This window comes from Poecilia mexicana, unplaced genomic scaffold, assembly GCF_051168715.1.
Source record: "Poecilia mexicana isolate PSO_F unplaced genomic scaffold, ASM5116871v1 scaffold_2, whole genome shotgun sequence".
Classification (NCBI taxonomy): Eukaryota; Metazoa; Chordata; class Actinopteri; order Cyprinodontiformes; family Poeciliidae; genus Poecilia; species Poecilia mexicana.
This window is the reverse complement of record NW_028263371.1, coordinates 7,325,513-7,469,691: the sequence shown is the minus strand read 5'-3', so window position 1 is coordinate 7,469,691 and position 144,179 is coordinate 7,325,513. Positions and strand designations below refer to the sequence as shown.

At 39.4% G+C, this 144,179-nt stretch overlaps 6 protein-coding genes across 9 annotated transcripts in view; 2 read left to right on the top strand and 4 right to left on the bottom strand.

Moving 5' to 3' along the window:
• Positions 1 to 3,622, top strand: part of shoc2 (SHOC2 leucine rich repeat scaffold protein) — an 18,832-nt gene extending 15,210 nt beyond the window's left edge. The window contains exon 9 of the mRNA XM_014984677.2: positions 1 to 3,622. This exon is cut by the window's left edge and continues 143 nt beyond it. Coding sequence (XP_014840163.1) covers positions 1 to 66 — 66 coding nt within the window. The 3' untranslated portion in view covers positions 67 to 3,622.
• A 5,561-nt stretch (positions 3,623 to 9,183) lies between these two features.
• On the top strand, positions 9,184 to 11,903 carry adra2a (adrenoceptor alpha 2A). Its single transcript, XM_088009831.1, has 2 exons — positions 9,184 to 9,925; positions 10,087 to 11,903. The coding sequence occupies exon 2, from the start codon at positions 10,215 to 10,217 to the stop codon at positions 11,535 to 11,537; it is 1,323 nt and encodes a 440-aa protein (XP_087865957.1). The 5' UTR covers positions 9,184 to 9,925; positions 10,087 to 10,214; the 3' UTR covers positions 11,538 to 11,903.
• Positions 11,904 to 83,887: 71,984 nt separating this feature from the next.
• On the bottom strand, positions 83,888 to 88,864 carry LOC106916406 (ependymin-like). Its single transcript, XM_088009830.1, has 6 exons — positions 88,135 to 88,864; positions 87,271 to 87,305; positions 87,016 to 87,150; positions 85,012 to 85,195; positions 84,366 to 84,474; positions 83,888 to 84,140 (listed from the first exon to the last, which is right to left on the bottom strand). The coding sequence occupies exons 1-6, from the start codon at positions 88,208 to 88,210 to the stop codon at positions 83,990 to 83,992; spliced, it is 690 nt and encodes a 229-aa protein (XP_087865956.1). The 5' UTR covers positions 88,211 to 88,864; the 3' UTR covers positions 83,888 to 83,989.
• Positions 88,865 to 89,637: 773 nt separating this feature from the next.
• pnpla6 (patatin-like phospholipase domain containing 6) lies at positions 89,638 to 127,715 on the bottom strand. Of its 4 annotated transcripts, none has more exons than XM_014984683.2 (37): positions 127,623 to 127,715; positions 122,414 to 122,502; positions 120,956 to 121,009; positions 120,665 to 120,752; positions 120,476 to 120,558; positions 120,013 to 120,107; positions 119,782 to 119,922; positions 119,524 to 119,683; positions 118,133 to 118,213; positions 117,678 to 117,806; positions 117,171 to 117,251; positions 115,180 to 115,315; positions 114,207 to 114,278; positions 113,372 to 113,472; positions 112,997 to 113,176; positions 111,595 to 111,672; positions 111,302 to 111,507; positions 110,979 to 111,110; positions 109,730 to 109,853; positions 109,524 to 109,637; positions 108,584 to 108,659; positions 108,362 to 108,511; positions 108,177 to 108,240; positions 106,769 to 106,937; positions 106,507 to 106,689; positions 106,294 to 106,412; positions 105,415 to 105,571; positions 105,152 to 105,268; positions 104,408 to 104,477; positions 98,950 to 99,066; positions 96,149 to 96,265; positions 93,938 to 94,086; positions 93,655 to 93,807; positions 93,109 to 93,225; positions 92,538 to 92,625; positions 92,113 to 92,252; positions 89,638 to 90,930 (listed from the first exon to the last, which is right to left on the bottom strand). In XM_014984683.2, the coding sequence occupies exons 2-37, from the start codon at positions 122,459 to 122,461 to the stop codon at positions 90,865 to 90,867; spliced, it is 4,155 nt and encodes a 1,384-aa protein (XP_014840169.2). In that variant the 5' UTR covers positions 122,462 to 122,502; positions 127,623 to 127,715; the 3' UTR covers positions 89,638 to 90,864. The 4 variants fall into 4 exon arrangements, with proteins under 4 accessions (XP_014840169.2, XP_087865954.1, XP_087865953.1 ...); XM_088009828.1 differs by having other exon boundaries at positions 120,956 to 121,004; XM_088009827.1 differs by lacking the exon at positions 96,149 to 96,265.
• Positions 127,716 to 129,593: 1,878 nt separating this feature from the next.
• On the bottom strand, positions 129,594 to 133,234 carry atp5pd (ATP synthase peripheral stalk subunit d). The gene is made up of 6 exons (XM_088009829.1): positions 133,133 to 133,234; positions 131,368 to 131,498; positions 130,484 to 130,580; positions 130,136 to 130,207; positions 129,886 to 129,948; positions 129,594 to 129,780 (listed from the first exon to the last, which is right to left on the bottom strand). The coding sequence occupies exons 2-6, from the start codon at positions 131,487 to 131,489 to the stop codon at positions 129,649 to 129,651; spliced, it is 486 nt and encodes a 161-aa protein (XP_087865955.1). The 5' UTR covers positions 131,490 to 131,498; positions 133,133 to 133,234; the 3' UTR covers positions 129,594 to 129,648.
• Positions 133,235 to 134,138: 904 nt separating this feature from the next.
• Positions 134,139 to 138,904, bottom strand: LOC106916408 (homeobox protein MSH-C-like). Its single transcript, XM_014984688.2, has 2 exons — positions 136,901 to 138,904; positions 134,139 to 136,266 (listed from the first exon to the last, which is right to left on the bottom strand). Exons 1-2 carry the CDS (start codon positions 137,349 to 137,351, stop codon positions 135,854 to 135,856), a joined length of 864 nt encoding a protein of 287 aa, XP_014840174.2. The 5' UTR covers positions 137,352 to 138,904; the 3' UTR covers positions 134,139 to 135,853.
• Positions 138,905 to 144,179: the final 5,275 nt, after the last annotated feature.

Here is a 144,179-nt window from a genome sequence, read left to right as displayed (position 1 = left end):
GCGGGAGGCCCTTCTTTCATCATTCAGTTCCTAAAGATGCAGGGACCATACCGTGCCATGGTCTGAGCCAAGAGCAGCTCCAAAACCCTTCGGCTTTTCTCTGCACCCTTTCCCCTGCCTGCCCTCCCATTATGTGTATCATACACTGTAAAGAAAAACAAACTCGCTACAATCAGTGTTGGGGGCGAGGGAGGGGAGCGAGGGGCGCACATTAACAACGGGGGAGGGACGCGCTCAAGCATCGCATTTTGTTCTCAGTCCTCTGGCAGAAATGGAAGCGAAACTTTTGGAGACTTATGTGTTCCTCCGGTGTCGGTCCCGGTCAGTTACGACCCCCACCTGTTCCCCTCAGCCACCAAAAACCCACTCAACTTTTCATTCCGAATCATGAAGCGAGAAAATGCCCCCCTCTCCTCAACATGTTTTGCCAAAACTGAAGGTATATAAAGTTTAATATATCGAGTGACTGTGAGCTCTGAGGCAAGTCCTTCAGCTTTTTAAACCGTAATCCCCATTGCCAATGTATTTACAGTAATTACAGCATCTAATATGTGAGCAAGGATACAATTGTATGCAAAAACACAAAAAGCAAGTCTTTGGAACTTCTCATTTACTGCTGCTGCTGCTGCTGTGATTTTAAACTCTGTCATCTTACACTTTTGCTTTTTTTTTTTTTTACATAATCTTTCCTGGTCATAACTTATGTTAACTGTTTCTTGACCCAAAAGAACAAAGGTCTAATGTTTTTTTTCTGTTTGTTTTAAAAACTGTGCCTATGTTTAGAGTGATCCGGTGGTTCATTTCTAAACACGATTCTCCATGACATACAAAGACATAAATTATTTCAATAGTGTTTTTTATTACTACTGTTTTTATTATTTTTTTCTTTATGGGTTATTGTTTTTTTTTTTTTAAGTGTACCTGTTGCATCATTCTGTCATGCAAACAATATCAGTTGTAAAATATGAAGATCGTTTTTAACAAATAGCAGCAGTAGGTGTTCAGGATTGAGCTAGTCTTTGTAAACATATGATAAATGCCAATTCTACATGTCTGCAGAGAGGGTGGGGCCATGGGGGGGCATCTTGGGACTTTTCGTTGCCTCCCCACCCCAATGAGGAGCATGGGAGGCGGCTCCTGCTAGGTATTGGGAGGGAGGATGGGGTTGAGGGGTCATGAAATATAAATAGGTGTTGGGGATAAATAATAGATGTTTTATACATTTATACAATTTCTGGTTGTTGCCTTGGGTGAAATTTTTAGTTTATGTTTACTTGTTTGATATCTCCAGTGTTGAACTTAATGGCCGTCATCCAGTTGATCATCGACCAACATATCAAGAGTTATTACAAACACATTTTCTGAGTTTCTGGAGCAACTTGGCGAGTGTCGGAGCTTCACAACGATTTGATAATAAAACATTGACAGGTAATTCCTCCGTGACACTTTATTTTTTTTCTCTCTCTAAAACTTTTCTCTTTTTTGTTTAACAGGGTGTCATAATCTTAAACACACAACTGAAAGTACTCCCTTGACTTGTATCCATTTCTGATTATTTAAAGATATATCATTTGTGCCACACTGTCCCAGCAATGCTGCTGCTTTCATGCACTTTTTTTTAATTTTTTTTTTTAAGATATTGGCATCCTTTGTATTGAAGCGGGCACACAAAAAGACCCTCTCTCTAACCTTGAGGGCATTCTCTTCTTTTTTTTCTTCTTCTTTTTTTAACGGTTTATCATGTAAATTTGTATCAATTGAATATAAATGTTGAGTTTGGCAGTTTCAGAATTTACAAGTAACTTTGGTGAAATTTAATCCTGTCGATTTTATTAAAGAAGCTTTCTTTTGTCTTGGGCTGTAAAAATATTTTTAAAAACTTCCATATCCTGCTTTCTTCATTGCTTGAAAAATGGCTTCTTGCAGTTAAAAGGAGCGTTGTTAATTTTTAAATAAATTTTGATTAAGTGTTTTTTTTTTCTAAACGAATAAATGTATATTTAGTTTTTTTGTTTTTTTTTTTTGTTTTTTTTTTCCGAGTGACTGTACATTAAAAAAAAAAATCCCTACAAAAAGTCATTATTTGGATACGTTTTTCCTCCCCGGTTCATCGAGTCGTAATTCGGTTTTTCGTGTTGGAAGGTTCGGGTCCACTTTCCTCGAGCTCATCGACAGGGGGTTGCGTCAAATCTGTGGAAAGGAAAAACAACGAGACGCTGCTTCTAATTTACCAGCAGAACCTGTTGCTGCTCTTCATTGACTCAAACATACACGGATCAGGCTGGCGGAGGAGACGGGACAAAACTTCCGATACCGAGGAACCGGCCGCTTTGAATTGTTTTTTTTTTTTTGTGTGTGTGTGTTTTTTTTTTCTACGTCGGGCCTCGGTGGGTTAAACAGATCAAATTGTTCGGACATGAAGCAACACAACAAAAAGGTGCATATTTGAGCTCAAACGCAGTTCTAGTACAAGACTGTCGGGAAAACAAAAAAAAAAAAGACAGAACAGTTGTAAAAAGGGCTTTCTGTGTTCATGCTCAGCAACACCAGAGGCATTGCATTCCTGGGTTTTATATAAAAGCTTTCGGGAGTTTCTTCTCTCTTTGTATGTATTTTACTTTTCGCGGTGTGTGGGGCGGGGGAGATGCCTTCAAGTACTCAACAGTGAGATGTGCATTAGGTATGCAGCGTGACTGCTGTGACCCGTTTTTACATTCTCTTTATCTTTTCAGCTTTCTTTTATTATTATTTTTCCGTGCCATGTCGCAACACGTCGGCGTACGAAGACCCGGGACGGCTGTAGGGGAGTCGGATTGATCGACTTTTTTTTTGTCCGACGGTAGAATGTAGTTCACCGGTCCGTCCAAAATGAGTTGAGTGTGTTTTTTCCTTTTCCTACAGAATCAGTCACTTTGCTCATTCTGCTTTGCTTTTGGTTCCTGCACCGTGCAACTTCGCGATTCCTCGCCTGGTTCCTTTGTACAGGCAACAAAGCATGTGGGAACACACCTGACATGGTCCGTCCGGGTTACAATCAGCCCTTGTTGCTTAGAGAACTTTAGTGGCTATTTGGTGTTACCTGCAAATGCTCCCTTTTTGTATATCGCAAAGGGTCTCGAAGCATTGTGTGCCAATGCTTTTCCTACTTAATCTACATTGACGAGCAGCCTTAATGGTCTTTTTTTTATGTGTTTGGCTAATTCTCGTGTCTATGGCCACTGACTGTACTTGATGACAAGCAACTGGTCGTTACAATGTAAATTTGATTCTAGTTTTCCTCTGTCTTATTTTTTTGTTTTGTTTTGTTTTTCTTTTACTCTGTACAGTAATCTGTAGACTCGGTATTACAAAATCTGTTATGTGAAGAGTTTTATAAGAAGACAAAGACTGCATTGGAAGATAATGCCAATATGCTCCGAGGTGGATGTGCATTAAGCTTATGTTTCACGCGTCTGTGGCATTAAAGGGGAATTCCACCAAAACTGACTTGCATCGTTGTTTTGTGAGAGGCTATTTTTGTCAACAGATTTTTATTTATTTTTTTGTTATGGGGCGTCACTATAATGCTTTTCACTATAAAGCCAATACAGTTGCAGTGATTAAAGTTACATCTAAAAAAAAATCTGAATGTAGTGTTATTTTAGAAAGTGGAAAAAAAATAAACAACAGACTGCAGATTGGACAGATGTCCAGACAACAGTCACTTACATCCACAAAAAGGCTTTGCAAAAGAAGCTGGTTGTTCAAAAGTGCTGTATCCAAACATATTTGAAGAAAGTTGAGTCGAAGGGAAAAGCGTGATAGGAAGAGGCACACCAGCAGTAGGAAGAACCACAACACTGAGACGATTGTCAAGCAAAATCGATTCAAATAGCTCCAAGAGATTACACTGAGTCTGGAGTCAGCGCATCAAGAACCACCATGCACTGACAATCCGACATTTGAACTACAAATGAATTCATTGAGCTAAGAAAACAAAACAAAAAAGAACTGCACTGTTGCTCAATGATTCAAAATTTTCTCTTTTTTTTTTTTGATGGAAATAAAGTTTGAGTTTCTATTGGAAATCAAGGTCCCAGAGTCTGGAGGGAGTGTTGTCAAGAGGACACAGCTCTAAAGCAGTTTGGGTTTCCATGCCGTGCCGTAGTGATGCAGCGATTCATGCAAAAAGAGCCCCAACGATGCATACCAAGAAATCAGCAATACATCCAAAGACGTGACATTTCTATGTAAAATATCTGTTAATATTGTAATGTTCTGAGATTATAAATTTCAGTTTTTCATTATTTGTAATGATAATTAAAATTACAATAAGTAAATGTTGGAAATATTTCAATCTTTGCGAAGATTGAAATGATAAAAACAGAACATGTTCACTGACAGAGACGAGTATCAGAAACATTCCAGGTGAACACCGCCCCCTGCTGGCCAATTAAAATTTCTCTGAAAGTTGTCAGGGCGCAGTTCTTCCGACATAAATAGCAGCTCGTTTCCTTTCCATTCGATATTTGAATCACCAAGAAGCGTTTTCGAAACTCGTAAAAGAAAGCGCTGCCAGACAGAGAGATCATTTAAATATTTTCTTCTGATTTGTGGGCCGCTTGTTCTTATCAAAAAAATGGGGGAAAACCCCCCAAACTGTTCGACCTTCACTTCCTTCTCATGTAACGTTTCTTTATTTCCCCCGGAACTGAGCTGGGTAGCGTGCTGCCGCACTTCAGCGGCTCTGGTTGGAGACGACAGGTGTCACTGTATCCTTGCGCTTTAGTGTGCGTCCCCACATGCATCAACCAGCGCCTCGACACACGAGTGTTTGTCCACAAACAGCCCGTCACACAGCGGCTTCTGAACACAGAGAACTGAGAAACATCCTGGGATACATCAGCCTGAATTCATCTCTCTCTCGCCTCTGTGTTTAATGTTGTGGGCGACCTGAGCGTTCAGCGCTCCAGCTAAAAGCCTCCCTATCACATTTGTGAAATACTTTCTGGTTTATGGCAGCAGGAGCGGTTCATCAGAGAGGCGGCTGAATTGCTAATAACCCCATTAAAGCTGTGTTTTCAGCCGGAGCGCCTTCATGTCAATTATCGCTGCTTGCACTGAGCGGGGTGAGCAGGGGTCGGCGCGTAACACCTCTCCGTTTCCGTGGGAACAGGTGTGTGTGTGTGACGTCACGTCGCGCCCAAAAAAAAATAGTTGCCGTGACCGTAAACTTGAAGCAGATATCTTAATAACAGTTAGTTATGACCGAAGATGACAGTATTAATTCATATATGTTGACTACATTTAGCATGAGTTAGATGCTAATTATTAGAGACTAAATTAAATATTAGATGATTTAGAAACTGGACTTCACTACAGCCTACTACTTTTGGTAAGCAATGTTGCAGATTTCAATGATTTTTTTTTTTATTTAATCAAAGTTTTTTTTAATTAAATTGAAATGAGATCAGCACATCTCAAATTATAATAAAACAATGATGAAAGAAGTGTCAATTTTTTTTACAATTTAATAAAAATGACATGTTGAATATTACTTCTACATTCAAACAGAATTTCTTTATTATCATCACAGCAATTACATCCTTCTATTGGTAACCAGTTTTTTTTTTTTTAAGATTTTTTTGCATGTTTCCACTGATATTTTTACGTTTCATAAAAGGGAAGTTTTTGAATCCTCTTTATTACCTTCCTCCACCGATACTCTATCGAATTCATATTTTGCCATTTTTTTAGTTTCTGTAAAAGTACAAAACAACAATAGTTCCTCGGTCAGCTTCCTTAGTATGGCTGACAGATAAAAAACTTACACAACAGAAACCTTCAACCTAAAAAAAGTAAATATACAGTAAACAAAAAAAAAAGGTCAGCCAGAGGTAGCAGTCAGCTAAAAATGTTGTTAGCATAAACAACCTCTTTAACTCTTACTATAATTAAAATGGTAATATGTTTGGTCTATATCTGCTGATGAGTAGAAAAAACACAAGTGATGGCAAGAACTGCATTCTATTAAAATGCCGTTTTGGCGTTTTGTTAATAAAATGGCCTTTTGCTGTCACCTGAGACAAACGTCAGGATCCTGTTTGTGAACTTCAGCTTCAACACTTTTAAACAAGACATCCTTCTCTAGAAGCTCACCCAGTTCGCAGTGCCGACCTCCACCTGTCGTTAGATCACCAGGTTCCTGACTGACTGGCAGCTTCTCTGAACCACCAGCACTGGCGTCCCCCAGGGGTGTGTTCTCTCCTCACTCCCTTTTTCTCTGTACACAAATGACTGCACCTCAGCGGACCCGTCTGTGCAGCTCCTGAAGTTTGCAGATGACACCGCTGTTATTGGTCTGATCTCGGACAGTGGACTAGCCAAGGAGTATACATGGACAAGCACATGGAGTATTTGACACTCCATGTGGTTGTACGGTCACATGCAACCACATACTTGCTTCTCTCACCATCACTGTGGATCACTTAACGTATTAAACAATGAAAGTTTGCCCTATTGTTTTTGTTATGTGGCATTTTGAAAAAGAAAAAAAACCGAAACACTGACCTCCCTGGTAAGTGTTGGTCTAGAACCAACACTTGGTCTGGTGTTGTGTACATACCACGTGGTGGTATGTACACAACACCAGATCTGGAGAGCAGTCTTATCAACTTAACATTGTGCTTTTTGTGATGTGTTGGATGACTGCTTCTTAACAGGGGCTATCCATAACAACAATAAAGTCTTTCTGTTCTTGCTTTATAACATTCCAAACACAACAGCAGACCTTGAACACAATAAATGTCTTCCAGACTCCCCAAATCAGTCTGAGGTCTCTCAGGGACCTTTATAGTTTTTTTGTTGTTGTTGTTTTTTAAGGGTAGAATTGATGGCCTCATGTTTTTCTGTTTTTAACACTTAACAATCAATGCCCAGACCAATACATTCGTATTTACATTAATTCAACGTTGTCTTCCTCTTTTGTAAAACCACAGCATAAATACATATTTTCAAGAGAGAAAAAGCCTTTTCTTTTTTTTTTCTATATTTATATTTTAAATGTCTTTGTAAAGAGCAAAGCGAGCCAAAGCAAAATTCCTTGTTTATGTGGACGGACAAATGGAGCTGATTCTGAGTTTATCGTTGGTATCTGGTGCATAAAGTGTTTAAGTGAGGCTCTCCACAGTCCACTCTAGAATAGATTGCATTTAATAGCTTCGGTTAAAAAAAAATACAATAAAACAAAACAATAAAGCACACACACATGATAAAACCCAAACAGAAAAAACTCTAAAGCCTTCAAAAATAGACCTCACACTGGAACATTTTGCTTTGTAATTTGATGACAGTTTTTCTGATTTTTGGGGGGGTAATTTGATTACATATTTTACATATAAAACACTGTGAAGACCTTTGTGCCCCCCTCCCCTCACCATATTTGCAAACATTTTGAGAGGCTGGGAGCATTTCCACACAACACATCTGGCTGACACATGCAGTGCTTACACCTTGTCCTCACACATATTCTTCGCCATGTCCTCCCACCAGGGGTTATTTCTTCTCTGGAGGAGAAATGGAACACGGTAAAACTTTCCTGCTAAGGATGGCTTCCAGTTTTGAGGACGCCCTGACATGAAACGGCAAGCAGAAGTAGATCAGCTCGTCTTTACCCCTGGGGGATTTATTAGAAAACACGATGGTCCATAAGAGACACTGGGTGGTAATCATCATGCGTGAACCGAATTTATACTCCGATTATATGACAGCTGTGACTCCATCACTTGTTACATGTTCATTCTGTACACAAAGCAAACACTGGCGAATTTGTTTTTCAGGTACATATGATCTTGTTGGACAGCAAAGAGCAGATTAAGACAGCTGTCTCAGAAAACAAATATTTGACTTCAAACATCGGGTTTCCCAGAGTTCATGGAATCTACACAATAGTGTTTTTAATTACTTCAAACATTGAGAATATCATGTCCTTGTAGAAACGTGACCTGTGGCTTTTTTTTTTTTCCTGTGGCACGTGGTGGTATGTACACATCAACCCCAGGTCTGGAGAGCAGTCTCATCAAGTTTATATTGTGCTTTTTTGTGACGTGTTGGATGACTGTTTCTTAACAGGAGCTATGCATAACAACAATAAAGTCTTTCTGTTCTTGCTTTATAACATTCCAAACACAACAGCAGACCTTGAACACAATAAATGTCTTCCAGACTCCCCAAATCAGTCCGAGGTCTCTCAGGGACCTTCATAGGTTGTTGTTGTTGTTGTTGAAGGTCAGAATTGATGGCTGAAGTTTTGGGCTAATATATAAAAGGCTTGTGTCGATGTTCATGTGGTGTGGATCTGGCTGCTGCTTAGTAACAGAGTGTAGTTGCAGCTGCGCTACAAAAAATGCCTGCTTTAAATAACAGGTCTCAGTCCCTTACTGGTGAATTTCACTATGCTGATATGTCCAGATGATTTATTTTGTTTTATTACTTTTAATTCCATTGTTGCTACCGTTCTATTGTAGACTATTCCTGAGCTTCTTGGCCAATGGATCCTACGTTCTTGCTGAAATCGTTATTGGTCATGTATATATACTCAGGTCGACATGATAATTGCCATACATTTTTATCTGGCACAAACTTTAGAAAGTACTAACAGGGGTGGTAGCCCAGTGCCCCAATTTTTGGGGGGTCCCATGGATTTTTTATTTATTTTTCACTTCTTTCTTTTTTTTTTTTTTTTTTTTACCAATGCATGGTACAGGTGCATAAATGTACTTATTTATTGAGGTGAGTTAATACAACTCACCTCAATATCAGGTGAGTGGTATTAATATTTTGTCATTTTTTTTATATAAACAATATTCAAGTATTTGAGAATTATGGAGGTGTGGTAGATTTCTTTGGGAACAACCTGGAGCTATCAGCTAGCTATTGTATTAAAATCTGCCACACATCAATTCATACCTACTGACCCAATAGACATAGTTTAGATATGGACATTATAAAATAGACATATATATATATATATATATATATATATATATATATATATATATATATATATATATATAAACATTCTATTGTGGCTAAGGCACCAAAACTGGCTCCAGCCCAGAGGTCCACATCCTTGTAAATTGCTCCCTGATTTTTATTATGTATTGGTTTAGTTCTTTTGTAGGTTGTCTTTTTGAGGCGTAGATCCAGGATATAAACTTGCTTAAAGATGTTTTTTGTTCTTAATAAAAAAAAAGCTTCTTATATTCAATTTATTCATTCAAGAAAACTTGATAAATAAAGCTAATATTTTCCCCAAAAGATTCATTTTCACATTTTTATTTATTTCTTTTCTGAGCGTCACGCGCATGTGAACCAGGTAATTTGTTTCCTTCTGCCTTTTGGTCTCCAGTCAGTCTCCACATGTCATATATTTAAATGTGTTTTTTTTTTCTTCATTTAACACTAACTCGAGGAAATGTGTTCCTCGTCCTCCCCACGCCCCCCAGCTCTCCTGTCTGTTAAAACGTCTCTCCAGCTGATGCTGCTATTGTCAGACAAACACGGCGGGGCAGCGTGCCAGTATTGACACTCCTACGGACGCACGCGCGGTGAGTGACCCGGCGAGCGGGACACTTTTTGCAGCGTGCGGGCTATAAGGAGAGGGAGTGGCGCTCTGGAGGACAGTGAGGAGAGAAACTCCACACGCAGACAGTAACACGGCAGCGCCCGGGATAACGTGATTAGCGCTCTATTAAGTCCGCTGCCGAGCGCAACTAGATGCAGCGCAGAGACCAGAGCGAGTGGAGAGACAGGAGGCGCAGGGGAAACGCTTCATCCGGCACATGGATCTTCTTTGCCTCATCTTGATTTGCCTGAAGAAGTTCCCCGGTCGCACTATTTTAGTGCCCTGGCAATGGAGAGCCGCTGTCATCGCTCCTTGTTTTAGGTAGGACTATTTATCATTATATGTACCTCGATTTTATCCACACAGTGGTGCCAGGCTATAAATCTGAGTTAATTGTGTTAGAAGCACTGATGAAGAGATGACACAATTCTAAAAATATGATAAATGATACACATTTTTTTCCCTTCTTGTTTTATTTTCAGATAAAGTGTCATCTTTTAAAGTATCCCTCACAATGAGGAGGAAAAATCCGGGAAAATCTCAGAGGAGTGATTCAGTCTCTTCTCCTCTCAGCTCTCCTAGGAACCACTAGTTCTGTCCTTCCTGGCGGATGATATTTGTAACCTCAGGTGAACTCTTAAAGAAAGTGGGCCAATCTGCTACCATGGCAGACATCAATAACACCACCCAGATCTTACCTAGCTTGGCCCCTTACAGCCTACGGATAGCCCTGCCACTGCTCGTGGGCTTCATGATCCTGCTCATAGTGTTCGGTAACGTCCTGGTGGTCATTGCTGTGTTTACAAGCCGGGCCTTGCGAGCCCCGCAGAACCTGTTCCTGGTTTCCCTGGCCTCGGCGGACATTCTGGTGGCCACCCTCGTGATGCCTTTCTCCCTGGCCAACGAACTCATGGGATATTGGTACTTTGGCGATGTATGGTGCGAGATTTACCTTGCGCTCGATGTTCTTTTCTGCACCGCGTCCATCACCCATCTGTGTGCAATCAGCTTAGACCGCTACTGGTCCATCACACAGGCCATCGAGTACAACCTAAAGAGGACGCCTCGCCGCATCAAGTGCATTATCTTTATTGTTTGGGTTATTGCTGCAGTTATCTCATTCCCGCCCCTTATCACAATGGCAAAAAACGACAACGACAACAACGGCGAGAGGACACACCCTGAGTGCAAGATCAATGACCAAAAATGGTACGTCATCTCCTCCTGCATCGGATCCTTCTTCCTACCATGCGTCATCATGGTACTGGTCTATGTACGGATCTACCAAATCGCCAAAAAAAGGACACGGGCGCCACCCGGAGACCGGAAGCCAAATGCCATTTTGAAGTCACCCAATACTCCTGCTGCGAATGGGAAGGAGAATGGTGCAGGCGACGACAAGGACCGCCTCTGTCACGAGAAACTGAACGGTGAACAGGCCATAGAGCTCCAGGGAGTTGGAGGACATAGGAAGGCAGAGGAGGCAAAAGGTGAGATCAACGGAGTGGACCTCGAGGACTCATCATCCTCTGACCACAAAGTGAACAATCCATGCTCCATTAGAAAGAAAACAAACAAGGGGAAACCCAGACTAAGTCAAATCAAACCAGGGGATTCCAACGTCCAAAAGCAAGAGTCGAACACCAAAGGCAGCCGCTGGAAAGGTCGTCAAAATCGCGAGAAACGTTTTACCTTCGTCTTGGCAGTGGTCATTGGTGTCTTTGTCATTTGTTGGTTTCCTTTTTTCTTTACTTACATGCTGAAAACTCTGTGCATATCCTGCAACGTGCCTACAACCTTGTTCAAGTTCTTCTTCTGGTTCGGCTATTGCAACAGTGCCCTGAACCCTTTGATATATACTGTTTTCAACAACGACTTCAGGAGGTCGTTCAAAAAGATACTGTGCAAGAGGGACACCAGGAGATACGTATGACTCCAGCTTTGCATCCTTGTATATTTTATATATATATATATATATATATATATATATATATATATATATATATATATATATATATTAGCATATATATATATATATTGTGCATCCATTGTAAAACAGTATGCCCATTGTGCATGAACCTGCAATTTGTGATCGCTCAGGAAGGTGTTTATCTGCAGACTCTTCCTTCCCTTTGAATGCATCCACCTGTCACAGCTTTAACACGACGATGGAGATCACAGAGAAAACCACAGTAAGATCATATTTTTATTGTATCTACTTTTTTTTTAAAGAGGCAAACATAGTGAAGTTATTGATATGTGTTGGATTTGTATGTCATAACTAAATGATTTGTCTGAGTATTTGTCTATATTTGTTTTCATGGAAACAGTATTGTACTATTTTGTATGATATGGTGATATTGATTGCAACAAAAATGATGCTGGTGAACTTGTGCTAAAGTGCAGCTTCTAAAGAATAAATAAAGCCCATTTTGTCAGAGATGGTTTAAAAAAAAAACCTAGTGGAAAGATTGGAGTGATGATTTCGTATCATTTTGGATCTTATCAGTGTACGTTCAAACAATTGAAAAAAAACTCTGGAGATTATGGGGAAGGAGAAAAAGGACAGAGTACAGAAAATGAAAAGCTAGAATTTGGTTTATGAAACAACCCTTGTTGTTTGCAAACAACAAGGGTTACATACACTTAGAATAAATTTCATATTATTTTGAGCTTTCAATGATTTATTTCAACAGATTTTTTTCCCCAGCTTAGACTGATTATACAACAAAAAACTGCAGTGATTTCAGCTGACTGCACAAGGTTTTGCACAAGGTTCTAGGTTTTGTCTACACCATTGATGTTTGATTAATTGTTTCTCATTCACCAGCCTTATGTTTCTTCTGACGGGATTCTGGCGGCATTTATCTCACTGCCTCTTTAGACAGAAATGTTAGAGCTCATTTAAACTGGTCAGTTTCCTCCCTTGTTTTTAAACTTAGTCTACAAGCAAAGAGGTTGTGGTAATTTCCAGAAGCCGCATTTTAGTCATATCTATTGTAGAACAGGATATGATGTGAACTTGGGCTCAGTGTTTTGTTGGATAATGCAACTATGCCTAAGTTACAATTCAGAAAACTTGAAGCCGGTCCTCATTATTCCTTATGCCACTGATGCAGCCACCACCGTGCTTAGCAGTTGGCGCAGTGTTGTTAGGCCTGGAGCCCTCACTTTGGTCCGAACATACTTCATGTTGTCAAAGTCAACTATATCAACCTTTGGCTCATCTAAATATAAAACAATCCATCAGCGAAACTAACATACAGTTTCTGAAAATGCCCCAACCATAACCCAGGTGAAAATGCATGGACTGTTCTTTAGAAAATGGGTTCGTTTCAGAAACCCAACCAGTTTACATGAACTCTATCAATTCTACTAAAATGAGGATGAAATGCTGAGGCAGACAACGCCAGAACACATCCTGGTGTGTGTTTCTTGCTTTTGAGCAATCTTTATATCAATTGGATGGGGGGTCTATTTGTCCCCTCAAATACAGTTTTGAGGAAAGTTTTATGTTCATTATCTAGCAACAATAAAAGTTCAGCAGGGACTGCACCTGCTGCCAAACATGGTGGTGGAAGGATCATGCTGTGGGGCTGTAACACTGGCAGAGGTTTTGGTAGTAAAAAATAAAATTATGCCTTTCTTCAACTAGACCTCAAATCAACATTTACATGGATGAAACTTGGACAATAATGGGTTTTCCAACAACAAAGCGATCCTAAACACAAATTAAAACTGATATTGGAATGTAAAAACCAGACTAACATCCGGTTTCTGCACCAGCCCAGACGTCTACCCTGCTGAAAATGTACAGACTGTGATCTGGAACAAGGCATCACGCACAAAACAAAGCTGTTTTAATTCATTCTTTCCATTTTGGCTAAAAAAAAAGGGTTTCCTGGCATTATTTTTGGAAGAATACATTTAAATAAATCTTAGAGTCGGTGCATGTAAACACTGGAAACACAATAGGTTTAGAGATTTACCCCTTATTTTATTAATTTATTCTTTAATGCTGACTTGAGCTGCGTTTTTCTGCCACACTCCTGGTAGGAGCTGATAAACCCTGATGTATTCTTCACTGTCCTGCAGGGAGCTGCTGTTCAAAAGGAGAACTGCAGACTTGCCGGTCTGTTTAATCTGACCTTTTTGATAGTCTAAGAAGGCGATCGGCACTTAATGAGTCTTAAAAGAACGTGTGCAAATGTTGCTATGCTTTCCGGATTAATCCTGTTTATGACTAGATGAAGGTCTCTTATCTCAGACTTCTCAGAAATACACAACTTTTTAAAAAATTCTTTTATAGTTAGAGAGATGGCATTTTAAGGAGTTTAGTGGTGCAACTCAAAGAAGTTGCGGTTCATTTGCCACTTTGTGTTCTTCATCATGACCCAGTCAAACGCAAACCTGCTCAACTGGGCGATCTCCAGCCCCTTCTTCTGTCAAAAAGTCCAACAACCACTCACTATTTATTTAATTCAAAGAACAGACATTGCATCTCCCCTGCAGAGGAGTCATATGCAAATGGAGTCCTTTTCGACGGTCGAGCGAGAAAACCTCACGAAACTAGACGGTCCCACTGAGAGATTACCGGCGCCTCGTTCTGACGAACCTGATGCACACTGAAATTGAAACGCACTCAGTGTTTCCCTGCACGTTTGTGTAATGAGAAAGCACAGGGCGGGGGTGTGTGTGAGGGTTGGTGTGTGAGAACGTGCAAGAGTACTCACTGCACATGTAAACAGAGGGGCTGAGCTCCCTCTGCGCGGACACGTTTGCAGTCGTGCTCATAGTGAAAGGTCGGTTTGATGGATGTGGGAATTTTGCAGGGAGACTTTAGGATGTTGTTTTTATGAACGCGCCGGGGGGTGAGAGGGGACAAAATCTAATACAAGGCTTGCTAATTGTGCAGTGACAATAAGGTTTCAAGATCTATCGTATAGAAACATGAACTTCAGCACATTTTAGTTTTGCTGTACTCTGTTCTGGAAGACTGAAGACTGATGGGAGAACAGTGTCTTGTTTGCATGAGAATTTGTGCCGCTAGGACCTTTTACCATTATGTTTCATCACAACCCCCATGCTTCCTAGTGTAAAGTAGAACATAGTGGTGAAGGAAAATGATACTTGATGTTGAACTTTTGTTATATATATAAAATAATCCCTGGAAATTGAGGAGTGCTTCTGTGTTCAGCCCCTTTGTAGCACCAACTGTCGAAGAAAATCCAGTTGCGTGTCTTTCAGGCCATGTATTGCACATAAAAAATGGATTTTGCTCATTTTTCTTTGAAAAATGGCTCAAGCTTAGTGAGACTGCATGGAGAAACTTAGTAACCCACATTTCTTAAAATCTCAATTGGATTTAGGTTTGTACTTTGGCTCGGCCCTATGAGCACCTATAGTTGCATGGATTTAGCTCTGGCTGTGTGTTTTCAGTGCAGTTCAGGGAGAGACCAACACAGCTAAGCAGATAAGCGTTGAAGCGGTTTTCAACGCTTAGCGGATGAAAAAGAGTTCATACAACTGGGCACAACAAAAGCTCAGCCGGTAGCTTCGTCTAGGAGAGACACAGAGTTAATATGGAGCTACAGCAGTCTCAATATTCACAAACTCACAGGATGATTCACAGGTGAACAGAACAAAATTCACACATGTATTTCTGATGCAGAAACAAATTTATCCTGATTTACAACCTGCTTGTGAGTCAAGCAGGTTGTGAATTTGGTTGCATTTCTGTGTGAATTTTGAGAATCCCCCTGATTTGGCTCAACCCACAAATGTTCTTGTATACAGGGAGGGAATAATCTGCAACTATTCAGATAGCTTTCTTGTTTCAGCCAATCATAAGAAGGCATCCCAGGTTATGATTTATGTACAAATCAAACAATCACATGAAGCCATTCAGTGAAGTTCAGACAATTTTATATCTCAACATGGCTTCTGGCGCTGACAGCGGAGGAGAAAGAAAAATATCTAAATTAACGTATTTTGCTACATTTCCCCATGTTATGAGAAGTTGTTTAATTTATTTGGTATTTGGTTTCATTATTCAACTATCAACACAGACTAGCAAGCTAAGCGAGTGAGATAAACCCTGTTAAACACTTTACATATTATTCACAAGAAATTCAACTATTTAGAAAGACACCAGTGACCAGCTTGATGCTATTAGCATCCAGAAGCCCTAGCATAGCACGCTAGGTTAGCTCACTCACTCTCTAGCTTAGCTCACCTGCTTATCTTGATAGTTTATGATAATAGTTTAATAATTAAACAACGTATCATAACATGGGAAAAGCAGCTAAATATACTAAGTTGGATCTTTTACTTGTTGTTGCCATAATCCATGTTGAGGCCTGAACCGTTTGTACTTCACATGGCAACAGCACTCTATGAATGGGTTAATTTGATTGGCTTAAATCATACCGGTGTGATTGAGGGTTTCTATGATTGGCTAAAAGAAGGAAGACATCCGATTATATGCAGATAATAGGCTGTGTAAAAAATAGACATTTGTGAGTTAAGCTAAGTCAGAGTGGTTTTAAAATTCACACGCAAATGCAGCCAAGTTCACAGACCAGAAGAAGGTTGTAAAAAAAGATTAATTTGTGTGTGCACCAGAAATAAGTGTGTGCAATAGCTTGAGGCAAAAGTTGGACGCTCAGAATTTCATGATTGGCGGTGAATGGGTTTTGCAAGCAGCCGTTGTGTGGATGAACTTTACCCAGTGTTACAGTCAAAAAGCTTCAAACTCTTAGAACTCCTTAGGCTAATACATAATCTGTTATTCACATGCATGAGAAGATTTATGTCAGGATTTTTAATATTTCATTTAAATGCTCTGATTTCTCATTGAGCCCACTCCCCCCTTTTACGGCTCTCTGCAACTCAACTCTAATTCATGATTAATCTAGTTTAACGCTATGCTAATGTTGTGGATAGAGCAAAGACCTCTTTTCATTTCATCATTGTGGAGTTGTTCTTGATGATGACTCCTCTTTAAAGAGCATATTTATAAGTTTGTCTTTAAACTGTAAATGTGCTCTACTACCTTTATGAATTCTTCATGTGCAGTGAAACTGGGCTTCCTTTTTGGACTTTCTAGAAATTCTTCATACTTGTCTCTCAAAGCATAGAATTTTTTCTATGCATTTTTTCTTCCTGGAGACTGTATTTGTGCCTCAGGAGGTCGTCTTCACTACGTCCTGATGATGAGGTGATAAAGTGAGACTTGGACTAAGAAAAGGGCTGGATTTTTTGGAAAATTTATTTTTTGAGTGTTAAGTCATATAATGTCAATCACTTATGAAAAACATACCTAGATACCACAATTCTTTTGTGAAACCCTTAAATCTTCCATGGTAGCCATTCAGGGCTGCCTAAACTTTTCATCGTCCAATGCAGCGTCCATTTACCCAAAGCTCTGCCTCTTCAGCCTAACTCATGCCTCACCCCGTCTTCCCCTCTCCTCTCCTTTAGACTAGCAGCAGCAGCGATTAGCAAACACCTGGTGGAACTGGGAGTCTAACTGACCTTATCCAAGATGTTTAAGAAAAGCTGTAAACAGCATTATGGAGAAGCATTGTTGTGACGACATGCTGGAGACGAAGTGTTGGAAAGGGTAAGAGCTTCTTCAAGAGACCAAGGCCAATTTCAGGGCGTCAGACACGGCTACGGCGCAAAGTCAATTTTCTTTTAAGTAATTTTTTATATATACAGCTTTTTCGTGGCAGCTTTTATAGCACAAGGTGCTATAAAGTGGCACTATGTGCCTGGGAAATACATAACACCATCCCTTTTATACTGCAATCTATGGATGCTCTGTGCCTCAGTTTTCTCAATATTGTTTCCAATGTGGTGAATTACACCTTTAAAGTTAAATGTGAAGAAAGTCTCCATGGATGGATGATTTATGTAACAAGTCCTATCACAATTTGTCAAACAATCTCCTCCATGTGCAACTATATTGTAAGAAATACCTAAACAAAACCCGCAAGCTTCCGTCTTGACAATTATTATTATTCCTCCTCCAATGGCACACTTTCAACTAAGTTTGTTGTGGCAACAAAAAAAAAGAACTTGAGCTTTAAATTAGAAATAGATATTAAAAACAAACCAAAAATGCTATGCCTGATGCTCCTCCCATTACTTTGTTTTATTTGATGCCACAGTTACTATAAGTACTGAATAAAGTCTCTTTAACTGCAGATTTGACCTGACCCATTCAGTTTTTTAAATTTACTTTTCTGGCTCCCATTTTTTCCCCCCCGTCTGACTCGTGCACATCAACATCCTGCAGTGATCACATTAGGCGGATGTGGTTGCTGACAGCCTATTGGAAGAAGCCAGCTGTTAAAAGCCTGCAGAATCCCCCTCCTTCTTTCTCTCTCTATCCCCATACACACACAAACACACACACACACACACACACACACACACACACACACACACACACACACACACACAAACATGTAGCCTCTGGGAATCAGGGCATGGATCATCAGGTTAGAGTGCACATCCGTCTCCAAGCCTCCATGCCTTGGACGGTGGCTAAGTGTAGCTACCACTCAACGAGACGAGGACAAAATGTCAGCAGGCTCAAAAAAATGATGCAGGACAAACAAACATTTCCAGTTGGAGGAGGCATGCGGGAATGACGCTGTCCTGACTTGGAGATGAGTGCCTGTAAGTGACTGTGGGAGGGTGGGCGTGTCTGTACTTTGTACATGTGCTGTGGTTGGCAGAGGTGAGCAGGTCATGATCACAATCAAGACACCCACTGATGCTCCCACGTAGTGCTCCCTTGTATACGCTTTGTTTTATTTATTTTTTCAGAATGACATCCGCCTGTTGGAGGTGGCAGCAATATGCGTGATTATGCCCACTGATGAGTCACAGTTGTTTGCTCCTACTTTTGTTTTATTACCGACTTCATGCTGCTTCACAGGAGGTCCGCAATTCTTGTCAGTGAAATTAAACTTCCGAGAACATTTTGCAGAGTCAGACTCTGGCTGTCGGCTCCTCCTCGCGCGTTTCGGCGTCGTCGTTTTGAACTGGGTCCCACTCTAACTAATGGAAGTCTTTGGAGCTGTTTTCCCTCGGGGTCTTCGCGGCACAACTCTGGGCAGTGGATATTTCCCAGGAAAATAATTCGCCTGGACAAATTTATTTTCCAGGAACTCATTATGATTGAGAGAAATCAGCTCTTGTCGTCTCGGAGACCACAAAGCATTACGAGCCGTGATTATTAGACCTTTGAGGTAATTTGCTCTGGTTGAACGAAAGAGAAGATGCATGATTTTAAACTGACCTGACCTGCATGAAGATGTTTGCAAGCTAAATAGGCAATTGATCTGTTTGTATGTAAGTATTAGCGATATCAGTACTAAAATCGGCATCAGAAAAATTAAGATAAACCCGTCCATTAATTAGAGAACATTTATTATCACTGGGGGGGGGAGGGGATCTGAAGTTTTCTTTTTATATATCAGCCATAAACGCTTTTCAAACTTTAAGATGGAGGGTTGTAATTAGGGTTGCATTCAATAATTCCAGCCCTAATTCAAGCTCTAATTGACATGTCCCTGGTTCTTCCCCCATTCTGTTTGGAGGAAAGAGTACAAGTTATTGTGTTCTCAAAACACAGAGTTTGGAGAAATGCAAGCACTGGATCAAGGCCTGCTGTCGACCTCATGGCAGTTAAATGAAAATGTGATCAACGGCAACTACCACATGTTCGTCTGCATGAAGGTAACTAGTAGAAAGCTTCGCAATTTTGTCATAATTACACTGTATGATAGTCACATCAAAAATCAATAAGTGAAGGTAGTTATGCTTGATTTTATGTGTTTAAATTCTGTCGACCCTTTGCAACTATGTCACTTATCATTCGAAGCGCCATGGGGTTGGAAGTGAAGGACGGGACCATTGAACTGAGCCACACAGGTTGTTTATTCGTGGCTTCTACATGATCGAGTCGAGCTAATTTGTCTTTGAGCGTAACACACCTGGTTGGTATAGACGGCGGTATTTACAGAAGCTTGAAACAGCTAGCTTAAAAACTGACCCCTACTTCTTCCCTCCTGACGTGTTGATCAAATGACCGACGTTGCCTGAATTCACACATGATTTATACCACTGTCATAAACAGTTTTCCCTTACACCGGAGAAGCATTAAAAATGTACGGAAATACGAAACGCTAACCAGTTATTTTCCGTCCCTGCTAGGCTACATGATGGTGGGGTATTGTTTCCATGGTTACTAATGGTTAGACCTGTACCTTCTCCATAATGTGATTTTATATCTTTTTAATCATACTTACTTATGAACATTAATCTTCTTACCTTGTAAAAAGTGTTCGCTGCATTACACCAAGGGCTGCCAGTCATTATGATTGACCGTATATTTCCTGAGTAGTTTGTTTTTCACCTACGTCTGCTTGTGCAGCTGACCGCGCAGCATCCTGGGACTATATTTACTGCGAAATCAACTAAATAAAAGCGATATTAGGCTACCAGATGTGTTTTTTTTTTGTTTTTTTTTTTTTTTGACAGGTTTTACAGGAGCGCACAGCTTATTTTGACGTCCATCATGGCGGAGCGGGCCGAGTTTTGAAGAGTGACGTCATGTGCAAAGGGTCAATAGCTAGTCAGCTCTATGGTAGCATGAAAACATGCAGTAACTGCTGTATTTTAAAGCCAGCACCTTTTTATGCTACTGTTTATTTATAAGCATTTTCCTGAAGGCAAACCAACAGATTTCCAGATCCTATTTCTGCTGATCATCAAAAACGTACAAACCAACCAGGCGAGCCATGAGCCACATACACCTAGTTTAAATAGTAATTTGAAAGATCACATTTTGAAACAATTTAAATTTAAATTAATGTGCCAAAGACATCTGAACAAGATATTAGAAGCAAAAAATGCGCATGAAACATAATAATTTACTGGTAATTACAAAGGTTTATGACAAACAAAACATCCCTTTGCAGTGAAAAGACCCAGATTGATAACATCCCAAACAATTACCCACAGCAAAGAGCGTCTGACACAGCTGGCGAGGCTTCTTCACAAGGCTTGTATTTTTGCACCCTTTATTTTTGAACATAGAATCTGTGATACAGAAAAGACATTTTTGACAGTACATCTTCCACGGTGTCTGTGTGGAGGTCATGAAGTCACAGAATGAAGTCCCAGTAATAAGTAACTATCCCTGCACTAGAAACCAGTGTGAATGATTTCTTTTAAGAACAATATTTTCACCATCACTTTCAAGAAAGCAAATCTGCTGTTGCATTGCTCACAAACGTTCACGACCCTAATAGAAAATGGGCATTTTATTTCCAATACCCCGGCATTGCCATGTTCACACACTTTTCCATCAAGAGAAGCTACAATGAAAGGAAATGCTGGATTAATAACAAAGTCCAGAGTCACGAACACGGCTCCCAGATTGATGTCGATACACATTTCTGGCAACCTTCTCACTAGAGGTGCCATAACCTGTTGCTTAGAGTACCTATTATTGTCAATAAGCTAATTACTTTGTTTCTCTGTGTGCCATTTGTCACTTACATTTTGTTCATAGGTGTTAATCTCTAACTGCATAGCTGCTTCTTTTGTCAGATCCTTGTGGTCATCCACAATGCCGAGGTTCTCAATATCTGGCTGCCTTTGAAACTCCACATCACCACATCCAATAGCATCACCATCTGTCGGTCTAAACACTGGCAGGAATGACAACTGCACAAGACAGGAATTTAATGTAAGTGTGACAATATCCCCCCAAAATGTTAGGAATAGTTTAGTAAGGACTGTCTGAAGAAATTAAGAATCTTGCAAGATGTAAATTTTATTTTCTTAAGTTAATTTTGATTAAATTAAGATTTATTTAATATCTGGAGGTTAAATGCGTCTACAATTTTAACTAAAATAGTCAGCTTACAGCATTCACACTGCATTTTCGCAGGCAAAGCAATTTTTCTAGTTTCCCTCTGCTCTATTGCGTATTGACTGAGTAGTGGAGACTTACAAACCAACCTACAAAACGATAGCCCCAAGTTTAAAAAAACTAAATTATCTTATGAACATCGTAGTACACATAACAAACTGCAAAAGCTGATTTCTGCGTAACTAATTTACCAAAACCCCAAAATATGCTTGCTCAATTAGATTAAAATAATAATCCATACTATGTTAATTTCAGTCAACATTTATTATATCGTGCGCAAAGGCTGTCTACAGCTGGAATATGTGTGTAATGCTACACTCATACATGAGTTAGCATCGTCTGCTATGAGCTACAGGCTAACTGAGGCTACTTTGTGGTTATTTACTAACAACAAAGTATGTAAATATAGTCAGTAGCAAAATGTATTCACCAGCTTTCTAACACTTGGTAAACAAGCTCACAATGGTAAAGATAAGTTTATGTGTAAACTCATACTTGATTAGGAAAAAATAAATGAGCCACAGACACGACCTGCTCCAGCCTGTATTGACTACGGAAGAAGGTCCGTCTTTCACTTTGGCTCACTAGCGCCAGTCTCCTCCTAGTGTTTACATTTGGTTACTACATCTACACAGGGCAACCCTGAGTTCTTGCTGCAGTGCAAGGCTATAGTGCTGCCAACTGCGCCACTGCGCAGCCCTGCAGATCTGACCAGAAAGAGTTAAACACATCTGACATATAACAGACATATTTCAATTCATCACAGATGTGCATACAGGGGTGTAACACAAGAAAGTTGAAAAATCTTTAACTTTTGTCCCTGTCATATTCCATGTGTTGGTGGTGGAAACATTCACCTTTTGCTGCCATTTGTCGCTCTCAGTGTGTCGAACCCATAAGTCACCCACATCTCAATCCAGTAAATCGCTTTTGGGGTGGGTGGATGTTAAGCTGACAAATCTGCTGTACAATTCCAAAACCTTGATGACTCTATGCCAGAAAGAATCAATGTAGTTTTGAAGAAAAATGGGAATCAAAAACCCAGTACTGATGGGCATTTGTATTTTTTAAAGTATTTTTTCCCTGCAAAGTATAGCTTCTTAAGTGAATCACTTAATTTAGCTCATTCTTTCAGTGAACATCATAAACAGAGAGAGAAAAATACAGAAAAAAATCCAAACGACTGCATTTAAATGAACTTCGCAAACGGTCTGATTTACAAAATGGAGCAACAGACACAAATAAAACGAATAATCAGTTCCTGAATACAATCTCGTAGATTAGACAAGACATTTCTATTGGATGACTGATAGAGCGTCACATCCATCCATCTCTGCAGTAACACCATCTGCCCAAACAGGGTTTGCCGTTGAATTTTCCAGATGAACACAGTACACAACACCTGTCACACATCGATCATAAACTGACAAGCTGATTGGACAGATTGATGAGCTGGCAGAGTGATTTAAAAAACATTAAGGGAAGAGTATTTAAGCAAGGTGGAGCACAGAAACCTCTCCGGGGCACGGCTGACCCCGCAGTACACTTTGTAATTATCATAGGCTGGAGAAACAAACACTTGAGTGCTCCCTCACCATTATTTCAGCTCTTTGTCATGAAAACTCTCTGTCTCGCTGAAAGTGAGTGACAGCAGAGAAGAATGTCTGCGCTCTGACATGGGAACAGTAAAGTGAGCGCGAGGCAGGAAGGACAGTGTTAGTGGGTTGATACAGAGCCTGTAATGACTGTCTTGTGAGTGCTGATGGACGGGCCGGTGGGTGTTTGAAGGAGATTATACCTAAGCACTGCGCTGCTTCATCGCTGCAGCTCTTAATGACTGAGACTTAATGAAAGCAGCTGGTTCATGAATTTGGCCAAGTGTTGGTAAATTTCAATGTGATTTCTTTTAATCTCCTCTGAAAGGGAGAGTGCTGCTGGATACTTCAAATTCAGGCTATGTTCATTTTCAAAGTCAGTCACTTAGAAACACATAATCTGGGATGAATAATCCTATATCCACTCACTGTTGTAGACGTAGCTCTATATTGGATGAACCCAGACTCAACAGTTTTGATTGGCAACCCCACGTCATTGGTCCGGAGTTTGTTGTTGTGTCTGTGTGGTAAATTTCTACTTAGGGTTAAGGTGTAGCATCTCACCTTTGGAGGGCAGAGCTGAGCAGGTGGCACCTGGTGCATCTGTACTCAGTCAGGACTCATCAGTCCTGCACCCAAAGCTTTGAAGCAGTTCAACACAAAGGTACGTCGTACACCTGAGAAGGTGTCATATATAATCTGCTGGCCAACCGTATGAATCGAGCGCCAACTCCCTGTTTCGAAACTCCTTCGTTCACTTTGGCCAAGCAGTCTCATGAGTCTCAGTATGGTCTGGCTCATCACTATCAAGATCACAAGCAATACAGTTATCCGTCATATCAAGGTTTAGTTTTTTGGTTCACAAATAATGTAGAATAAAGGCATGGCAGTATGTGAAACACCTTTCGTAGACACCAGGATGCATATTAAATATGAGTAAATACAGTATTTTCCTGCAGTGCATTATGTGAAAACAAAGTGTTTCTTCATGAACTAACTTGTGCCGATTCAAACATACTAAAATTCATGGTAGGTTTGACCTGAATGAACTGACTAAAGGTCAAACTCCTAAAGTATTTTGGAGCGAGTAGCATCGCGTTTGAGTTACTGCTCCTTTTACATACTTTTATAAAAACATATTTTCTTCAGGTAAACTGTACAGGACATCTCACAATAAAGTAAAATTTGTTTGATTTTATTTTTGTATCCCTCTAATACCTGGTATTTTAAAGAGGGTGTCTACACAGTCGAGAGCCCCATCACAAAAAGAAAAGCGACACGAAAGTAAGTATGCATGTTTTCCAGGGATTTTGCGATATAAAATTTTGGGGAATGCATGAAATTTAATCAAACTTTTATAAAAGACAAATCAGGGCCGCCTGCTCAGCTCTGCCCTCCAAAGGCGAGATACTACACCTTAACCCTGAGTAAAACATTATCACACAGACACAACAACAAACCCCGGAACAATGACGTGGGGTTGCTTGCCGTTTTAATGATTCAGGTGATCCATTTGGAGTCTGGGTTCACCCAATAAAGAGCTACGTCTAAAACTGTGGGTGGATGTAGGATTATTCATCCCGGATTACGTGTTTCTAGGCGACTAACTTTGAAAATGAACATAGCCTGAATCTGAAGTATCAAGCAACGTTTGGGCAGAGTAAAAGTCGTCACAGCAACAAGAAACTTTGATCAATTACATTTTGTATTCTCTGCGAGCCTCCAGTCGCTTGTGAAGCGTTCGCTCTCAGGTTGTTCATTTTAAGGGCAGCGTGGCCTTGTTCTGCCGAGCAGATATGATGCCAGAGTGTGAGAGCATGCTCGCCAGCATTCGTCGCATCTTTGTGGTGCCGATTCCCAAACTAATTAGGTTTGTTAAATTCGCCTCATGAATTTAAACGATCAAAACAATTTTCGCCATTCAACTTTCAATCTAGTGAGAAAAAATAAACATTCCACTAAAACAAATAGTGCTGCTGCTGCATTAACGTTATCATGTGACGTCGGCAAAGTACGCAAATGGCTCCATCATTGTTAGGCTCCAACTGTGCATGTAGATTTTCTGTAATTTTCAGTCTTCTGCTGCAAGAAATGACATTGAAAGGCAGAAAATCAGCAATTTGTGGAAACAATCAAACGTTTCATTCATGTACAGTTAATGTAACTCACACAGTATCACGCACTCGGACTTCAGCGTTCATCCCATATTTCCGTATGGGAGCTTACGATAAATAAAGCACATAACGGTTGTCATTTCAGACCCAGGGACGCATGAATAATTCAGCAGCGCGTCGTTTTGTGTGCGGTTTAAACCTTTTATGTGAAACTAAAAGCAGAAGTAGACGCTCGCAAATGCCAGACAAAAGGATCACATTATAGTTAATTATCTGTATCATGGAAAATTGGAAGAGGTGTGTCAGTGAGCCTGAATCCAAATGATGCAGATTATCTCATATCTGGGTGTTATCGAGACATGGATCCTATTTGTACCATGGGAGACGGATGGGAGGAAACGCTAGAAGAAATGTAATAAAGAGAGAGTCGAAAAGGGAGAAGAAATAGACAGACTGGAACAGGGAGTGTTAGACAAAAAGTACAAAGTAAAGTCCTGGGAAGATCTTCTGTTGTGACAACAAACAGCCAATTAAGATCAGAGTCAAATATATCCATAAGTAGATCTCTGTTGCAAGCTCTAAGCAAAGCGGCTGTGAGAAGTGAAAACATTTTATCTATATGCTAAATCCTGCTCTGTTTGCACAGGAACGTCCTCCAGTAGTGCAAGCTTTAGTGATACCTGAATATTCCCATCCTCTGTGCAAACTAAAGCAGTCTTTTTTCTTCTTCGTCAAGCTGATGTGATTCTGTCTCTTCCCAGCAATGAGAATAATTCTATTTCACTCAGACAAAAGGCACATCTTTCATATCAATGGCACTGGTAAATTAGTCTGAGGCCCAGGCATGGAAAATGGACTGGATAGCCCATATTTATGGGGGAATTGGTTTATGTGGCCGCCAAACACAAACAGACGAAAACCACTGGTATTCTCTCTGGAACATTCCCAGCAAATGAGAGGACGGCCGAACAAGAAGTGTGTACATTAAACACAGGCGAAGCTGAGTGAATAAGGGTCTGGAGACTGTAACTTGTGAATGTCTTCTGAAACTCTTGAATGGGCTTTGAAAGGCTGTGTCTCTTAGTGCACCCTTTCCTACCACACTTTTTTCTTCCACTAAGCTTTCCATTGAAATGTTTGCATATAGAACTCCATGTCCTTTTATCAGTCCCTTCTGTGAATTGGGCGCCTTGTGGCGCTCAGTGATTGTCAGCAGGTCAGCCCTCTTAACATGGACAAAACAAACAAAATCAACAAAAATACCTGACTGAACTCCATCAGTCTGTGTGCATTGAGTCCATATAATGTATGACTTGGACTTTTAAAATAAAAGTTTTGAATTGTTGATATTCTAAATTTAAGAGGCACCTGAATTAAAAGCAAAATTTCATATATTTTGTGTTCTGTGTAGTTAATGTTATTCTTTCACTCACATTAACAGACAATTATGCACAGGAAAAAAAATGTGCCTGTGGGTGTTTTGCGAGCACATCAATGGACTTTAATGCCTAACTACAATTGTTCCCAACACCGAAGAGAAAATCTGCTCATTATATTGCTTCACACTGAATAAATTTCAGGTTTTTAAAGCGCTGTTAAAAAACTCCTTAAAGCACGGCTGTTTAGCAGAAAACTAATAATTACACAAAACTTTATCATGCTAACAAATTGGTTCAGCTGCAGCCCAGTGAATGTCTCCAGAGGAAGTAACCTCTGCTTCCTAATCGTTGCTCAGGTCATCTTTATCTGAAAGGTTTTCAACCTTTCCAGTGAATTCGTGGCGTCTCTGCCTACAAAAAGGTCAGCCTTAAAATTGATCTTTTTGCAAGTCTGTTGGAGCCCACACCACAGCAAAGCTGCTACAGATTGTTTCCTTTCTTTGTGTGTTTTGCTATTCATCTGCTAATATGTTGTTTAAATGTAGCAAAAGGATTTGCATCATAAAGCATTTAAACCTAAGCAGAAAGTATTTTTCGAATCTGCTCTGAATGCTGCCCTTTGACCTCCCGTCCATCTGCTTCTTCCCCTCTCGTCCCATGTGGCTACGTTTTTGAGAAAACTCCAAAAGCACAGATTTTCTTTCAAACTTCTGTTTTAATTTTGCTTTTGTTTCTTTTTGTAGATCACTTTCTCTAATTTAGTGATCCTATCAGAGTAGAGCTGGCAGGGTGCTTTAAAAAAAAAGAAGAAAAAAACAGGCAGGGTGTGAAAAATGAGACGAGAGGCAAATAAAAGCGGTAACACATGGGCGGCGGAGCGCGCTCAGCCGTGAATACTGATGGGATGATCATTTGCCTTTCGGTTGTGCGTGAAAAAGCCAGCCGGGTTGGCCTGAAGTGGGGAAAGAAACAAGAAGAGAAGATGGGAGCCGAGCTTCGGGGACCATGACATCTGGCACGATCTCGCACTCTTTGCTCGGCACGTTTTTTTATTTTAGTCCTCGTTTATTTCTGGGGGAATTGCTCAGCCCAGAGGGGAGTCGTCCGCGGGAAATACAGACATCAATCTCCCATAACACGAGGGAAGAATTGAAATACATCAAAGTAGTGCTCTCAGCACCACAAATGACGGGTTGGACTACGGCCACACAGAGCTGCGAAAAATAATAAAAAAAGATCTGCTCTGCTTTTGCTTTTTTTTTTGTCACTCTTAAATGTTTCATATCATCTAATCAATTTTAAAGCCACACAAACCCGAATAAATACAAAATCCATCCATTATCTAATACGCTCATCCATGCAGAGTGGCGAGGGGGTTTCCTAGTAATACAAAATGTATTTTTCAAACGATGATTGCGCTTTCGTGAAGAAAGAAATAATAATGTGAAACATAATGGGCTCCTAAACCTAATAACTGGAGGAAAATTGGCATACTGTTCTTGACAGAATCAAATTTAAATTTAGCTGAGCTACATTAAGCAGTAATCGAGCGTCGTTAAGGCCACGGCGCATCATCCCAACCGGATTGAAGGTCCGGACTTTAAAGAGGCCACATCAGTATTTTCTTTTTTTTATTATTATATTGTTATTATTTTTATTTCAGATAGATTCAGAGATGGTTTTTCTGATGGGTTTGCTATTAGATTTCTGCTTCAGGGTTCCTTCCTGGAAAAGCAGAATTTATGGTTCTGTCAATTAAGTTGCAGACCTGCTCAAAAAGAGCAGGAGCTTCTTAAAGAGACAGAAGCCAATTTCAATTGTGGAGACAAAATACTTTTAAGTTATGTTTGATAAATCTAACTGAAGGTAACAGGGACTGGATTGTGCCATAAAGTGCCTTGAGTATATGTTATATTGCCCATTTAAACGTGATCTTGAAGTCACTTTGGTTGGCTGGTCACTTCTGGGAAGGTTCAAGGCTGTTTATGTTTTCTCCATTTGTATATAATGGCTGCTACTGAGGTTCAATTGATGACGGATGATAGATGAAACAGACCGTTCTTGGATTTCTTCAGATCAGAGCATACCGTTTGTCTAGAACTATTAGCTCTACTTCCTGTTATCAAACATGTTCTGATAAAGTGATTTATGATTTTGCAAGTCTGTGTGGAATATAGAAAACTCAAATAAAGTCTAATCTTTGTTTTTTAAATAATTAAAGTTATAAGTTTATCATAAAATGCATTCTTAGTGCTCACTCGTGTTTTCAGTGCTTTAGAAACACTAACTTGAGAAGCTGGTCAGCATCAGATGTTTCTATTCTGGCTCTCAGTCATTCTTACTCATTCTTGACATCCTGGCAGCTATGAAAATCTATTTCTTGCAACTTTTGCGCTTTGATAAAACCGTCACTGAACATCATCAGCTCAGTCGTTGCCGCTGCTGTCAGAATGAGTCTGAGCAGGTGGCGAGCTGCCGCTCTGCGGACCTCAACATTTTGTCAGCCGAGTGTTTGGTTGCAGCTTGTGGGGTTTTTGGTGTGTTTGTGCTTGCTGCATCCCGCCCTCCAGCATGGAGCGGGTCCAGAGTTCCACAGTAGTCAGTTCTCACAAGATTTTCTAACCTTCCTGAGGGGATTAAACGATAAACAGTCAAACTCATCCTGGAACTGTGCACCCCTTCTACTCCCTCCTCCGCTCATATGTACGGTCCTTATTTTTCCGCTTACGTATTTCACCCTCTGTTCTTCCTGCTTCCCACTCTTTATTTCCATAAAACCACTTCCCTTGGCTTTTAAATGTCTTAGCTCACCCTCCTCTTGTCCCGTTGTCACCGTTCGTCTTTTCCTCCTCCTCTTCACTGGTTTTTACGTTCTTCCTTATTCTCCCATCATTTTCTTTCTACTCTTGTTCTTGTACTGATTTGATAGGAACGTTCCAGTCCTGATCGAGGCCTTTTAAGTGGCTGAACTTTGAGCGTGATTCCTGTTGCTGTCTGGTCTGACAGCTACATCCGTGGAGCTAACCAGGAAAACCAAGCGTGAACATGCCAGCGTTAGCCGCTGCTATGCAGCTTTAGTATCAACAAGAGTTACTTTAAGGCCTTTGTTTTTTTCTTCTTGGGTGATTCTGAATTAAATTCACTGTCACAACGTAAACTACGTCTCATTCATGTGTCATTTTTAAAACTTTCCCTAAATTCTGACGATTAAAATACATTTCCTCAGTATTTTTGCAGAATTACCTTTAGCTTACTGCTGTACGTTTCTAATATCTATTAGTTTGATGGGAGTTGGGCCCATTCCTTCTTGCCCAACTGGTTCAGTTGGGTTTGTAGGCCCATTTTAAGGTCTTTCCATGAATCTTTTATGGGACTGAGATTAAGATTTTGTGGTGGAAACTCCAAAACATTGACATTGTTGTCCTAAGACCACGTTGTACCAGTTTTTTTGGTGTGCTTAGGGTTGTGTTATTTCTTTTCTGTAGATAACAACACTATCTGATCAGCTTCATCCAGTATCTCAACAAGGTCTTTGGTTTTGTCTTGGGGGCCAGGAAACACATTTTTACCAAAACATGTTGATCTCTGAGACACAAACCCCCTATTTAGACAACTGAATGCGATCAATGTGAAGCTGTATGCAAGCGTTAACCAGCCGCTGCTTTAAAATATAACTGACTCTGTTTAACTCTTTTTTTTGTTATGTTTTGATTTGTTTTCAAGAAGTATCCAGTCATGACATCGTCATCATCATCTGGTGTTGTGCAACAGTCGGTTTGGTTCGGCTATGAATTATAATCAGTGCCAAAGGTAATTGCAATCTAACGTATTAATTTTGTTAGTAATTATCCAAGTCAGGACACCATCTGATTATCATGAAATAATAGCCAATAGTTCTCAGCCTCATTTATTGTTTCATTGGTGTTTTTGGAAATATTCAATTCAAGAGGGAATCTGAAAATAAAAATAATCTGTTTGGAAGAAAACAGGTTCTGCTCATATAAATATGGGACAGAAGCATAGCTGATATTTTACATAGATCTGTTGATTGATTAGGCTTACTTAGTTTATATAAAATACCAATTTCAAGTTTTAAAAAACGTACATATTTTTAAACTCTTTTGTGATTTTTTTTAGAATAATTTTTGTAATTCTGTGCAACCTCAAAAAAAAACCAAACTTAGCCCGATTTAATGTCAGTGGAAAAAAAAAAAAAAACATTCTCATGATTTCAATTTTCTACATTTTTTTTGTTTCATCAGTTCATTAATTTACTGCAGTTTTCATCTGGGACTGAAAATGAGCATCAGCAAGTGAGTTGTAACTGGACATCCCTAGTTTGTTGATTGTTTCCCCCCATTCTTCTTGTTCTTCTTCGTCTCTCCTGTTGTCTTCCCTTTCCTGTCCTCCTCTTCCTCTTCTTCAATCTGGTGACCTCCACTCCCCTGCGGCCATTTGACTAAGTGGGAACTTGTATCAGAAATATGAAAACAACAAGCCAGACACAAGACAAGCGGGGGATGAAACTGCTGCCCAGAGATAAGAGACCAGCTAGAGTTGCTCCTCACCACACACACACACGCACGCACGCGCACACACACACACACACGGGCGCGCACACACACACACACACACACACACACACACACACACACACACACACACACACAGTCTGATGCATGTGTGGCAGCAAGCAGGTAATTGCAGCTCTGTTTTGGCGGACAGGAATTACACCAGAGGGGGATTCAATTTCAGGGACCTCCCTAAGGCTCTGCATGCGTCCTTCCATTACACTGTTATTTTGCAGGGGGGATGATGAACTTATCATCGTGATGTGACACTTGGGAGATGCAATACAAACTGGAACATTCACAAGCGGTATATATGATTACAGAAATTTTCACTCCACTAAATGCTTTGCAGGAGGAAACTCGGGCAGCGAAGGGTGGAAGGGATGAGAGCTGTTTGGGGTTTTTCTTCTTCTTCTTCTTGCTACATGTGGGAGAATAGAAAAGAATAGAAATACCTGTAAATGGATAAAAATCGAGAACCTTGCCAGCTGATCGGAGTGCAGCCTCTCCAGATGCAACATGTTGTGAAAGGCCTCAAGAGTGCGATTGCTCTTTGACGAGCGCATGTGACTTATGTTTACGCTGATTCAGAGGAGCATAGGTCTGTGAGTTTGGCTGCATCACGGCGGTTTTCTTGAATAATGTAAAAATAATTATTCGGTTTTAGCTACAGTATCAGGTTGAAGCAACCCAGACCCAAACTATGAGAGCTTAAAAACGTTTCGACATCCCGTCTCTTGTTGCTCAATCAACTTGAACTTTAATATCTGAATTAAAACAAAAACGATTTTCCAGTTGACGCTACTTGAATTAAACGGAGTCGCTCTCAGAACATAAAAATAATTGTAAATAGTAAAATTCAGAGAAAATTAGAATATTTGAAGAATGTTGAATCCAGTCAAAAGGGGGCTTCAACAAAGCTCATATTTCTGCATCCTGCTCTCACTCTGGGCTTTTTAATAGGGGCTTCATGTGCCAGCCTTCATTTTGGCTTCAATCGCCTTTTATCAATACTGCAGATCAATTTGTCCAAGCCGTGAGTTTGATTACATCATCTGGCTGTTCATGTATTTTGTTCAAAGCTAGCTGCGTTTTTGTTGACCAAATAGTTGTGCAAATTGGATTTAGAAAAATAAAATCGCTTCGTGAAAACTTGCCAATTTTGGAAAAACATGTTTTTTATATGAACAAACTTTTATGTACATTTGTCCTGAAGACAGTTTATGATTTAGATTACTGACAAAGGATACATCTGAGTATATTTATCATCCAAAGGTGTATTTTTTAAGCACATTCTTTGGATGAAACATTACACATCTTTAACTTTTCACACGTTGAAATGTTAAACCACAAATTTCAATGTGTGTATTTTGGTAGACCGACACAAAGTCATTCCTACACACCATTTTCTCCTTTGTCTGGCAATACTGATGGGACCAAACAATAGGAAATGCAAATTTGTGTAAATTTTTTCCAAGATAAATAAGGAAAATAAATAATAAATAATAAACATTTGTTGAGAAACATTACAGTACAAAATAAACTAAATTTCCAGAGGGAGTCTGATACAGCAGTTTCAATCTCATCACGCCTGTATTGATCTGATACTGATACTTTCGATGCTATCAATACTTTGGCTCCATCTGCCCTTCTCTAGCAGTCGTTAGATATGTCCCACCGATCACAGCAAGTTTCCGCTGAGGGGAATAAAGGCTTGCAAACAGCAGTCCAACAAACAAAAGAATAAGGACTAAAGCAACCTCTTTGTTTAGCCGAGGCAGACGTGACCAGAAATACCTGGGAAACAAATAAACCTGGGAGGATCAGGCGGTTTTATGGAGTGTGGCGTCTCCGGATACGGCCTGTGGTGACGTTTGATTGGAAAAAGATGACATGGAAGAACGGCGGTCCATCATGAAACAATGGGTGAGTATGTGACAAACGGAGATCCGACATTATTATCGGCAATATTTATTGAATGAATGTCGCTCTGCTCGCAGGTGTGTGTGCGTGTGTGTGCGCGTGCATTTATGTCTGCATTGACGTCCCGCAGTCTTTGCCCGTCGGAGTGACTGCATGTTGATTGTTTTCATGTCGTGTGGGTTTAGAATATCTGCTGTGTGACTGTACAGGTAAAATGGCATAAAAAACACAATTTAGTGCCAAAAATACAAAAACACGTATGAATTTACTCAACATTTGCAGTCGCTATGCTCCTCCTGGCTCATTTCCAGTACTTCTCGCCTTCTTTTAAATCCCTCAGTCTGCTTTTTTGCCCGACACAAACAACGTCAACCCTGCTATGACTCTGTTATTTAATTTGTTTTCTTGTCAATCCTATCTGCTTTACTTAAAGGCCAAAACATGCTTTGTAGAGATATTTTTGTTCCTGGAAGTTTTAAGTTTCTTGTCAAAAATGGATGTTTGACAAGTGCCGACACTAGAGAAAGAGAATAATGCGATAAAACTGTATTTATTCATGTAAAGCTTCCAGTTTGTTTGCAGAATGTGATTTACTTTCACATCTCTGTGTTTCCATGATGCTTCAGAATCTAAAGTTTAGATGAAAAATTTTGTTTCCATCTGCCAGTAAAATTTACATATGCATATATGTTCTTATGTTTACCAAAGCAACGGCAGCTTAAAACGAAGCTGAAAAGAAATACTGGCATTGAAATAAGCTGAAAATATTAACATTGACTTTGGAAATATTGGACTGAAGATTTTTATTATTCTGAACCAATCAAGGATCAGGTTTACAAAAACCTGACCCTTGATTGGTTTATTTGTAATAATTCAATAGGATCAATGGAAAACTCTACTGGCAGTATCTCTCTCAGGTCTGGAGTCTTTCAGGTTGGGAGGTCTCCTTACCATCACCCTAATCTGTCAGTCTCCACAAATTCATTTATTACTTCTATTCAGAAGAAACATATCAACCAATAAAAATATTACTTTAACCCTGAAACTGCAGGCTGAACTTTAGGCTCCTTGGTCGCCTTAGGAGTTTTATCGTTTTATGTTTTGGGGAAAGAACTGAACATATTTCCTCTGATCACTTCTCAGATGGTTCTGTCTAACAACCATCTGGCACATCAGGTAGATTATATTTTATGAATCTTTAAACTGTGGCAGCTTGGACATTTAAAATTAGCCAGGACAGTTTGAGCTGAACGTCGCCTCACAGTGACGTTTGGCTCAAACCTTGGAGGGAAGCATCTAAACGTACAGATCTGAGTTTATTTTCTCAGTACAGCACGAGAACAAATTTTCAAAAGCAAATGTAATTTGTTTTCATCTGTTATTTTTAATCGTTTTTGTGTCGGCTGCCTGTCAGGGTGGGAAACAAAGAGAGAGAGAGAGACGTGGCAGGGTTTTGATTACAGCTGGTTCTGCAGAAAAACATGTTTTGCCAGTGTGATGCAGTTTATTGGAAGTGTTTATTTTATTAATGGCAGTAATTTGCTGGTCATGGTTACAGTGTTTCAGGCTACGAGCGTGCAGCCGCTTAATACGACCCACAGCCCGGGTTCAGCGCCGCATTTAGACGTTATTACCAAACACTGTGTGCTCTGTGCTGCGAATCATCATCACATCAGCCTCTACCGCTCTGCTCTCTCGTTTGGTTGCTTTTGTTTTTTTTCCTCCCACAGATGAGTAAATATCTAATTTGCACAAATGTTTTCGTCACGCAATATTTTGACTTCCGCTTCTTTTGCTGCATGATGCATTGTTCTTCATTCATCCTGCCGAATGAGATTTTTCATTGTTAAGAGTTTTTTGCTTGCTGCTCCCTTCATCCGAGCCTCTCAAAGTGTACCAAGGTGATATTAATAACACAGCTTATGTAAAATAAAAAAAGAAAATAAAAGAAACAAACCGTATGAATCACTCGAAGGAGCGAAGGAGAACATTTCCTCCCACAGCTTTATGCAGATGGTTATTTGTTTTATCACTTTGAGGCATTTTTATTTTTATTATAGTTTTCACAAAGAAAATTAAACCGAGAGCAGAAAACAAAAACAAGCGCTCTGGTGTCTGAAACAATTAATTGGATTACTTGTGATGGATCAACTATTGAAATAATCCTTGACTAATTTAGTAATCGATTAATCATTAGCTGGAGTACAAATACACACACAAAAAAAGGTAAACTGCTGAAACATATTCAGAGCAGTAAGTAAGCTCAAATTGTACAAGAATATATACATTTTGTATTCAGGGTTTTAAAAAGTCGCCCTCGTCTGTAAACATGTTCGACCAGAAACTCTTCAAGAAGTGTAGCTTAGCTTCACCCATTTCAAATTATAAAAAAAGAGAATGAATTATCCGTTTCTTTGCATCTTCAATATTTCTAAAATTGCATAAAAAAAACTCTTAAACGACAAATCTGCAGAATGTACAAATTTTGTTTATCCAATTAATCGACTGTCAGAACAAACAAGTGATTAATCGATAACTGAAGTAATCGATAGTTGCAGCTCTACTCTGGTATTGGCCCAAAACCAGACAGCTGGCCGCGTCTCCTGTTCTTCAGTATTTGTTGTCGATGTGTTTTCAGTGCCGTTTTAATGTGCTGGTTGCACCACGCCACTTTTCAGCCTTTGTTTAAACAGTCGTGTTGACAGAGAACGCCTGGTTATGTAAAGCAGCATCCCAGTGGATGCTGGTAGAGCTTTAACTGGTCAGCTGCAAAGGCTGGTTTCACCACTCATTTATTATTACATCACTTAGTTAAAAGGAAAATGCTTTCAACCTTTAAACAGAAATTTCCTGCCGGGCCTCATCAGTGTTTTGCATACATGCTTAAAAAAGAACAACAAAAAAAGACCTAAATAGACGGTAAGTCAGACTATATTACAAATGACAAAACGTGTGCAGTGGAGGGTCGTCATCATGGTGGCGACATATCTGGGTGCTGTACAGGCCTGTCACAATAAATCAATGAATCAACTGATCACATGGTGAATTAAAACAAGCTCAATAATTTTCATTTGCTTGATTTATTGTTTTTCTCTTTTCTCTGCTTTTACCGAAAAGTGAATGATTAAAGTCTTCAGTCTGGTGTTTTAGTCCCAACTATCCATTTTTTGAAAGATAAATTTCTTTACATGATTTATTTTATTTGTTGTTTCTGTTTCCTTTATTTATTTTTGAGATTTAAAATGTTTTCCAGTTCCAGTGTTTAAATGTTCATTAGCATTTAATGTTTATTGATCTCTGAGAATGTGTTCTTGGATTATTATCCCATCACTACTAACATATTACCTGAAAATGGTCTCAAAACAATGTTATCGTTTATTGCAATAAGTTCTGGAACAATTTATTATCCAGTGTAATTTGTTATCGTTACAGGCCTAGTGCTGCGCGGAGGAGACTGGCTCCCAGTTTTGGAGAGGCACGCACACCTCCAAATTGTGCAGAGATGAAACAAAGTTGTTTGTTTTCACCTTTAGTATCATTCTCAAAATGTTTTGTCATATTTTCGAAGAGAAACCCTGGCATCGTGTTGAGCGATGTGTGCACAACCTGTAGATTCTCAGTGATGATGGAGATGATAATCTACGTTATCTCTTATCATATTGGGGTTCTGACTGACTTGGATCCCACACCGCTCTGTGAGTCAGCTACCCAGGTTTCCACATGTTTCTGCTGAAGTAGCCTCTCACTGCCTTTGTTCCACATCAACATGATTCAGTCTTTGGCATCTGTGACCTTGATCGAGAACTCACTGTTCACTTTCAAATAACGGAGCAAACATTTTTTTCCCCCCTGAGGTCATAAGATGCAATTACTTTGAAAGGTGGGGGGGAAAAAACAAACTCCATCAGTTTGACAGCAAACTTTGCCAACCTGTCATAACAGTAATAATGAGGCTAAAAATAACTTTCTCTGTCATCGTTATGACTCGTCTTCTGTGTCAGCTGCTCTGAATACGGAGCGAACACTGGGCATCAGTGGAAATTACCTGAGAACAGTTGTACTGTTTGCTGATGGTTGTGACATAGTTTAGTTTAGATGCTCCAGATTTGATTTTATGGCTCGGCTGTCAGTGTACATCCATTAGACTTTGGTCAGACGTGTCTTATCTGGCAGAGCTGGCCCTCAGGTGCAGGTGGGTAAATAAGGAAAGGGGACTGCGAGGAAAGTACAGAGAAAAAAAACAAACCTTTTACTGACTTCTAAAACCTCAACAAAGGGTGTTGTAAAGCATTTATTTTATGTATCTGTATGACTGACAAAGAAATAGCTGATCAGTGGGTGATTAAAAATTAAAGAAGCAAACACTCTGATCCATGTTAGCACATTTTTTTGATCGTCGCAATGTAAATAAGCCAAATTATCCTGGGTTAGTTAATATTTTCTAATGTTTAGATTTTTAATAAATTTACAAAAATGTCTAAAATCATGTTTTTACTATGTCTTAATGGATTGTTTGGTATAGGTTTTTCACAATCTTCATAAGAGACTCTTGTCAAGTTACTTTTAGAAGATACATTACAAATCTGCTAAGAGCTGTAAATACTTATATTTGTAGGAATGAAGATGGTTTTAGACATTTTTGTCCACATTCCCAAAAATTGCACACATGTATTCAGAAACAAGGAGGTTTAAAAACTGAATAAAGCATTCAGGCAGACAGCCAAAAAGGCGCAAGAATAAGTAAAAAGACAAAAACGTCTCGTTTCATTGGACCGTCCCTCCACTTTGGTACAAAGAGCAACGACTGGGTTTCAGATCCAGAATATGAGCTGCAGAAACGCACACTGCGGCCTGAAGCATTAACAAGTCAGCAGGTTGTGACTGATCCTCTTCAGAGGGAGCCTCCCTCTACTGCTCACCTTGTCGACATAATTAACTCTATATCCTCTCAGCGCCGACGTGATTTCCCCCACGCTTTCCGGCAAAAAGAAAAGAGAGGAAAGTTACACTGAAAAGAGAAATAAAATGCTTAAACTCCCTCTTTATGTCATTCCTGGGCACGTTATTGGGAACGCATCACGAACTCGTGGCTTCATTTCCACACTAATGTCATCCCTCAGACCAAATTTATTCTGTCAAGATGAGCAGATGAGAGGCTTTTTCACCACTCGTACATCAGAGCTGGGGAATGAGAGCGGTGAAGTGAGCAGGAACATTTCTGCTGCTACGCGCTTTTCCCTCACAGCTGGGTGTCAAGTTCCCCTGAAGTCACTAAAGAGACATTCAAAGACGGCTAACCTAATAACAGCAGAGCTGTGAGAACTGCCATTTGTCAACTGCGGAGTATTTCATTACCACTGGACGCTTGTCTGCGGTTGGCATAACTCATACGCTTGCGCCCCAAACCTGCCAGCCGACACTAATGAGAGAAATGTAGACGGATGCGCCGAGGGCCGGAGCGGGAAAAAGTCCTTTATTGGGATGTCAACCGTTTTCTGCAGACGACTGAAAGGAATGACATCTGGTGAATTTTATTGTATTCGACACTTTTGCCCTCGCATTCTCACTCAATCAGCTGATTAAAAGTTTTATTTTCCCCATCTTTATCTTTGGCTTTACTGGGAAAAATTGACGCATCGGCTGTTACTGGTGTCTATATTGTAATTTTTCAGAGTTACGATGCTCTGTGCGACTCTGCCTCCTGCTCCACAGACACCAGTGGACTGTACGATTCCTGAGAGGTCGCCTCCTCCTTTCGCCCATCGATTTTCTCCAACAGCTTGTGGTCTAATTGCCCTTATCAAAAGCACGACCTGCTAAATGATGACTGCCTTTAATCGCCCGCTCCCTTGCCAGCAGCTACTGACATTTACTACAATTAATTAATGCGCAGACAACAGGGAGTTGGGTTTCTGTTTTGCCTGGCTAAAAGGACCATTTTAGTTACATAACAAACCCCCAAGTCTCAAAGATGGGTTAGAAAATGATTCCTCCTCCACAGGCTGAATTATGATGCTTATTTCTTAGTTAAATGCTGGGTTTAAAAATACGAAAAACAAACAACAGACGTCCCCAAATGGGTGCCAGGTTAGCTCTTCATGCTTTAATCATCCTCATTTCTTACCCTATTGATTGATTCCTTCTGGAAAAGCCAGTGACATGTTTTTGTTGACATCTTCTGCTCAGAACAATAAGATTCCAATCAGGTCTGAAAGGATTTCACCTTGTATGTGAAAACCAAACCCACAGTCACAGATTACACTTTCGTTTCTGTGACAACGTCAAAGATAGTCATGATATTAAAAATTAGTTTCTAACTTTGACCCCAAGCCCAGTGCCTGATAGTAACCTCTGGTCCTTAAACTGGAATGCTAATCCCAGATTAGCTGCTAAATTCCCAGACTGTTTTATAAAATCTCTGCAGAGGGAGAAATCACACACGATAGTGCCTGGAAGATGTACACTTCCTTGTTGTATATCTACAACAAGGAAGATGTACTTGGCGGAGTCCAAGTATCTTTTGTTTCTGAGAATTACACTTAAAAAACAAATACAATCTAGCTGCAAATCACAAACGGTTGGATTTAGGAAGATCCTACCCAGCATCACAATGGGAGGGGGCAGAATCGACTTTTTTGAGCTTTATGTCATGTTATATTCCCTCCTCATAAACACAGCTGGAGTGTTGCCTTGATGAATTCATGCATGTTTGAGAAATTCTTGAATCTCCTGATCCCAAAATGCTTAGTCATACAAAGCTGAGGTCCCTCCCCTCATATGACCAAAATCTACTGAAGACAATAAACAAGGAAAGCTTTCATAAAGATCTTAAAATCAACACTACTGACAGTCTTACAGTTATTCTCTAGCGCTCTGAAAGACGTTAACACTGTTGAACCGAAACTACAAAATGAATGAGTGATGTTTGTAAAAACCTACACTTTTAAGTCAGTGGGAAGTGTCAGATTTTTTTTCCCGGTTTAAGTAGTGATTGATGCATCACCACAAGTATTCTTCAAAATGACAAGTTCAGCTTCCTGGCTGTATTTTTCCTGCCGCTATTTGTTCCACCAAACTCCTTTTATGGGTTTGCCACTGTTTACAAGTCTCACGGCTGGCGCTCATTACATGCTCTGCGTCCACCGCGCTCTCCGTCTGCTGAGAGTTTTACGGCCCTCTTTACGTGAGATCCAAACATACGTTCCCGGCGGGACCGGAACGTTCACCTCCCCGGGCCGACTGTATCAAATGCCAATTTACAATTCACATCTGCCTCTCCTCGGCTTGTGCAACTGGCACAAATGTCGTGACCGAGCTTCCTTTCTGGGACTTGCAACTCCAAATTGAACACAGATGTTATAGTCGGACTGCCAAATGCAACACAGATGCTGTCAGAGTTTGATTGCCTGCTAAAAGAAGCAATCACATGCCACAATGCGTCTTATATCCCTCCAAGCGACCGTCGCCCCGCAAGGGAGAGAGCAGGGCTGTTCAACAGGAGGAGGCAAACGCTTCAGTCGGAAATGATTGAAAATTTGTGATTCTGTTTAATAGTTAAAAGAAAAAATCAGATCAGGAATTTGATGTATCAAGTGCAGTGCCTTTCAGAGGAATTAAATTGGGGCTTTGATGCAAAATTGACTTTTTTTGAGCCTTACATTTTTGCTCCCTCATCAAAAACATACCTGGAGTGTTGTTTTGATTCTTTTGTGCATGTTCCCCCATGGCAACCATTCTGGGGTGCGTAAAAGCGCTGCCTTGGAGCTGCTGTCTCCTACAGAGCGCCCCTCCCTCACCACTTCCCCACTGAGCTCCTTCAGACTAGTGGCAGCAGCAATTAGCCAACACCTGGTGGAGCTGGAGCTCTTCAGAGAAACTACTTCTCAACGCTCCTAAGAACGGATGTAAATGGCATCATGGAGGAATAATGTGATGGCACGCTGAAGGGGGCGTGTCAGAAAGAGTAGGAACTTCTTAAAGAGACAGAGGCCCAATTTCAAGGCACTAAATTATGAAGTGAAATTTCTTTGTCATGTTTGATATGTATAGCATTTTTGTAAAAACTAAAGGTAACATAGTTACTAGATTATGCTATAAAATCATTCTATGTGGCTGGAAAACATGTCCCTTCTACATTTCAGTGACTGCTGAACATCTGCTAAAAACAAGTCTTATTTTTATTAGTCTTATGCCAAACAAATCTTCTGAGAAACAAAATTAAAATATAGAATTTTGGGTTTTCACAATCGTCAAAATCAGCAGAAAAAGACATGAAACACTTCACTGTGTGTGTAATGAATCTATATAATCTGCAAGTCTCAGTCTCTTGGTTATAATTTACATTTTCAGTGGTACTCTGTAATTTGCTGTGATGCACCTGTACGCCTCAAAACGAGGAAAATGTTCCCAGCGCGTCAAGTGAGGCCGTTGCCCGTAATTGTCCGTTTGATGTTTTGCAGCCAAATTGCGGTCTTTGATGTTGCAGCGGTCCACTTTAAAACATACTTGGTCTGAAAGCTCTCAGTACGCAGTAGGAGGGAAGAAACAAGCAAAATTATGATTAACCTTGAATCATTCAATTTCTCTCCATTGATGTTTTCTACTTGTTTTTGAAATTTCATCAAAAAACAGAAGGGGAAAAAAAAAGTGTGTTTTTGTCCAGAGGCAGAGAAGCCCAGGTAAATGAAGAAACCCTTCATGTGTGCTGGGTAAATACAAGCAATGCCAGTCGAAACATCTTGTGAAACCTTTAGGTTGACTGGATTTTTTGGGTTGAATCTTTGTCTAATCTCACAGCATCCAAGCGACGATTACACCTGTGAAAACAGGAGTTCCACAACTCCATGGTTTGCTTTAAATTTGTGAAAGAAAACAGCATGTTTATGAGTGAATTTATAGACACTGTTAATAAAACACGTTTCTCATCAAGATGAAGCTGTGGGAAGGCAACAGTTTTCGTTGTCTGTCATTTTGACTGGCACGGTCCAAAAAAAATCCCGTCATGAACTGATTTTTTACCCGTCCATTTATAGAATGGTAGTGATGACATATTCAGTTGCATTTAAAATTCATTTGGTTTAGTTAATATTCAGCCAGCTGAATCCACATCGTGCCGTCAAGCAGATGAATACATGTGGGTATTTAGTGCCGACTTAAAGGAACTGAGTGTTTCAGCTGTTTTGCAGTTTTCTGGAAGTTTGTTCCAGATTTGTGGTGCTTAGAAGCTGAATGCTGCTTCTCCTAGTTTGGTTCTTTGGATGCAGAGCAGAACCTGAACCAGAAGACCTGATGGGTCTGGAAGGTTGATACAACAACAGATCTTCAATGTATTGCGGTGCTAAGCCGTTCAGTGATTTATAAACTAATAACAGTATTTAAAGTTTATTCTCTGAGCTACTGGAAGCCAGTGGAAGGACTTTAGATCTGCGGTGATGTGCTCCATCTTCCTGGTTTTAGTCAGAATGTGAGCAGCAGCATTCTGGATCAGCTGCAGCTGGAGGATTGACTTTTTAGGCAGACCTGTGAAGACGCTGTTGCCGTAATCGATGCGACTAAAGATGACTTTCTCTGCACTTTGCTGGGACTTAGACCTTTAATCCTAGAAATGTTCTTCAGGTGATAGAAGTCTGACTTTGTAATTGTCTTTTTGTGATGCTGAAGGTTCAGGTCAGAGTTCATCACTACACTCAAATAGCAGGAATAGCAGGAATGATCAGCGGTGTCTATTTATAATAATAAATGAAACTATGTGTGACTATAGATCATTCCTCTTTAGGCCTGTCTGCAGTGATCAAAACCACAGACTGCGGCTCTAATAACATAAATAATGAAATTAAACGATTATAAATAACTGTACCCTGAACGCACAGTTTCACAACTTCTTCCTGGTCTGCATGGGCTTACATGAACCGGCGCATAATGAAATTTCTCAAGGTTTTTTTATGTTGTTCTAGAAGATGAATCTGCGCTCTACTGCCACACTTGGGACTGGAATTACAAGCACCACTTCAACCAAAGTTTTGAAATCAGGGAACATTTCTCTAGCTGCAGTGATCCAGAAGTTGGCACTACTCTCTGAACGAGGGGTTTCCTGATCCTTCAAGCACTCGCCTCAACTGGATGAAATCCCACAGGGCAATCTGCTTATCTTGTTCCAGCAAGGAGTTCGCCGCTGCCAAAACACACAAGCTGGTTGCATGTTGCTTTGACTCTTGGCACTTCACAAAGTCAAGCAGCTGGTCTGTTGGTTGAACTCAAACATCTGCAGAGAGACCCACAGTAATCAGTTCACAGGCACTTTGCTTCTAGAACCTGTCTGATCCGAAACCACACACAAAGCAGCTGAACTTAAAAAGTTTATTCATCTGTATAATATAAGTCAGGAAACTTGAGCAAAAGTTTCTTTCTTATTAATTAACCCTCAAAATTACCTCCTGTTCTTTAAAATAAACAGTTTAATTTGTATGCAATGTGATGACATATTTAGCATTACAGCTTTTATGCTTGTTGCAGATAATACAGACTGGCGGCGGCGCTCACAGCGATCCGCATGCAGGTCAGTAGCCTGCTAATGTAGAAAAACCTTTTTTTCCCTCCCATGATGCCTAATATTGATCTCATGGGAGAAGGGATAGCGCATTAGAGTGGAGGGATCAGAGAGGCTCGGAAAACAACGTGAGGTGTGTGTCTGGGGGGGGAGATGCTCATAACAGGTGAAGCAAAGGGAGTATGGATGCTTCTCACGTACAGATGGGTGACTGTTCTCGCTCCCTTCGCTCTGCAGGACTCCAAATGGGCTGATTGGTGCATTAGGAGCTTGTTGTGGTCAGAAAGGATCGTTGGCTCATGAGGTGAAGATCAAAGGAGAAGTACATCAACCACCCGGGGTCAGTGTGATCTGGGGCTTGGCCCCGTCTGCGGGATGGATACGTGGCAGGAATCTGAATTCTGCGACGGAGAAAACACGTTAGCAACTTTGGAAACAAAGTGCCTCTTTGTGGAGGAGGAGAAGGAGGAGCCGCCGTTTCCTCATTGGCTTAATTTGTTGTTAAAACCAGTTACATCCTCTGTAGTTTTAATCATAAAGACCCATTCGATAAATCACATCGAAAAGTTTATTTCAGTACTTTAATTCACTAAATAAAACCCATTATATAGATCAACTACACAGACTGGTGTTTTTAAGACTTCACTTTTGTTGCTTATGATGATTTTCCACTTATAAATTAAGATTAAAATATTACATCAGACTTATAAAAAACTATTTTTAATACAGAAATCTGTGCTGATTGAAAAGTATGTTTTATTCTTGCTTAAAGTTTAGTTTCAAAATGCACTTTTAATCTGACCAAAAAAAAGAAAAAAGCCTCATCAGCACAATTTCTAATTTATTGAACATGACTGTCTGCGACAGACTGGCGACCTGTCCAGGGTGTACCCCGCCTCTCGCCCGGAACGTGAGCTGGAGATAGGCACCAGCACCCCTCCGGACCCCACTGAGGGACAAGGGTGAAGGAAAATGGATGGATGGATGGATGGATGAACATGACTGTATGTTGAATTCAGACTAAAGTTTAGGACTAGGGTTTTGTTCCCAGATTTATTGTGTGAAGTCTTTCAATCCGTTTTCATTATTTGAATGAATGACCTCCAAAAGAAAAGCAAAACTAAACTTATTAATGATTTACTTTCCAAAGTGTAAATTACCTTTGTAAGGATGCAGGCAGCTTGAGAAGAGATGAAACACAATATTTTGTTCACAAGGAAAAGATTTTAGCAAAAATTCCACCTCAACATTTTCCATGAATACAATAAAGAAAAAAAATATGTGAAACTACAATTTAAAGAATTTGTAGTCCAGGTGTTATTAGTCCTCTTTGAATTTTCACAACAATAAAAGTTAAAAGCTAAAAAATAGTCACTGGTGTATAGCAAAATTTAATATTTTTACCTAGAGGTGATCAAATGCAGTACAGCTTTAAAGAAACCTGTGAAATTGCTTTTTAGTTTCCCAAAAAGTTACGCATCAGATGCTAACTTTAGCATCCAGCCTTTGTAAATGCAGGTTTAGAAGGAAATCTGCTGCGTCAGCAGGATGTTCAGTAGTTTAGGATTAGCGGATCTTTTCTCTACTGGGAGAGCTGAGGACTGCTTTGATATGCCGTCTCAAAAATGTGACACTGTAAATGTTTGCAGATCAACATTAACTACAGGATACATTTTTTCACACATTTGCTGAGCGTCTGCTTTGTTTTGTTTCATGCAGAATTGTGCACTTTGCTTTCAGTTTCTGTTCTTTTGTAATCGTTTCCTGTCCATCTGCAGCTCAGCTCTACCTGAATTGCAACGTGTAAAAAGAAACATTATTAGTCCAAACAAATGCTCCACATGTGAGAACTAATGTGAAATAATTGCACTGATATAATTAGAGGCTCAAATATTACAGCCTTTTTGTGAAGCTTTCTCTGTTGCTTTGGCCCTCTTGTCATGTGGAAGTGCAAAAAAAAGAAAAAATATATGGAAATAAGCTTTTAGATGAACTATTAAGTCTTACTATAAAGCCTAATATGTGAGCCATAATAGTGCAGTCTAAAATCATAAAATCAGTTTGTCAAAAAACTTAAAATTTAAACAGCATGTGAAAGAATGATGTCCTGTTGGTTGTCATTTCTGCTTCGTCCTCCTACTGCACTTGTTTATACGGATGGGAGGAGAAAATATTCATATTGAATGATTTTCACATTTTGTTCAGCTATAACCATTAAGTTAAATTCATTCATTTTGCTGCAATCACAGTCAAATCTCATGTTTCTATCTGCTTCACGCAAATTGATTCTAGTTTTTTTTTTTTCTTCTTTGTAAAATGGCCCAAACCCAGACTGGGTAAACGGCATCTGGTGGGCATTTATCGTACCGTTTATCATTTATCGCGATAAATTTCTCAGCATAAAACTTTGATTTATTGTTGTTGCGCTAAATTTAATTCAGTGATGCTTTAAAAAAAAAAAAAAGCTGTTCGTCAAGATCGTTTTTTTTTCTACTATTTTCTCCACTGTTTGTTCAATTAAGGTATCAGTAAATATCAATAAAATATGTTTAAATGCAGTTATTGTGTGCAGAATAGCGACAATACAGTTACCCTAATAAATAGTTTGTATCGGCACATTTATCGTTATCACAAAATATCGTGATAAATCTTTAGGTTCACTCCTACTTGCCAAAGATTTTCATTCAGATTCGGCTTCTAGTTTTTATTGAACCATTCAAACACATAAATATGCTCTGATGTAAACAATCCTGTTGCACCTCTGGTTGGAGGTTAAAGGTCAGGTCCTATTCTTCTGATTTGGTTTCTTTTTGTTAGGGATTTAACTCACTCAGTCTTCCAGAGGAAGTACTTTCCACTGCACCATTTCCTCCTTTTCCTTTCATCCTACTTCATATTTGTTACGTCCCTAAGCCTTTCATAGCTCATCTCGTCTTTGTCTCCTCCACCTAAAAGGCTTTCCGAGGAGTTGTGGAGACATTTAATAAAATATGACATCCCTCCTTCAGAGGCATCGTTTCAAAGCAGCTTTAATGAAATATGACACGCCCGACAGATAATCTGTCCGCATTTTTGTCTCTCTCACATGACCAATAACGGTGTTTGTGACAGGTTGCACATTGACTTTTAATTGGATTTATGGCACGTTGTACGGCGTGTTCCTTCGCTTCGACGCACAGCGAGAGACAAACGGGTTGTTATGAAGGAAACGCTGCCGCATCCTCTTCTGCAACTCCTCCTAGAGGCTTGTTTTTTTTGTGTCCCTACTTCTCCCCCAGATGCATTTTTACAAGATTAAATACTATTCAAGAGGTTGTGCCGAGACAAAATTACAGGTAAGGGGGGCAGCAGGATGGAGCGAGACGCAGGCACAAAATAAATCACACCGTAAGAGCCTGCGGCGTCAGGGTGATTCACTGGATGATGCTGAAGTGCTGATGCAAGCCGAACACGCTGGCGTCACGAGTTTAACATTTTAACACCCAACATGTTTCATCTGATCTTCATTAAATATGGTATCAAAAACTACCAACCCATAGACGCTCTGAGATGAGAAACGGTTCCTACCTCAACGTCATAATTAAAGCGCATAACTCCTTATCAAGTGAAGTATTCTTCCTTTCATTCCTTAATAATTAGCATGTGAGGGCATTATTTGTCTTTTAGATGGAAATTAAGGTTTTTTTTGTCAAGGCATTATGAAATTAGCAGGAGTCTCCTCCAATTGAATGTTGGCGGGATCAGCGATGGTCCTGAACTTGCACCAGAGCACCGTCGACAGCAATGATCAAACAAACACAATCTTCTGCAAATAAGAATTTACTGGAGCCACAAAAAAAAAAAAAAAAAAAAAAAAAACCCAAAAGAATATATCTAGAAATGTTTGCCTGCGACAAATCTGCTGCCAAAAATAATCGCGTTTAGATCGGACCATGTCTCAAAAGCTGTCTGAACCGTAAACTCGAGGGGGTGAAGAAAAAAAAATCATTTTGATAAGCGTTATATGTCAGGCAAATACAATTCAAAACGAGCATGATATAAAAGTATTCGATTTGGTTATGAGAACAAAAATCTTGCTTTATGCTGACTGAGAGCGAGACAATATCCTGGAAATAATGGAGTGAGCAAAAAGTAATAACACTGGATCAAATTTTATTACCTTACATCAAAGTTAAACTATAAAAAAAAATTAGTGGCAGTATTATATCCTGCCTCCCATTAAAACAACTCAGTTCCTTCTTTGAAATACAAAAAGGATTTGAAGGAAACTTGTTAAAGATGCAAGAGGTAAAAGAAAAATGAAGTGTAATATTTCATAGTATTGACCTTTTTCTAACCCAACTAAAAATAAAGTTAGTTTTACTCACAAGGCACAGAGGATTGAAAAGCATTTAGGATTTGTGGTTTTTGTTAAATAAATTACCACTAATTCTCATCAAGATTATTTTTTATCAAACAAAAGATCTAAGGCGTAACTTAATTCAAAAATACAGGACGGCCTTCAAACAAAACGGTAAATCCACCAACGAAGAAAAAGAAAAAAGAAACATTAATATCATTTGCAAGTTGAAAAGGTTTTGTTTATCGATGTAAACCCAAAGTGAATCACAGCTTCTGAGAATAAATAAAGTTGAAAATATAATAAAAAAAAGACATTCAAGTCGAAATCAGAAATAACAGCCACATTTCAAGCGATGTTGTAGAAATGTAGGTGAAAGATTATTAGTAAAGGACAAAATAAGTGCTTTGAGCAACACATACATTTAGACACTGTGATGATCACCCAGTAAACATTTTACTTCTTTTGATTAATGTCGTATAATGAGTCAGAGATCTTGCTCAGCCAAGGTTTTTCAATCCCTTCTGGCTCTGAAATATTTATTTTTCAGTACCGTTCCAAGACTGAACATGGGACTGAGAAAATCAGAAGAAAAGTCAACATTTTAGAGACGCATCAATACAGTACGAGCTCCTACAGGGCCAAGCTTTGTCAAAGACCCTTTCTATACCTCATAATTGTCTTTCACTGAAAAGAAACTGAAGGACCAAGTTCTCAAAGGCCTAATTATCTCAACTCCACATTCGGCCAGATAGGAGTAAAAACAGCCATTTTTTCACCGGGGTTGAATAATGGCTAAACACAAACATCATGGATTTTAATGCATCACTCAATGAGTCACAAGCAGAAACACTAACCTCTTCTGGGGTGTTAGTTGATGATTTCTGATTGCAACCGAAAGTAGTTTGATAAAAAAAAAAAAAAAAACTTATATATATATATATTACAGCAAACACTTTTAAGTCTGTTGTAGAGTTTGGTGGTGAAAATGATTCCCCAGGTGAAAGTCATCTAAGGTGCTTTAAAAGATCGTAAAGACATTTCACTCGCCATCCACAATATTTCTCCTTCAAATCAGATCGGAGAAAAGAAAAACTATAAGAGGTGGAAAATAAAAGGCGTATAACCTTCTACACCACAGTGGAGTCTGCAGCGTTTTAAGAGAAGTCAGCTGGACTTTATTTTTCTCAAACCTGTTTCACTCTCCGTCTAAAAAGCTTCGTTTCTGCTCTGAGCTAAACACGACGCTTTTTAATTCAAACTTTTCAGATTTTAATTTCAATGAAATACATTAAAGATTGATTTTTCCTGTTGTGTTAGCTTACAGTCTGTAGATGTGATTTTATCTGCACAAATTAAGTGGTAAAATAGAATAAAAACAGTTATGCACCTATATTTTCACACCAGTGGTATTACATTACATGAATCAGTGAATTTATTTTGACATCTGCGTTCAATCTAAAAGTCACATTATGATTAAAACTAATTAATAAAATGTGTTAAATCAAATTAAACTTGTAAGTGCTACAGCATGATACCAATCAAACTTATACTTGGCGTTAATTTATTGAGACAAAATATGGGAAAAGGATCCCATGTTTGGCAATTCAGATATTCTCTATAATTTAGTTTTCATTATTCAGTACTTTTAATTCAGGAGTCTCTAGCATCAGTCCTCATGAATTAAGATTGAATCTCTGAATTTTTTTTAAAAGTAAAATTAGAGACACCTATTCACATTTTCACTCCATGGCTTCATATTTTCAAAGGATAAAAATGATGAGAGCCCACAGAACTTCAAATATAAAGGGTTCTTTATTCTCAACAAGAACAATTTTCTCTGAGTTGTAAAAATAAAAAAAACAAAGTTCAAGATATGGAGGAAAAATAGTCTTTTGTGACGTGAATGGTTCTGATAATCCTAGTATAAAGCTCCTAATTGTCATGTGGAGTGGTTGGTGGTGGTGAGGAGAAACGCAGAGACCCAGGTTGTATCAGAAAATGATGAATTTAATGAAGAGTGTAGCTCAAAAACAGTCCAGTTCTCAGGCAGCACAGCAGAGCGGAAACACAGAGGCTCAGCACCGGTAGCAACTGAATTAAACAAAGACTGACGCGACGAGCTAATGCCGACACAGGACTTAACAGTTCAACTGTGACGGCAGACGAACTAACATAGACAAGGACCAGACAGGAGACAAAGACAACAGGTGGGTTTAAATAAGCAGGGAGGGTAATCAGGGAATGAGACACACCTGGGATCAATCAACAGGGAAGACGCAGAGACAACAGAGACTCACAGGACAGAAACTGAACACAGAAAACCCTTAAAAATAAATACACAGAAACACAGATTATGACACTAATATATTATAGCTTCATTATATTTAAGGCCAACTTACATTTTTAAATGAATTTAAAACATTTTAAGATTTTCTAAGGATGCACAGACACCCAGTTGCAACTGCAATGATCGACCTTTTCAACAATAAAGAAACATTGATAAATATCATGAATAGTTGGAAAATAATTTCATACCCACTATTAAGTTTAATAGGTAATCTCTGATGCTATGGATATGTAAGTAAAAGAGCAGGTTCAACTTTTCCATGTACTACAAGCAATAAAAGTAATTTTATCCCGTCGTCAAAGTGATGCCAGTATCACCGTGCCTTCTCGCTGGATCCTTTTAAAAGGCAGTTTTTGGTTGCCGATTCTGCAGATCAGTGAGAAATCTCAAATCTGACACACAGGAAGCCTTTGTGTGAGCTGATGCCAAACCCATCATTCAGGTTATTAACCTTCAGGAACGTGCTACATTGTCCGTCTCACAGGCTTCGTACTGAACATGTCGGCGCTGCAGATTACACAGATCATCTCTTCTATTTACCGTGTTGCCTCCTGTTTGAATATGACTCAGGCAACAATGGCCTCCTTCCTTCTTCCTCCCTCAGAGTGGGAAAATTAAATTTGCAGGAATAAAGAATGGTGTTAATACTCTGATGAATCAAAGTTAGCCTCAAAGTAAATGTGCAGAAAGGTAACCAGAGCCTTTGCCTGAGTCTCTGCCTGGCGAGGCATTTCTTAGGTTTTTTTTTTTTTTCTCTTCGGTGATGGCAGATGGTTTCCATGACAGCAATGCACCTTGGAGCTGTAAACGAGGAGCTTGCATATGAACTTTTAAATATCCAACGCCCAACAATCCCTCGCTTTGAGGCAGTGAACTTTTGTTGATTGCGTTTGTCACAGTGTAGAGGAGGAAGAGAATAGATTCATTTGAATTTGTTTGTGATGATTTGCTTCACTTTCATTAGAATCTGCGCCTGCATTTAGTAAATTACTTTTCATTGAATTTTCCATATTGTTTATGTATGTTTCAGGATGTTGCACACTGTGACCCTTAGCAATCCTTTTAGGTCACCCATTTCCATTTATCATCATACATTAAACTTTTTCATTTACAATTGGATAAAGATAAATAAGTTACATAGTAATAACAGGATGACTGACATCTACTGGTTATACTAAACACTTAAAACAACCTTACCGGTGGAGCTCTGGAGCCCAGCACAAAGAAACTAGAAAATAATTTCTGGAAACTGAAAAATTGCACCGATTATTCAAAAATATAAAATTTATGCAATTTTTTTCCTCAATTCCACCATTTTCAGAACACTATCAAAAAGAAAGCTTCATGCTTGAGAAATACTTGAATCTCCTGTGGCAGACATTCAAGGTTGCCTTAGAGCAGGGATGGGCAATCCTGGTCCTGGAGGGCCGGTGTCCTGCAGCTCTTCGATGTCTCCTTGGCCCAACACACCTGGATCCAACAGCTGAATCACCTCCTCAGTGCAGTCAGGTTCTCCAGAGTCCTGCTAACAGCCTCATTATTTGACTCAGGTGTGTTGAAGTTGAGATACATCTAAAAGATGCAGGAGACCGGCCCTCCAGGCCTGGAGTTGCCCACCCCTGCCTTAGAGCCTTGAATGACAAGGCACGAAGGCCTTGTCATTCAAGGCTCATACAACGGCCCACCACCAAATACCCCTCAGAGCATTCCTCCCACACACAGCTCCTCCAGACTAGCGGCAGCAGCAATTAGCAGACATCTGGGGGAACTGCGAGACTGTTGAGCTTATCATACAAACTACAACAATCCCATTGGCTGTAAACGGCATTATGGAGAAGCATGCTTGTGACGATGTGCTGAAGGGGGCGTGTTGGAAAGGGTAAGAAGTTCTTAAAGAGACAGTGGCTAATTTGATTTTAAATTTGATATATGCACCATTTTCATAACAGCTGAAGGTAATATAGTTACTTGACTGTTCTACAAATGGCACTGGGTGCCTGGAAAATACACAATACCTCCCTTTAAAGCAACTTTTCTCGACCCAGAACATTTTCTTCAGCAGATTTCGAGGTGTACTTTGCCTTTCTTGTCAGCCAATACAATCTCTTGGCGGGAAAATGTCGGCTTGGGGACTCAGAGAAATGAGATACAGGGAAAAAAAGAGATTTTTTTTTTCAGGAAAACCACGTACCAAAGGAATGAGGGGAGCAAGAAAATGAAAAAGAATTGGAGAGATAAAATGGGCTTCAGTGACACTTCTTCTCATTCTCACCGTGAGGGTGAGAAGAAGGACCTTCGCTTTGTCATCAAATACAATATTGATACCTACGGCAAAAATGTTCAACATTGAAAAGACAGCCTGCTGAAAGAATAGCTTCAACTTAAAATAGGAGGGGTCTGTTTTAAAGTCTTAAAAGAAGGAGAAGAGGTTGAACAAAATGGAAAAGACTCAGAGACTCAATATACGTGGGAATAAATATGAAGGTGTAGCTTGAAAGCTAATCGTCTCTACATGAAGTAATCATCATCCATGTCTGCTGGTTACATGAGTCTGTCTGTCTGCAGTAGCTGTCATTAAACCCTCCCAACAGGTGTCTGGGTGAGTGATTATAACCTGAGCAAACAGGACAAGATTAATGGTGCGAAAGGCCACAGAAGGGCTGCGAAGGTGTTTGTGCGACAGACAGTGTCAATGAAAAGGTTCTGATCGCAGCAGAAGTTACAGATTTTCACATGTGGTGACCTGTGGAGACAGAGTACAGGTTTCTGATTGTATTATTTCTTAGGAACAAATTAGGAAGCACCGGGAGGTCGGCGACACCACAAAGGGTCTGAAAAGTGCAGATACGACGGTTTATGCCATGCTTTTGTGATGTGTTTAATGACACCATGGCAAATCATTTCAAACTCTTTTTCACTTTTGTTGGGATATTGCAACACACTAAAGTGTAATCACATTAAATATTTGTACTGGTTTAAATGAGAGAAAACGCCACTGGGGATAAGCTTGTTGAAGTTGTAGTTTCATCCCCTTGCCAGAAGGTGGCGCATTGCTCCGTGAGACAGAAAGGCGAGGTCATCAGCCTCCCCTCCGTTATTTCTCTGTGTTTTAGAGGTTAACGATGGGTTAAAACCACGTGAAAGAGGTTGTTAAGTACATATAAGAAAAGCAGCTAACTGTGGGTGCATAAACTGCGTTTTTAACTGTGTGAAAAGACTGAAAACGGAGTCCGGGCGAAGCCGCGGGCGCCATTTTGATTTCGTTTGATACTTATTTCAAGCTACGTTTTATTATACAATCTCTGTTTTGTATCCTTACATTGTGTAGTGGTGTTAATATACCTTTGGGTGTGAACAACGTGTGTTTACTGGTTTTAAAGATGAAAATATTAAAACGTTAACAGCTAAAGCTAAACCTGCCAGTATGTTAGTCCCAAGTAGTCTGTGAGCTTCTGAAATGAGTAGTTTCAGCACTGTGTTAAAAACAGTCCAGCTGTGAGGATAAAAGTGATATGCTGGTTAAAAGTGGAACAAAAATGTACAAAAAGGGAATGTATTAATGACACTTTTTTTTTTCTTGCATATGAAGAAGAGCTATGCTGCAGCTTGAAAACACATTTGGACCTAAACTATCCAGTGGCTAGTAACAGGTTAAATAAATCCTTGTTCTACAATGTTTGGGGAGATTCTAGCCAGGCCTGCTTTTTTTGTGTTAAAGATTATTTCTACTGTCGACCTCATTTCTTAGTTGACAAAGGTGGAGAACAGAGCACATGGTCATCTGCTGACAAATATGTTTTCATGCTAGTTTCTCTTGACCTTGCTCAAGTATTTTTGATGGATGGATATTTTGCGTACCTCTCCAGACTGATTCCTTTTGTGAATGGCAAACAGCCTGTATTTGTATAGCACTCTATCAAGTCAAGAGGACTTCAAAGCACCTCACACCACATTCAATCATTCACCCTTTCACACACGCCAGCAGGCAGAGCAGAGGAACTGTCTTGTCCAGCAATGGACTCAACAATGGGGACAGACGGGGTGGGTGTTTGAACCTGCAACCCACCGGTTACAGGAGAAACTGTCTTTATGAGATAATATTGATATTTTTAAAATGGCTTTAGCCCACAGGTGTCAAACTCCAGTCCTCGAGGGCCGGTGTCCTGCAACTTTTAGATGTGCCTCTGCTGCACCACACCTGAATAGAATAATTAGGTCATTAGCAGGACTCTGGTGAACTTACCTACACAAGGAGGAGGTAATTAAGCCATTTCATTCCAGTGTTTTGTACCTGTGGTACATCTAAAAACTGCAGGACACCGGCCCTCGAGGACTGGAGTTTGACACCCCTGCTTTAGCCGAACAATGAAAATGTTAAATAAGAGTAGCTAAAACTCATGTTTTCTTAATACTAAACTACTATTAGATCAAATGAAAAGGTGCTTAGGCAAAATATTTGCTTAGGCAAAAGGTGAATATATGTCATATTCACCTTTTTAGAGCACCAAGACTTTTTTGACATGAGTATGTACACTTTTCGTGATCCTCTGTACGTTTGTACGCCTTTATCCATCTTCGTCAAACCGGGAACAGAGTGAGACAAAAGCAGTCGCAGCAAACTTCATTAAAACACTTCATCATTGTTCTCTTCCACAAACCTCCAGGTTTGACAGCGGAGGTTCAACTCCGCCTGATTTGTCCAAATCAATAAGTGAATTTAAAGATGTCTGTGTTCAGCCTGGAGCTCATTACACGGGTCGGTATTATTTACTAGCCTCAGGCTGCTCACTCCTCTGTCCCCTTCCTCCTCCTCCTCCTCCTACTTCTCCTCTTCATCCTGTTCCAGTAGAGATTTTCATACAAATTCACCACCGCAACGTATGACCTGCTCCCACTCGGTGTCACCAACAGACGGTAACCGGCTAACACCCCAAATTAAGCCTGCTGCTGTTAAAATGTCTACCAACGCATGCTGCATTATTTTGCATTTTCCGCTGCGTTTGCCACGTTTCGGCGAAAAGCCCTGGAATCTTAAGTGTTTGTTTTCAGGGCAGATGAAATGGAAATAAAATTGATTGGTTATAGAAACAAAGCTCTGCCTTGATATCAATGATATCACATGGGAATTCAGCACAAGAACATCAAGAACAACAGAATCAGGACTCACAGGAAGCGGGGATCAGTCACCGTGTTGTACAGCGGCTACTCAGACACTTTATGCATAAATTCAGCTGAACTAATTGCTAGAATGACACAAAGCGGCGCTCACTCTACTCTGTCTGGATAATTACGTTAATTTCATTGTGTACTGTTCACGTTATGTTGCTAAAATTACACACCTGAAAGCTTTTGAATGTGGTCTTTTTTATTTGTATTGGTATCGCTTCAGAATTCACCCCTCCCTCCTGTCATCAGCGCATCAGAATGGAAAAAGTAGCTCTGGTTGTGATTTATTTGATTCCATTCATAGCTGGACCGGATGCAGGCACTAATGACTTACCTGAGGAAACAGCTGGTCCAGAACAAATCATTTCATATGGCCCAGTCAGCCTATTGTGTAAATAAAGATGCAGGACTGTAAGTAAATACAGGCCCAGAACTGCCTTTCCGCCTGCCTGATACCAGCTTGCAAAGAGTAATCTCCAGCTTTGACATGTGCAGACACGTTCTGAGGGAAAAGCAATGATGAAAGTTACACAAATGTCAAAATGATGATTGACTAATAGTAGCACCTAGTCCTAACTATTTTCTGATTTGTTCAGCTAATAATTAGATCAACACTTGGGGGGTTTTATACATGAACTTCCTGCTGTTGAGAAAATAAATTTAAAATAAGCTAGTTTTAAAACTTAACATGTCTTGATTCAAATGGCCTAATTGTGGTTTTGAAATTAGTAATGTATTCTGGCCTATTGACCTTTATGTTACCTGTAGTTACAGCAGATGGTTTGCTAGGATCGTTTGAACTGCCTTTTGTCTGTGGGAAAACAATACAGTGGAAGTTGTAGCTTTTCACACTCATCTGTGAAAGGCCGTAAACACGGCAGGGGTTTCTGGCTTGAGAGAGGGTCAGAGATAGCTCCTGGTTGGATGAGCAAAGATACGCCTTATTTGAATAAATTAAAGATAGGAATACGCCTTTTACTATAAAACTTTCTACACAGAAGTAACAAATCAGATTTGCTCTTGCAACTCTCCAAAGATGTCTTTGCACGTCTTTGCTTTCTTTCCTTCTTTTCCAAGTCTGTGAGGTAAATGAATGTATGTCTCCGTTGTTCTGCAGTTTCTGGTCTAAGTTTATGCATTGTCTTATATTGGATTAAACTCTGTAATTCTGTGACGTCAACACACATTGCTGTTTTCCTTGTGGCTACACGTGGCCCGCCGAGAGGACCTGGGATCCAGAGGAAGAGAGAGAGCCAAACTTTTTTCTAAAGTTAACCTATTTTAGAAATTTCTTCCTTAACACTGCCAAAGATGGTCAGGTGAGTACTACCCAAAAGACAGAAATATTATGACAGTCAGAGTAACTTTATGTCTTTAGACAGTAGTATTACAGGAAAAAACAGATTAAATCTGCAAGGGGCAAAATCTTGTTCATGGGACTGTAGATTACATGTTTTAGTCTATTAATAATTAGGACATATATTTAGGATTTAAGGTAAAATGAAATTTAAAGAAGTGTTATAACAGCCATGCAGCATATGCCGCTTCATTCATTAGAGACATTTTCTTTAGTCTTTACACAGTTGTTTTTAAAAATGTTAATTAATTAATGTATTTTTTAACGACCGTTAGAATATGGAAAGTTAATTTGTTATAATTTAATTACGTAATTTATAGTTTAAGTGTCTGTGATCAACGTCCGCTTCCCAGTTTAAGCTGCAGCTCAATGTTTCCTCTCTAAATGAGTCAAATCAAATGAGAGCATAATTTTCCATTTAGGGACTTGATGAGTAAAACGTCATCTGTTTGTGGCCCTGAAAAGTTGCTAAATTCCACTTTACCAACCAGAAACAAGATGATTCATTGTCAACTTTGTAAAAGAAAAAAAAAAAAGAATAAATGTAAACGCAGAAGAGTTTTTGCTGGAGGAGAAGGTTGTGGTTTTGCCTCCTTTCTGTTTACCAGTCTCTGTTTAACCAGTGAACGTCAGACCACAGAGTTCACCGCTGGTGGAGGCCCAGATTATTCTGCCTCTGCCAAATGAGGCAGAACGGGGCTAATTCTATTTGAGCTTCACTTCTTGAGTCAACTTTACAGCACAATTAGAGAAGGCCGGAGGAGAGAACAACTGGGAGCGGGAGGCAGACGCCGATGTGACCTTTTACTAACACAAGGGAAGAAATGCTGAACATCAGCTTCTTGTTTGACTAGACGTGGCTTGGCACTGTAAAAACTGGTATCTGTTTAGTTTTAATGTAGTCCCATTCAGAATCTCACTGTAAAAAGTGGTGGCATAATTACTGGAAACCCAGAAAACAAAAAAACAAGAAAAGAAGAAGAAGAACTCTGGTCCGTCTAAAAATCTGCTAATTCATCGGTTGAAGTGAACTCTGGTTTAGTTCGAATGCATACGGGATGCAAGCAGACAGAAGGCCGCTCCAGAAGCAGGAAGCACAATATGATGCACAGCATTCTGGGTAAACAAAAGCAAAAACAAACTTCTGTGTCCAGTACTAACATGAGAAATGGCTTGTGGTGTTTTCCAAAGACAAAAGAGAAATCCTACAACTGCTGAAATCTGATGCTGCTTCGTTTTTATTTGCATTTCATAAAGAAGGAAGTTGCCCTCATGTTTTCTTCTGAGGTTTTTGTGTCGCTTCCTTCAGTGGTCCTTGGTGCAGCGCCACCTCAGGCGAAGAGGGGAACAGGTTTTTCAAAGGGCTTGGATAGTTTGACACAGTGAAAGTGAATCGCACCAGATGAAAACAAAACAAATGTTGAAATTTCATGTTGAATCTACCGGACTATCATGCATATGTGCGGTTATTTGTTCATCCTTTCTGGTAAAGGTTTCTGAAAACTATCTTATGGAGAGAAAAACCATTTCCTAATGCAACAAAACCCTATTTTTAGGCTCATAATGGCGTCCTGGTATATCCCATGATTGGGACTTTCTTTCTAAAACTACAAACTTTCCACTTACTTCAATAAACTTAGGTTAATGGCAACAGCTGCAAAGTCATGCACTGTCAACAAAAAAGCTATCCGGTTCTAAACATGTGAGACGACAACAAACCAGGAGCGCCCTCAGAGACTTTGGAGGAGTACGCTAAAAGTATTTTCCACTGCTACAGACGTTCCCACAGATTGCTGCTCTGAGCCCCAAAGGGATGATCAACAGCCCCCCTCTCCTTTGCAGAAAGGAGCAGAGAGGAGAAACGCTTCCTAAATCCATCTGTCGGTATATTTCAGTGGCTGTTCTTTTAGTGACTCTGAGTTCATTTACTTCTCTTTTAGTGGGCTTTTTCACATGGAAGGGGATGTAAACAAGTTTAAGTAAAAAATAATAAAAGAAACTCAGCTGTAGTTTGGAGTAAAGCCAGCAAAAAGTTTAAAAGTACAGCACAGTAACCAGACAGTAGGAGGCCCCTCTGGGCTCTTTCTGACGAATTACACACGTTTACTGTTCATCCTTCAGGGCTTCAACGTTTGCAGCAACTTTACCAAGTTTCTATATCATGGTGTAAAAAGTGGAAATATCTGCAAAGCTACAAAGGCTTAAGAGATTTCATCAGTTAAACTCAATCTGTCTCTCGTTAAATAGGATTGTACTGAAGGGATAAATCAATCTCAAAAAAGAAAAGATTGTCTTTTATGTTGCATTGCACGATTTCTCATTGAACATAAGAGGAGGATAATGAGCTTAACAACCAGAAAATGAACCATGAGACCAAATCTAAGTAACAAGAAGCAACTGGAGGAAAACCAAGCCTGGATCCTGACACTGATCCTGCTTTAGACACAACTTTGCACTCAGTCCTGCTGCTGTTTTTCTTGGTCTTCATGATTCTCTTTGTTCAAAATTGTTTCACAATAAACAAATTAGCTGGACTCTGTTCACCAAGTCAAGCGATGGATTTCATTTAGGGGTTCATCAGAAAGAAAGGATGAATATTAACCCTTATCACACATCTTAGATTTTTATTTGCAATGAATTAAAATATATATTATCCTTCCTCTTCACGATTATGACCACAAGTTGGTCTGAATAGGTATTTCAAAAGTTGGGAAGAAAAAGAAACATTTTAAAATATTTTGTCAAATGGAAGATATTAACTTGACACTGGTTGGTATGCTCAGAGTAAAATCCTTTAATCAAACCTTCTGTTCTCTAAATGCATTTATTCCCTTTAAAGCTCTTTTAGTTGTTGTTTCCAAGAACGACTGCATTAACATTATGGATGCATAAAGTACAGGTACAAACAGTACAAACAGGTTGTTTCAAGGTAAAACCTTCTACGAAATAGATTTCATGAAGCTCATGACTGATTTGAATGAGGCTATTAAACAGATCCTATAAAACAAAATTAAAAGGATACAAAAGACGTGAACTAATACAAGTACAAATACTAATACACTTCATTTTTTATGTAGATTCAAAGTTTAGGTTATAAACTTTTCCAGCTCAAGAAATGGCTTTTTTTTATTATTATTATTATTAAATTGACTCATAGAAGCGACGTCGCCTCAAAGAGAGAAGATTTCAGCAACATGTATTAAGACATTAATGCCACTATACATAAAGTAGTTTAGGAGCATTTTACAGAGAATTCTGCTTTTGGAAAATAAATAATATTTTATGGATTAAACTGTAAAAATAGATGTTTCGCTTTTTTTTTTTCCCCAAACCATTATTTAGTGACCTTCCGTCTTTTCATCATCTCTTCTTTATCACAGTTAAGATGCAGAAAACAATAAATGTGAGGATTAGAAACGTAGCTGTTGCTTCGTTGGTTTGCCTCGTCGTTGGACCTCGGTGTGAAATGGTTTTCCAGTAGAAGTAAGTGGTTTGAATAATAATCATAGAGACTTCAGTTGCCTGGTTACTCTCATATAAAATCAGAATTTGTTTCTTTTCTTTTTTCGTTTTTTTGGGTGGAGGGGAAAGGAAACAGATTTTTGATCCCCAGGGATTTGTGCCTCCCAGTAGTTTGATTCTCCCAGTTAAGCTCAAAAGCTGGAAAAGAAAAACAACTCCTCTTTCAAAGAGGGATGATAACTTGTTTTAAATGTATTGAAACAAATGCTTGTGCTTTGATTTCATTTTTGTGGAGCAAAGATTTTATTTTCAAATCCTCAAAAAAAAAAATCCTCCGCTGGACTTAATGTCCGATCAAATCTTACAATTGAATCCCTTTCTTTGAACTTTAATATCTCATCAGTCCTCTGCATTTTGTCATAAACGAATCCGTTAATGAAGCACCCAAAACAATAGATGAAATCAAATGTAGAAAGTAAAAAACATGCTTAAATCATAACTGTCCATTTAATTTACCTTCAAGGCATATAAGTCATTTTAAAATGTGCTTTTCTGAAGCAAGAGGAGCCAGTCGAGTCGAGCCCACAAAGTTTTATGTCTTGTCAATAAAACATAATTAAAAACCTTCAACTTGTTCAAATACCGCATCAAAAAATCTGTTTAAAACAAAAAGGAAAGTCCTAATTTCTGCTACTTTAACTTCAATTCAATGTCTCCCTGTTAAATTCAGAATAGAGTTTAATATTCTCCTTTTCACATATCATCACCTTCCTGAAATAAAGTCATTTTTCCCAAAGTGTCCCAAATCATCTTTTGGCCGTTATTTTCAGGAGGCGATGAAGCTCCAGCCTACATCAGAGATCTGATTGGTCCATATGTTCCTAATGGAGCGCTTTGCTCTCAGACTGCAGGTCTACTGGTGGATGAAAAAGTAGAATGGGATATAGTTATCTCTGCTGTGGAACCGGATCTTAAACTTCATCCCCAAAACGATTTGCAAAGCAAACAACATCTTTACTTTGGAAATTATGACATTTAAGATTTTTTTGTTGTTGTTGTTCTTTCTAAATTGACACATGCTGTTGTTGTAAAATCCTATTCTTTGCAGCCGCATTCAAAGCGTTTTAGTGCCTGAAACAGTGAAGTAGAGTCATGTAGAGAAAGAGATGAAAGACGCACTGCTGGAGGCGTTCGCTGGCATTACCTCCAATGTAATTAACATTTTAGGAAGCCCTGGGGTGTCAAACATCTCCACCTCCTATTGATGAAGAAAATGTAGATTAACAAGGTTCAGTATTAGCAGAAGCATCACTTCTCTGAAAACATGTGATTACAGTCTGGTTAGTTGTACTGCAATAACAGACATTGTCAGCCAAAACTTTACAGTTTTGTTTCCACTGAATAGTCAGACTGGGTTGATATTAACAGAATTTTGTTGGTGAGTTTTAAACATGTTGACTTATTAAAATTGTGTATAAAGAAATAAACAACAAACAGAATCACCGCCATGCAGTTGTCAGCCTCTATCAGAAAATACAATTTACAACTGTATCAGGAGAAACTTGAACCTTACATTGCTTTAGCCGTGCTAAAGTGTTTTAGCGTTCTACAATCAGACAAAATGGTTCCTCAGCCTTTCTGCTTTCAGAGATCTTTCCAAAGAGATCGATTTCAACATCACTTCTTTATTGGATGGTAAGTCACGAAGACCCTGTTTTAAATCATTTTGACATGACACAGCAGGATCATATTCAAAAGCCCAACTTCTTCCTGGTGGACTACAGCCATTATTAATGCATCAAAGCTTATACATTATTAATCTCCACCTTAACTTAAATGTGATGCACCAGTAATGTTTCCTAGACGTACCTCATCTCTTTTTGTGTGCAGATATTAACCTCTGCCTCTCTTTTACCCTGAATAGTAAAATAATGGAGCCAAAAACTGAATTTAATCAAGAAAATAATAATAATAATAATAATAATAATAATAATAATAAATATGTTTCCACAATTTACTTTCAGTCCGTTTTAATCATCATAATCTAATTAATTTATCAATGATTGTAAGTAGAAAAACTGATAGAAGAACTGAAAAACAAAAGTCAGTTCAACATGCGATGTGCGATGTGGTGTCTAGAAAGTAAAGGTAGGTGATACTGGGAATGTTGGTATCGATCCAGTACCATGTAAACGCAGGGCCAGTATTGCTGATATCAATACCAATACCAATACTTTTTCATATTTAAGCTTCATAGATTCAACAGATCCAGAAGACCTAGGATAGAATTTCGCCAAACATTTTACGAGACAAAAAAATACTGTAGATGCTACAATACAACAAAATTAACACACCACAACAAATACTGTAAACAGTTTCAAACTTATTCTGATTTTCAAGTCGAACAATACAATGAAATATTTATTCCCTTCAATGCACTTCTGGTTTTAAACAAAATAAAATCAACAAGTGAAAATTAAATGAAGAAAGAATATGTTCTCCCCTGTTTGGCTGGCACCACTCAGTCACATGATGGTGCAACAACAGAGAATAGAGGGTGGAGCAGCAGTCAGTGCAGGCGGGACAGAAAAAGAGCTTGAGTATCGATCTTTTCCCATGAGTATCGCTCAATATCAATACCAGCGTTGGTATCAATATTAGGATTGATCCGCCCACCTCCACTGGGAAGACCGCACCACATCAGCAACTGAAAGTATCCTAGCTGACCGTAGTGTCTGGAAGTCTCTCTGTATGTACGTCTCACCTAATGACAGCTTGGGTAATGTTCTTCCTGCCATTCTTTGGCTACAGTCTGTCAAACCCCCCTACATCGTTACGCCGGTGAAAGATTTCTTATCATGAAAGCTAATTTAAAAGCAACCTCTCCTCTTTGCCGTCTTATTACAGTTTTCAATTTGCCGATTTAGCTTTCTCAGCCTGCAATGTAACAAGCTAGACAAGATGAAAATTGAACTGACTTTTTTCCCCCTCGTTCTCAAAGTGCTCTGTCACTGTGAGGCCGGCGTGCAGCTATTATCCTGCTTTCAGCACCTTTTCACCGAACAAGTCAGAAACCTCGGGCGGCCTTGAGAACAAACACATCCCACGTCTCTCAGCGAGACGGTCCGTCACATCCCACCATCTTCTCCTTATGTCTGCAAACAAACGCGCTGATGCCGACGGTGCCGGTTGTCGCATCCTTTTTGCTTCACGAACTGAGACCGTAAGCACCATCTGTGTCTGGATGGTGGCGGCCAGGTGGGGGGGATTTCCTTGTAAATGTTATTCTGCTGGCTGTGGACCATCGGGGGCTCGGCGTGGAAGGTTTGGCTGAGGTACGCGCGCTGCTCTGGGAGATTAGACACCATCTGCAGGCTGTCAGTCGTCCTCCTCTTTGGGTGAGTCAGTGAGGATAAGTGCAGGGATCAAACTCGCCGGATTTTAGTGTGGCATGAAAATATAAACTGAAATGCGAAGGGTGTGGGGGTCCAGGAAGGCAGCGAAAGCACCGCAAAGATCGAGAACATCTTCAAAAAGTTAATTTTGTTAATTTAACACTTAACTATATAGATCCATCACCAACAGAAAGAAATATTCATTTTTGATAATTAGGGCTTGTAACTAATGAAACCAGAGTACATGTTTGTCAGAATATTGGAATTTATTTATTTATTATTATTCATCCATCATCTTTAAATATAGATAGGGTTGCATTGGGGTGGTGCCTATCTCCAGCTGCCATTGGACACATGGTGGTGTATACCATGTGTCCAATGGCCCTTCCCTAGTCCCTTAAGCCCTTCCCTAGTCTTAAGATATGGAGTCATTTAGACCCCACAAGTTTTTTACTCTGTGCGCAGTCTGGCGGGGTCTCACCGACCACATGTGCGCTTTCACAAGGTTTTGTTTTTCAGTGGATTTGGAAATTAACTATCTGATGGGATAACCCCCTGCTTCCCTGCCGTCTCTGATCTTGACATTTTCCGTGCTCCTCCTGAACGTTGTGCTAAGACCACAGGATGGCTAGACAGGTCGTCAGGTCTACACAGACACACATAAACACCTAAGAACAATTTAGAAAGACCCGTTAACCTAAGAGTCAGGTGTTTGGACTGTGGGAGTACCCAGAGAAATCCCACACAGGCACAGGAAGAACATGCAAACTCCAAGCAGAAAGATTCCCTCACCCACCAGGACCTTCTTGCTACTAACTACAGTGTAGCCCTATTGTTATTGTTATGGAATATCTTAAAATGATTTGCGCTGGGATAAGTCATGAAACCATGTTATGTTAAAAATAAACCGTTTACCTCTGCCTGGTAAAGAGCATACACTTGTTCTATCCTTCATTTTCTGGAGTCTCGGGTATTTAGAATGATTGCTTCCTGGAGGTGGGGACTCTGTTGAGGTTTTAAATTTTGCCCAGTCGCTAGCGTTTTTTTCTGACACATGCGATGCACCAGTTCAATGCTATGAAGTTTACTGGAAATTCCCTGCAAATAACCTTTCACCACTGTTACTGCAGGCAGGGGGCTGTTAATGCTAATTCAATACTTAGAAGTGTGGCCAACACAGAGTGAACGGCTTCCTTCACTTCCACTTCCTCCGCTGCCATTGCTAAAACTACATGTAGACTTAAGTTCAGTAACAGTGCAGTAAATCAACATCATCGTTCAAAACTTCTCTTTCTGTTTGCTGATTGGCACAGTTGAAATTTTACTGAAGGAATCCAAGTCAATGGGAGAAATCCCAGACTGCGTGCAGAAGGGAGAGTGGAATTGCCTAGGAAGGCAACAGCCAGGCTGGTAGACAGACTACCCAAAAGCTAATTTGAAGCCTAAGACCCTGATAACAAAACCCAACCAACACTACATTTACAACTAAAACTGCAAAGAAAAGTAAGTAAGATACGACAAAATATAACATGAGACCAAAGTGAAAAGGATTTTTAACGCAAAGAACGTTTGCCTATATGTGCTGCACGGCTGATGTACTTAACACTTGATCAGAGCACATTTTCATTTAATTTCCCTGTGGGATCAATGAAGTACTTTGGAATTTGATCTTGTATGAATTACTGCATCGCTGCAACGTGGTGTTGAGGCGATCAGAGTATGGATCTGTGAAGTGCTGAGGAAGCCAAGGTTGTTTTCAAAGCAGTTCATCTCGTCTGCATTGTTGGGTCTGGGGTCCATCATGATATTTCTATCATGTGAGGTTTGAGTAAAGTGAGTTTGCTGGTCAATCAAGAACAGAGTCCCTGTTTCTTTGATACCTTGATCAATGAAACTAGTTTTGGTACTTTTGCCATGTGAGTAGAAACTAAATGCGGCACTGATAAAATATCAGTGGAGGGGATTCCTATGCAGTCCTGGAGAAAAATAAAACTGGGTATGAAAATATACGAACGTTTTCCTTCAATTTCCTAAAGGCCAAAAACCTCATAATACCTAATAAACTGAAAAGGTCTTTATATTGATTCATATTCAAATGCCATTCTCGATCCTTGATTTGCCTCCTCCTTACAGAGATGACCAATTTAACTCTCATGCACAGTTTCTATAATAAAAATATCCCGAGTGTACAGATGAATGCCTTTCTCATTCTTATGATCACACCTGGTGGGAGAAAACAGTCCTGTCGTTTTGTGCTACCAATCATTTCAAGAGGCAGAGCTCGCATAATTACACCTGTCAAACAGATTTCACACAGAATGCAAAGTGCATTTTTGGAAGTGGCATGGATGCAAGTAAACGAAAAGGCCCAATTAGATGCAAATTCACAGTTGGCAATTTGAATTGACAGAGTGAGAAAATGTCTGCATAAATAGAAAAATGTTTTCCAGTTGGAAGAGAGGGAGGAAGAAAAATCTGGTGAAGAATGGAGTTTTATAACTCAGACGCAGTGAGAAAGGGAAAGAATAGACGCCGAAGGACAATTCGCTTCTGGGAAATTCAGTCAGTCAGAAGTGATCTCTTTAGCTTTTAGCAATTGAATAGTTCACAACTGATGTGAGGCAAAAGTCCTAAAGAATAATAAAGGCACAGATTTGTATTTATTTTATTTATTTTTAGCAATAATCGACAGCTACCTAGTGTTTATAATAGCATTATTATGAGGCAAGTTTATTCCCCGAACAGAAAGGAATGAGGACTGAAGTAACAGAAGGCAGAATAAAGAACAGAGCGCTGAGAGAGCTGGATGAATAAAGCGCAAGAGGACTGTGATGGAAAGGCCAATATGTAGGGACAAACAAGGAATCATTTTTCAGATGGACCCTCCACCCCCAGCACCAAATCACTTTAATGGCCAAGAGCCAAGCATGCAGTCATGATCAGCAGTGAAAGCGAAGCATCACCCAAAGCGGTGGCTAACTCTGGAGAACACAATAAAGCAGTGAAATTGTCTCAGTAGCCTGAGCAGGGAACAAAGTTTGGAACAGGAGCAGAGGAGTAGGCTGACTGGAGAACAGGTTTCATAACGCCAGGGGCGACAAAGAGATGTTTAACAGTCTCTCTTGAAGAGTGCTTGGCATCAAACCTCTAATGCTGAGTGTTCGGCTTGGCAGTACCGCATCCATGCTGTGCAGCTTTGGCAATGCTACACTGGAGAACATGGAGGAAAAAACAACAACAACAACAAAAAAACATGTCTCCAACGGAAAATGGAAAAGTTCAGATTTTAAAAGCAAAACTAAGAGGTGTAAAAGTCAGGAATGAGGAATATTCTTGACCACACTGAGATGGAGGATGCATGTAAAATTAGAGAAATACAGAAACAAAGATAACCAGAAACAAGTGTGGCATTTACTTTAAATACAGACGTCATTTAGATCGAGTTAGAAGCTATCAAATGTGTTGAACAACACAAAGAAATTAATCTAAGGTCTGTAGGATTTTTAATTTTTTGATTGAACAAAAAAATGTGTTGGCATATGTCACTGAGTCGCTACCACATGCTATGCTCACCAGCAGACAACATGGTTGGAGCGAACGAGCTTCTGGCTCCAGCCACACCTCAGCTGTTGTGTCCTTCTCCTTTACAACAAGTCAGTTATCATTTTTGATATGCTGATGAAGAATATCCTCATCTTAATCACAAACGAAAATAAAGCACCACATTATAGCACATGGAGCAGTTAACAAGTAAAATAAACTTATTGAAAAGGTGCCAAAAGCATATACATAAAGACAATTTAAGCTAAGGTCATGAGCTGAATAAAAACAATTGACTCAAACCAATTTTGGTGTTTGACTCAAACTCCAATTTTTTTTTACTCAAACACCAATTTTGTTCCAATTGGGCCAAAATTGACCCAGTTGGTGTGAATATGGGGGTATGTGTGTTATTGAAACTTTAAAATGTGTCTCTGCTTCAACACACAATGTCAGTCAAACAATGAGATCTTTAGTAAATGATTCCTGAAGATCAAGGAGAAAATGATTCACCCATTTGATTCATGTGTGTTGGACACATCTAAAAGTTTCAGGACACCAGCCCTGAAACGTTTGGTTCATCTCTGGCCCTTATGGACCAGAGATGAAGACTCCTAGCTTATAGTGAAGTCATCAATCCAGTCTATGCCAGAGGAAAGAAGTAAGAGAGAGAAAAAAAAGAGTTTAGTTACCAGTACAACGTTATCTAAAGTACGTCGGATTAGCATCGTGTTCTCCACGTTCTTGCGCTCGCATCAAATCGGTCTGTTCTAAAGCCTAAACTCTGTCTCAGCAGGTTCAGCAGCAGAGGAGTTGGGGCGGCGGTAATAAGCAGGGATGATAGATGGTGGCTCACTGTTGAGGAAATGCTGTGTACAAGAGACACCGAGTTCCTGGTGGTTGTGCGTCAGACATATTACTCTCTACGGGAATTTTCACACATCATTTTCAATAACGGCTCACATCTCACTCTTGGTTAATGCGGCCCGCAGCCTCTGAGCGCTCACGAACCGTTTGGTCACAGCTGGAGACTTTTCAGCCACTGCCGCCTTCACATTTCAGAGACTTCAATTGTGATTGTCTGTTTTCCATTCAACACTAACCCGGTGAGCCTAAAGCGTTACAAAAGACTATAAAATGTTAGATTTGCTGAACATAAGATTCGTACAGCTCATTAAGTTCAGGCTTTTTACATGCCTGAGGTGAAAAGGACACAGAGCCACCAAGAAAATGAGGAAGATGAGGAGTGGTGACTTTGAGACTGGTGAGAGTAATGGACTATTTCAACCACATGAGAAACTGTAGAGAGCAGTTTGCCAAAGAGACCAGTGTGGCGGTCACTTCTGACATTAAGGCCACGCTCAATTAAAAGAAAAAGGCATTAAGATCAAGGTAGAAATAGGAGCTAAAGCAGGAAATACAAATGACAGCACAACAATGGAACAAATTTTGAGAGAGCTCAAAAGTACTTGAAGGCACAATCAATCTGTACACGACCTTCTAAGCAAAAGATGAGCACAAACAAAGCATCTGCATGTTTTATTTCCTCAGAGTCCCAACTGCTCATCCAGCAGGTGACCAAGTGAAGAGAAACCTTGGTGACTGTACAGAAACAGGCTGGAGAGGGGCGCGTGTCATTACTCTGTTTCAAACAGCTTGGAAAAAGTCTGGTCACTCCAGCACTTTTTCTGGCGTCTCAGTACACAGACGTCCAATCATTTGATGGGATAGTTGACACATCTGACCCTGCATTTTTCTGCTTTTTACAACTAAGACTTGACAATGGAGATCAGGACTGTTGTTTATTCTCCAACGTCTTGCACTGGAAGTTGGCTGACGTTCGACTGAACACAAAAGACTCATAAAACCCAATTTAAGGTCAAAGGGGAGCGAAAGAGGGCCGCTGGTGAGAGTTGGGACTCAGTCTACCTAATCCTCCAAGTCCATCACTGGACCAAGACGCCACTGATGGGCACACTTATGTTAACTTAGGGTCTCCTAACGTTGGGTTGATAATGAGAGCTGAGAACTCGACGTCTCACAGAACGACCCTGAACGAGGTCCGAACCTACAATGTTCTTCATGTGAGGCAACGTTGTAAGCATTTGCACATTGTCTGAACTGATACTTGACTGTCTGGAACAAACAAGAAGCTCAAGCTGTAGTGATAATGAAAATATGCGCAAGCTCAACGAGAACTATAAACCACTGGAATGAGACATTTAGAGAACTAACACTTTGCTATGTTGCACAAAACGGGCAGATTTGCAGCATCTGTTGTCTGTCGGAGGTTTGGCAAAAATATTCACAGCTGTTTTGATTGTTTAATTTTTCATTTTAGATTGGTAAAACAAACAAACAAGCCATTTCAGTTCTTGTTCATGGGCGAGCCAAAAGGGGTCTTGGATTGAACCCAAAAACACCTGCCTGTGCTGCGACTGTAACACAAACAGCCAGTCGCAGATGATGGGAGGAATAATGGGACCAGTCCATCAACCACCTGCCATTACCGACTCGTTAATCATCACGGATCTGTTTAAGTTCTGTGTTTGTCTCTGTTCCTGCAGCTGCTGAAATGGCTCTCTAAGTGGAGCCGAGGTTAAGAATAGTCGGTCTCCATTACTTCTTTTGCTTCTGCCGACAGATTGGGTTGTTCTGGTGTTCCAGAGCCGACTTGTTTTTCATATTTGGGCCATTATGTGTTTGAGGAAGATGAGGGAACATTCTGCATCTCTGTGTGTTTGTAGATGATCTGGATTCATGATTTCCCTCCATTTTGAGTTTGTAACAGTGCCGTGGTCATACAATTGGAAATGACTTGTACATAATAATGTCTTCTGTGTGTGTCACATAACGTATTTATCACATTTTTCATTTCTATTATTGCAAGAAAAAAAAAAGTATATAAATTTAATCGTCCCACTGCAACAAGCAGTTGCATTAAAACCTCTTTTTTTTTTTTTTAGAAAAGTAATGAATAAAATCTTAAATGGCTTTTTCTTTTTTTTACTTGTTACTGATGTCATTGCTTTTTCAGCTGCAGTCCCCCAACTATTTCCTGTCCGTTTTTGCACGAAAAAAGGATAAAATAATAGAATAACTCTAAAACTTTTCTGTGACTGTTGACTGAGTTCTTTTTAATTTTTAATTTTTAATTTTTCTTTTTAATCAGAGTTTTAATCTCTGATTGTACTGAAACTGAATCCTCCCAAATGGACAAACAAGAGAAATCATGCTCAAACACACATTTTCAGTGCAAACATAAACAAAAGGAAAAGAAAAAAAAAACACAGTGCTGCGTTTACCACATGTGCGCAAGTTCAAGTTGTCCTAGAGTCTGTTGCTCGTCGGGCTTCGTTGACACGCTGAGCGATGAACCCTGGATGACGGATGTCCAGCCGGATCTCTCGGTGGTTTCCCACTGAGCAAAGAAGCATAAATCAACAGATTCTCACAGCGTGAACAAGTGACCAAACTGGTTCATGTTAAGCTGCAGAGCAAAGTGTCTGGGATAACAACGTGTGCACGGCGTGCTCTTTTATCTAGCAGACACATCTGAGAGACGGCGGTGCCATGTCAAACAAAAGTCTCTTTGTCATTGAGCTCATTCCAGCTGACAATGTATAACATGTAAAGAGATATTTGTGAGAGAGGCTCGGTTTGCAAGTGGCGTTTGCATATTCCAAATAACAGCTTTATAACTCGTATTCTAACATTGTAACTCCGTTTGCCTGGGGTGTCTCTGCGCCCATGCTAATGCTTTTACAAGTGTGACTTTTGTCCAAATTACTGCAGTGCGTTTTTGCAGCCGAGTGACCTTTTGAAACCAGAGCGAGTTTCCGATTTTCAAACACTAATGTGGGCTTCTCAGCCTGTAGAAGCTTCTGAAAATAATATTCTCTTGAAATTTGCAGGTGTGCATGCGTCTTCTGCATGTTATTTTTTTAATTCATTTTTATGTCTTTCATACACAAATGTAATTCTAGAAATATGTGTGCATCTGTGTAATTACACTGTTTGGCTCACGTTTCCATCTAAAGCTCAATCACATTAATAACTTAGACTATTTATTTTTTAAAAACTGGTCTCTGATGGTGCAGAAATAGTCTTCACTAAAGGAGTTCATGTAAGTTTCAGGAGCAGTGCATAAAACTTTTAAAGGAGAACTCACCTTAAAAATTCAACATGTGATTCCTGGCAATGAATCTCAAATTCGCACTTAATCTTAGTAGAAAAATAACAAGGAGAGTTAATTTTGAACTCAGTCGTCATAATGTTTTTATGATGTAAAGCGCTTTGAACTGCCTTGTTGCTGAAATGCGCTGTGCAGCTAAACTTGGTTTATTAACAAAGTCAAATTTATGAGTCATTCATGTAACATAGAAGTTACTTGAATGACTTTTAGAGGTTTCAAATTTAAAATATTACAGGAAAAAATCTAGACATTGGGGAATACCAAATATGGTACTGAGCTGTCTAGAGGTCTATGAAAAACGTTGCGTCTAGCGATCCGATTAAGGCAAAACCAACCTGGCTACACCCAGGCCTGATTCGTCAAGTTGTGCATGAATCAAAACTTCATTTAAACAGAACTTTGCTGACGAGATGAATTCGGCTGGAAGACCTGAAAGAGCAACACAACCCAGACAGGAAGTCACGAAAGACCCTCTAAAGCACTGCAGACCTGACTTCCCTGTGAAGGTGAGGATTTGACCCAGCAATAAGAAAAGACTGGGGAAGGCGGGATGTTTCAGGAAAACTCGCTATACAAACATCATCACTGCGGAGTTGGGATCGATCTCTCACCTGAGTCGGGGGAGAGATCTGCGGTTTAAACTTGTTTTGCAGGTTTCATTTAATTAGTTCTTGAAAGTAAAATATGTCCATCCTGGTTCATGATTCACCGATTCATGTTGTTTTCACAAACAGAGTTCTTGGGGTAATCATGCAGCCGCACTGACAATAACACTAAAGAACAAACATGAATTGAACATGAAAACCACAAATGGTTGTACAACGAGTGCCTTAGAAACTCTCTGTTTTGTAAAATTTACACTTAATATGACATCTCATATGCGTAGAATGCCAGTGATTGTAATGGTGATCTTTATCAAGTTAATTCACAATCTACGATGAAATGGCAACTTGGAAAAACAAACTGACTATTTTGTCTCATGGAGGGCTAGATCTATTTTATACAACTTTGATTTTCTGTCTCAGTCCGGCCGTCTTATTGAAGGTTTCCATCTGCGTCTTTGGACATCAATCTGTTTTCGAAACATTATTAATTAAAGTCGTGAATTGGTTGGTTTCAAAACGTCTTTCCAACACGTTGTCCAAATTAACAACAACAAATGTTCACTTTTCCAGGTGACTGATTGTGTTTATTTTGATGTCTGAACATCAATACATGCATTTCCTTGACTTGCAATACATCTGTTTGCAACATAAACGGCATATTTTGCCAAAAAAAAAAAAAAAAACATGCTGAATGGTACAGACAAATATTTCTGACGAGTCCTTGTAAAATGTCTTTAAAGGTCAAACTCAGACCAAAGCAAAGATATTTTCCTGCTTGGCAATCTGATTTCCTGCACTCACAAGAAAAAGTTGCTTTTGCCGACTGAAAGAAAACAAGTGATCTCCAGAGAAAACATGTTGTCTCAAGAAAATCTTACCTCTGGGTGCTCCATCTGAGCCTGTTATCCCCTCACAGAGGGTGACTTTTAACGAAGTTTAGCAGGATTAAAATCAGCTTTCCTCAAATTCCTTTAAGTAAATGGAGCCATTAACAAAACAGGTTGACAGCATTTTCTCCTGTCATCTTGATTTGGACCATTTTTGAAAATACTGTTCTCAAGAAATGCGTGTTTTTACATATTTCATTCAAATAACTTGGTCACTTCACAATTTAACTAATTGAAATTAGTTTAGACTAAAGTAACAAACAACCAGCTCTCAATCCAACACAGAAGAAAAAACATTTGTTTGAGAAAGTGATGTTTAATTCATTTGCATAATTAAAGTCCTTCGTTTTTTTTTTCTTTTGTTTGTTTTTTAAGAACGATTAAGGAATAAATGGGAACTGGTTCATTCTGAGACTCAGTTCAGATTGAGAAGGTGGTGAACTTTGAACAGCAGTTCAGTTTTAACAATGTGAGCTCAACTTAAAGCTCGTTCCTGCCGTCCTCCAGTCAGCAGAGCAAACCAAACGTCAGTCTGAAACCTTTGGTTTCTCTCACATCATAAAATCCTCATCAGGATCCTTGCAGGCTCTGAACACCAGCAGGCTGTAGATCAGGCCGGCCTCTCTGGAAAAGCAGTGAAAGAGTCGAAGCACAGAGATAAAAAATAACTGGTGTGTCTCGTTTTCGTGTCACCGTGTTTGTAACCGCCATGTTCCGAAAGCAGAGCGAAGTCTCTACATTGATGCGGTACTTCTGGACGCTTCATGAAAACAACAAAGCATAGCTGGTGGATAAATGTAGCTGTTGAGGCCAAACCAATAAAATTTTAACTTTCTTTTCTCATTAATATTTTTGACACGTCCATCATACCATAACCTCGCCTGGTTTTCATTTCACCTGGAGGCGCATCACAGAAAAACCCCTCAGGGGCGTAAAGGTCAGCTGTTGCCTTGACATCTTTCCGTCAGAGGTATAAGACTTTGAACCTCCATCCATCCATCCATTTTCTGAACACCCTTGTCCCTCAGTGGGGTCGGGAGGGGTGCTGGTGCCTATCTCCAGCTAACGTTCCGGGCGAGAGGCGGGGTACATCCTGGACAGGTCGCCAGTCTGTCGCAGAGACTTTGAACCTATGTTGTTTTATTTTATTTATTTATTTTTATTTTTTTGCTTTTTCATTTCTCAAAAAAAATGAAAGTAGACAGACACTGAGTATGACAGCATCCCAAACCCGGGTCATCTGTGGCCTTGTTGCTCCTTCTCTCTCTTGATGTTTTTGGTATCTCAGGATTTCCAAACAGAAACTGAACTGGTAGTGGACTAAGATCCAAACAGTACTGCAGTCTGTAATAAATAATAAAGTATAAAACAACAGTTCAACAAGCAAATCTACCGCAGGTGTTTTTCCATAATAAAGCTGGTAATCACTACACGAGTCAATAAAAAAAGAAATCATTTGTCACATCTTTTCATATACATGAATCAAATTTTCACATTCATGTCTCTGCTAAGAGGATTCAGCCTGCAGAGAAGTACAAATACAAGCAGGTGAAACCTACTGGTTCTCCATGAATGTCTGTAAAAAGAGACAGAAAGGAGTCCATTCAGACAAGATCAACTTGTGTAGTAAACCTATATATAAACCTATATATTTTCTATGGAGGTTTTAACATCAGTTTGTCTCACATGTTCAGAATCAGTAATGAATTTTGTCACTTTTTCCAAAAGTGATTTTTTTTTTGTGCCTTAAAAAGTGGTGACTTTTTTTTGTTTCTACTGAGGTCATTATATTAGGAAGATGTCAATGGTAATCTTGACTACATTCCTCCAAGCATAAAATCTGAGGAATTGTGCCCCACCTGCAGGTTTTCTGTACTTCCAGCAACCTGTCCAACACACACAGACACTATTTTTACCAGCCAAAATATGGAAAAAAAAAAAAAAAAAGCTTAGTTATTTATTTAGGTCTTTATGCAAAACTGGATCAAGTATAGATTAATGTAAGAGCTATGGCCAAACTTATGCTAAAAGAACATTTCCACGTCTCCTAATGCCTCTGCAGCGGTTCAAACAGGAAGCGTCTGGGCTGATGCGACGCGCTCAGCTTGTTGTTGGTCGGAAACAGAGAAACTGTAAGGATTCTCGCTGGAGGAGATGCAGCATCCTGTGATCTCAGCAGCTCTCTGCACTGTTTTCCTGTCTGCCTCAGTGCAGCTGGGCAAACCACACACAGATGAGAGAAGTCGGTGTACAAATGATGGAAGCACCGAGGCGGTTTGGTAGCTTGTTTTCCTTAAAATCCCCATCTTTAGCCAGAGTAAAAAAAATAAGTGATGCTGCTAAACAGGCTAACAAAATTACTTCCTCCCCCCTAGCAATTAAATAAATGCAAATAAGAGAAAAAAATGTAAGCTCTTATTTGCCTCAGCCTAATTTCACAGTTATAAAATTTGCATAAATGCTTCGAAAATGTCTCAGCAATTACCTAATTATAATGTCAGACTATATTGTGGAGATGCTATATCTGAACTGATAAATATTTATTCTTGTCTTTGTGGAAAAGTCTTAAAATGACAGTGATTGGGAGCATACCATGTGGACAGGATATCTTTTTTTGTCTAAATTAATTAGCTAAAACATGTTTTACCTCTCCAGGACGTTCAGTCTGCTGTTGAATCGGGTCATGAACAGCATAAGCTTTAATTACATGTTTAAACGAATGTAATGCTTCGTTTGAACACATGATTTGGGCTCAGAGGATTTTTAAATGTGCACCGGGCTACTGCTGCTGTTACACGGTCCTCGTTAAAAGTATTTTTGAGATTTTTATTCTTTTAATTGGTCAAAGATTGGAGGATTGCCTCTGGTTCTGTGTGGGGGAAAAATGTCTGATAAGGTCAGCTAATGTGTACTTATCAGTCCAGTCACCCTCTTAGACACATATCTGCCGCAGCGTCGTCTACCGATTGGTTTGACGGGACATGGACCACTGGGGGGGAAAAAGGAAAAGTCATTGTCAGACATTTTGCCACTAATGGCCAAAAAATGCCTCAGTCTGAACTCAACGCTCTGTTGGGATTTATTGGCCCCCATAAGTGACAGTTAGGAAACTCTGAGATGTTTATGCTTGCTTTTCATTTCTGCCATCCTAAGGTCGTCCTTCTTTGCGTTTAGTTCCGGTGCTTGGAGAACTTTTTCCACTCAGGATTTTTGAAACATTTGACGAAGAGCTCACATCTAGTCTCAGTGGTTTATGATAAAATGCTGAACATTCATCCATTAAAGGTGGGTGATATTTATCATGAAGTGGTGAATTAGAGGTGGTGAGGATGAACGCAGAAACCCAGGTTGTGAAGAAAATGATGAATTTTCCAGGGCTAACCAGGACTTCGCAGTTCAACTGGAGAGCAGGGAACGTAAGACGTGCAACAGCAACAACTGACATTAGATGAGAACCTGACAAGAGACAAAGACAACAGGTGGGTTTAAATACACAGGGAGGGTAATCAGGAGAAACTAGACACAGCTGGGATCAATCAACAGGGAGGACAGGACATCACAGAGACTCACGGGGGAACAAGGACACAGAAAAAAACCAAGAAATAAATACACAAAACACAGATCGTCACAATATTAAATAAAATAAATTTTCATGAGCATGTTAGAGCACCTCTTCCCCACTCAGCTCCTCCAGACTAGCGGCAGCAGCAATTAGCAAACACCTGCTGAGTTTAACATTGGAGCTATTCTCAGTCCGACGTTCCTCAGAACGGAAAAACATTGTTTTGCGATGATGTGCTCTCTCTGTAAGAAAAGAGCTTCTTAAAGCGACAGAGACCCATTTTTAAGGTATCAAATTTTAAGTCATGTTTTCTCTATGCAGTTTTTTTTCAAAATAAAAACTGAAGGTAATAGTTATTTAAAATGGCTCCAGGAACCTGTAAAATGAATAATTCCCCTTTAATCTTGCAAAAATCTTTCCTTTTTTCTAATCAAGCATTTTCTTGTTTTTTCTTGAGAGAAACAGACTCGGAGCAACTTTTAATAGGCAGGTTATTTTTAATTAAAAGAACATGAAGTATACTGATTATATTACCATCAAATACCATCAGAATTGTGCTTTAGTCCTTCTGTTTCAGGCAGTCGTGACGCCCCCAAACCACAGCACCCACCTTCAGTTGATTGCTCAAACGTTCATTCATATGAGTCTCTTTGGCAAATCTTGCTGACAAAATGTCTTTTTTTCTTCTTCTTTTTTTTACTCTTAAGTTTCCTGGTAGATAAATGTGCTGGGAGCTGGAGGAGAGAGAGAGAGAGAAAAGAAACACAGCATAATTGACAAGCAAAGAGAGAGTGAGTGGATTAGAGTGGATTAACTTTAAAGAGTATGCAGATGCAGAACCTCCTCCATCGGTGAAAAGAGGATAATTGGTGTGATCTTCTGACGTTAGCCGTCCTGTGCAGAATAACAGGGTGACGGTGGAAAAACAATGCTCCGCCGTAACGCGAGCTGGAACAGACTCCAAGGTTCACCGTCGGCTCTCATCCTCCCACAAATTCTCTTGCACAAACAGTGAAACCTGGAACCTCCTTTGTGCGTGTAGTACCCACTCAATGGACTCATTATTCACTAATGTGTGTAATTAGAGCCCTTTGATGAGGGCGGATGGATACTCAAAAAGTACACTTGAAAAGAAAAAAAACAACACAAAGTGTGGGCATGTGTTGTGTGCTGTGGGTTAAGTTCAGGAAGGCATCGACTGTTTTTCCCTCCCTTGTTGTTCTGAAATTAAACTTTTGCATTTTATTAAAGGGACAATATTAAGTGAAATCTGATTTTTGAGCTTTACATCATGTTATAATGTTATCCCCTCACCTGGAGTGTTGCCTCGATTCTGAAAAATCATTTAATTTCCATGGCAACCATTCGTCTGTGCAAAAACGCCTGGTTGGACCTAGCTCCGCCTTCGAGGACAAAGCTCCTCCTCATAGCTGCTGTTCCCAAGTGTCCGCCTCACAGAGCAGCCCTTTCCCGCAACTCAACAATTCAGCTCTCTCTAAATGACAATAGGAGCTACCAATTATAGTTACATTATTACATTATTGCAGTTCTGAGTTGATTTGTTGGAAAACACGGGAGAAGAAAGGGCATCATGACGACGAAGGTAAGCAGCAGACATGTCCGCTGTGAAGAGGGTTAGGTTGCAAAATAACATCTCAAGCATTGAACATCATACAGAGGATTGATCAATCATTTAACAACAGAGTCCCTCACAACTGGACCTGTCGGGCTGGACGAGGGAAGCCAGCGTGACTTCTTGTGCATCCAAACGCGACACGATGAGGCTGAACGTGGTGGGAAAAACTCTCCTGTTTCCTTTCTTTACACGTAAAAACAGTCAAACAAGAACATGAGAATACATCCAGGAAGACTTTATATGTACATTCTGGGTGATGGCGTAAAGACCGTCTTAAACTAATATTTAAAAGGCATCCACCATGCAACCGCAGAAACTAAAACAAGCCGTGTTCCAGAACAAGCTCACAATAACAAGTTCAAGCTGTCCCTTTGGCTTAAAATGAACCAATGCGACCCTGCTCTACAGGACACGGACATTACAGGGGAAAAAGTGTTTGGTAATTTGAATTTGGACAGATCTGATTAGTTGTGGATGTGGAAGCTTGACGGGATTAGAATTGGTTTGGATTTAGAATCACACAGAGAGCCTAGTTTTCATAAGCCAGCTTGCACCAGACGTTGCTGAAGTCGATCCGTAAACTCTCTAAGATCTGACGGAAGAAAAGACTGGTAGAAAATGAGTTTTCTCTTTTGTGCATCACATGTTTGTTCCCAGCAGCTGAAAGGAGGTGGTAACATAAAATCTAATAAACCAAATTAAAATGCACACAGATACTTTTTGCATCACTATTAACAGAAAAAAAATGAGAATCTATTGTTTTCAACTGTATCTGTGTGTTTTTAATTTGACAAATTACCCTGAAATCTCTCCACTGAAGAAGAGTTAAGTGTTATTTTATTCTGGGTTGGAACAAATTTAATCCAGTTAGATATTTTTTTCTCAAAATGATGTCATTAGAAAAACATATTTGCCAAAGCGAGTGTTTTTTAAAGCAGTCTTGTCTATAATTCTCTAGTTAGACTGAGGTTTAAATCTTTAATCCTATAGCAGCACTTCTCTGCAAAACAAAATCACAGCACTATACCACATATAGATATAATTCATATTATATGTTAATTTACTTGATTTCTCTGATTATGTGTCCTTTTCTTAATTTCCATTTAAATTTAGACCATTAGTTTTCAAGGAATTGCTTTGTGTTTCTACAGGCTTTGCCTTTGACTGGCACAGAGACAAAATGATTCATCATTGTTGCGTCTCTTATATCGACATTCAGGCTCAGGTGGATTTTGGCAATATTTCGGAGTGGAATGGACAATTAACAATGTCATTTTCTTACTGCAACTCAGACTCAGCAGCTTCTCGTCCTACACACGTTTCAGCCACAGAGCCAGCGCGCTCAGAGAACGATTAGTCTGATAATTGGAGTGGCAATGCTATTATTGCAGCTGATGCTTCCAGATCAGACTCGCATCGCGTTAATCACACCAGGCAGATGAGTAATTTTAGACAGCGAGGACGGACGGCCTCTGACCAAACAGACGATGATTAGAAGAAGACGACTCACAAATCTTCAAGGCTGAGAGGTAATGTGCGACGAACCTCTAATGAATGAGAGAACCGTTCATGACGCTCACTGGGTTAGTGTGTCGTTACTGAAGAAGAAGAAGAAGAAACAGAGGACGCATTCAGCCTTTTAGTATGTTAAATGTGCCTTTTGAGATATTCACTAAAGAAGAGTAAAATGTCAAGGAGTTATCTGAATGTGTAGGTGGAAGATGCAACAAAGCTGAAACTGCATTCAGTGGGTAAGACATCAAACATGTCAACATTTTTTCTTAGTTTAAATATTCATCTAATAGCTTAAAATCCACACCAGATTTTAGCAACAGTAAAAGTTATCCACATATAGAAGTGGAAAAAAAAACAATCTAACAAAAAGTTGGACAAAACATTGGAACAGGTAAGGGAATAAGTACTGACATCTCTCAGTATTTAGAAACCATTTATCCCCAAGCAAAGAGATGGAAAAGCCACAAAATCTAAAGTCAGTGGAGTTACATGTATAAACTTCTGAATGTTTTGGTAAATGCCGTCCAAGTCAAAAGGTGAAAACATTATTCTGCCATAATCCAGTCAAAGTGTTGATTATATAAGAAAAATCCCAAAGCTCATCACAAAGTCATGGAGATGGAAATATTTTTTTTTCTGTCAGAAAAAGCATAAGAAATGCACTCGACCACAATATCATTCATATTTTCTTACTGCACCAGACTCCACTGCTGAAGAATAGGTCCTTGTTAAGCTTGTTAAAAGTTTCCTACAGAATATTTTAACAAGTCAGTGAAGTGCTGGGATAAAATAATAATCTGGTGTGCATTTTACATGACGCGCATGGCACCAGCAGATCTCATAAAACTGAAGGATGACTGGATATTGCTAGCAAGGATATGAAGAAGTAGTAAGTGTGGATTTTTAAACTAAGACTGCTGAAACTCTCAGTTTGTTCTGTGGAAATAAAGTAAAACAGAACGGCTGGGTCAGTCATCGCTCTTTTATCACATTGAAAATACATGGAAAGAAGCCAGAGAAAATAAAAACAACCCCCAGAACCAACAAAGGATGGTTCATGTCTCCTTATTATTACCAACAAAGGCTTTTGTATAAATATGTTCAATATGTTGCCTTTCCTATCTGAAACTTTTACTCAACATCATTTGTGATCAAACTTGCTTTGATTTTCTTGCATGTGTGGATAAGTGTAACAGTGAATCATTGTTACATTTATATTTAATGACGATTTGATGTCACTGTTAAAGGCAGCATCTGGGTTTCAGTTCATTTTATTTTGATTGTTTGAATGCAGGAGTTTGGTTTGGGTGGGACTTCTTTAACATCTTATCATTTTCTGCTATAAGGTCAAATTGATCATCTAACTTTTCAGTATCAAATTAAATGACTGTTTAAACCATAAATGCATAAGATGAGAGCAGATGAACGAGGTGAAACGTGACAGGTCAGTTCGTTTTTGTGAAAAGTCACCTCTGCCATTTCCCTCTCCCAGCAGGTGTGCACAGTCAAAAACCTTCCCCAGGACGCCGCGCATATTTTTACTGGTTCTGGGGCTGCATGGCGGACAAGGGTGTGCTTTCATACTTTGGGTGTTTTCTGCGTTACGTTTTGAGTAATTATTGGGATATGTTCAGTTTGTCTTGAGCTGTTTGATTAAAATAAACATTCTTGTTTTGGTTATCATTTTGCAGTGCTGTATTCCCAGTGGCAGGCACATTTCACAAGATAATTTATGTTTAGAGGTCTCAATTTATACTTTCTTACAAAAAAGAAAAAAACAAAGGAACAAAAAGCGAATATAAATGATGAAAAACAGATTTCTGTATAATTAGCCATGGCAGTAAGTTTCAAATTTTTGTTTCATTTTTCATTTAATAATAATAATAATAATAATAATAATAATAATAATAATAATAATAATAATAATAATCTTTTTAGCAATAGTAACATGTTCGTGGCAGGATGCTTTCTACAAAAAAGCACACTTAGTTTATCACACTCTGTGACCTTTCAATCTTGACCTTTGGTCAAACCATTTAACATCATTTCCTTTCTTTTTGGAAGACATTCATCCTTTTCCGATTTAATTTTAAGGAAAGATTACACTAATCTAATAACAATAATAAAATAAAAAGCTGTACATAAAGTGCATTTAGAAAAAGAGATAATTATATAAAATACGGTTTGTTTTTAAGTGAAAGTGCAGTCTGGTTGAGATGAAGCGAGCTTCACGTGTACCATGAAGAAGGTAGAGAACACTGCCGCCCCCTGCTGACTGACAGTAGGTAATACAGTTTTACATAAAACCCCACTGATCATTTGTTGCCTGTGAATACTTTGGTTAATCTTTTAAACAAAAGCAAATAACTTCTATTATTTCAGGCTTTTACTAACCCAGCTGCCAAAAACAAAGTGTCTATTTTAAGAAAGTCTAACATGGACTTTGTTTAATTCGTCCTTTTATTTCTGTTTTACAAAAGAATAATACTTTTCTTCATTTAATAGCTGAAGAGTGAGGCTTAGACATATTTTTTTAGCAATCAATGTGCTTTTGCTTAGATAAACAAAATATATCTATAAATATCTTGACATGAACATGTTAAACTGCTAGAGCAAAATTGTTTTCACAGATATTTGAAGTTGGGCCAAAATTAACAGAGAGGAATTTGCCTAATCATCTTTTGAAATGGCAAAATAAATCCCTTTACAATGATGCATCTGATGTAAACTATGAATTTAACATTGCAGACCAGTAAAATCTAAACATCACTGGAAGTCAAAACTATTACTGGAAAGTTGAGTGGAGGGTAAAAATATGTAAGAAAAAAAATTTCCACAGCCTTGAGGAGGTAAGTTGATTTAAAAAGTTTGTGGTAGATTCACTCTGGCTGAAGTTGGTGCTTCAATATTTATAGAATCTATGTTAAAATTGAGGCCTGTAAATGTATTCAGTGTAAAAATTAACAACCATGGTTTCAGTGTCTCCCTCACTAATGCTCAGGTACAGTAAATTGTGTCTCCTCTCCTACACAGCCACAGAGCCAGCGCGCTCAGAGAACGATTAGTCTGATAATTGGAGTGGCAATGCTATTATTGCAGCTGATGCTTCCAGAGCAGACTCGCATCGCGTTAATCACACCAGGCAGATGAGTAATTTTAGACAGCGTGGACGGACGGCCTCTGACCAAACAGACGATGATTAGAAGAAGACGACTCACAAATATTCAAGGCTGAGAGGTAATGTGCGACGAACCTCTAATGAATGAGAGAAGCGTCGCTCAGTTATTAATGTGTGGAAGAAATAGTCTCATGGGAATCAGACTGTTTAGAAATTTAATTTCTAACACTGTGCAATTATGTATAATATTTTTATTCCCTTTAAATTCAACAGCAAAAACTTCACCTGCAAAAATTTGCCCTCTTCAATCAGTTAGCTAGTTAGCGTGGCTAACTGTTTTGGTATAGTTTTGAAACTGTATAAATACAAGGAAAGTATCGCTGATACTAATATCGAGACCAGTATCGGATCCGAAACAGATACCAGTACTGATAATTTTATCTTGAAATGTCATTGTCACTGAATAATGTAATGACTGGACTTCACCTTGTCATGATTATGATCAAATACAGGGGAAAGAGTTTTGGCAAATAACTGTTTTTTTAGTCAACTACAACATAGCAATGTAGAAGAAAATGAATAAAATAGTTCACTTTTCACCTTTACTACACAACTGTTTATTAACTAAGTCACTAACTGTGGTCTGCATACATGAGGTCTGAGTACTATTTCTAACACAAATCATATTTAGCCCTATTAAAATTGTCAAACACTACAAAGGTATCCAATTCTGCTAGTATTGAAAATGTATTGATATTTGGTATTTTAAGTCCTGCATATAAACTCTGTGATGTGGACATAAAGGGAGAGAAACTGCAGACAGAAATATCAATCTCATTACAATACCAGTACTCACTTTGGTATCAATAGTATCGATATTTAGATCGATACACCCAGAACTAGCACTGACTGCTTTGGCGTGGGTCACCAAAAGGTCACCACATTTCTTCCTGTTATACTGATATTCCTGTTTTACGAACATATTTTGTTCATCTGACGTTTTCTCATAAATTAATGCTCGTTTTCAGCCATGTTTTACGAGTGAAAACCAGTAAAAACACCATAAATCGTGTTTCATTTGATTTCTATTTGAACGTTTTTATTGGTAGCATTTCCTAGACAGCGTCAGCAGTCAGGAAAACATAATCTGAAATTTTTAAGAAGATCCTGCTGCTCACTTCATAGACTGCACCGTCATGGCCAGGGACCCCATGGCAGAGAAGAAGTTTTGCGGCTTGACAAAATTCTCCATTTTTGCTTCGTCACAGAAAGGAGGAGGGAAGAAATCCTCTGGATTAGACAACCCAATCACCCAGTTGTAGGTGCTGAAACAGAAATAAAAAACATTAGTTAATTTTGCCTTAACAAAATTTATTTTAAAAGGACGATATTTTACACTTTGTCTATTAACTATTAGCTAAAGATAGATTTATGTTGGATTTTCTTTTTTTAAAACCACTAATCTGTTGCTGCAATGGATTACTTTACTTTGGTAGAAAAAATAGATGTGTTGATGTTCTGCATTGAGCTGGTTGTTGTGTTTGTCCAACCTGATGGTGGTCCATCCTGTTTTTGGAGAGTAGTGTGTCAAAGTCACAGGAAGGCAGCCGATCTCAGTGAAGGTGGATGAATACAACTGAATACAAACATGAAACACGACTTTATATGTTCCATCCAAAAATGACGTTAGTTCAAGGAGAGCTTGTGTTGCAAAGCCAATATGCGGCCATGTTGGAGGGTTTTTGAGCATTGCCAGCCAGTTTATGGTCAGGCCACAGCTTCTGAATCGGATTTAAGTTTGGACTTTAACTAGGCCACTCCAAAAAAAGTTTTTTTTTAATAATTCAGAGGTGGACTTGCTGGTGTGCTTCATGCCATTGTTCTGCTGCATAATTCGAATGTGCTTCGGCTTAAAGGCACAAACCAGATATGTTTTCCTGCAGGAAAATACAATGTTTTATTTTAATTCGGGCATATCATCCGGGTCCTGACCACCACACTGCTACCACCCTATTGATAAAGGGAATTATTTTCTTTTTATGAACAAGGTTAGATTTATACTTAAAAATATGATCGTAACAAATGATAATATCATAAAACGTTGTTCACTTCCTTACAGCTCCAGAATCTATTTGACACACAGTCCTTGTAGAAACTAAATCGACTCACATGTCACAGGTCAGGGTTCATTCTCACCGTTATTGGGAAATTGCCCCACCCAGGTGTTGGTCAGCAGACCCATCCCCCAAGAGGAGCTGGAGCCCAGGAACGTCTGACCGATCAGCAAAGCGTCTTCAGGAACATGCATGGGCATGAAGTAGGTATCCAGAGGCAACTTCCTGCACGTCTCAGCGCTCCAGTTGATTTCATACATGATCTCCTGAAAGAATGGATGCAGGCAGTCATCACAACTTCATATTTATTACTGCATTTTTGGGGCCTGCCTATGCAATGCATGGCAGGAACCTACTGTTCTACACCCAATAAGCGGTCTCTTTATATCTTTATTTTTCTTCCATCACCGTTAATGCGGCCTGAACTGCTGTGTCCACCCCCACAAAAGTGGTATCAAAATGTTCAGCTTGATCCCGAGAAGGGAGCTATTACTTTTAGTGGGATTCCGAGTTAAAATGGCGACATAAATTGCAAAAAACGAGCAAAAGACGAGGCTGAGTGTCTCACAGAATCAGGAATCTTTCTTTTTGACACACACACACACACACACAGCACAGTGGATTTCTGACTCCAAAACTATTTTTAACTCGCCCTCACGACCACAAAAATCGCTCTATTGGTCTCAAAGTCGGTCATGACATAGAAACACATGCCTGGTCCCGTAAAATGTTTTCAAAGTTTTGCTAGGGCTTATGGTTTTTTGTCAGGGTCCTTGAGACCGACGCTAGGTGTCGCATAAGGATTGAAACTCTACCAAACTGAGAGACAGCCCGGGTGTATTCATATTTTGCTTACATAAATTTATTATTTCTCTGAATTTTTAGTGTGAATTAAAATCCTTAGTATGAAGGTTGAAAATTTTCTAGAAAAAAACAATTATCCACTGTCTTAATTTTTTTTTATTTTGCAGCGTGAGTGAGAACCACATGTGCAAAGGTTATAGTCGTCAGTCTCGGACTGAATTTCACTGTGCATGGGGTTCAGCCATTGTAGTGTAGTGGTGAACCAAGTCAGCTGTTGCACTATGGTGATGGACCTGGCATGAGCTTCAGTCATTGCACTCTGGTGGTGAACTATGTCAAGCATGTCAGTACTGCAAGGATTCTTACCAAGAGCAAGTCCAGCTGTGCAATCTTGCTGGCTTGCATGGACATGTTATTGGTTAAGTGTCAGAATGCTGGGTCCAAAGCGACATGCACATGTCGGGCAGGCCCCAGTTAAATTTCTTCAGGAATTTAATATGTCTAGTTTTTATTTGTTGTTTTTAAGACTCTGTAGTTGTGGGTTTAAATAGCATTTCACTGGCAATGTCCTCCTGTAACATTTATAATTACCCAGTAATATTTTTACATTTCCTGTCAACCTAACATCTTCTAATACAAAAACACGGTTGACCACCAGGCTTTTCTGGGGGAAACCCTGCATCTGTTCTTATAAATTTAAAGAACGCATTTAGAGCTCACTGAGTAAAATAATTTCTTTCAAAAATAGATTATTGATAGATTTGGGATGAAAATAATGAAATTGCTAGGATTTTGTCTTAAATAGCCTTATCAATAGTAATACTGAATGGACAGCGGTTTATCAGTCTTTATCCCTGCCTAAAGATTTTCATTTCTGCTTTAGTTGTTTAACAAAGAATAAACATTATAAATGTACAGGTGCCATTTTTCTGTAATAAAAAATGTTTCTGCAGGTCAGGGAACAAGACAAAAAATGTATGTTCTTTTTCATGCATATTATACTCGGCATGAGTTAATCATTAATCACATAAAACCTCATTTGTGTTTCTCTGTGCCAACCAAAGAGTTGTTTTAAAATAACATATAACTAAAAAAAAAAAAAAACATTTCCCAGGTGTAAAGAAAATCTATTTCCAATTCAAAAGTTTAATTGAAAAAAATAATCTTTGTGGTCTGATGAAAACACTGAAGATCTCTAAAGGAAAGAAAGTAAATTCAGAAAAAATAAATCTGTGGGACGGGTTCCCCCAGATGAAAGGTTAGTATAACTGATGTGTACAACCTGGTTGTAGAGCATCAGCTCGTCCACTGCCACAGTAAGATTCCCGAAGTTGCCATAATGTCTGGCCCGCAGCCGCTGTCCCAGAGCGTCGTAGGCAACTGTTCCTGATGTCACCATTAGTCCACCTGCAGTCAACTGGTGAGGAGATTCAAACGGTAAGAACGCGAGTAAAGACTCAAAGATCCAAGGTTTCAATCTAGATGAGAGTCCAACAGGAAAAATCTTTAAAAGGGTACAAGAAGTCAGTAAACGCACCACAGTAACGCCACCAGTTAACAGTTCTGGAGCAACTATGGAAAAGCAAATTAAAATTATTGAAAAATGCTCTTAATCCAAATCGATTTAAAAATGTAATATTATGTTTTACACAGCTTAAACCTGCACTACGTAACTTTTACGAAAACGTTTTTTTTCAGTGTTTATTAAAACCGTCATGATGTTGTGACAATTTGATATGAGGCTCCTCCACATCCTTCCTCAGCTACAAAAATGCAACGCTCAGGTCAAAAACAACCAATCACAGCCAGGAGGAGTGTCTTAGCGCTGTCAATCACCTCATATATGTGATGCTAAATGTGCTAATGGCTCAGAAAAAAATTACCTACAGAAGACCCGCCTATCTGTCGTCATCGGTAGCTATGCTAACTAGCCTTAGCATTTGTGGTTGTAGTGAACCAGCTGTAGCATAGCAGAGACCAAGGGGTAGAAGTTGAGCATAAGAGTGATTGCCAATGCTAAGTCCCTCCTTCTGGCTCTGATTGGTTGTTTCTGGTCTTAGTACTGGGAGCACTGGGAAAAGAAATGCAAGCTCCATTTTTTTGTTTGTTTGTTTACCGATTATGTATCATATCACAACATAATCATAATTTTAACAAATATGTAAAACACACACACACACACACACACACACACACACACACACACACACACACACACACACATATATATATATATATATATGTTTTTTTTTTTTTTTTTTCTAAAAATAAAAGTTACATACTGCAGCTTTAACTGGGGGAAACGGAAAGAACATAAACACGTTTTCCTCGTTTTGTCTATAAACTACGGCGACAGACTCCAAATAGAAAAGAATCCAAAACATTTCCCAGAAACACTCACAGCAGGGTTTTGGTGCCTGACCGGTAGCAGCTACCAGCAGCAGGCTGAAGCAGGACAGCACCCAGACGGAGTTCATGGTGAGAAATTTCTGGAGCAGAACAACCTGTAGGTGCCTTGAGGAAAGCCCAAACACAGTCCTCCTTATATAGCCGCACACAGCTGACTCTGTTCACATGTTCCGCTAATAGCTCGCTTGTTTTGTGTTCCAGTCTTCAGATAACGTTTTATTTGGTTAGAGGCTATTTGAGCTCACTAAAAAACGGCGCGTTATTCATGTCTGCAGAGTTGAACGACTAAATGCTGAATTCAGCCATTTGATTCTGGTTTGTTGGAGCAGCGATGCAGGGCTAATAAAATAAAAAAAACAAAAAAAAAAAAACAATGGACAGTTCGGCACTGATGGAAAAAATATTAAACATTCACGACTTGTGAAAGTTTCTCAAGACACCACGAGTCTTGTTATTCTTCGTAAAATACGATAATTTAACTCTGCACAAGCAGCCAAGTATATTTTGATGCATTTGGAGCATTTTTTTAATAATGTGTGTAAAATAGATTTATCAGCATCACATGGCGGTCACAAGGAGTGGTTTTTTGTTTTAACTGCAGGTGGGAATATTCCCAAGGTCAGCATATTTCATCCCCTCCTCCACTGTTCAAACAATAACTCAAGATTTTGTTCTTTGGAGCCATGAGTTTCCAAAGCTTTCATAATCATGGCCGATGCTTTTTTTTTTCTTCCATTGAGATGGTAGCAGCAGTCCGATTCCCACAGACAGAACTTCTTACACAAACTAACGAAGTATTCATGATGAGAAAATATGAAATGTGTGTTTTATTGTCAAGTGTTTTCAACGTGTGAACATACTCGTTCTTAAAGATGCAACTCAAAGAACCAGATGGAGAAGGAGCATTAAGTTTTTAAACTGGAACAAACTTCCAGAAAACTGCAAAACTGCTGAAACACTAAGGGCTGTTAAATCAAAGCTGAAATCCCACATGTTTAGAGTTACCTTTGATAGAGAAATATTTGGAACGTAGATCAGTTTTCATGACGTCTTTATTCTGCCACTGCATTGACATGTTTGTTTGTTTTTTTTTATCATGTTTTAATCGTGTTCAAGACTTTGAACTACCGAATTTGCTAAAAATGTAAAATATGAATTCACTTGACTTAAGACACAAGAAGAGGTACTGGGCAGGTGTTCTCATCTTACATTTTCAAAATCTGTAGTATCCTGAGGCTGAATTGCTTTGTTGATATGAAAAGTGACACAATATAAAGATTGAACAAGTGGTTTCTGAAATTTCAATGCTGAGAAATGCACCAATGTGACATAAAACCCCAAAACAAAAAACAAAAAAAACTGCACAGTGTGTGGAGAATTTCAGCCGCATGTGTCGAAAAGCAAACATTGACCTCCACAACCGACCAACGAAGTGTGTGAATTGCATTTTATCACCATTTACACAAATTGATTTAAGACAACAACTTCAAACAGGTCAGGGTAAATGTTATGTTTATTTCCCAATATGCATCATAAATTACAACCTCTTTGTAATCCTTGTCCTAGCAAAGAGCACATCAGACATTTCAGTGCAAAAAAGCTGTAGCCATGTTAATTAAAACAACAATTGACCGCACTTCGTTAAATCACAACGCCAGTGGTAGACGCATAAATTAAAAAATAAATATAATTAATAAAAAAAAACAAAACAGACCAGGAAAGGCTGAAACAAACAGAAGAGATGTTTAGAGAACAACTTATTATTTTTGGTTTAGGTTCCCTATTATGCAGCAAAGCGTCAACTTACAAAATCCCTTCCATGTACATGTATGAATACTGACGTTATTAAACATGTTATAACCTTGTTACAGTTTCTAACAGAAGTATCGCTGAGATGACTCTGGATTTCTGCGTATTTTTCGTTCCCAAATAAGTATTTACAGTAGATTTGGGGATTTTTATTTTGTGTGTGTGTGTGTGCACCCGATTGGATAATCAAGCTGGAAATATAATTTGAAGTTCCCCGTGAACTTCAAATTATATGCAGAAACCCTGAGTGCAGAGATTGTGCAAACAGAACCAACATGTTTGTTTGTGTAGTGAAGCGAGTCCAACAAACGCGCCGCAGTCGTGTTCACTGACCGCCGTGAAGTGTGGTTAAAAAGGCTTTAACGCATTCTGACATGATCTCTAAAATGAAACAGTTTCTGACTCCTACAAATGATCGCTCAGAATCTAGTCGCGTTTGTCTGTTCTGATCCCTTCCTCACAACGGATCTAGAATAGAAAAAGCACAGTTAGTTCACCTTGCTCTGCTGAATTCAAAATACACAGGTTGTGTTTTGTTTTTCCTGTGAAATAAAATACATCTTTATTTTATTCACCATAACCATAACAGAAATTATTAACTGTTAAAATCAAATTTAGAGAGCTTGTCTAGTGGTATAAATTGAGTTCAGCTTAGTGTCTGTAAGAGGAGAAACTGCTTACATTTAGGACTGCAGAGATTAAAGCAAATGAGACACAATCAGAACAAAACTGGTTCTTGAAGGTGGTCAAAAAGAAAAACAAAGAAAACTCTAAAAAAAAAACCATTGCTCCGACGTTGCAGAAATTTCAGATGTTGAGTGTGGCATCCACATTTCAAGTCTTAAGTCAAGAGTTTATGGCCCCTCGGTCGTCTGACCCTCCATTTTGTCCTCTGCTGTTCCAGGGCCTTCTGTCAGCAGTCTGAAGCGTTCAAGTCGCTGGCAGGTTTCCGCCGTTGCCTCACAGATTTATCCTCATCCTGCAGAGCATAAAAAAAAGTTATTTTAAGGTTAAAGTGTGACACTCAAGGCCTGTTTCTTCTTCAATAATTTTTTTTCTGAAAACCAGGTCCCTAAAGGAGGCAATGCTTTTGATATTAACCTGAATATTCAAGCTTTGTAGCTTGAATATTGAATACTCATATTCCAACTCATATTTAAAATTGTTCTGTATGTTTTCTTTTTACGTTCCAACATAACATAGAAGTTATTCTTTGAAACAGATCTTTCACTCAATGGTTTCAGTTTTATTGTCGCTGATGTTGCCCAGTTGACCACGGTAGCAAGACATCGGAAGATTTTAAACAGCGACACATTCTGGCTAAACACAAAACATGTTATTTGCCGCACTGCATCCCAGGTGGAGAACATGAGAGGAAACTGAACTGCTGGGTAAAATGTTGTCACCCAGCAGTCACAAACCAAAACTTCAACAGAGAAGTCAAACTTTACTCAACTAGAAGTTTACAAAACCCCCAAATGAGTCACCGCTTTAGAGTTTATCAAGAAAAATTAACTTAGAGGAAGGTAAGTACGCGAAACGTGATGAAGAGAAAGTTATAAAGTAGCTTTAGTATTTTTCAATATGACTTTATTTGGATTCATTCTATAAGAGGGTAATTGCAGGGGTCGCCAACTCAAATTTAAGACTTTTAAAGACAATCATGAATAAAATGTAAGACCGATGTCATGACAGACATGTACAAGAGTCATGCAAGTGACCAAAACTATGAAATTTCTGGGGTCTTTTTGTGGCTCATCGTAGGAACTTTGTGCTACGATGGCTAATGGCTTTTTTGTTAGCTAGCTAGCAGGTATTTTCAGCCTGTTGACGGTGGCCGTGACCACCTTGAGTCACAGAACGCAGTGAATGAAGAAAAGTCTGCACACGGCTCAAACTTTGGCCTGATAGAAGTTCCTAAAAAGAATGTATGAAATTAAATACTCTTACCACGACAAGACTTAAGACCTTTGATTAACGAATTTAAAGCCTACTTACATTTTTTTTTTAAATAATTCAAGGCCTTAATTTTAGATAAATGAGTCTAACATCCTGTAGAACCTACAGAATATTTGACAGTCCAGACATGAACCAGAAACCAGAAGCAGACACAAACCTCTTGTTTTTTTGTGTCTTTTATTTATTTCTCATCAGGACTCACAGTCTGGAAAACCCCGTTCTGTCCCCACTCTTCTGGGGAGTGGTCCTCAGCTTCCTCATGCTCTTCCTCATCCCCCTCTTCCTCTCTCACAGTGTCCATCCCATCTTCCTCGTACTCCGTCAGATAGTCTGACTCCTCCGCTGGACACAGAGATTTAAAGCACACATTGTAGAGATCACTCAACTGAGCCCACAATATAAATAACACCTACTGTATTAGTAGCAGGTGCTATTTAGAGTAGCAGAAAATTCTAATTTAATTGGGATCCTGGACCCTTTAATTGGTATTACTACTAAAAACAAATAAGAGGCTCCAACTCTTATTTATTCCTAACCCTAACACACGAATAAAGCAACGTCTGTTCCAGAAACATGCTGTTAGGGGCAGAACGGACATTTCCTCCGGTTCTGGGAAGCAGGTTTCACCTTCTGTAGCCACGTAGCTTTGCACCGGCTCTATCCTGGACACGATCTCCGCAAGATCTGTGAAGTCAGCCCCGGGACACGTGTCGATCTGAGAGACAAAAGGATCATCCTCCTCATATTGTAAATCGACATCTGTTGTAGTGAATGTGTATGTTCTACAGGAAACCAACAGCGTTCATGGGGGGGCGGGGGGGGGGTTGTGTAGTGTGTGTGTGTGTGTGTGTGTGTGTGTGTGTGTGTGTGTGCGCGCGCGCTTGTAATACCTTGTGGGGACGATTTTCCTGACATATACTACGTTGTGGGGACCAATTGCTCCTTGTGGGGACCGGAGCCTGGTCCCCACAAGGGACCCCTGTTTTTGGGTCAGGGGTCAGAGTTAGGGCTAAGGTATGAATTGAGTTTTGGTTAGGGTTAGGTATGTGATGGTTAGGGTTAGGAAAAGAGTAGGGGTTAGGGTTAGGCTGCAGAAATGAATGGAAGTCAATGGAAAGTCCCCACAAAGATAGCAAAACAAACATGTGTGTGTGTGTGTGTGTGTGTGTGTGTGTGTGTGTGTTATAGCGGGGCTCACGTCTGTCCTCTTGCTGCCGTTGTAGTCAGCTGAGCGGTGATCCCTCAGCATGTTCTTGATGATGTCGCCCCGCGCCCAGCCGGTGAACAGCATCTTGGCGTGCTGATAACCGATCTCCTGCAACAGACGTTCAAAAATGATGAAAGTTTTAGAAAACACTTTTTTTTCTCCAGCTAATTAGTGAAATAACATGGCCGAACTTTTGGAAGATAGAATATGTAAAGATACGGTCAATGACTGAAGTATTTGAGTTTATATTAAATTTGGAGAGGTGTGTGTATTACACCTCCAAACAATCAAGTCACAATCAAGTGACTGTGTTGCCTTCAGTTGTTATAAAAATATCAAACGTGATTTAAGACATTTGACGTTGCAATTTACAGCCTTTAATTTTGGTCTCTGTCTCTTTAAGAAGCTCCTGCTCTTCAAAACATCATCGCAACAGTTGAATTACTAAACTAAGTTAACTTTCTAATATTGATGTACTTCACTGAGATCCAGCTGCATCATGCCCTAAGTGTGCTCTAGGAATAAATCGTCACTCACATAGATCTCATCAAACTTGCCAAAGTCCATGGTCTTGAAGCGGTCGATGGGCGGTCTGATGTACTCGCAGTAGGCACTTTTCTTTACCACCTCTAGCTGCCGCACACAGGACACATATGCCAAGCGTGACTGGATCTCCGCCATGTCCGGCACCTGAGGAAGGAAATTAGGCCAGCTGGAGTATTGTGATTGTATTTCAGAAATGTTAGTAGATTTCATAGATTTATTTGTTCAGCAAAAAGTCCTCAAACGCTGTAAACTCTGAGTCCATCCCGTTCTTTACCTTGACTTTTTCTGCCCAGGGATTGATCCTCTTCCAGAGCAGCCACCAGCCGGACAGGCTGTCACCGTAGTTACAGAGGTCCGTTTCGTCCTGGCTGCCCACATCGATGGCGATGACCGTCCTGGTGCCCACGTTTCTCGCAATGTCCGCTGTTGGACGTTTAACATCAACCCGGAAAAACAAAAACCAGCAGCAAAAAAGCAGAGCAAAGTTACCGGTGTGTTTGTGGATTCGATTGTTTGGACGCCAACTCAGGGCAGAACAGAGTCTGGATGGGCTTGAACCGCAAAAATGTGGGTTTGTGCTGATGTACTTCAGATTATTTATGGCCAATTTGTTAGATAAAAACTGAATATATCCAGTTCGACAGGCATGGAGTCTGAATCGTGGCTTTTCCGTCTCTGTCTTAGAATTCTGTGGCTATAAACATTTTTGTGGCGTTGAATTACTTTAAGGACAGAAACAGGAAGTCTATCCGCAAACCCCCAAACAATGAACCTTCAGTATGAGCCAGGAAATACAATAAAAACAGCTGAATTCATTACATTCATTCATTACTGATTTAAAGGGATTTATTCAAGTCTCTTGTCTGGCTTATCAGAAGAACGCAGAGACAAAATTTCCAAATATTAGCGTTTCATCAGATTATTTCCTCTGGCGAGTTTTAATCAAAGTACAATGTACGTATATACAGCTTAGAGCAGCACGTCTGGGTTTAACCCGAGTCCAATAGAGGCCAGGTGCTGCTGCCTTAAATGCATTCAAGAGATAAATGTAATCATTTATAAATCAAAGTTTCTCCCCTCAGTATCAACACACACAGATGACATTTATGTTTTTCACAGTTGACAGAAACTGATTTCATAATTTCAAAATGACAGACAGACGTGGGGCTGGGCGATTTGCATCGGGGTTGCTTATCTTTGGGAATCACATTGGGCGCAAGTTAAAATTGGGCGCCATAATAAATCCAAAATGAGCCAATCAGTTTTGCATTTTGTTAATGTATAGACGTCTTAAATAAATAAAAGAGAAATACCTAAAATGAGATAAATGACAGCATACAAAATCGCCCAACCCAACAACAAATCAGAAATACCAACTTAACAAATTTGGATTTTCTTGTCAGGACAGACTGGTGTGCTGTGCAAAATAAAAGCAAATATTCATTGTTTTTTTTGTTGTCGTTTTGTTTTTAGTGCAAGACTCAAGGCAAATTCTCCACCCAATGTTTAACTGATCCACACCAGGCTGCTTGACGGGGCAAAAATCCTCTCAGCCACTTCAATTCATCAGGACCAATGGCTACAAGTTTAATAAAATGCTGACTTTTCCCATCTTTAAACCAGAGCTGTATTCAGCAAACATTCAATCATTTATTTAACTGAAATAAAACTGAACTGGTGGAAGATGTATTTGAGACATTCACCTTCATGGTCTTAAATTATTCATATCCCTAGCAGATTTAAGCTTAGATTAATCTATTCAATTTTAACTACATTTCCTTCTGAATGAGCGTAATCATAACATTTTGAAGTGACTTAAAAAGAAGGGAGATACAGATTAAGGTGATGGCAAAGAGTCACCACCTCTCATCTCAACCAGGAGGTGAGAAACTGTAAAAATTTGCTCAGCAATAATGGAAACAGATCAATTATATTTATTTTCACAACCGAGTTTCCTTTTATTTATTTATTTGAGCTCACTTCAATTTTTGCCAGGGGTACGAATAATTTTAGGCTTAACTTTACATAGAGGTGCATTTCAGTACGTATCAAGATATTCAAAACCTTATTTCATTTACTTAATTCAAAAGGTGAATTTCATTTCTACGCATTTAGTCAACAGAATGAACACAAACCGGATTTAAACATATCATCGTGTGTGTAATGAATCTCTGTAAAATATGAGATTCGTTATCTCAACTAAAAATAAATCAATATTTGACTTGAGATTGGATGAGTTAAGTAACTATGTATACTGGTTTGATGTTTTTTAGACTGGGAAAACTCAGCATCACCACTGGACTACCCTCATCTAACCTTGTCTCCTTACTTACCGTTACAGGTAAACATTAGTAAATTGATTAATACGGCTTCCCCTCATACAGCGCTTCCCCATCCATCGCTCCACCTCCCCCCCGCCTGGAGCTGGCCAGACATTCAGAGGTACGGAGCGTTTTGGGGGCTGAGGGACTCCACCTGTACTTGCCTGGCAGGTTGTTGATGTAGCCACCGTCCATTAGCAAGTTGCCGTCTTTGGGGTCGCAGAGAGGCGGCAGGTACCCCGAGAGGGTCATGCTCGCCCGTACATAGCGCCACAGAGAGCCTGGCACACCAGGGAGGAGGAAGGAAGGGGAAGGGGGGGGGGATAACATCTCAATAACGTTTCCTACACCTTATTTGATTAGTGCTGACACAGACCGCAACCCAAACAGCAGAGGGAGCTCAGCCAGAGGGCGGCAGCTGATCCCCGCGTATGCTGGGACTGCCGTGCTGCTCATCTTTAGACTGTGTTGCAAACCTCATTACCCGACACAGAAGCCCTGTGAGACTTATGCAAAAGGTAATAAAGCAAATGGCAACAACCCCCCAAGAGAGCACAGAGGCCATCTCAGACCTCCAAACGGTGTCCCATCAACAGTGCTTCATTGCTTCTAATTGTGCAAAATTATTTATTTTGTATATTTCTACATAAATAGCTAAATAGCTAGATAATTAGCTGGCTAGCTACATAACTAGCTAGCTTGCTAGATAATTAGCTCACTAAATAGCTAGGTAGCTGGCTAGATAGATACTTAGCTGATAGCTAGCTAGATAACTAGCTTGATTTCTAATTAAATTAGATATTTAGACAGATATCTAGATATTGAAATATCTAGCTAGATATCTATCTTTATATCTAGATAGACAGGTATCTAGCTAGATATTTGGATATCTAACTAGATATACAACTAGCTATCAATCTAGCTAGATATTTAGCTAGGTAGAAAGTTATTTAGATATCTAGATATGTAAATCTAAATATCTAGATATATTTAGATATCTAGCTAGCTAAACATTTAGCATCTTGTTATCAATCTAGCTAGATATTTAGTTAGCTAGATGGAAGCTAAGCTCCTTTACTTGCAATGTTTCTATTGACAAAGCAGTAGCAGATGTTGACTGGACAACATTTCAAGGTCTGATACTGTGAACATGGCAGAGAAGCAACCAGCCTACTCAGTCCTGCAGCACAGCTCAGAGCCAGCAGGGGGCAGGAGAAGGCTAGACGCTGCATGGGTTGGAAGGATAAGGAGCACCACAGAGAAAAGCGAGGGGTGCCGCTGTGCATGTAGTATGCTGATTGCTAAGGTGGGATTATCCTACTAAAATGTGACTATAGAGAGGCAACCGGCTTAAATTTCGATTCAAGGGCTTTGTTCGGTTTAGATAAGGGTTTACAGTGTGCAACAACAGGATCCAGAACACATATTCTCATATTTACTGCTGATCTTCAAGAACTGGCATGCAGATAAAAGGAAGCAAAGCCAGGGAGGAGAACAGGAGCTGAGCAGGAGCGGCTAAACATGTTCCTGTAGGCAGAGATGATTGAAGTAAAAACAGGAGAGTGACACGCTCTTGCGGGGGGAGGGGAGGGAGAATGGCATCAGTTCAGACCATGGGGACAAAAACATTTCGATCCTCCGAAACGCAGAGCGATCCGTAACAACAGAAAACACACGATGAAGGTTTGGTGTTTCACGAGACTTCAGAGTCGCAACAATATTCATCATCCTTAAACTTTTTCACATTTTATTCATGTTAAAACCATGAAATTCAAAGTACTTTATCGGGACATTATGTGACAGACCAACAGTGAAATGGAAGGCAAAGGTTTTCTTTCATAAATAAAAATCTGAACATTTGTGGCCAATGTTTATATTCATGTTATGGCTGGGCAAAGTGGCAAAAACTGTATCCTGATAAGGATTTCTTATCAGTCAATATTAACATTTATTCATTAGTTTTTTTTTGTTTTGTTTTGTTTTAAATATCTAGCCAAACTGGTAATATGACATTTCTTGTTTTATCCACAGTTTTCACTCCACACAGTCGTTTATTTTTAAACGGTTATGAGGCACGGTGGCCAAACCTGAAACTGCTGCTGCGCACATTAGTGAGCAGGTTGTTGCTAGGTAACCAAAGAGTGAGTGAGTTAGTTGATGCCACCAACCTAGCTTAGCTGGCGGTGAGAGGTTGGGCGGCTAAAGTCTTTCAATCCCAGAATTACCCAGAATGCTGTGCGGTTCTGGATTGGAGTTCAGTAAAAGTATTGAAAATTCTACCAGATGCATTATCAATCAATACGCATCCATCTCCATATGTGTTGCCATTGATTTACTGACCAGCTCTAATCTATGTGTTGGTCCAACACATAAAATGCCATTAAAATGTGAAAAAGTTTAAGGAGTGTGAAGAGTTTCGCAACAAATCGCTATCTCCATGTCGAAATCAACTCATTAACCCTCAACTTATTGTAGAAAAAAATATATATGCTAAAAAAAAGAAAAGCCAGTATAGACAATTTTTTTGTGTGTCATATTATGAACTTCCAAGGGAAAATAAATTATTTTAGCTCAAATGTCTTGGACAAAAAGAAACTTCGTGGTCATGCATAAGACGCTCAAACATGCACGGGCAACATTTCAGATCTCAGATCTCGGAAATGTTGCACAGCTGGATTATAGTCCAACACACTGATTTAAGAACGGAAAGGGTTACATGAGTGTATCACAAAGCCAGTGGGATCTAGAATAGGACGTATAAAACAGGACACTTAATCTACATTTATAAAGTATTTCCTTCCAAACCATGGGCTCCCAATGTTCGCCTGGTCAAGGATGGGTTAGTTACAAATGAGAACTGGGGTAACAGTAAAGAGGAGGGTAGCCAAGTGGTTGACCGTCGATTCAGGGAACGTGGGGAGAGAGAGAGAGGTGATTTTTGGTGAGTGGGTGTTTGAACTCTGACCTGGGACATTGTTAACATAGCAACCATCCACAAGCAAGTGGCCATCCTTGGGGTCGCACAGGGGAGGTAAATAGGGGGTGTAGGAGGCGCTGGCTCTAACATAGCGCCAGACGCAACCTGTCGGGGAAATGGAGATGGACAAGGAGGATCACATCAAATATGAGCCGGACTCCACGTCACAGACGGTGGAGAAAAAAAACAACAAAAAAATAGGAGGAGGAAAAGAAAACAAAACGAGAAGGACAGAGAAAGGAACAGAGAAGAAAGCAAAAGACGGAGAGGAAGAAACACTTGAGACAGAGACAAAAAGCTAAAGAGGCTCCAAGGAGAAAAGAAACAGAAAGAAACGGGATGTTTTCTCACTAAAGTCTACTTACAGTAATGTGCAAAAGTCTTGGGGCATCCCAGTTCTCTTTTTACAACAACGTCGATCAACTTATCATAGTAATAAAAGTCTCTCTTTATTGGCTTTTAAGAATGCATTTAAACTGTTCCTTGTTAGAAGATACACAACCTGAATTTTAAAAGCAAAAAGAAGGTGCACAAGTTTGAAGTTATTGTGGATTTTGTCTGATAATGAATAGTCAAATTCACATACACTGGGTCTAATAAACACATACACCTCCACTGACTTTTGGGTAAGTGTTCCTCACCAAGCCGCAGAAAAAGCTCATGCCTTTATAAGCCACCATCAAGCTTTCTCACAAATCTGGCTTGAGATCTAACCACTCATCAGCAGACATAGTAGATATCATTTAGGTTGGTTGGAACTTGCTTTTAAACATAATCTATACATTTCCAAAGAGCTTGAGGTCTGGACCAATCCAGAAGATTACTGCCACTTTGTCCATTATGAACGCCAAACAGTTTCAATGTTTCAATGAACTTTTGTAAGTTGGAAAATCTGATTCCATCCGAACTTATTTCTGGTCACTGAAATCAAGTGTTTCTCATACAAGTACAAAACTTTTTTTCCAGAAGGGATTTTGTTTGTCCATGTGGGAGGAAAAAAGACTTCCAAAGGCTGAAGGTGTTGGAGGTTTGGAGCAGGTGTTTCTTTCTTAGGCGGCACCCTGGGTCCACATTCAGGGATCCTCCAGCTATGATACTTTAAGCCTTAGGGGTTCTTCTGTTGCTCTTAAACAGAAATGCTCCTTTTAGTTTGCATTTCTAACCAGACAGATTTCCATATACACATCAGAACTGATTTAGTAATATATAAAGCATGTTGGCAATGGCCCAGACCTCAGTCGTATGGATTAAAAGTCAGACCTGTGGTAGGAATCCATTGTATTTAAATGAACAATGCCATTTCCGATTGAAGAAATGTTCAAATATTTAAATCGAACAATGCCAGAAGTTTTTTGTGCATCAACTTCAAACTTGTTCCTGTTTTTAAAATTCATTCAAGTTTTATGTTGGTATTCAATGCAGGAACGAGTTAAAGGCACTTTTAAGAAGGCCCAAACGACTTTCATGCCGATAATGAGTGCATATCAGCCTCCTACTGGGATGGCCAAAACGTAGACCTCGTTTTTGAGCTGCTCTTAAGTATTACTTTTATAATCTTACTGTCGTTCTTTCACTGTCTGCTTCAGGTCCCTGTCCACATGTTTTGTTTTGTTTTTGCCCAACCCTAAAAAGATTTTTCCAAAGGTTTCCATCCTGTGTTCACACAGAGACAACATTTTAGAGAAAACTAAACTGATTTGGAACAAAAGGGGTTCCAGAGTGAAAATGTCTCTCCTGGTTATTCTTCTGGACATTGAAAATGATCATGTAGCCTAACCGCTAACCTGATCCATAACCCCAAACGTGTCATACCAATCAGACTTAACCATTTTTTGTTTCCTTACTGTGTTTATCACTAACCTCATGTGGAAGCCTTATGTCCCATATTTCGTGTTTAGTGCCACTTATAGGTCTGGAGAAGTAAAAACAATTGTGTTTTGGGCCGTTCCTTGAGTTTTCGTGTGTCTAAATGCTTTTTTTTTAATGGTTCTTTGTGGACGCAGGTGAAACTGACAACCTATTTTATAAAAAATGTTTTCGTGAGGATGGAAACGCGAGTATGGCAAACTATTGGTATCAAAAAGCAGACTTATAATATGCTGTTCTGAACCATAAATAGCGGGATGCGCCGTTTTTTTCTGGTGGGTAAAATGCCCCAAAATCTAGTGACTGAGCACAAATAAAACATCCTCTGAATGATAAAACATGTATGAAATGTGGCAAAATATGTATACTGCACATTATTTAAGCCACTGTGCATTTTTTACGTGATCGTGCTTTATTTACACCACCAAATGTTTAGATTCACAACATGTTTCACGCAAAAACGGCACATCACGCCATTTACAACATGTTAATATTTGATTTTTGATACTAAAGGCTTGCCATACTTGGGAAACAACTGTGTCGAGATCACTTGTAAAGTCCTCAAGAAAGTCTGGCAAGTTTTGAAGCGAAGTATAGCATTTGTGTGCAGAAATATAAATTTTTAATTCAAACTTGTTGTAGTTGTACATTTTCAAATACAGCCAGATTTGTTTTAAAGACTCCAAAAATAGGCAGACAAATACTGAATAATAAACTACAAACAAAGAAAAACTTGATTGGATTAGTATCAGTCAAACTTAATGGTTGACGATTGAGAATTACTCAACAAAACTGGTTTAGAACGTCAGCTTCTGAATGATTGGCGCTTTAAAATTGAGCTTAACATAGCATTAGTGTTGTTAGGAGACCGGATCAAACGGGTGATGTGGGGAGAACCACTCAGACAACGGCAAGAGAGAGGAAAAGGAAGAGAAAGAGTGAGTAAGGAGACCATCAGTTTGTTTTAAACTACTGGAGATGTAATTATTTTTCCATAAAAAGGAGATTAATGGGGAAAATTAGTAACATTTGTGCCATCTCTGTAGCTTCGATGTTGGGATACGGCCAAAGAAAAAAAAGCAAGTTGCTTTCTATGTGACAGCCATTGAAATGGCTGCCCAGTAAGTTTTTCCTTCCCAAACCTGGAGTACTGAAATGGTACCAAATAAAAACTACAGGAAGCAAAGAATGAAGGTGAATATAGGACAGAAACAACGTAGTACGTTACTGGAGGGGGGTAATGGAAACGATTTAAGAAGCGATGTGTTCTGGATCCTACATGTTGACACCGACGTAACAGGGGACTTTTCTGATTTAGGATCAACAACTACACAGGTTATATCTAGGGCAGAAGCTTTAAAAGGCTATCAGAGTGAGGCATATTTACACTAAAATAAATAAAAAAAAGTTAGCACTTTATGAAAAGAAGGGACGTGTAGAGGAAGTGAGAAAAGAAGATGAAGAAAGAGTCTAGATGAAGCACATAACGGGAGCAATGACAGAGGAAAAGGCTTTGCTTCAGCAGTTAGTCCACACACATGCCAAGGTGCAAACATCAGCAGCATTCCTGCAGGACTAGCAACTCATCAAATACAGCGCTAAAGCTCCATAAAACCAGCAGCTACAGTGCAATTAAAGCAGCAAGATGAAAATGTGACGCACCACGCTGCAAAAGATAGCTTAGCGTTACGTTAACTGGAAGTCAAGAGCGCTGGATTTGATTTTACACATTCAGAAAACGCAGTTGTGTGCTTAACCAGTTTAAGCACACAACTGGCTAACTCTTCGGCTGAAGCTAATTCAAACACAATTAGAGGATTATTCGTGCAGAGTCGCAAACAGTTGATCATGTGAATTAAAGTCGTTTTGGACTTTGATGTCTGCCGTTAAATTGTCTGATGGAGAGAACATTTAAGGTCCACCACCTCCACTTCATCCAAACGCTAACGAGAAACCTGAACAAGAATGACGAGTCTTTGGAAGTCAGGGTTGGAGACGAAGTGCCTCAGGTTCTCTGAGGTGAATCGCAGTTTAGAAAATGAATTAATAAGAAAATGGAGAGAGAAGACTGGTTAATGGCCAACAATTAGTCAATATTACAGTGCTAATCACGATCTTTTAAGGAAGATACATTTTGGAGTTTCTAGAGCTGGGCGATAAATCGATTTTATAAAATTTTTGGTTTTTGAAGATTAAACTTTTGGAATAATCTGGATTTTTTTTCCCCCCACCATTTTGCTCCGTGGGTTTCCATGGTTCAGAGTGATGTCACCATGCTTAAAGAGCGAGTTTCACAGCTTCCATTTATTCTGACTTTGAATTCATTACAACAAAAAGTAAGGATCAGGCTCAGATTAAAAAAATAAATAAAAAAATAAAATCAAAAGTCATAACGCTACAAACTTTATTTCTAACAGTATGATTTAATGTGAGAAAAAGGTTGAAATAATATGAAAATAAAGTCTTAACATTACCAGAATAAAGTCGTGATATCAGGAGAATGAAGTAGTAATTTTATGAGAACTCCAACAGAAAAAAATAACAAAAATATATCCAAGATTTACCAGCACCCCTCCAGACCACACTGAGGGAGGGAGGGTGTAAAGAAAATGGATGGATGGATGGATGGATATCCAAGATTTTTTCTCATGAGGAAAACAAAATACATTTGTCTTTATTCTGCTAATATTGTGACTATGTCCTCTCAGCTCACAGAAGGGATAGCTGAAACAAAAGCCACTCTTTGAAAATAGTTCCTGTCATTTGTAATTTCTTTTTCAGAAAAGAAAATGATAGGGGGAAAAAATTCTTAAAATTAGAAAATGGATCTAGTATTAAAAAATATATATTTTATTTTGAAACCATATCGCCCAGCCTAACTTCATGTCATCCTCACAACTAGAGAGCCACGCAGTCTCATTTCAAGTGACTTCTTTTCACTTTTAGTCCCAGCCTGTCTTCATGCATCATAAGGCTGTGAACATTGTTTTGTGAATCTCTCTCTAATAACTAAATTATCGTCAGTGAAAGAGAGACTGCGCTGGCTGCTGCAGCTTCCTGGCATCAACTCGTCCCTATCGCTGACCTTCAAATGTTCCTGCTAACCTACCTGGAGGATGGTCAAAACGTTGACCTTCTGGCCTGATGTGACCTCTGCTGAACAGTTAGATCTCCAATGGACCTTTCAGAAGCTACCGTCACATTCGTTTCTAATATTTTACGCTTTGATAAAGTTTTTAAAACATTCTTCTTGAAAACCAGTGAACTCTTATTGGTGTGATTTCTACTTCCCCTGAGTGTTTCTGCAGGTGTTTGGCCTCGGTGGAGGTTATGAACACAGCAGCTTCAGTCTTTAGTACAAATCAGAAAGCAAATCTCTGCCATCATTAAGTCCAATCGGTCCAAAAGTCGGGTTTTTGTCCGTTTTGTGCTCCAGGTTATTCAAACTGTTATTATTTTTACATTTAACACCAGCAGATACAAAACTTTTCCGGAGTAGTTTTTGATGGTTGACTGACTGCAGTGACATGCCGTTGCATTGGTTCTGAAACGCGCTCAACTCAGCCCGGCTGCGACTCACCGTCCTGATGGACGCGCATGGCCGACGCCGTGATGTCCGTGGTGACGTTGAAGTATGGGAGCCACAGGTCCTGAAGGTTAAAGACAGGGTCTTTAACTGCTGCCATATTTTTCAATATTGTTCTATTAACAGAATGAAGGTTTGGACTTTTCTCCTACAGTAAAATTTAAGCACTTTTCAAGCTTTTTCATGGTTAGTTTTCAAACTTTCCCTGGACCACTTTAGAGATAAAAACAGCACAAATGAATTAAAGAAGACAGTTTCAACACACTGTTTTATATCATTTATTACTGCTATTAAATGTCTCTATTACACATAACATACATGCCTGACCTAAAAAACATGCTCTTGCTAAATTCTCTGGCATTTAGCAAATAGGAATATATTTGCTAATTGCAACTGACCTAAAACAAGAGAAATTTAGTCTGATTTAACTTCAGACAGAGTGAAAAAAGTCTCTTTTTATTATCTTTAAATATCTGATTTCAACTGTAAATACATTTAGGCTTTCAATCAAATGATACATTGCACTTTATTCCAAAACCACACAGTTTCAAGGACTTTATACAGAAATCAAGAACCTTCTAAACCTTGAGAACAGCTAAATGAAATTCAAGCATTTCTAAGGATTTCAAGCACCCATACAAACCCAGCAAAGGGGAAATCTATCAGAAATGACTGCATATGAAAAGTCTTGCTAGAGAATAAAAAAAACAAAACAAAACAAAAAAAACCATCTCTTACCTCAATTTGCTTGTCCTCAAACACATTATAGATGCTGGTGTTGAAGGCCGAACCGGAGAACATGGAGGTGATGGGATAGGTGAGGTCCAGGACTGTTTTAAATACTGAATTCATCGACTGTTAAACCAAAAAGCAAAGACACATCAACTTCTGTTCCATCGCTCAGATACATTAGTGCTTCTTGGTGACGTGTTAGATGTAAACTAGCCACTACGTATGAGAAAATGGAACAAGAATGGACATAGCAACAGATTGCACCGAACCTTGGACCATTCTCTGGCTCTCTGTTTGGTCCGAACGGCGGTCCTTTCCTCGGCATACAGCGCTCCGATGAACGAGCCGATGGACGTGCCGCCCACGATGTCGATGGGAATCCCGGCTTCTTCCATGGCTTTAATCACCCCCACATGTGAGCAGCCTCTGCAGGACAAAATGCACAGGATGTATGATGAAGTGAACTTTCACATTAGTTGCACAAAATAATCGTTGATTAACTAGATATGCACTAAAAATGCTGATTCTGTGAGTTTAATCTTTGAGTTTGAGCTCCGTTTGTTCACTAATACAAATTAGTAAACTGCAATTATAACTGATTGTTTTTAGGTTGGCCAATTAAACTACTCCCCCTCTCCCAGATTTTACTAAATCTAACCCAGAAGCTGTTAGATGTTTTTAGCAGCAAAAGGGGCCCGCAAGTCAAATTCTGCTGCAGGCCTCATACAGCCTTGGACCGGCCCTGCATGAGTTAAATCTGCTGCACTGCACAGAGATGCTCAACAAACAGGAGATTGAATTCTCTGGTGCTAATGTGGCTTTCGTAGCTTTTCCATTTAGTGTCTGCTGCGTTTTTAAAAAGAGTCACAGAAAATGTTTTGGTTGCTCGAGTTTTAAGGGACGAGTCTCTCAGATCTCCATGCGGCCGCGGGCAATAACTCTGGCTGACTAAGTGGACAAAGCATTTGGTATGGTTTGATGCTTCGTGTAACCGGAAAAATAATAAAAGAAATAATAATAAAATAATATAAAACCAGAGTGATGCGTCACTATGAGGAGAGTGCGAAAGCTAGCTAGCTAGCAAATATATATTAGCAGCTGGTTAGCTAGTCAGCTACTTAAACCAACTACTTTGGGCTCAGACTCACCTGGCTCCGCCTCCACCCAGCACGAGCGCGATGCTGTTTCCAGTGAGAACTCGAGCCAGCCGAGAGAAATCGCTGTGTCTGTCCGCCGTTTTCTGAAACACCTTCTCATAAACTTCCCTCTGCGGAGACAAAATACAAACGGCAACGCATGAAAATTAGCTCTTTGATTCAGAAGACTTTTTCTTTTTTTTTTTTTATTGTACAGAAATGTACCAGTTTAGTGGGGCTGCGTCTGGAGAAGACCCGGCGGGGACACTTCAGGTGGAGATGACCTGAGCACCAGCTACGCATGTTGAGCCATTCCACGGTTCTGGACGGACCGGGTCCGTCTTCTCTGTGCAGCAGGATGAGCTTCTTCAGCGCACGGACGGCCGTGTTTTCCAGCATCTGCTCCAACTTTAGGGACGACGACGAGAGGAGATTAGCGTTACGGTGCAGTTATCACCCTCACAGTGCTCTGCTGGCAGACACGCACCTCCCCCAGAGCGGGCTCCTGATCCCCCACGCCCACTATCAGGATGCAGTCAGCCTGCCGGATGCAGCGCTGCGTCCACGGCGTCATGCTGCTGTCCGTCTGGTACAGGACGATTCGATTGATGTCCTCCTGCTGGGCCAGCCAGCCAGAAAGACGGTACTCGTAGATGCTGAAATCAACGGGGAGATGAGGAACGACGTTTTATTCCAGCAAAACTGAAGGTTTTAAAAGCAAAACAAGGGCTTAAAGGTCTGAGATACCAGTGAAATAATGACACCATGATAAAGTCTCACAAACATGGCGGACAGTTCTCCGTGGATCTTCCAGAGTGGCGATTAACAGCCACTCTGGAAGATCCTCTGAAGAGCTAACATCTACAGTCTTCCTTATTTTAGCTCTTGCAGGTACAGCCAATCAGCATCAAGGAAAACGAATGGGGCACCTGCATTGGCTGCTGTGAAAGCCTGTCATTAAGCATTGCTCTGAGGTACTTTCAAGTTCCCAAGGTGCATTTTCTCCTGAATATGTTAGCATTTGTTGTGTTTGGAGTTACGGTACACAAAAACATTTGCAAACAGTCTGAATATGCAAATATTGAATTTGTGGATCCCACGCTCATTTGTGGTTCTGTAATAATCTAAATTTGAGAGAAATGGAACAAAATGTAACAAATAAACAATGTTTTATGTTTGAGCTTTTAATATGCACAGCTGTAACCTTTTTCCTTTTAAAAAAGTGGCTCTCAAGTTTTCAGAATTTAGTTTTACTAGGCTGGTTAGTCACGGCTGGTACCCGAGAGTCCACTGTTGAGTTTTTAAACGTGGATATAAAAGAAAAGGTTTTTGTTTTCTTAATGGAGTTAATTGCATAACCAAACCAAAAAGTACAACTAATATATGTTTAGATGTTTCTTTTTTGAAAAATGAGATTAAAAAATTACACAAATATTATCCTATGGAATAAAATGTTTTCATCTTCTCATTTTTCAAAACTTGTTTTTATTTATTTATTTTTTTTTGTACTTTAAAACTTATAAATAGCAATAAAATGGTGTTTCTTTAAAAACTGCAAATTCTATGTCTGTGAGCCGAAGGCAAAATGACTGAAGTTTGACTTAGACAATGAGGCATCAAATCAAATCTGAAGAAATTAAACGAAGCAAATTAAATTCACACTCTAGTTTCCATTTTCCATACTTTACCAGGCCCGGAAAAGATGGAAAATAAATGTATTACTTTTCCACACAGCAAAGGATCTCTGGATAAACTTCCAACAAATTAATATACAAAAAGGATTTGAGAATGTGCTCAATTTTAGAAATGTTTTTGATTTTTCTGGTAAATGTGTTTGTAATTCGTAAGAAAAAGAAAAAAAAATGCTGGAAAAGGGAAACGCTTCCCTGACTGACCTGTCCAGAGCAGACGCTCCCAGGCGCTCCCTGATGATGTCACTGGTGAGAAGCAGAGTGGGGCCTTCGCGTGTCAAACGGGGACACGGTCAAATAAATAAACCAAAACAAGATGAAGAGAATGAGATAAAGAAATGGAGAAAAAAATGTCCAGAAAGTGAAGGGGTTGGGGGGGAGGTATTTACCGATGGCACTGAGGGCGTGGCTGAGCTCCAAGTTAAAGGCGCTTATTGGCACTTCGTCACCCACAGGAAGCACAGCCACAGTGGAGAGGTTACTAGTGGGGTTGGTGACATCCGCACTTTTCGTCATACTTGGCAAATTCAGCGCTGAACCTGTTGAGCGGGGAGCAAAGAGTGAGAGAGAGAGAGAGAGAGAGAGGGAGGTGTGTGTAGTCACCCTCTGACCTGGGAACGGCCCCCGACCCTGCTGCAGGTTCCCCAGAATCTTCTGGCCCAACAAGTGGATCAACCTCGTCACAACCTAAGAAAAAAGACAAAAAATAACAAAACAACAAACATGTGAACCAGAAGAGCAGCCATAAAATTACAAAATTTAATAAATTAATAAAGTATTTATACATGTGATAACATAAAAATGCAGAGAAATAAAAATAGAAATGATGTGCAACTCAAAAAGTACACATATGTAATAAAATGTGGAAGTGTTTTATACAGATTCATCACATATGGTGTAAATAGGATTTTTTTTTCATGTTTTCTGTGCCACAGACTATAAGGAGAGAAGAGAAACGAGTCATTATTGATCATCACAAAGACCCAAAACCTCTGGTAACCTTCATAGCAACAGCTGCAGACCAATCGCCCCGTCTGCTGAGCAACAGAGGAAAACAAGTAGAGCTCTCAAAACTGATACTAAATTATAAAATAAGTAAATTATAATATAAATGTTATCAATTAATTATGGTTTCCCAATTATTTAAGAACTACAAGTTCATTTCAAAACTCTGAAACAATAAGTTCTAGAACACAAAAGTTTTGGGTTTTATCCTGGTTTTTTTTTTTTGTTTTTTTTTAATGTATGCATTTGTGGATTCTGAACAAGCAAAGCAATCAATGAATTTGACGAAAATTCAAATTGTGATGCTGCAAGTCAAAGACTGAAGATGCCACTTCAGTAAAAATGGATGGGAAAAGTGCCTCGTTTATAAGAAATTCTTCTTATTTTTTTAATCTTTCAAACAACACAAGCAAAAAAAGACTGAAACCTGCTTGTTTTCCTTTTTTTTTTTTTTTTAGTATACTTATCTAGTTAAACGCTTCAGAAGTGTGTGTGTGTGTGAATGCTGCGGAGATGGCGGCGTTCTAAATGACGCGCTCGTTTCACCTGCGGGTATCGTCTCTTGATGTTGTTGAGCGTTCCCTCTGGCAGCTTGACCAGCTCCGTGTCCCTCACGGCGTGCACGGTGGTGGCTCTGGGCTGCTTGGTCAGCGCCTCCACCTGGAGGACAAACAACATCCTGCTCCAAAACCCAGAGTTTGACTCAAGAGTCGAGCGCCTGCTCAAGAGAAGAGGAAACCACGTATGCTTACGACGCCAATGAGGTCTCCTCTGCCGTATTCCCCCACCAACTCCTTCTTGCCGTTCGCCTTCCGGATGACCGATCGCAGACGTCCGTTCAGGATGATGTAGGTGCAGTCCGACTGGTCGTCTTGTCTGCAGTTAAACAGCCATCATCATCGCAAACAATGCGAAATGTGAAGATGCATTTTGAGACGTTGTCGCTAGTAAAACACTAAAAGAGCCCCAATACTGATGCGTCTCAATAAATCTGAATATGATTGAAACATTTATTTAATTCATTCGATGTGGATTCATTTCACATAGTGATGGATTTGATGTTCTCTTTGTGAAGCACATACAGCTGAAACCAGAAGTTTTACACCAAATTCAAAGACCAAACTTCTCTTGTTTTATCATCACTTAGAATTACCAACATGATTTTGCTAAGTAGACGGGTTCTGTGTCCCAGAAATGAATTGGTTTTTGTCTGAAATGTGCAAATTGATTCTGGTAAGACAGATTATTCACAGTGAAACATGTTCTGTGCTGACATTGGCTGACAGGACACCCGGTGAGGAGGAAGCCGGTACTCGAGAAGAAACACAAAAAAGCCAAACTGAAGTTCAAAAATGCACACAGGGACAAAGATCTTCATTTTTGGAGACACTTCCAGAGGATTGATGAAGCTAAAGTGGAAGTTCATGCCAACAGCTTACATCTAATGAAAACCCCCAAATCATTTTAAATAATCATGTGTAAGTAAGCCACACAAGAAGTTTATTAAATTCTGTTTCTAACCATAATAATGGAAAGTTTAGTGGGCGGAAGAAGTGCGGTAGAAACAACGGGAAATTTCAAACTAATGCAATAGTGACGGTCTGCTGGACAACTTTCAAGTCAGTTCTGTAGATCACAGCATGGATTAAAGATTTCTGTACCAAAAAATTAAATAAATACTTTTGTTCTTTTAATTTGTCTCAATCTTTAAAGAGAGATAATATGGCAACTCCCTGAGAAACTGAATTGGAAAGTTTTTAATTAGCTTTAAATAAGTGATAGAAACTAAATATATCCCTTCATATTGTCCAAATTCCACTTTTACTTTAAAAAATGGAAGCTTTCATTCTGGTTTACTAAGATGCATCATCCATCAGTAAAGATTGTAACAAACATGCAGCTGAACTGTGTGAGAACAGCAAGCAAAATATGTTTATGTAATATTTTCCTTTATTGCAAATAAATGTAAATATGTCAGTGTGAGGGAAAACCTGGACGAACCTGTAGAGGGCTCTGCCCGCTTCAACGGCCATCCAGTCGATCGCAAAGTCCATCTGCCTGACGAAAGCCGACATTCGAATGGCCACAGTGTGGGCCACACTCAGCACCACATTGGGCTGTTCCTTCATAATCCTGCAGGGGGCAGAAACGAGGAGGAGTGCTGATTGAACGAAGGGCAACGGCAATGACAAACAAAAAGACAGTTTGCTTTGGCTAAACAGATTAATTCAGAGGAAAACATGCTGATGGTTCTAAACCGAGCTCATAACTAGCATCTTTTCAATTATGCAATCTTTGGCCACAGAAAAGAGGAAAAGACTCACTCATAGAAATCTGACTTTGAGATCTTCAGGTAAGTACAGTCTCGGACAGCCTTAATGGAAAAGATAAGGGGCTCTCCGGTGAGCACCGCGAGCTGGCCTACCATCTCTCCTGGGTGGGTCACAAACAAGCAGACGGCCTCCTGTTTGTCGATCATTCGCTGGTAAACATGCAGGCAACCAGACAGGACGAAGTGCAGACTCACATCCTGCGGGACAACGAACGGAAATAAATTGTTTTCGCGCCCGTTGCCACACACACGGCCTTTACAATCAGCGTCCGGTGGAGTAGTTACCTGGTCTCCCTGTCTCGCTAAAACGGCTCCAGCTTTTGCGTAGTGCAAAGTCGCTTTCCCGCTTAACAAAGCTGGATCCTAAAAGAGAGGAGACATGCTGTCAAGACAAAGATGGAGGAGAATAAAGTCAAACGAAATGCGAGAGCATGACACTGTGGAGACGCTTCACATGGGAGTCTGACTGCTGCCGCATTATTCTGATACATGAATGACTACACACACAAAAAAAATGTTTTATTTTTCGATCCAAGCGAACATTTTAATCAGTGCGATGGTTGGAAACAACAATTTAGACAATGTGACAGTAAAAAACTAGTCTCTGCATAGAAAAGGTTAGTAAGTGGTCTGGGTTGAATGTCAAAAGAAATTACACCCACAAAAAGAAGAAAGTACAAAGGCAAAGTAAGAAGGCCCTGTTTCAGTCCTAACATTTCAAAATAAAAGCTTTTACACATCATATGCAAATGTTAGGGCTGGCAGATAAATCAGTTTTATCCATTGATCCAATTTTTTTGTTTTTGAATATTTAATTTCAGGAAAATCAGATTTTATTTTATTTTTTTGTCACCAAAGCACACATTGGGTTTCCATAGTTCAGAGTGATTCAGTACAGCCAGGGCCCATCAAGTTGTTTGATAAATGAATTTTACAGCTTCTAATTATTTGGACTTTGAATTCAGTCAGACAAGCAACAATATGCGACAGCACAAGAGGCAATTATTTTATTATTTAAATGAAGATATGATGCTAAAGCAGCGAGTAATTACTGGGTTTATGAATGTTTCACCAACTCAAACTTTTTAAGACCTTTTTAAGACCTTGATGAATAAAACTTAAGACTTATAACACAACAGAGCTGTGCAGAAGAAACCCAGGGAAACAAAACTGAGAAATTTCTGGGTATTTTTTGTGCCTCTTCTCACATGGCATAGTGTGAGAAAGCTAGTTAGCTTAACTGTATCAAGTCGTAGAAGGCAGTGAGTGAAAACATCTGCACACAACTCAAACTTTTACCTGACAGAAAAGTCCAGCGATAAAAAAAACCTACGTAGAGTATATGAGATCAAATAGCCTCGATCTCTTTAAGACTTTATTAACATATTTAAGGCCTACTTACACTTTCTTGAATGGATTCAAGACAATTTAAGGTCTTAATTTTAGATGAATGAACTTAAGACTTTTTAAGGATGCACATGCATCCTGAATTAAGTACACATTTACTTTCTGCAGATAAAGAAAGACGCTCAGGTGCTACTTATAAAACTGAGCATGAAATATACCAGGACAGATCTGGTTTTGGTTTGGACATTCCAACAACAACTTTTTGAAATGTGGTGCCACTTCTAGAAAAAAGAAAGAAAAGAAATAGTGTTTTGTGACTGCATGAAAAGTTAAACCATACCTCTATTTGCATGATTTTGAGAATTTCTTTTTGAGCTTCCTCAAAGAGCGAAGCGTTGCACCGACTGGATGACGGTGTGAAGATGTTGTCCACGCCCGATTCCTCCTCAGGATACAAATAGATCCCTGATGGAACTTCATCCACCGTCACTTTCCTCTCACGCTGTTCGTGGGAAACGGACTGCAAAGAAAACCCAATGGTTTTAAAATGGAACCTTTTGTATAAACGCTTCATTTGGATGAGTCGCTTTGCTTCCTCGCTACCACAAGTTAAAAGTGGCTTCAGGTTTTGCTGTCAACTGAAACTCAAAACACTTTTCCTCAAGCGTGGAAAGCCAGAAGTGAGCTTATGGTTTTATTTGAGTTGTGCACCGACCCGACTGAAGGTTGGAGGTGTGTTGCCGTCTTCTGCAGATACAGAAATCCGTCCTCGTTCGAACGCCATGTCAAAATCTGACTTCACACTTTTCTGAATACCTTCACAAAAACAAACAAAAAGGAGAAAAATGGTTTAATGTTCGTTTAAAAAAAAGCAAAAGAAAAACAATGCAGTCATTTCTGCACACAAACACACGTATAAGAAAAAGAGTTTTTATCCGAGTGAAAGCATCAACGCTTGCTTTTCTTGATGATTTGTCCAGCACAGCATCTGCTGCAAACAAATGAAGATTATTGTGATGCGTCATAACTTCAAAAAGCACATCACAGAGTCGTCTCATTTCATTCTGCCAAGCTGAGCTTTTCGCTCTGCTGATTTTCATATCTCACCATCTGTTTGGCCATAAAACCATAAACCAACAAGTCATTACTTCCTAATGACCGAGTGAGAGAACTGCAGTTGGAACGGTTCAGAAAAAGCGATCTGGAATGAAAATATTGTCTTTTAAGCACCAATCAGTTCATCTTATAAAGTCCAGAAAGGGTAAGTTTAAAATGATTTTAGGGCTTAAATACATGTGATGAATAAGGCCCAGTGATTGGTTAAACATACCACACCACTAAGCAAAGCAGACCTAATGTTTCCATGGATACACAGAGACATCTTTAATCTTTAATTTTTCTCAGCTGGGCTACATTTTAAACATGCAGACTGCAAATAAACAACCAGACCTGTTAATAGTTCAACTAGAAAACTGAAAAAGTAAATAACAATTCTAACTTGTTATTGGTGAAGCTGGAAAACCGTTAAATAAGGACCAAAAGTCTCTCACCAGAGATGTCCACTGGCATGGAAATGGTCCTGCTGAGATTTGGGGGACCTCCTTCTTTTCCTTGGTCCGCCCCTGTGATTAAACAAAATGCATGAAAACAACAGAAAACAACAGGAAATAACTTTTGCAGACATTTTTTACACCGTGTTTCCAGTCCTTTCAATCCATTTATAAGTGCAAAACAAAAAGATTTCTAGTGATTTTATGGCAGGTAAGTATAGTGGCCAAGTTTTGGAACATGGGATAAATGAATACAGAATGAAAGAAAAGAAAGACAAGGAAGGAAAAAATAAGGAAGGAGGAAGGAAAAGGAAAGAAGAAACAAGGCAAAATGAAGAAAGTCTGCAAAAAGGAAAACTAATGGCACAAGGAAATGTGGAGGAAGATCACAAGGGAAAAGGAAAGGGCACAATTAATAAGGAAGGACATAAGGAGAAAAGGAAGGAAGATGGAAACAAGGTCACAACATTTTGGCGATGGTGTAGGGAAGAAACTATCGAAACACAAATGTCTTTTCCCAAACTTTTCCAGACCTGGAAAATGAGTCATATCACCAAATTGCATGCTTATTCAAGCTTTTCAGACTGAAACAAGTCAGGAGCAGGTAAGAAGCTACGTTTTATTCAGATGTACTCAGTTCTTTCTTAATATCAGATATATTTTTGTCACAATAATAAACAGATTCCTACTGGGAGTTGTTTTAATTTTATTCATTCATCTTTACATGTCAATAGTTCCCTTATGTCTGTTTGCTGCGGCAGGTTTTCTACGGTTACAGTACGAGAAAAACAATAGTTAAAACGAAAATTAACGTTTCGAAAAGAAATTCCCAACACAGGTAAGCTACAGCGTTTTTATTATGCCTAAACTACACGAGCATTTTGTTTTTCTAAGTAGTTGCTTCTTTTTCCACCAACTGCTGCCGTTTGTGCTGCTCACTGATCCCATCGCGGTGGCATTATGCTAAGCTTACCTGAAGCTTCACTTTTAACGGCAGCTTCCCGGTGCTCCTCTGAAATGCTCAGGCTGCCGAATCGCTTCCCGTGGCGGATGGGGCTGGTGCGCGGCGCGTGAGGAGACGTCGGCGGGAGACGGGAAGGAAGCATTTCCTGTGAAACCACGGGACGTTGGAAAACATGCATGAGGCATAAAATCTGTAATCAGAGCCTAACAAATGAATACGGGCTGCTTCATGTAGGTTCCATCATGTGTAGTGAAAAGACCTGAAGTTATAAATTTCTCGTACATCCACTTAGTCTCATTTAATGTCAGAAAGCGAGGAGAAGTGATTACATGTCTAGTCTATGCAGTGTATGTACAGAATGTTTATATGAAAACTTACCAAGTATTTTTGGTCTAAATTCTATAGCAAATATTTTAGTTCACTTGAAATAAGAAAACTAACTTACATTACAAGTAACTTTAGCAAGATAAAGGTGCTTATTTTAAGTCAACAATGCCTTCATGTTGATGAAAAAATACCAGTTGTGACTTACTGTAAGTTATAATATGATAGATTAATTCATTTTTGTACTTTTTTTCATCAATATTAAGGAATTGTTGACTTAAAACAAGTTCCTATCTTTTACCGAAAAGTTACTTGTTAGTTTTGTCTTATTTCAAATGTACTAATATATTACAATAGAAACCATACCAAAAATACTTGGTAAGATTTTGTTTTTGTTGTTTTTTAAGTGACCTGTGAGTAAAGTGACCTCCAATAGATGAAGACAGGCCCATCACAATAACAAATTTTAATTTTGCTCAGCGATTAATTGTCTAAAAAATTATTGCTATAAACGATAAAATTGTTTGAAGACCATTTTAAGCTGATGTAATGGTAATAATAATGCAAGCGACATCCTGCCAAAAATAAATACACTTCATTTTCAAAGGAACACTTAACACTGGAACTGGTAAACAAAATAAACAAAGCAACCAAAAACAAAAATAAAATGGACCCTGAGTCTCTGTTAACAAAAACTGCACCTGAATAAAAAACTGAATACAACATACGACACATTTTTCATTCAGTGTCATTGTGATGCTGCAGTTACAGCCACACAAACGTGGTAACATTCATTTTCACCACACGCAACAGGTTCACACTACAAACAGGTTCACACTACAAACAGGTTCACACTACAAACAGGTTCACACTACAAACAGGTTCACACTACAAACAGGTTCACACTACAAACAGGTTCACACTACAAACAGGTTCACCCCACTTATATTTTGGTTTCTTTACGTCTAGGATTTAATTTACAGAATAATTGGTTTTGTTTAGAAGGCAAAACATCACATTGTATTCTAGAATAAGTGCACACATTTTAGTTTACATTGTTGTATTTTGCTTGATTTAACCTTTGTTTGTTTCTGAGTTTCCTCAGTGCTGGCAGCTCCATTCCTTTAGGACAGCAGAGAGGTGGAGAAGGGGTGGAGCAAGCCAGCTGAGACTGCAAATTGGTTCGTACCACTACTCATCATCCAGAGGGGGGGAATGGGATTTTTCTACGTTAGTTTTAGTTAGGGTTTTGTGTATTTTCCCCTTGGTGTTTTGTACGTGGCCTGATCAGCCAGTATTTAAGTTTCCCTTTTTCTTTGTTAGGGAGGTCTGTTTGTTTGAGTTAGTCTGAGTTGATGTTTGTTACTCTGACCTCTTTTATGGGCCCAATTTTTGTCATTTTTTCTATTATTTACCCAAGTTTTGTTTTGGGTTAAATAAAAAACAACTATTTTTTACTTTAAACCGGTGCCTGGCTGTTCCTTAACTGCTCGGTCCATCACAGTCATCAAAAGAAAGAGAAAAAGGCAGGAATAAACGACAACACCGATCAATTAAAATGATAATTTTCATTTATCATGCGATTAATTGATTTATTGTTTACCGCGACAGGCCTAGATGTAGACACAAAATAACAGATACTACACTGAGTGTGTTTTGTGCCTCCAATAACTCACATGGCTGAACAGCTCGTTGGTCAGCCCCAGGTAGTTGTGCAGGGCCAGGACTGTCACCCTCTGGAGGCGCACCATGATAATCTGAACAGAAAGGAAACGGAAAGTTATTTATGCATCACCTTGAAACAAGCAGGGGGGGAAAAGTACCCCAAGGCTCCGTAACGAGACATCAATATCTTTAAATCAGAGCAGCACAAACAAAAAATGTTGCTGCACAAATGTTGACACCAATTTCATCTGATTTGAAGAAGCTAGAAGGGGGGTGGGGGGGCAAGTTGACCTTTCATGACCTCTGGAAGAGTTTCTTAATATCTTTAAAATGATGGAGACACAAACAAAAAAAAGTTTGCTGCACAAACTTTTGACACTAATTTTGTCTAATTTGAAGGAGGTGGAGGGAGGGAGCCAGCTTCACTCTGGTAAAGGAAGCGTATCTACTACTCGCTGAAATCTCCTTCAGTATCCAGCGGTGAACATTTATACTGATGATAAAACAACTGAACTCACCTGAACTACTCGCACCAGACTCTCGGGATACTTCTCAAAGATGGTGAGGAAGGCCTCGACGGGCAAACGGAGAACAGTGGTGACCTCTGCAGCTCGAGCCGACACCGTTTTGTAAGGCTTCTGATGGCCCTGGGAACAAACGTTGCTTCCTTCTTAAACCATTCAGACAACAACGTTCAACAGAGTCACTGCAGCCGACATCATTCAAGCACTAAAGTCTAACTAAACTTGGACTGAAATGAAATCAAGCACGTCTGTGTGACTCATGATAGACGAAGAATGTTTTGTGAGTCAGTAGTTAAACATCAGCGGCGTCAGGAATATACAATCAATGTTATAAAAGTACTTTATCTCACTTAAGGGTAATGATTAGAAGTTTCTCTGGAACTTGGGGGGCGGGGGGGGGGGGAGTCTTTGTGTGCAGGTGTGTGTGTGCATTGTGCGCCGTGACCTACTGTGATGACATCCAGAATGCTGAGGAGGCTGTGAACACTGTCTCCTGCAAAAACCTCCTTGACCACACTCTCTTTGCCATCCTGGAGGATAAACAGGAGACATTCATGTTGGGGGGGCATCACAAGATATTTAATCATTTCTTTTTTACCAATTTACATTTGAAAAGATGTCTTTATCAGGACAAATGCAGAATATTAAACCAATCTCTTTTGTTTTTTATTAATAAATTTGCATGTCTGTAAGTGAAAGAGGACTCAGGTTCTCTGCCGGTTTCACCAACTCAAATTTAAGACTTTTTAAGACCTTGTAAGGCAATTTTAAGGCCTTAATTTGAGACATATATTTAAGACTTTTTAAGACCTTGCAAGGCCATTTTAAGGCCTTAATTTTAAATACATAAATTTGAGACTTTTTAAGAATGCAGATACTCGGGATTTAATCCTCTGCAACTGTAATGGCTTTGACTCCCAAAGATTGGTGAAAAGCTAAAGTCATTTACAAATAACCCTAAACCTATCGTAGCTGTAGAAAGCAAATTTTTCCACAAAAATCAGTTCAATCTCAACTTCTCCACCACCAAGGCTGAGACCAACGAGCTGAGTTCAGGGACAAGATGGATCTACAAAATCTTGAGATGGATTACAAGACAAACTGCATAAAGTTAATGAGAAAGTGATATATATGGCTGTGTAGCTGTGGGTGTGTTTATTAAGAAATGGAAGAAATGTAAAATCTGAAATGACCAGAAGTTTCCATCAGCCTGGAGCTTTGTCTCACAGGACGAAGACGATCAGGCTTGTTAACTATTGAAGCTGTTTTATCATTACAGTAACATGTTTAAGATGTTTTCCTGGTAAAACTGCATATTTTTTTATGCTGATATTATAAATGTATTCTTGTAATTTAACTAAAATTCTCCATAGTGTTCTCACTGACCTATAACAAGAAAAGTTAGGTCTGATTTAACTTCACTTAGTGAGAAAAAAAATGTGCCTCTTTTCATTAGGTGTATGAAAATATCTGGTGATAAATACAAATAATGTTTTCCAAGCTTTGGAAAACATTATTAACTTTAATACAAAACTGTCCAGCTCGACTATCAAGCACTTGCATGGACTTTATACAGAAACCAAGCAAGTTCCAAACCTGGAAAACACATTGAAATTCAAGCATTTTCAAGGATTTCAAGAACCCATATGAACCCCGTCTTCAGATTTATATGTAAATAAGTGTTGAATTGATCAAAACACTAATTATTTGGACAAACCTATTCAACAATAAAATAAAACTACAATTTCTCAGCGCTAAATTAACTCTAAATTTGTGCTAAGCTTAGATAAATGACAGCAAAAAGAAAAGGAGAGTTAAGCGATGTGAACTGCAGCCTCACCACCCCTGTAAGGCACAGTTCTAGCTTCCCGTCCTGAACCACGTAGATGCTGCTGTCAGGCTGTCCTGGCCTGAAGACGTGCTCCCCCTGCTGGAACTGCAGAAACACCATGTGCTTGCACAGCTCCAGGAAGAGCGGCTTCTCAAAGTGACCCAAAACCCTACGGTTAGCAACAAGACAACAAGCGGCCAAGGTAAGGGAACGAGAACACGAGCGGGCGACTGCAAACGCGAAAAGCGCCTCGTCGCGCGAACCTACCGGACGTTTTTGAGCATGTAGAGCACCTCGGACGGGAGGTGGGAGTTGGCCACGTCAAATTCAGTGAGATCTGCCTCCAGCACCGAGGGAGGGGGCTCCTTCGCCTGCAGGATGGGCACCTCCTTCTTGAAGCGCAGGATCCTGCACGAGCAACACACCATGACATGAAGAGAAATTAAAGAGGGGGAAGGGATAGAGAAGGGAGGGCAATTTTTATAAAGAGCATTTTACTTTTTGGCAATGTTGAGCATTTTCTGCTTCTTCTTTAGGCGTGGACGAGAAGAAGAGGAGGAAGCCCCCACCAGCGAAGAGGTAGACTGGGAAACCTGTGGGGAAACGGATGTGAGTATGGGTTCCAGTGCTAATGTTTGTTTTTGCAAAAACATCCGTCTCTGCTTTAAGAAGGATTTTTTTCAAAAGGGTCATGTCTAGAATTTTTACATATTTTGTCGTGTTTTACCCACAAACCCAAATGGATTACCGTAACTTAGATATCAGTGGAATGAAAGTGATGCATGATTTTCACAACAAAATTACAAATAAACATCTAGAAATAAACATCCATCTCAGTTTTCTCATCTATTTTCTGCTTTGAATTAATCCAGCACATGAAATCTGAATTAAGTAGGTGCATGTTTGTGGCCGGAACGCCACCAGATGCGAAAAACCTAAACATTTCCAGCCCGCCACTCACTTTCCGCATAATCTTTCGTCCGTAGAACATGACTTTGTCTCTCTTGCGGAAGCGGTACTTCGGTGCCTCCTGGACCTCTATGTCTGCGAAATAAAGGTAAACGTCAAAATGAACCAGAGCTGTATAATGTGCCGTTTCCATGACAACGTTTCAGAGCAGGCTGAGAAAAGGGAATCTGCGTTTACTGACTTCGGAGCCGCATCCTCCGCAAGATGAAGAAGATGAGGATGGCGATGAGGACTATGGCAACGCCAGCGCCAATAACTATTCCCACCATCTGGAGAGAGAGAACAGAAAAATATACATATGTATGTGTGTGTGTGTGTGTGTGTGTGGCAAAAGAAAAATGAGAGCACTGGGTTCTCCATTAAATCTGCTCAAATTCACAGACAGTGGTGGACTAAACTTTTAGCTACGGTAATAAAATCTGCTGCAGTGGTAAAAACGGCTGAAAGAAGACAGAAATGAAACTGTTCTTACCATGCTCGTCTGTAGCTCTTCCTCCACAAACGTCTTGAGGTTTTCAAATCTCTCCTGAAAGACAAAAGAGAAATGCAGAAGCATGCTAGTGCACGTGATAAGCCGACAAGTTAATGGTTTCAAACTACAATGTTGCTGCGCGAAACGTGGACCCGGCGGCGGTCTTTCTTTCAATGAGCTGTGAAAGCATGTAGGAATCAGGAATTCACCCTGCAGGCAGCAAAGCCCGGCACAAAGCAGAAAAGTTGCATCGCATCTAATATTTCTCAATCTACTTTCTTTTCTTGTTATTTGCTGGACATAATTTAAATACATAGAGATTTTCTTCTGTTTCCTGGCAATACAAGTTTAAAAGGATCTTGATTAAAATAACTGCAATCAATAAAAAGTTTTAAAAAAGCAGAAAAGCATGTCTGTTCAGAGGGCAGAGATCTGAGATAAGACTGTTTGCTTTGTGTGTGTTTGGTCAACCATAAGATTTAACATCATAAGATTAAAAGTGAGGGTAATTGGTCTGTAGAGTTCTGGCAGAGAGCCAGTGGACGTTTATCAGTGTTATCTGCGATTATCTATACGTTTGTAGCAAGCTTGAGGCTATTTGGCAGTAAATGGGCTGGATGGGACAAAAGTACAACGGAACTGGTGCAACATGCTCTGGATCTCTGAAGTACCCACCTAGGTTTTGTGAGCTTAAAGGTGACCTATTATCATGCTTCCATGAACAGATTAGCATAGGTCGATAGAAAACATGTTCATTACATTTTTTGCATAAATTAATTCTTAAATAATGAGATATTAGTCTGCTCAGTTCTGCCTGTTTTGAGCTCCTTTCAGAACGAGCCGTTTTAGGGCCTCTGTCACTTTAAATTCAAATAAGCTGCTGCTGGCCACGCCCCCCCCCCAACTCAACGTTTACAATCGCACATGAGAATGGCTGCACAAAGATGTGTAATTATACAACCGTACGTCTTTGAAAAGCAGAAGTGGAGCCTCCTGTACGTCCAACAAGGAAGCAGCAAGTGGTTTCTGGATGACAATTTACATTCTGGAAGTTTTTGAAATGACTCATTTTCCAGACACCAAAAAACATTAACTTATTGCCAAAACTCAGCTTTAATGTGACATGTATCATGTATAATTTAAATATAAAAGCAATGTGGCAGAAAGGCAAAAAGAAGGAAATGGCTTGCATTTACATAGCTCTTTTTAACAAGAGGACTTTGCACAACTATCATTTGTTCAATCATATCATCAGTGAGTTTGCCGTTCAATCAGCGCCACAGGAGAAGCGGGAGTAGGACTAGGTAGGCTGCCGATCATGACGGGTCACATGACATGTTTGCCGCCTCACAACTGAATCACCTCAGAAAACTACAGGTCTGTTATAACTCACCTCATTAACATATGCTTCATTGACCAATCTGGACTTGTAAACACGTGCGTTAGTCCAAAACCTACCGAGAAGGGCTCTTCTTGGTCCTCTTGTTCTGAGGTATTCTGTCCCATTGTAGCTTTGTGTTTTCATAGGGATGGTCCATCAACAGCCACTGCAGACAAACAGGAGGATGTCATAGCGACGCGTCACAGCAGAGGCTACAGCACAGGACCTACTGACCTTGTTGTTGATCTAATCAATTGTTTGGGTGAGCCATAAAACAAATGAACTGCTTTTGGTTGTGTACCTCACACTACTGTCCTCTTCCTAAGGAGGAGGAACGACCTTCACTGTCGCAATAAGCTGGCACTGCTTTAGTAAGGGATTAAACTTTAAAGAAATTTGCTCAACATAATTCTTCATTTCAGATTTCCTTTTTGTTTGTGTTTCAGTCTGTTTTTGCCTTACCAGTGAGTCAGCCTGAAGACTTAGAATCTGATGGGGTTATTTTGATGGCAGGGAACAGAGTGCTTTGAAATGAATGTGGAAAGTCGCTAAATCTGCTAGATATGATGCAATCCAGATTGCACATTAGCAACTGAGTAATTGATTGCATTTTTTTTTCTTCCCGCAAACCAAACCTTGATCTCACTAACAAATTAGTCCCATTTCAAGCTCAACACCTCCTAAGGCAAATATTTTTCTTCCTCTATTTAATGCAAAAGCCTCCTCCCATAGAGCTGGTCAAATACTACCTCCCTGTTCGAGCTCTCATAAAAGATGAAGCAACTGCGGGTTTCTGTTTCCTTTACTTCATTTATACACCACAATTACAAAGCAGTGAGAAAACATTTGTGTCTGAAGATTACTTCCATCTTACCCTTTCACATTTAAGCATTTCCGATCAAATACATTTTACTGTTGGGAAAAGAAAAGCTGAAGAAATACAAAAAGGAACTGTCAGATAGTTAGCTCGCTAGCCAGCACCCAAAGCTATCTGGTGGCTTTTCTAGCAAGCTAGCTAGCAAAGCTAGCCTTAGGATTTTCCCTCATGAATATTGTCACCCATACAGCACTCTTAGACATACATACAGACACTTTAAAAGCAATTATTTTTGGTGGGAGTGTTTGGGGGGCTACCCAAAACAATGTTCAATTTTACTCGCTACAAGCTGGTGCAAATGTTGCCAGACCCTCGGAGAGAAATCCCTTGTCTGGCAACATTAAGTAGGCTTCAAAAACAAACACATCATGTCCTGACCAAAAATTCAACAACTGGTAAGAAACCAAATTGCTGACATGTATTGGACTGGAAAGAGTTACTGAACCATTTGTAAGGCTTTAGGATTCCAACCACCCTCGGTGAGAGCCATTATCTACCCATAAAGAAAACATGGAGCATCTTTGAACCCTCCCAGGCGCGGCCCTTCTAAAAGAATTACGTCAAGACCACACTGACAATTCATTCAGGGAAATAAGAAGGACGCTGAAGTTCACAAAAATGGCGTCCGTGGGAGAGTTCAAAGGTGGAAACGAAAAAGGTTTGTCTCACATTTGCCAAAACATATGATGATCCCCCAAGGATTTCAGGGAAAGTTTTCTGTGGACTGACGGGACAAACTGGAGCTTTTTTAAAAGTGTGTATCCCATTACATCCTGACAGAACATGAATGAATACATTATTTCAGAAAAAGAACAGAACAAGAGCATAGTGGTGGTACAAAGGTCTCTGTGTGCTATGCTTCATCAGGACCATGTGAAATTATTTTAATTGGTGTAATCATAAATTCTGCTCTCCATCAGAGAAACCTGTAGAAGAAAGTCCAGATTGAGGACGTAAGCTCAAGTGTACTTGAGGTTACGGAAATGACAACAATGCTAAACACACTAGCAAGGTGGCTCCTGAATAGCTTACAAAGGGCAGTTGTTGCTACTAAACAGACTGTTTGGTAAAGAGGGCAATTACTTGGTTTGAGCAGCTACTTCCTTGTAAAAACTGAAATTATCTTATGAAACCACTTCTTGTTTTTATCTTTGACATTATCTTTTTTTTATTATCTGAAACCTTTAAAATAACAATAAATAGTTAATATTTTTTGCAGTCCAAAGTTCTACTACCATTGTAAGAAATTTGTATGAATGTGCCACTTAGGTGTTAGTCTGTTTTCCTTTTTTATGTCCCATGTATCGTTTTAAATAAAAAAAAAAATTATTAGGTATCTTCTAAAATAGCTCAACTGAAACAAAAATGCAGGATAATTGCACTACTTCTTCTAATCTCAATAATTAATGTACATTTACTGCAAAAAGGCAATAAAAAATTGTTTCAATGCTCTTTCTTATATCTGATTACATTACAGTTCTGAAAAAAAAAAAAATAATAATAAAACGGCTAAAACAGGAACCGGTAAGTCAAAGACTTATCAGAAACCCGCCACATAAGTGACTGCTTCAAACATGTCACCACTAAACCTTCAAAATCTCATTGCTAAAAAGATTTTATAACCAGAGATCTGTAGTTAATTAGCATCTTAATAATTTAGCCTACCAGCAATTCTAATTTCAACCGTATTCAAGGTGAACAAAAGCCCAGAGTACATCTTTAATTACTCTTTTTGGCAGCATAATGAGGATGAAACATTAAGATTTTGAGTTTATGGTTAGGTGAAAACACACAGTAATAAATAAGTATGTCAAATGAAATAACAGTCAAGATATTGTTTCTGTGTGAAACTAGACTAAAATTTGCTAAACATGCCGTGACAAGTACGTCACTGATACTGGCACACTTTCCAGCACTCTGGTCAGGTCTGCTCTGATGTATTTCCTGCTTAATGTACTTTACAGCAAATCTGTGACTGGGAGGCAGAGCAGGGGGGGGGGGGGGGTAGAGCTGCTGTATGGATGAAATTCAATCAGTGCACAGCTGAGGATGGAGGGTCGTGTTACACGGGAGTAACCCTGTAATTCAAAAACAAACCATAGAACAGGATGCTGTTTTGAAGGACGGCTTTGAAGGCCACTGCAATTTTATGTACTCCTTAGTCCAGCCATTATTTATAGGCTTCACATTATAACCAATATAATAATATACAAATATATTTGATTTAAAGAATGACAAAAAAAAAAACCAGCAAGAAATATAATCAATATCAAGAAAATATCAAAAAGGACTGAGGTATATTTTAGTTCAGGTACCATGAACACAAACTCTGCATGTCATTCATTTTTGGTGTGCCCTTTGTTCCTTTTCCTCTAAGAAAGTTGTTCTGGTTCAGCGTTTCTGTGTTTGGTTGTGTATTTTCCAAAGATAAAGTCATTGATGGAACTATTCCTGCCATTAACGTTTTGTGTACACCTTGTATTCCAGGTCCGGTGCTTCTCCGTTGTTGGTTTTGTATAACTTGAACTCAGTCTCCAGTTGATTTCAGCCCAATGGGCTCTCACACTGATCCTGGTTCTGCTGTAGTTTTCCTCTGCTAAAAAGTTTGAGGCTTCCTCTTTTACCAAATGCTTCAGTGGGAGGAGAATTTGCTGTCAACGACTTGATAAAGCTTTAATAGAGAGATGATTTAAGTTGAACAGAAGTAAAATAACTAGATAGAAATCGGTCCAGTTTGTCTTGTAAGTTGTTTACATTTAAATTTCTTGTGAACTGTGGGGAGATAAACTGTAAACAAAGAATGACACTGTTGTCACAAGAGCTGAAAAACAGTGTTTAGTGCAGGAGGTGCTGCGAAAACATCACAAAGTTGCATAAGAAACCTTTTACAACACAACATTGTCTTTTTGTTTCCTCACACTGGAGTTTTGCACAGACTTGTAGCAGCAAAGGAGTGATACATTATCCAAGCCCTTGTACCCCCCCCTCAACCCCACCATCAGCCTCCCTCTGTACAGGCCTGCTTCCATTGTCCTCTTGAAAACAATGAAACCAGTGTTGACCACACAATTCAGGGTCAAGCCCATACAAACCACCAGCACAACCAGCTGAACTTTTTTTTTTTAAAAACAACCTTTCTAACCATGAGACCAACGACAACAGAGTCAAACATTTAGTTTCAGGTCCTTAAGATGTGTTTGGCCTTATAAAGGTAGAATCAATTAGATAGTAGGAAACTGGGGCTGCACAATAAATCAATAACAATATATATCACAGCAGACACATGATCAATATCAACTGATAATTTATGGGAAAGAATATTCAATATTTTCACTGAACTTCGATCAAGAACCACACAGCATTCTGGGGAATGTAGGCAGAGAGGAAAGACTTTAGCTACTCAGCTTTTCATGGCCAGCTAACAAGATGGGTGGCATCAACTCACCCTTTGGTTACCTAGCAACAACCTGTTGAGAAACTTGCACGGCAGCAGTTTCAAGGTCTTTCCACCTTGTCTCATAACATAGTGGAGTAAAACTGTGTTTTGGCAGTACTTCAAATATTTAAAACAAAAAACTAATCTATAATTATCAATATCGACTGAAATGAAATGCTTTTATTGTGATACGTTTTTCCGCCATACCGTCCAGCCCTAAAGGTATATATTGTTTGTGCAAATAATTAAAAGAACAGTAGCAATCTATGTACTTTAGCTGCCCTCAGCTTCTCTTCTCGTTCAACCAGAACAGTTTTGCATATTTTCCTCTCATGGCGTTTTCTTCCTGACCTCTGGAAATTTCCTCGGCAGGGCCGTTTGGCTGTGTTGTAAACATGGAAGTCCAGGAACACCAAGCAGGAAGACAAAATTGGTATTTTCCATTCCATAAACTGCGAAATATTGAATAAAGTGGATCCAACTAGAATTATACACTACTCAAATACAATAATGTATACATAGTAAGGCCTTGTTGATCAGAGATGAAATCGGTTTATTATTTTAACTTTTAGCATCTCCATTGGTCCAGGGTTTTTTTTTTTTTAATTCATTGAGGAAAAACAGGCCAATTCAACATCTAAGGTGGGAAAGGCAGCACGCTGCCAATCCCGGCTAACGTTACCTCTAATGGCTAACAGTGTCCATGCAGTGTCGATGGCAGTCCGTGGGGATGGCCACAAACATGTATGTTAATGTAACAACCATTACTACAACTGTCTTCGTCTTCCAATCATGTTTTATACTCTCTTTGACCTCCACGAGATCATTTTGACAGAGAACCTTATTGAAAACACTAGACCCGATTTAAGCTAACACGGAACCAGAACGCTTCTACAGTTACATCGTTGAGTGCTCAAACATGCAATGAACACAACCTATTTGATTAAATATTCATTTTTTCTGTCAAACTTACCTAAGCTAATGCACTCCCGTCTATCGTCACTGACTTTCAAGCGAAGAATACAACGGAAATTATGTTAAATGAAGTCCCTCCTTTTCCACAATACATCTATCCAATCAACAACCGGCGAGATGGACGCCGAACCAATCGGAACTACGGAAAGGGACGAAGCAGTAATGTCCCGCCCATGTTTGTTACAGATAGACGACGTGTCCAATGAGCTTAAAGAGAAACAAACAGCTCAGGCGTTGATTGGACGGCGGTGGAAATTATTACCATTGCGCTTACCTTTAATTTATATTTAACCACCAGACAGCACCTAAAAGAGCTAAAGTCGAACAGAGTCTTGATAAATAACATTTATATTTGTATTATGTTATGTTCTTTTAAACCTTTTTCTTAAAAACAGTCGTCTCCTGATTCAATAATATATTCGGTACCTTAAACGGTGTGAGACCAAAGAAGCACGTTTATCGAGATAAATATGTTGTAGTTAGTGAAAGATTAAAGATGAACTGAATCGTGGTGAGAAAAAAAAATACAATTTAATCCTACTGCAAAAATATTATATTGCAACTAAAGTTATTGCACCCCCTTGTGGGCACTTCATTGACTTTCGTAATTTACTCGTTTTTGATTACAAAGTCTGTTTAGATGTTTTCCAGTCAGGTACGGCAACACCAATGAGACTTTAGGTAAGCGTTTTTGAATAACGGCCATCTTGGTAGTGATGTATGGAAAACTTCTGTCTTGGTTTTTCTGGATGTCAGTGCCGCCTTTGATACACTGAACATTTTTGATTGGTATATTGGAAATAAAGGAGGGATTTCCTGGTGCTGCTCTACACTCAATCAGATCTTATTTAGCAGACCAGGACTAACATGTCATTTCTCACTGAGCAAACAAAGATCACATGTGGGGTTAATTTCAGACCTTTTTTTTCCTTCATCAAAATGACCCAATATCTAAAATTACGACAAGTTTATAGCTATGTGCCACCACTTGACTGACCAAAAAGGTACAAAGTTGGTCTAGTCTCAGTTCTCAAACAGACTGCTTGAAACCTGAACGAGAAGAAACCATTGACTCCTTTAAATTAGGACTTTAAATTCAATTCCTCTCATTCTCTGGATGTCATCGTTTCTGATGTAAATCTGTTTCTGTATTTTCTTGTCACTTTAACACTTGAAATTGTGCATGAATAATACTAAAGATATACCTTACATGCGATAATTTATTGGCTATAAACTTAAAAAATAAAATGCATGAACTTTTTGTAGGCAGAGTGGCTAACATTTTTTAAAGGAGCTTGGAATAACATAGGTAAATATTAAAGTAAACAAAGCAGGATATTCCTTACCAGCACACAGATTTAAGAAAGAAGTCAAAATTAAGTTTTGGTCAATAATGCTTTGTTATGAAATCAGCCAAAGTGGCTAAATAGTAAATGCCTAATGTTCTGCTTTTACTGTTAAGCTGCATATCTTTATTTTTCTCTAACACGAGGTGTAATAAAATGAAGAGTAACTGAATCACTAGTTCTGAAAACGCTATCAAAGAGTATAAGCATCTGAAATGTGACCAATAAAAATCGTTCAACATCACAGGTTACATGATCAAAAATGTGTAAAATAGAAGGTTGTACCATTAAAAAGAAAAGTTTTTTTTTTTTTAACAGGAGTTATTTATCTTTGCAAAGCACTTGAGTTTCACCTGAAAAGCCACTTATCAATGTTGTTGCATCACAAATTCACCACATATTAACAACGGCTTGCAAAGCTGCAAAAGCTTAATTAACTATGTTCATGTCTGCACCATTACTGAGTTTTTCTAACTATATTCATTAGACTATATTTAAAACAAAGATGAAAACATACTAATTTTCCACCATGTGTGTACTTGAGAAATCATGATTTGGATCTCCTCAAACAATGCAGTGTTCTAAATGTTTTCATCATGTTGTGAAATAACGGAGGCGATAAATTATTCTCCTTAAAATACATAAACTTTATTGGGACATGAGTGCCGGGTAATGGGATTACAGACTTGCAATGGGCTTGTGAGGCCAGTAAGGATATTTGACCTTGTCTAACTTGGTCTCAGGGAAGGCCTCGTTCAGGTCTTCGATGGTCATCTGATCGAAGGGAATCATGTTCTTAAATTTCTCCAGCTGAACAAAAAAAAAAAAAAAAAAAAAAGCAGAGGAAAACTTTATTACAAACATTCCTGATGACATTCCTCTTGTATCAAGTCCCTACAAAAACTAACATCTCACCTCCTTCTCATACTCCACGACGCGCACCTTTGATTTTTCAACGAATTCCAGTGCACTCTTGTTCTGTTTGCGGAAAGTGAAACAGGTCTGATAATAAAACTGCAGATAACACTTTACAAAATAAAAAATAAATATTTAGCAATACTGCAAAAACATCCTGGCTTTTAATTACTGTGTCCAACTTTCAAATGCCAGATAAATACAAATGTTTATGTACAACCAAACTGATATTTCTGAAGTAGCCACTTACGGCTTCAACCTCCTGTGCGTTGATTTTGCTCGTCTGCGTGTCGACAGGCTCAGGGATCTGCAGTGCTTTGAACTGCAAAAATAAAAAATAAAAAATTATTGTCTTAACTATATAATCCACAAACTGGTTCGGATTATTCATATAATTATACCTCAACCAGATGATCATATAGCCAAATAAAATAAGCCGTTTATCTCATTTTAAATGCATACTGCCTTAAATGGAAGGTCTAAAAAATAAAAAAAAAATCTTTCTGGATGGATTTTATCACAAAGTACACACTTTTTGTCTTTAGAGCGAGTCATTTCGTGGCAACACTGGTATTGTGTGTTTAGAAAGGAAAATTACCTTCTTCTCAAACTCATCGACCAGGCCTGCTTTAGCCACAGCGCTCCTGTAGTAGCTCCAGTCGATGGCAGGAGGAGTCTCAGGCAGTGAGGCTAGTCTGGAACAAACACAGGCATCGATTTCAACAGATTAAAAAGGAAGGAACGGTGAGCAGACACAACTATAAACAATTAAATGTATGGAAACTGTTGGGGGGAACAAAAAGAAAAAGAATAGTTTTAATGTACGCAAATCGAGGTATAACAAAAAGAAATGAATGAAACTAAAAAGTGGTGTTTGCTACTGAATAAGCACCAGATTTTGGGAGACTAACATGCGTTAAGATATAGAACGTAAAATAGTTTTTATTTTGAAGAATGTTGGCTTTATTTATTAAAAAGTCAAGAATAGTTGCCTTAATGTTGTAATGTGGGACCCTACAGTTATGTTATTGACTGAATAATTTGAGTATTATTTTGAACGTAAAAATTTACAATTTTCATTGCAACTTTTTCAAAATATCAAATAAAAAAAAAAAAAATCTGTTAGCTTTATTTTTGAAAAGAAGAAGAAATTCCAATCTCTGAGCCAGCTTAAGCCCATTAGGACAGTGATAATCTTATTTATAAAAGGATCTGTGTGAGCTTTACTTGGAAAGATCAAACTTTTCATCTCTATGTCTTTTTGGCAACTTTAACCCAGAAACAGAAACCTGGGCCATTTTCTTACTGCATGTTGAGAAATACATCGAGTAAGATGAAATTCATTGCTTTGCTTTTCACAAAGAATCTTCTTAATGCACTACGTGTTTAGTTGTGCCTCAGAAAAAACAACAACTTTTTGTCGACCCCATTTCTGAAAATTAAGTCACAGTTATAATTAGATCGACCGCCGTGGCGACATACTTAGCAGAGATGGCATCGGTGCGAGTCTTCAGAGCGTTGAACATGACCCGCTGGTTGGACGGAACCCGCTCAGCAAACGCCAACCAGTCAATGGCCTTCAGGGCTGCACGACGGCCTGACATCTTGACTCTCTGAAAAACAAGATTCTTCAGTTGCACACATGCCGCTGCCATCATCTTCCCTTTAAATTGAAATGTTCTTTAGCTATGCTATCCAGTTAAACCTGAGGTGACTGGAAAGTCTCTAAAATGTTACTATATTTATGATAGGTCAGCTGTTCTTCACACAGCTTCCACAAATTGATTAAAATCCATCGCCAGGAGCTTTTTAAGCTTTTTTTTTATCCTAGAGTTTATACTTTTACTTGGGGAAAAATTTACTAAATCGAGAAGACAAAACTATAGAAAACTCAGGGTAATTTATTTATTTTTTTACATAAGGCTCATATACCTCAAACTGAACTTAGTGGAAGATGAAATTCTCTTCAGATTTAAACTTGGAAAAGACATTTTAGCCATTTGCAGTCGCTTTTCGCTTGCAACATTGACAGGGTTGATTTGTTACAGTTATGAAGACATGTAAGTAATGTTAGAAAAAACAAACAGTATGCTTGTTAATATTTTCAGGTCTACATACTAAAATAAAATCAATCACCAGATCTGACAGTTACTTAATCCATACAAGGTCCAGATTGCAACCAAATATTTGAAATCGTTTTAATCTTAATTTCCTACTTTAAATATATGAAAGTAAAATATATTTTTGATTAAAAGCAAAACAGTCTGAACCACTTCTTTTGACTGATTTTATTGAGGCTATTTTTTTTTTTTTTTACATATATTCGGAACGTCATCTCTTAAAATTCTGCGGTTTTATTTTCAGATCTATTAAAAGAATCTCATTTTTCTCTGCAAGTGCTTTGAGGCTCTTTGAGACTGAATCATGAATTGTGAGTATAGTTTTATATTTGTAGGACATCTTGTTTGGAAACCTACTGGTCTGGCCACCAATACAGTGCATCTCTCGTTACAAAATGCAGTTGAACAGAAGTAAAGTGATAATCAAATAAAAAGCACACCACAACCTGCGTCAAAAATACAGAATATAACAGTTAAAAATAATCTACGCTGCAGAAAAAAAAAGATATTAATCGAAATAACTTTGCACAAATAAATAGGAAATATGATTCCTAAATCGCACGACCGTATTGGAATACGGCTCACCTGTCATAACTATGCTTATTTGTGCGAACAGGCTAAAGAATCATACATCCACTTCCACAATGTATTGTAACATCATCAAGCGTGTGTTGCCGTCTGTTACTTGGAACAATAAAGTCAGTGAGAATAAAATTAACCAGGTTTTTCGCTAAATGAAATCTATTTTTATAATCTACGTGGTCGAAAAGCAACAATCTTTGCCGTTTAACCACAACCTAAAATTAAACTACGCGAAGTAGTGTCTGTTAATAAATCAAAACTAAACCGTTTAAAAAGACCAAATGCAGAACTACACTTGAAGTAAAGTCACCGTCCTTGACGTTTTCTAACATTAACACAGGCTAACGTTAGCTCGTTCCGTTAGCCTGCTAGCCAAGGTCAGACGTTTCCATTTAAAACGAGAACCGTATCTCAAAACAGCGAGCCCCACATATGTTGAACTGACTGTTTCCTGTATAAAGATGAAGCGTGAAAAAAACCCACGACCGTTTCAACACAATTATTCCACAACAATCCTTCAATCTGTAATACAGTTGTGTACTCACCTCGCTGCAGATCACTGTGACGGATCAGAGCGTCGGAAGTCTCTTTTCATGAGAAATAGTGAGAGCAGAAGCGGATAACCACTACTGCCCTCTAGGGGACCGACCGAGCACTTACAGTTGATTCAATACTGACTTGGTTCTTCCAGAAAGTCTTGGAAGGGGTCAGCTACAAGGTGACCACAGATGATATATTTGATTATAGAGATATGAAGGCTTGATTTAAGTAGGCACAAGAATGAGAATCAAACTTAACAGGTAGTGTATGTTTGTTTTCAACATTCCTGGAATTAAAGTACAGCATTTGTTTAAAATTTGAATAATAAGGCAAAATTTCGGATCATTGGAATCTTCTTAAAGATTCTAGTTTAATCCCTGATATCATGTCAGGTATCAGTGACTAAACGTAGCACAGTTGAATAAAAAAAGAAGTCATTTTTAGATGTCATTTAAATAAAATTGGAAACACACATGAAAGTAAAACGAATATACGCTTATATTTTGTTCAGTAAATGTGCCAATAGCTCATTAAGCAGAGTAAGAAAATTAAAAGTGGATACAAAAATGTCTCCAAATATAATAAATTATTCATAATTATTAGACAATTTATAAAAAAAATGTTTTCCATTCTTGTGCTGCTGCTCTTCTGTCAAAGTCTATGAGTTCGGCTTGATGAACCAAAGTGACAACTTGAAATATTTCATGATAGTTCGAGAATCATAGTAATCACACTATGCTGACGTGATCATATAACTTGTAAAATATAAGAAATTCACATTTTAAATACTAATTTATTTATTTTATAAATAATTATTTGTCAATTCCATTAAGTATTGACAAATTATAATAACTATAAATACATTTATTTATCACAGACACAAATTTAACTTTTCTTTTAGTTTAACGAATAGTAGTAGTTTTAGAACACTGAATCGCTGATTTAAAAAAATATATACTTTTTTTGGCTTCCATTATCACATATTTATGTAGGTAGTAATTAATCAGAATATTGTTTTTCTTTTTTTTTTTTTGTTGTTGTTGTTAGGGAGATTGCAGCTTTGGCTCTCTGTAGACCAAAAACGTTGCTGACACATTTAAGTTGTTGCCTTCCTTTCTTTCAGTTGTCACATATTTGTATGTGTTGGATTATGGCACTATTAGTCCTCCATAATACAGGCCCTGAAAGTGCAGGTGTAAAACCAATATGGTTTAAATACCACGTAACTTTAAAACGTTTAGAAAAACATTATGCAAATTTGTTAACGTCTTTAAACGGGAAACTTTGTGAGTTTAAACGCCCCGCTTGTTGCCAACATGTGTATTTTATATTACAGGTTTTATTTCCTTAATGTTTCTGATTTCACTTATATTTTTTTTAAAGACAACTTCGAATAAGTTTGCAATTTTGACATATTCGCACAAATATATTGCATTAAAAATACATTTAAACGCTGAATGAAAACATTAATTGCTTTGGAAGTAAATTTTATGTGGAAAAAGACGCGAGAGAACATGGTGGTGTTGTATTCCGGTTTAAAAAAAGTGCTGAAAGACACGAGGAAAATACATTTCAATATTTAGGATTCAAATTTACGCATCAGAACACGGAATAAGGACATCTGAGCCTAATACACAAGTTTCAGAAAAGTAAGGAGTAAAAAAAAAAACAAAAAAAAAAAAACGGAAAATTGCAATTGTTTGGCATTCCTCAAAGTTGACAGCAGCAATCAGGAGTCGAGGTTTGGCAAAGTTTTATGTCTTGTGTGTTTCTGTGGGAAGAAAAAAAAACATCCAGTGAAAAGAAAGAAAGTCCCCCCCTCCCCCCCCCAAAAAAAAAAACAACCACAAAGAGAGGGAAAAAAAACAAAAGTTATTGTTAAGGTGTGATGTGCTGAAACAGACGCAAACGCTCCGACTCTAATGAATTGTTACGGTTAAAAATAGCTCACGCAGTTATTTTCAAGTCTTTAAATGTTTATTTACTAAAGTCAGTTTTCTTTACAAAGAAATGTACACAGTACAGATACAAAGACAGTCAATAAATACCACTTTCCCTGCGCTTCCAACGACGCTGCAACGCTGTTTTTTCTTGAACGCTACACATTTTATTTACAATTACAGCAAAAAAAGAAGAAAAAAAAACTATAGTACCCATTAAGGCCACATTGTGAAGGTTTAAAAAACTATTTACTAAAATATAATTTGGTCCCTTTTTATGCTTTATTATTATTATTATTATTATTATTATTATTATTATTATTATTATTATTTTTAATTACAAAATATAAAACTTGACCTGCTGTTTAAAATATCAGTCCTTTCAGCAGCTTCACCGGAGAACCACACAGGTAATGTTGGGTAACAAAAAGGGGAAAAAAATACTTCAAGTGACAATAAAGACTCTTTCATAAGGCACAGACACCGAATAATAAGTACTTTGCTGTTTCATTTTCCTCTTTTACTAATTTAAGCGTCCACTTTTATATTATTGCGGAACCACAGTGGATCGTCTGAAAGTAAGGCATTTCAAGGATTTTATTTTATTCTCTTTTTTTCTGGGAATTTAAAACTGAAGTGGTCAGAAATTTAGATCATTTTAGTCCCAGAAATGCGCGCATGTTAAAAAAAAATCCCAACTTTACTTTGAGGTTTTTTTTTTTTAATAATACAAAGTTGTTGTTTTTTTGTTTTGTTTGTTTTTTCCTCATCCCCTTCCCGGACATCCTAAGACAAATAGTACATCCCATAGGTGACGGGTCCGCTGAACAGTCCCGGGACCGGCAGGCTGGGCCTCGGAAAGACGTTGGAGGGGCCCCACGACGGAGAGCTCATGTGCGCTCCGAGGGGGAAAGGCAGCGCGAACGCGGGCAGGACGGGCTTGGAGGCCAACTTGAACTTCTCCAGCTCGGCCTCCTGCAGTCTCTTGGCTTTGGCTCGGCGGTTCTGGAACCAGATTTTGACCTGAGTCTCCGTAAGGTTGAGAGAGTTGGAGAACTCGGCTCTCTCGGCGATGGAGAGGTACTGCTTCTGACGGAACTTGCGCTCCAGCGCCAGCAGCTGGGAGGTAGTGAACGGGGTACGAGGTTTCCTGTTGTTTTTGTGCTTCCTTAGGGTACACTGGGTCGGACTAGAGCTCCCTGATGCAGAAAAAATAAATTAATTAATTAATGAATAAATAAATAAAAAAAACAGGAAAATATGAGGTTAGTTTGACCAGGTGATCACAGACACAAAATGCGCAAAAACAGTGCGCAATAATCAGCTCACAGTGCAAAAGTTTATTGATAAATGAAGTCTGGTGCTCATGAGGATGCAGTCAGCTGAATTCCTTTAATATTTTACTTTTTTAACCGTTTATATTGACAAATTAAACTGTGTGCAACTGAACTGAACGGCTTGTATTGATTAACACAATCGATCTGTTTGCACTTCCAAGCAGCCTCAACTGACTATTTTGTCATTAATTGATGGTAATCAAGTTAATTTCATTTTTGCCTCAAACTCATCCCAGGCCTGCAAAACACGCATTTGAAGTTGAGTTTGGAGCAAAAGCAAGTAACGAAAACATTCTTTTCTGGAAGTTTTTTGGCGATTATAGGAGTAAAGAAAACAAACACAATCTGCTGCAGAGATGATGTGCGCGCAGACGGCTGGAGTGGAACTTTTCTGACAACTAGGGTTGAACTCGTTACAAATTTACTCGGGGATTTCTGATGAAACAATAAACGAAGCATCGCTGCGCTTCTTATAACACGGATGGGACGGACTTACGGGGAGGTGTCGAGAAGGAGGACGTCTGGAACCAAGTGCTCTGCTCCTTCTCGCAAAACTGCGCGCAGTCCTCCCCGGAGCTCTTGGCAACTCCCTGCGAACTCTCCCCGGAAAGCTTCCTCTCCGCGTAAAAAGTCCTCGGAGAGAACTGCGCGCCCTGACCGGCCCCGGGCGCCGCCGCCGTCGTTGTCGTCGGCGGCGCCGCCGAATCGAAGGCCGGGTAAGAAGTCCGACAGGTGCTCTTCTTAGAAATCAGCGACTCGACGCTGAAGGGCAGGCTGCTCCGCTGCAGTTTGTATCCTTTATCCGTGGTCATGTCTTTCGGCAGGAGCTCGTCGCTCTCGGCGCCCTCCGCGCTCTCCTCCATTTGGTGAAGCTGCAGTTTGGCGTCTTGAGACGGTGACCCAGGCTGCGCAGGATTCATCGTATGACAAAAGAGGCTGGGGGCCATGCACGTCGGCGTGGCCCGTGTGGTGAAACGCAGCGGCTCGAGCGTGAGGTCTCCACTGTGAGAGTTTTTGCGCCTGTCAGCGGTGCCCAGTAGCGTTTTTTTACGCACAAGTGGGACGGGGGTCGCCTATAAAAGGACAGGGGCTGTTCCCGTCTCCCCGCGCCATCCAATCAGCTTCTCGTGCTGTCTTCGTGACGTCTCCGCGTGCGGTTTCGATTGGCCCACTCGCCTTTTTTGGTGGAAGGGAGGGGGAGGGGGGAGCAGATCAAGAGGCCTACGAGAAAGCGAGGGGACTTTAATCATACAGACCCCCTGCAGAGCGGGGGTTATTGATGCCTCTCACAAAGTAGCTTTGACCAATTTTAGCGCAATTAAGCAGTGGGGAGGACTTCCCTGCGCATTTTACATCCATTAACAGCGCACTTCCAACTGTACCGAGTTAGTTTTATTACTGTAAATATGATCAGAAAAACTGATAATAACAGAGTAAGATGAGGCGAAAGAAAAGAAACGAAAGTCTAAAATTGAATCCATAAAACATGAAATGAATTAATGCGCGGAGAAAATTTAATTGTCTAAAAGAAGAAGAAGAAGGAGAAGAAGAAGAAACAACAACATCCGTCCACACTTCGAATAGAAATTGATTAGGTATGACTGTTGGTCACACAGCATTACAGCAATTTAAGGCCTGTCAGCAGCTCCTCTCCCTCACAATGGCCTCGGCTGAGAAGCAACAGGCGTTTTCTTTCTCCAGGTCATACTATTTAATAAGCCAGACAAAGTTGCGTTTTGCGAGGCGCCAGGCTCGGCGGGATAAAAAAAAAAAAAAACGGAAGATACCTCGGGGAGAAAAAAGAAAGAAAGAAAAAGGCAACTAGGTAACTCCACTTAACCAATTGTCCTCAAAATATTTCATAGTCCGCCGCGTGGAGCAGGGAGGAAAAGAAGAAGAAGAAGAAGAAGAAGAAGAAGGCAAGGCTGATGCGGTTCATGTTGGAGCGCTTCATGAGTTGTTTTTTTTAACTACAGTAGGAGGCGAAACAGCAGGAATGTGTTTTGTGTGTGAATATGGAAATGATTTGTTTCATCAGGTTTGTTGTGATCAGCTCCCATATTAACGATCTAAGTAGAAGTTAACGCGGTATAGTGCAGAATTAGACCAGTTCAAGGAGAGTTTTTATTTAATTTTAATTTTTTTTATTTTGGGTTCCTCTATCGGTCTGTTGCAGTTCTTTTGTGAATGCTGCCTGGGGCAAGCCCGATTCTTCTGGCAACCCCAATTAGCACCAATCACCTGTTTTGCAGAAATTCTACTTTTTAGTTACACGACTTATCAGCTTTACAAACTAAAATAATACATATGACATATTTGAACATGTGCAATCAATATCAACAGTCCAAACAGACTCTAAAAGTATTCTAACCCCTAAAACCTTTTCATATTTTGTCACCGTACAATGACAAGTTCATGTAGCATGTAGAACACAAACAAAATGCAGGTTTACCAAACAACTTTGTTGGATAAAAGTATAAAAAAGTGCAAAGTGCATGTTTTGTTGCACAACTACTCAAATCACATTATTCCACTTGTCCTCTCTGGATATACTCACACCTGAGCTGATTGATCTGCAGCTCCTCCAGAGGTACAATGGGCTTGTTGGCTGCAACTCTTTTTAAAATGCTCCATGTTTGTAAGTCTGAAAAACATCTACAGTCGACGAGGGACGCTCAATATATCAGCACCAGCATCGGTATCGGCTGATATTCGTCACTTTTTTAACTTATCAGTATTGGTCCGATCTATAAAGCTGGCCAATCAACTTTCATTTCCTTCTTGTTGCTATCGGTTACTGGAGGAGGTTGGTCATGGGGTATTTGTTTGGTCATGTGACAGCGATAGTGATGCAGTGCAAGATGAAGCAGCGGTGAAGTTAGCGGCGGTGTCGTGTTTGTCAAGGTGCTGAAAGGGTAACGAAATGTATGTAATATCGGTAAATATCAGTTATCGGCCATCTGCTATCGATATTGGGTCAAATTTTCGTATTGGTGCTTTTCTCGAATGGCCATTAAGGACCACAATCGGACACGAATAGATAAAATCCGCAAATACTTGAGAAGGCATCTAAAAACACTTAAACTGCCCATTTTAATTATTCAAACATAAAATATATGTTAATGCGCATTAATACACACAATGAAAACCGCCTTAGCTCCTAGCTAATATCTACAGTCTTACCTCCGCTCTTGGGTATGCAACCAATCAGTATCACGGAAAATTAATGGCTTTACAGGATTGGTTGTTTTGCAAACGCCAGCCAATAGTATGTAAAGTAGCATCGAACCAATAGATTTTCAGCACACAGCCGGACTTTTCCCCTGACTTTCCCAAGCCTTCACAAACAAGGTTTCATTCCTCCACCAGTTTAGGACGAGGTGTGTTATAAAAAAAAAGATCATTTTCCCAAAAAAAATAAGCAACAACACACGAAGACACTTTGTTAATTATCTGAATTCTTGCCTTTCAGCACATCCAAACTGACGTCTCATTAAGCGTGTCAGCAGCAGCAGCGCACTGCGGCCACCAAACCAACACGAGATTCCACGGAGCATTAGCAGCCGTCAACACCGCTAAACACACTTCCCGAGCGAACCGGCGTGCGAAGGGAAAATATCGGCCCTTTTAACGTCTTGACGCTGCCTCGCCACTTTAATAGCTTCATTTGTCCACTTTATGGTCGCGCTTCCCGAATTGAAGAAACGTTGAACAGACAACATCAGACTCACGACGTGAGACGGCCATTTTCTCCCCCCGCCACAAGACAAAGAACAAGCGATCCTTTGACTGACAGAATTTATGCTCAGGGGTCACGGATGGCCGACCTCTCGAAAGCCCTCAGGTGTAGAAAACAGTTTAGCCTTCGTCAGGTGAGAGGCGCAGCTTTTTTGGTCAATGATTCAGGCCTGAGTAAGTCCTGATGTCGAGTCTGCTCCTTTCATTTCCTATCAGGCGAAACCAGCCCTCTGTCTCCCCGCTGCTTCTCGTCGCCCAGCTGGTTTGTGTTTAAATGCCTAGCAAGTGCGTCCCGACACGCAACGAGACCGCAACGAGACCGTGGGATGGGAGATCCATCCGATACAGGTACGCCCAAAGATAGCAGTGTTTAGCTTCGTGACCCCCCCACCCCCTGCCTTTCCTCTACTCCCTCCCTTCCTCCCTCCAATGCCCCAAAAAGACATTTTCTATAACAGCATGCAGGCGAGTGAGTTGTGTCAGAAGGTGTTAGGGAGTTTGAAAGCAGATCTGGTCCTCAAGGTCGTTGCGGGCTCGATGGGGAGCACTCCCCCCCCTCAGCTGGCTCCAAAAATGAAACTTTTTTTTTTTTTAAACGTTTTGGTTCTGCATGAGCCGATCTCCGCATCAGAGGAGCTCTGATGAAACCATTTATCTGCTCCGTAAAGTTCAAGGGCCAAGTGGTAGCGTGGTGTGAGAAAACAGATTTAGGCTACACACACTTTTCATGTGATTCTCTTGCTGTTTTTTTCTTCTTCTTCTCTCAGGTCTCCCAACAAAAACAAAAGCATCCACTTGATCAAAACCATCTGCAAATAGTGCATTTCTGTTGCTTTAGATGGTGCGTTTTGAAGGTGTGCCAATGTTCACTTATGGTGCATGGGCTTTTTTTTTTTTTTTTTTAACGCTGCTGCAGAGGAAAAAAATAAACATTATTTAAAGAACAAACTTTGGAACCAAATCCCTGTGAAATGCGTTACAAAAGCATTCATAGGCCGTAAACTTTTACCCTCACTCTTAAACTGCAAATTTCAACGTCTTTGGTTGGGTTTTTATGCGATAGTCCGGTATGAAATAGAGGAAGACAAAGAAAATGGATACACGGCTTTCAAAATATTAAAAAATTTTTAAAACTCTTGCTGTATTTACCTCCAATAGTTCAAAATATTTTATCACCACCTCCTGCTGGTGTTACAACTGCAGGTTATTTCAATATTTGCTCACGTTTTTGCCAGCACGTGTTTGCTCAGTCAGACTGGTATCAATTCAAGTCTTGCTACAGATTCTCAGATGAATTTGGGTCTGGACTTTGACTAGGTCATTCTAACATTATGGTTGGCTGGGAGGTCAAACCTCCTTCCTGCCTCAGTCGGACAGGACAAGTATTCCTGCCTGACTGACTTTGTAATAGGACTGAAATATAACGATGTGGACTCTACTTACCAAACAAGTTGCCTGTTTACACTTATTTTTAAGGTACGCCATGGTTTTTTTTTTTTTTTTTTGCTCTTAAAAAACACGATATATTTCCTTTTTACTTCCTTTCTTCCTCCACTAAACTGCGGAAGAGAAGTAATGGCAAAGCAACACTCTGCTCTATCTTCCTCCTCTGTTTCTATTTTCTTCATCTCTGAACGCTTTTATTTCTTCACCTTCATCACATTAGGTGACCAGCGTGGAGCTCTTGATTTTTTATTTATTTATTTTTTCTTACCAGCAGCTCAAATTACAGTTATTTATGTTTTTTTAGCACTGTGGGAAATATCTTTGACCTTTCATTTGACTTAACAAGTTGATTCCGTCCACATCAGACTGGCTCGGCTCCTGCACTTAAACGTCGGTTTGACATTTTCTGCCAAAGCCACTTCCTCTTGTGGCATCCCAGTGCCCTGTGTTTGAGCGCCGGGTAATGAGGGAAAGATTCGTGCCGTGCGAAAGCAGGGGAAGCAAATTGCCTCCATCAAGGCTTCTTTTTTGGACTGTAAAAAAGCAATCAGGGGATGGAGTGTCCTGCGGTTTTACAATTGCTCCTTTTTCTTTTTTTTTTTGAGTCAAACCGGGCGTACAACAGGGTGGGTTCCATTAGTTAGTGGTGTTGGAATCTACATTTTGACCTCGAGCTTAAACTAATGTTTGCTCACATGCTGACGCTCAAGAGAGACTTCTTCTTTTTTTCTTTTGCTGCTATTGATTGAGCCGTTCCTCCACTGCCGGCGGAGATCGTTATGGAGAAAAACCGCGAGAGGTGACAATGCAGTTGGCAGCTCCATCTGGCCTGCCAACGGCCATAGAAATCCACATTCTTGAGGAAAGTCTAGAGACAATGCGAGTGGGCGAGTTAGGCCGAGCGCTTGGGACGAGGAACTCTGTGCGGCTACTCCGTGGTCTCATTCGCAAAACCCAAGAATGTCACCACAATTTCATACGCTCCCTGCAGCCAAAGATGTGATGGAGCACATCTGAGAGGCAGCAGCGTCAATTTTCTCCCTTTTACCGCACGGTTGAAACCAAAAACCAGCAGCTATTGTATAAATTACTGCAATTTGGTGCTTACTCCACCTTACTCTTAATAAAAAAAAAAATATATATATATATATATATATTAAGACTTTATGACGTAAAACTCGAGTAATTTTCTTATTTTTGCGTCACACTGTTGTCAAATCGTGTGTAATTTAATGTCATCATTTTTCTAAAAAAACTACTTTACTTAAAATTTTACAGTATAGGAGTTTTTCTACTTGACTTCAATAATACTTAAAAGCATGTCCTTAAAAAAACTCAAATAACTTCATATATTAAATGAGCAAATTAACATTTTTGGGATGCAAATGTAAATTCTTCGTTCACACACACTGGTCAGTTTTCTTCCTGGTTATTTTTGCATCATTCCAAATGGCAGATAAAATGCCATATTTGACTGCCAGTGAGGTTTCTAATTTGTTTTGTTCTCTTTTAACTAAAAGCTTCAAAGCAGATCAGCACAGCCACACACTCATCGGGATTTTTACATTGAAAAAATACTATTGATCGACTCAGTTTGACGGAGCATGAAAAGTCAATTCAGTGGTTTGGAAATTGGGACCTACATATCGTAGTGACACATCGATTATTTTTTTGTGGCTGTATATATTTGTATTTCAATTTGATAGTTATTTTCTGTCTTGGGCCAAACACAATACACAGTAAGAAAAAGTGAAAGATTTCAGAAGGGCACTTTTTTGTTCAGAGGAAAAAGGGGCAAGTGCTCTAGCGCCTCCTAGTGTCCATCTGTGAATGTCCCCGACTTCAAGTCATCTTCATCCAACAAAACTGACAGGTTGAATAAACTGAGCATTGATTGCAGACACAGCCAAGAGGTTGATGGTATCTCTGGAGAAGCTGCAGAGATCCACAGCTCAGGTGGAGGGAGGGAATCTGTTAGACGTTTACATCACAAAAACGTCAAACACTCCAAAATTGCAGCTATAATTGCAGCAAAATTTGGTTTTTGACCTATGTAATATTTTGTCAGTCAGTTGCATAAAATCCAAATAAATCCCAGTAAAAGCTTGAAAAAGTTCAAAGACTATAAATACTTTTAACTGAAAAAAATATTAAAATGATTGATTTCAATGGCACAACAAAGTATCTCCAAAGCGGGTACTAAGTGAAACAGGCTTGTAAAAGTTGGGTATGAAAAGACCGGAACCGCTCAAGTATGAAATGGCATCAACAACATTTGCAAAACAAGGAAAACACAATAAAACCAGAAAGCATAACCACATTCGACAGAAGCTTCATTAAAAACAAAAAAAACCCCAGGCAAATCATAAAACAGGAAAAACACAGAAATTACATATAACCGTAAAACATCAAATACAATATCTGCTAGAAAAAGGTTTAAAAAAAATGTAAAAGAGAAGAAGGACAAAGAAAGAAAACTCATTACATTACTGGGATATTTTCTTCCTGAAGTGACTTAAGATTGTTACGATTCGGTGCCACATAATTAAACTGAATTGAACAAAGTTTTACAAAATGCAGTGTTGAGTTAT

Coding starts and splice junctions, on each gene's coding strand:
- adra2a (XM_088009831.1), top strand. CDS start 10,215: ATGATATTTGTAACCTCAGGTGAACTCTTAAAGAAAGTGGGCCAATCT.
- LOC106916406 (XM_088009830.1), bottom strand. CDS start 88,210: ATGAACTCCGTCTGGGTGCTGTCCTGCTTCAGCCTGCTGCTGGTAGCT. Junction 87,306..88,134: donor TCAGGCACCAAAACCCTGCT/GTGAGTGTTTCT, acceptor GCTTTTCCATAG/TTGCTCCAGAACTGTTAACT. Junction 87,151..87,270: donor TAACTGGTGGCGTTACTGTG/GTGCGTTTACTG, acceptor TCTCCTCACCAG/TTGACTGCAGGTGGACTAAT.
- pnpla6 (XM_088009828.1), bottom strand. CDS start 122,493: ATGGACCATCCCTATGAAAACACAAAGCTACAATGGGACAGAATACCT. Junction 96,266..98,949: donor CTATGTTAACAATGTCCCAG/GTCAGAGTTCAA, acceptor CTGGTGTGCCAG/GCTCTCTGTGGCGCTATGTA. Junction 93,808..93,937: donor CCTGGGCAGAAAAAGTCAAG/GTAAAGAACGGG, acceptor TTCCTTCCTCAG/GTGCCGGACATGGCGGAGAT.
- atp5pd (XM_088009829.1), bottom strand. CDS start 131,489: ATGTCAGGCCGTCGTGCAGCCCTGAAGGCCATTGACTGGTTGGCGTTT. Junction 130,581..131,367: donor ACCGATGCCATCTCTGCTAA/GTATGTCGCCAC, acceptor TGTTTGTTCCAG/ACTAGCCTCACTGCCTGAGA. Junction 129,781..129,885: donor TCGTGGAGTATGAGAAGGAG/GTGAGATGTTAG, acceptor TTTTTTGTTCAG/CTGGAGAAATTTAAGAACAT.
- LOC106916408 (XM_014984688.2), bottom strand. CDS start 137,351: ATGGCCCCCAGCCTCTTTTGTCATACGATGAATCCTGCGCAGCCTGGG. Junction 136,267..136,900: donor CTCCTTCTCGACACCTCCCC/GTAAGTCCGTCC, acceptor TTTCTGCATCAG/GGAGCTCTAGTCCGACCCAG.